Source organism: Scyliorhinus torazame, chromosome 13, assembly GCF_047496885.1.
Source record: "Scyliorhinus torazame isolate Kashiwa2021f chromosome 13, sScyTor2.1, whole genome shotgun sequence".
NCBI lineage: Eukaryota > Metazoa > Chordata > Chondrichthyes > Carcharhiniformes > Scyliorhinidae > Scyliorhinus > Scyliorhinus torazame.
Genome location: NC_092719.1, coordinates 202024365 through 202168543, shown reverse-complemented (window position 1 = coordinate 202168543; position 144179 = coordinate 202024365). Strand labels below are relative to the sequence as shown.

General features: G+C 47.6%; 2 protein-coding genes across 2 annotated transcripts in view; both read left to right on the top strand.

Moving 5' to 3' along the window:
* LOC140388540 (semaphorin-3F-like) overlaps positions 1 to 45054 on the top strand; it is a 135234-nt gene extending 90180 nt beyond the window's left edge. The window contains exons 8-16 of the mRNA XM_072472912.1: positions 14476 to 14545; positions 16754 to 16898; positions 19192 to 19414; positions 20360 to 20448; positions 21677 to 21718; positions 22382 to 22539; positions 31399 to 31466; positions 33957 to 34090; positions 42751 to 45054. Of these exons, the coding sequence (XP_072329013.1) occupies positions 14476 to 14545; positions 16754 to 16898; positions 19192 to 19414; positions 20360 to 20448; positions 21677 to 21718; positions 22382 to 22539; positions 31399 to 31466; positions 33957 to 34090; positions 42751 to 43194 (1373 nt within the window). The 3' untranslated portion in view covers positions 43195 to 45054. The remainder of the gene's footprint in view (positions 1 to 14475; positions 14546 to 16753; positions 16899 to 19191; positions 19415 to 20359; positions 20449 to 21676; positions 21719 to 22381; positions 22540 to 31398; positions 31467 to 33956; positions 34091 to 42750) is intronic.
* Positions 45055 to 57937: 12883 nt separating this feature from the next.
* LOC140388539 (guanine nucleotide-binding protein G(t) subunit alpha) lies at positions 57938 to 143555 on the top strand. The gene is made up of 9 exons (XM_072472911.1): positions 57938 to 58187; positions 112220 to 112262; positions 117597 to 117738; positions 118982 to 119139; positions 120720 to 120848; positions 123109 to 123238; positions 124025 to 124178; positions 138710 to 138921; positions 142604 to 143555. The coding sequence occupies exons 1-8, from the start codon at positions 58082 to 58084 to the stop codon at positions 138898 to 138900; spliced, it is 1053 nt and encodes a 350-aa protein (XP_072329012.1). The 5' UTR covers positions 57938 to 58081; the 3' UTR covers positions 138901 to 138921; positions 142604 to 143555.
* Positions 143556 to 144179: the final 624 nt, after the last annotated feature.

The following is a 144179-nucleotide window of genomic DNA, read 5'->3' as shown; positions in this document are numbered from 1 at the left end:
CAGTACAGAGTGAGCTCCTGTCAGTGTCCAGTACAGAGAGTGAGCTCCTGTCAGTGTCCAGTACAGAGAGTGAGCTCCTGTCAGTGTCCAGTACAGAGTGAGCTCCTGTCAGTGTCCAGTACAGAGTGAGCTCCTGTCTGTGTCCAGTACAGAGTGAGCTCCTGTCTGTGTCCAGTACAGAGAGTGAGCTCCTGTCAGTGTCCAGTACAGAGTGAGCTCCTGTCAGTGTCCAGTACAGAGTGCGCTCCTGTCAGTGTCCAGTACAGAGTGAGCTCCTGATAGTGTCCAGTACAGAGTGAGCTCCTGTCAGTGTACAGTACAGAGAGAGCTCCTGTCAGTGTCCAGTACAGAGTAAGCTCCTGTCATTGTCCAGTACAGAGAGTGAGCTCCTGTCACTGTCCAGTACAGAGTGAGCTCCTGTCAGTGTCCAGTACAGAGAGTGAGCTCCTGTCAGTGTCCAGTACAGAGAGTGAGCTCCTGTCACTGTCCAGTACAGAGTGAGCTCCTGTCAGTGTACAGTACAGAGAGTGAGCTCATGTTAGTGTACAGTACAGATAGTGAGCTCCTGTCAGTGTCCAGTACAGAGAGTGAGCTCCTGTCAGTGTCCAGTACAGAGAGTGAGCTCCTGTCAGTGTCCAGCACAGAGGGTGAGCTCCTGTCAGTGTCCAGTACAGGGTGAGCTCCTGTCAGTGTCCAGTACAGAGAGTGAGCTCCTGTCAGTGTCCAGTACAGGGTGAGCTCCTGTCTGTGTCCAGTACAGAGAGTGAGCTCCTGTCAGTGTCCAGTACAGAGAATGAGCTCCTGTCAGTGTCCAGTACAGACAGTGAGCTCCTGTCAGTGTCCAGTACAGAGAGTGAGCTCCTGTCAGTGTCCAGTACAGACAGTGAGCTCCTGTCAGTGTCCAGTACAGAGTGAGCTCCTGTCAGTGTCCAGTACAGAGAGTGAGCTCCTGTCAGTGTCCAGTACAGAGTGAGCTCCTGTCACTGTCCAGTACAGAGTGAACTCCTGTCACTGTCCAGTACAGAGTGAGCTCCTGTCTGTGTCCAGTACAGAGAGTGAGCTCCTGTCAGTGTCCAGTACAGAGAATGAGCTCCTGTCAGTGTCCAGTACAGACAGTGAGCTCCTGTCAGTGTCCAGTACAGACAGTGAGCTCCCGTCAGTGTCCAGTACAGAGAGTGAGCTCCTGTCAGTGTACAGTACAGAGAGTGAGCTCCTGTCAGTGTCCAGTACAGAGTACATAGTGTCAAAGTACTCCCGGATCGCAGTCCGAATTGATCCCATTTCATCCCATCTTTTTCGTTGATTTTACTGTTTGTTGTTCCCACAAGAATGAAAATATTGTAAATTTGTTGAATATTGAAACTTTGACCTTGAGTTACCATCCAAGATTCCAAGTTTTGATGACAGACATTAATTTGAACAACGCGTGACTGCTGTTGAGCCAGTGGGTTTAACTCATTGACAGAACTGCGAAGCTAGAATTTAGCAAGTCAAAAAATCCACAGCCCTGGGCTGCCTGAGAGCTACTCCGCTTTTTACAGTGTCAACATACTGCTTGATATTTTGTGTTGTAACATCCATTCAAAAGGCTTTAAGGACTACCTGACAAAGTCATTTAAAGGCTGTCCTTTTGCTCCTCTTCGAGCAGAACTTTGAGTCCCAGCCCACGCTGGGGAGACGTGAGTCTCATTTTTCAGATGGGAGACTGTGCGTCTCATTTTTCAGATGGGAGATTGTGCGTACTGTAGTGGCACTTTTAGAATATTGTCCCAGGAAAAATTGTATTTCAATTCCGATATGTTTTCAGTTTTGTGTGACTGCCCAGGTCAAGCTGTCTTTAGTTTTGTATAATGGCATGAGAACGTTTTCAGTTCCTACGTAAGGGGGATGACAAATCTTCCCGAAATATATTGACAAACTCATTAAGGAGTAATGATAGCAGTAAGGTTATAGATGCTCACTGTTATTAAGAAACAAATGGAACAGCAGCCTCTGGGTATCAGTGTCAACCGGAGTAAATCTTCATGAACACATTCATGGAGTTGCCACACGTGGCAAACCAGGCAGTCATCCCTACTGCCAACTTAGTAAAACACACACACACACACCCTGATGACAGTGGACGTACAGTGGACATACTTCAGATTGTGGTTAACAGGAATAATCATTATTGTCACAAGTAGGCTTACATTAACACTGCAAGAAGTTACTGTGAAAATCCCCTAGTTGCCACATTCCGACACCTGTTCGGGTACACTGAAGGAGAATTCAGAATGTCCAATTCACCTGACAGCACGTCTTTCGGAACTTGTGGGAAGAAACCGGAGCACCCGGAGGAAACCCACGCAGACACGGGAAGAACGTGCAGACTCCGCACAGACAGTGACCCAAGCTGGGAATTGAACCTGGGACCCTGCCACTGTGAAGCAATAGTGCTAACCATTTCATCGGTCGGGGCATTGAATATAAAAATTGGCTCGTCATGTTGCAGCTGTACCGGACCCTAGTTAGACCTCATTTGGAATACTGTGTACAATTCTGGTCGCCACACTACCAGAAGGATGTGGATGCTTTGAGAGGGCAGAGAAGTGGTTTACTAGGATGTTTCCTGGTATGGAGGGCATTAGCTATGTGGAGAGGTTAGATAAATCCGATCTGTTCTCACAGGAGCGACGGAGGTTAAGAGGCGACCTGATAGAAGTCTACAAGATTATGAGTGGCATGGACAGGGTGGATAGTCAGAGGCTCTTTCCTAGGGTAGGAGAGTCAGGTTTTCAGGGACATAGATTTAAAGTGCGTGGGTAAAAGTTTAGAACAGATGTGCGAGGCAAGTTTCTTTACACGGAGGGTGGTAAATATATGGAACGCACTGCCTGGGGAATGTGGGAGCAGGTACGATAGTGGCATTTAAGGGGCATCTAGACAAATTTATGAATAGGGTGTGTGGTGAGCCTCGTATGGCAACGTAAGGCTGTTGTGTATATGTTCTACTGTTCTATTAGTATTGGTATCTCCACTGTTGTATATACTTATTGTTATTGCTGTTCTGTTATTGGTTGTTGCTGTTGTACTGTTGGAATGTTATTATTGGTGCTGCTGTTGGCTCCGCCTGTGGCTCTGCCCAGCTGTGGAGGAATAAAGCCTGTTGACCTGGGCCAGCCCTGCAGTGCGGGAGGAGCGAAAGGTCGGCACATATTTAGCTTATTAAAGCATCGGTTCACTGCTTCTCAGCGTCTCGTCTGAATTGATGTCTATCAGGGTGGGAATGGAAGGATAGGGACTCCGTAAGTACATACGGTTTTAGTTTAGGCAGGTACCATGGTCGGAGCAGGCTTGGAGGGCCGAAGGGCCGGTTCCTGTGCTGTGTTGTTCTTTGTTCTTGTTTACTGTGCAGGTTGAAGCGATGAAGCAACTCCTCCACCCAGTATTCTGATTGCCATTCTTCCTGAGCAGACTCATAAAGCGGAACTGACTTAAAAACAAAAATACTTTGCGGCCTATAACGTTGTGCTCATAAAGATAGTCATAGAATTTGCAGTGCAGAAGGAGGCCATTGAGTCTGCACCGGCCCGTAGAAAGAGCACCCCACTTAAGCCCCACGTCACCACCCCATCCCCCTTATCCCCGTAACCCAGTCTAACGTTTTTGGACACTAAGGGGCAATTTATCATGGCCAATCCACCTAACCTGCACATCTTTGGACTGTGGGAGGAAACCGGAGCCCCCAAAGGAAACCCACGCACACACGGGGAGAGAACGTGCAGACTCCACACAGACAGTGACCCAAGCGGGGAATCGATCCTGGGACGTTGGAGCTGTGAAGCAGCTGTGCTAACCACTATGCTACCATGCTGCTCCAGCTTTCATTCGTGGTTTTGTTTTGAGGGATCTCTTGGTATAACAAAGCTATACTTTGGACGGAGTGATTGGATGAGAAGCAGAGGGAGGGAACAGGGGGAGGATGCCATTGCCAACATTTATCCTTCAACCAACATTAGGATCATATTGCTGTTTGTGTGACCTTGCTGTGTGAAATAGGCATTTGTGTTTCCTACACTACAACAAGACTACACTTTGAAAGTACTTCATGGGTTGTGAAGGATTCGGAGACATCCTGAGGCAGCTATATGAATGCAAGTTCTTCCTCTTATCGACTTTTACTGTCTGTTTGTGCGACTGAATCGACAAAATGCAAAGCATTCCCTCTGGGGGTCAGTGACATACTGGTTGATAACCTCCATCCTTCCTTGCTGTAATCTGGGATAGCTGCCAAATCATTCTTGTTCCTGAGGTAACTTGCCAGCACTGACACTCCCCAAAAGCCTATTTGCACACATTTCAACAGGCCCTCATTGCGGAAAATAAAAATCTCTCCAACCATAAACCCTGACATTTTCTCTTGTTTCTGTCTTAATAGTTGGACAATTAGAATAAGTACTGTTCAAACTCACGCTGGAACGCGGCAAGAAGAAATATTCAGATAAAGAGCAGACCACTGTGCCATTTTTCTTTAAACATCATTGAATTAAATGAGTCTATAATGTGTGCAGTTGGGGAATTTGTCTTCTCACTTTACATGTTGCGTCTCTACATGTTATTCGGTCGTGCCAAATGTGAGTTGCTGATTTATTACTGGAAAATAAGCACGCACTGATTATATTGTTGAGGCCTCGCAACTGCATGGTTGCTTTGCCAAGAAACGTTCTGTTTGAACTCGGGATTTGTGCACACTGCAGATAAAAATGAATCAATTTGCAGACTTTGGTCCCATGGTTTATTTACTCACTCATTCACTCCAGAGACAAATCAAAACAGAGCACAAACACTACACACAACCTGTACTCCACACCAAGGTTTATTAGACTTCTAAACGGTGTGGAAAGTAACGGTTAGCAGTGGGTTGATTGCAATTATTATGCCCCATCTCCAAAGTTTGATCATCGGGGAATATTTTATTGTTGATGCAGAGCTTTATATTTAAATGTTGGGCTTGAAGTGAGGTATATCATGTGATGAATGTGATTGAGGGAAAGTTTCATTCGCAATTTACAAAACGTCGAATTAGAAAAGATTTAAGTCAAAGAACAAACAAAGAACAAAGAAGACGACAGCACAGGAACAGGCCCTCCGGCCCTCCAAGCCTGCGCCGACCATGCTGCCCGTCTAAACTAAAATCTTCTGCCCTTCCGGGGTCCGTATCCCTCTATTCCCATCCTATTCATGTATTTGTCAAGATGCCCCTTAAGCGTCACTATCGTCCCTGCTTCCACCACCTCTTCCGGCAGCGAGTTCCAGGCAACCACTACCCTCTGTGTAAAAACACTTGCTTCGTACATCTCCTCTAAACCTTGCCCCTCGCACCTTAAACCTACGCCCCCTAGTAATTGACCCCTCTACCCTGGGAAAAAGTCTCTGACTATCCACTCCTCTGTCTATGCCCCTCATAATTTTGTAGACCTCTTTCAGGTCGCTTCTCAATCTCCTTCGTTCCAGTGAGAACAAACCAAGTTTATTCAACCTCTCAACACCAAGTCCATTGGAATTATAGAATGATGAAAGTACCACATTGATTTGTATAGATTCATTTACAACCTCAGGATATCCCAAAACATTTTATGGCAAATTTTTAGTCACTGTTGTAATGTGGGGAACAAGGCAGGCGATGAGTGCACAGCAAGCTCCCACCAACAGATATGTGGGTCAGAATTCTCCAGTCTTTGGGGTTCACTTTTCCCGCTAGCAGCGCCCCCCCCCCCCCCCCCTCAGCAGGTTTCACGGCGGCGTGGGGTGGCTTCAGTGGGAATTCCCATTGAGAAGCGGCGGTAGGATTGAATTCCACCGCCAGTTCGCGCCACCGAGAAACCCGCGGCTGGGGGACCCGAGAAACCCGCCCGTGGTAATCCGTTTTAGCGATGTTAGTTGTGGGGTAGGTTTTAGCCAGGACATGTTCGATCCCCATCACAGCAGTTGGCGGAATTCAAATTCAATGAATGCAAAAGAGATCTCGGTACTGGTCACCATGACAACAGCATTGTTGTAAAAACCCGTCTTCGTCCCTGAAGGAAGGAAATCTGCCGTCCTTACCCCGGTCTGGCTTACATGTGACTCTAGACCCACAGCAAAGTGGTTGACTCTTAACTACCCTCCGAGGGGGCTGAGCAAGCCCCTCAGTTCAAGGGCGATTCGGGAGGGGCAACAAATGCTGGCCTGGCCAACGACGCCCACTTCCCGTGAATGCATAAAAACAAACACCGGGAAATGGCCCATTGCTGGGAAACCTGTAAGGGTGAGAAAATATTTAGAAACCACTTTTATTAGAGAATTGGAGGGAAAAGATTTATATTGTTTACGTCCCTGCATGGGGAAATGTGTTCTTCATCTGAATGTTTATTCATTGCTGCATCCAAAGGTATTGAATTTTTTATCATAATCTTCCTGTCATGACGGCAGTGGCTATCTGGGAGGCAGGGTAAAGATCATGGGAAATGGGCTGATGTATGTTCACAACAGCACCTGTAAAAATATCACTGCACTAACAAGAGTTAAAAACACAGCCTCACTTTTGAGTATTAATCAACCCCGCAGTGATTATACTGGGCCACAAGGCAAGTGACAAAATTCATTGCTGGGAAAGGATTTTGTTTCTATTAGTTCGAATGGTTCCAAGCCCAAATGAGAAATAGATGTTTAGAGAACGAGGTCAGCGCAGAATGTGTTTTGCTGCATAGAGTGCTCCATTCTGCACCCACTCCTCAATCTCAATGGGGTTGTTGAAGGGGAGGCTCACTTTCGCAGTGCTGGCCCTGGGGGATCACTGGAAGAGGTGCTCCCCGGGCAAAAGGCACAGGCGGGAAAACAGTAACCCACACACAACTCGGGGACAGAGAGAAACCATGAACATTTGAAGCACATGGCAGGTGAGAACAACACCCTCTTTACCCTCAGGGTGTCCCAAGGTGCTTTACCATACATGAAGTGTAGCCACTGTTCTGGGAAACATGGCAGCCAATTTGCACACAGCAAGATCCCAAATACAGCAATGCTGTAATGACTGTGTAATCTGTGTTAACCTCCTATGAAAGGTGACACCTCCGACAGTGCAGCATTCCTTCAGTACTGCACTGGGTGAAATCGCTGCTAAGTCTCTGTGCATCTTCAACATTTTCTGTTTTAACCTGACAAGAGGTACCATTTCATCAAGGCGAGGGGACCGGGTGTTGTGGGCTACAGTGTGTTTTGCCCCATTTGATCCCCGGCCTCAGCGTTCAACGTACCTGGATCTGACATAACACAGGTCAGGGTGATACGCATGCTGCTCAGCCTCTGTCCAGTTTACCTCAGGCGGTGGAAGGCATCACTCTTCCAACTTCTTCCATTGGGCAGGAGACACAAAAGTCTGAGAACACGCACGAAAAGATTCAAAAACAGCTTCCCCGCTGTTACCAGACTCCTAAACGACCCTCTTATTGACTGACCTGATTAATACTACACCCCTGTATACTTCACCCGATGCCGGTATCTATGTATTTATATTGTGTACGTTGTGTTGCCCTATTATGTATTTTCTTTTTGGGCAGCACGGTAACGCAGTGGGTTAGCCCTGCTGCCTCACGGCGCCGAGATCCCAGGTTCGATCCCAGCTCTGGGTCACTGTCCGTGTGGAGTTTGCACATTCTCCCCGTGTTTGCATGGGTTTCGCCCCCACAACCCAAAGATGCGCAGGCTAGGTGGATTGGCCATGCTAAATTGCCCCTTAATTGGAAAAAATGAATTGGGCACTGTAAATTTTTTTAAAAAGGGAAAAAAATGTATTTTCTTGTTATTCTATTTTACTTTCATGTTCTTAATGACCTGTTGAGCTGCTCGCAGAAAAATACTTTTCACTGTACCTCGATACACGTGACAATAAACAAATCCAATCCAATCCAATCCACTTCCCGCAGCAGCCATCCTCTGAGGGAGTCTCTCAAACTCTGCCTGTGCCAATTGATGCAGAACTGCAGGCAGTTTTGTGTTGTGGAATGGTGCCATTAGGAGCTGGGCTGAAACTGCCCAAATCAATTTCTTCAAAGTTGTAACAGCCAGAAGAGAGAAAAGACTTTCAGGATGTTAACAATACAACTAGATCTGGGCCCAGAGGACAAGGTTTCAACAGAAACCAAAACACAAGTGCCCCCAAAGAGGGACCATTGTGAATATTTATATGATTGTACTTTGGGGCAGCACGGTCGCATTGTGGATAGCGCAATTGCTTCACAGCTCCAGGGTCCCAGGTTCGATTCCGGCTTGGGTCACTGTCTGTGCGGAGTCTGCACATCCTCCCCGTGTGTGCGTGGGTTTCCTCCGGGTGCTCCGGTTTCCTCCCACAGTCCAAAGATGTGCAGGTTAGGTGGATTGGCCATGATAAATTGCCCTTAGTGTACAAAATTACCCTTAGTGTTGGGTGGGGTTACTGGGTTATGGGGATAGGGTGGAGGTGTTGACCTTGGGTGGGGTGCTCTTTCCAAGAGCCGGTGCAGACTCGATGGGCCGAATGGCCTCCTTCTGCACTGTAAATTCTATGATCTATGATCTTTGTCACACTTTGTGCCTTTATAAAGCATTCATCAAATCCATTTTTCATTTGCCAAATAAATACACACATATGTGCTGGACTGTATTTGTAAATGTAAGCAGCCTTTTGTTATCCCTGTATTAATACACACAGATATTTATTAAGAGGGTTGGTAGGGCAGCTCGGTGACACAGTGGTTCGCATTGCTGCTTCACGGCGCTGAGGACCCGGGTTCGAACCCCGGCCCTGGGTCACTGTCCGTGTGGAGTTTGCACATTCCCCCCCGTGTCTGCATGGGTTTCGCCCCCACAAACCCAAAGATGTGCAGGGTAGATGGATTGGCCCACGCTAAATTGCCCCTTAATTGGAAACAACAATTGCATACTCTAAATTAAATTTTTGAAATTTAAATTAAAAAAAATAATGGGGATTGGTCAGCTCGAATGGCTGGTGTGCAATTCAGAATTGTGCCAACAGCCTGGGTTCAATTGCTGTTCCAGCTGAGATAGACCTGGGACCTACCTCCTTGCCCTGTGTGTGCCCCCCGCGCCCACACGCCACTGACAAACACTTCCAAGAAAACAGCTCAGGGTTGGCAGACAGTGAACCAAGGGTCGGCCTTTTGACAGAGCGCATGTGACATAACATCTTTGTAATGAGTCAAAGCACTGTATTCCAGTTACAATATACACAAGGGCTGTATATTAGTTGTATCCCTTGTACCCCCGTGCATAAACAAAAGCCCAGGGCAAGCCATCACTTGTTTTGCCTCCAGCAGGTGGAGATCAGAAATTCAACCCTGTTGTAAATCACAGGCATGACCTAGGTGGCCCACGCAATCTCCCACAGCACCATGAGTAAAGCAGCTTTTAAACAAACACTGTGAAGTTAATTCGTCAGAGTTGATGACGACAGCAAAACTTTACCAAAATTCTACTTTTAAAAATAACAGCATTTGGCTCAAGCATTGCCTTAATTGTGAAGCTTTCGAACTGCACAACACTGGCAACCACCGACATTTGCAATCTTCCTTTTCCTTTGTGAATACATGAAAATCACTTCTAGTTTCTCACTGCTCCACAAGGCGCCGGATTGCTCCTGTTCACGGTGTACATCAATGATCTGGATATAGGGCTAGAGGGGGAGCAGTCACAACTTGCAGGTGATACTGAAGTAACTAACTCTGAGGACCCAGAGAGGTTGCAGGGGGTTATTGCTGTAAGATGGTTGAAAAGGGCAAAAGCATTGGAATTGGGTTTCAAGGTGTGGGGCAGTAAAAAAAATATATAATTTTCTTTGAATGGTGGGGTTTGGGGAAACGCAGAGAGACTTGTGGATTCAGTTTCAGGTTAACCCCAGCACCTCAAGTGGGTATGGTGATAAAACGGCTGACTTTGTTTAACGACAATATGTACAGGATATGAAAGTTAAGATAGTCTCTGTATAAAACCTTAGTAAAACCAGCGGTGGAGCACTTTGTGCAGCTCTGAGCTCCAGGTTATGAGAAGGATATCGAGGCAGCAGACTACAGCACAGATACACGACGGTGTCACGTGTCATAAGGAAATACAAATATGATTAGGACTTGAGAAATTGGGGCGGCACGGTGGCGCAATGGTTAGCACTGCTGCTTCACGGCGCCGAGCACCCGGTTTCGATCCAGGCCCCGGGTGGCTGTCCGTGTGGAGTTTGCACATTCTCCCCGTGTCTGCATAGGTCTCATCCCCACAACCCAAAGGTGTGCAGGGTAGGTGGATTGGCCACGCTAAACTGCCCCTTAATTGGGAAGAAAAAGGGATTGAGCACTTTAAATTAAAACAAAGACTTGCAAATTTGGAACTGAGGTGATCATGGGGTGATTTGGTCAAACTATTGAAGATTAGAGAGAGTGCGAGAGTAGATAGAAAGAGGCTGTTTCCCATGATTGGAACTGTCCAGAACAAAGGGAATAGATAAGAGGAATAAATGTAAGTGATTTAACAGAGGGTGGAAGGTACATTTTCCACAGAGTGAGGCTGGGAAGTGTACTGCTGAGTGAAGCTGAAGACCATTTCAGAATAGGCAGAAACAGGCAGCACGGTAGCATTGTGGATAGCACAATTGCTTCACAGCTCCAGGGTCCCAGGTTCGATTCCCGCTTGGGTCACTGTCTGTGCGGAGTCTGCACATCCTCCCCGTGTGTGCGTGGGTTTTCTCCAGGTGCTCCGGTTTCCTTCCACAGTCCAAAGATGTGCAGGTTAGGTGGATTGGCCATGATAAATTGCCCTTCGTGTCCAAAATTGCCCTTAGTGTTGGGTCGGGTTACTGGGTTATGGGGATAGGGTGGAGGTGTTGACCTTGGGTGGGGTGCTCTTTCCAAGAGCCAGTGCAGACTCGATGGGCCGAATGGCCTCCTTCTGCACTGTAAATTCTATGAATAGGTCAGATAGGTGGTTGAAAGGGATAAAGGGATGGGCAAAGAGTTAGAGGGGGACTGCGGGATGATGACGAGTGACCATGTGGAGGAAAAACGCCAACATAGACTGCTGTGGCCACCGGGGTTGTTTCTGCATTGTAATTTCAATGTCGTTATTCACTCTGTGGGATTCCGGCTGGCTTCTGTAACAAGTGCATCCCTGATTCATGGTAAACCATGGTTCCATACTCCTGACTCATTAGCTCCGTGTTTCAGAGTGAGAGGTAGTTCAAACAGAGGATTGTTATGTAATAATCTATAAACCTATCATCAACCTTTTCCTGACTTTTGTGATTAGTTTATAGGACTCAGGAGACCTGATAACCATTAAGGAAACATTTATTTCAACGTAATGGCCTGTCTTTGACCAGCAAAAACACTGAGAGAATTCTCTCTTCTCCTCATTATACTCTAGTCTGTCTTGCTGCTGATCCATAATCATGCAGCTTTTGCAAACTCGCTAGACCCAACGGTAAGCAGTCTAGATGATGAGATACAGGCAGACTTGGTGGGGGGGTGCATGATAGCAGAAGAAGGGTAAGTTTCTAATTCAATATGTTTTGTGTGGTCGTCTTCTTTGAACTCCCCTTGTTAGAGCTTCTGTCATTGAACAATGTTTCCTAACAGTCCCTAACTGTGCTGACTCTACCACCACTACACAAATCAATACGAGGCGTGAGGGGGTGCTCCCCCGTGGATACCCCACCCATGGACACGAGGAAACCCCTCCCACATGCACGGGGAACCCCGCCCCTGCCCCGGACACAAGAACCCCCCCCCCCAATGATGGAAACCGCCACCCCCCAAACACTGCCCCCTGGCACCACCACCTGGCATTCCCGCCTACTGAAAATGTTTACATAGAAAGTAGTGTGTTTGGGGTTTGCATCATTCTACGCAAGATATCAATTCAATCTGTATAAAATATATGGATTTGGTTTTGTCTCTTATGGCGGGGGGGGGGGGGGGGGGGGCGGTTAGTTGGTCAATGTTCCAGTGGGAGTCACTGAAAAATATTGGGCGGGATTCTCCCTCCCGCCGGCCCCATTTTCCGACCCGGCGCGCCCCCGCCGGCAGTGGGATTCTCCGTTGCCACAGCCGGCCAATGGGGTTTCCCATTATGGCCATTCCACGCCCGACAGTTCAGGAACACCAGCTAGGTGAAACTACTATTGCTAAAATAACTCTCAGAAGGCCATGGCCGGCAACATCCTGGTATCAACAACAAAGTTGCAACTGTATTGTCCCAATATATTGTATATTGAACTAAATTCAATTAGTAATAAATCTGGGATAAAATGTGACTCCCGCAATGAGAATGAACCTACCAGATTGCTGTAAAAACGCATTTGATTCACTAATGTCCTTCATCATGTCCTGGCACGGTCTATATGTGACTCCAGACCCACAGTGATGTGGTTCACTCTTAACTTCCCTCCTAAAAGGCCTGGCAAGCTTTCAATTATAGGTGGCTCACCACCAGCTGCTCAAGGGCAATTAAGGATGGGCAGTATCTCGGGCCTTTCAGCCCAAGGTCAGGTGTAATGCCTGTTGTTGCCAGCTTGGATCCACAAGCTTGTGAGGACCATGAATTGGGTTCAGTTAAAATTTGAATTGTTTTTTGGAGCAAACAAGGGGATGGATTAGAGTTTGCCCCGTCCACTCTACTTTGGCTTTGTAACTCTGAGAATTAAGAGTGGCCAATAAATGCTGGCCTAAATCATAAGATCAAATTTAAAAATAAAAGATATTCCAACACACTTACCGCATTGACACTGCACTGGCTACTCCACAGAGCAGGAGGCATTGGGGTCAGGATTTTGTGACTCCGAACCTGGAAGGGAATGAGACATGAGGGAGGGTAGGACAGAGAGGTGTGTCTCCTCTGACAATTCCTGAACAATCACTAGCATTAACAATAGTCATAAAGGGAAACAATTCTTCACTGTCTCACCTGGAGAATTGTGCAGAGTATTGGAAGGGATGAGAAAATGACTTTTATAGATTCTGGATAAATATATATTTTCCATTCCTGTTGAGTTTCGATGAAGCACAGCTGCATTTATAAGAAAATATACTTTATGTAAGGAAACAGCACGATGGGCAGCACGGTGGGCAATGGTTAGCATTGTTGCCTCACAGCGCCGAGGTCCCGGGTTCGATCCCAGCCCCGGGTCACTGCCCGTGTGGAGTTTGCACATTCTCCCCGTGTCTGCGTGGGTCTCAGCTCCACAACTCAAAAGATTTGCAGGTTAGGTGGATTGGCCGCGCTTAATTAGAAACATTTTTTAAAAAGAAAACAGCTTTGTGGCACAGCGGTTAAAACTGCTGCCTCACAGCAACAGGGACCCGGGTTCAATTCCGGCCTTAGTGACTGTCTGTGTGGAGCTTGCATGTTCTCCCTGTGCCTGTGTAGGTTTCCTCCGGGTGCGCCGGTTTCCTCCCACAGTCCAAGCATATACGGTTTAGGTGGATAGACCATGCTAAGTTTGCCCCTTAGTGTCCAGGGATGTGCAGGTTAGGCGATGGGGATAGGGTGAGGTGGGCAGGGCAGTAGAACTCAGTAGGGTGCTCTTTTAGAGGGTCGTGGCAGACTCAATGGGCCAAATAGCCTCCTTCTATACGGCATGCGGCATGCTTGCCTTCATTGGCCGGGGCATTGAGTATAAGAATTGGCAAGTCATGTTGCAGATGTATAGAACCTTAGTTAGGCCACACTTGGAGTATAGTGTTCAATTCTGGTCGCCACACTACCAGAAGGATGTGGAGGCTTTAGAGAGGGTGCAGAAGAGATTTACCAGGATGTTGCCTGGTATAGAGGGCATTAGCTATGAGGAGCGGTTGAATAAACTCGGTTTGTTCTCACTGGAACGACGGAGGTTGAGGGGCGACCTGATAGAGGTCTATAAAATTATGAGGGGCATAGACAGAGTGGATACTCAGATGCTTTTCCCCAGGGTAGAGGGGTCATTAATAGGGGGCATAGGTTTAAGGTACGAGGCGCAAGGTTTAGAGGAGATGTACGAGGCAAGTTTTTTTACACAGAGGGTAGTGGGTGCCTGGAACTCGCTGCCGGAGGAGGTGGTGGAAGCAGGGACGATAGTGATGTTTAAGAGGCATCTTGACAAATACATGGATAGGATGGGAATAGAGGGATACGGACCCAGGAAGTGTAGAAGATTTTAGTTTAGACAGGCAGCATGGTCGGCAAGGGCTTGGAGGGCCGAAGGGCCTGTTCCTGTGCTGTACCTTTCCTTGTTCTTTGTTCCCTGCAGGGATTCTATGTTTATTCTTGTAAATACGTTTTTTTTGGTTTGGGGAAGGGGGGGGTGGGGGGGGGTGGTAATACTTAATGTTGACCAACAGTTTTCATTATGGAGTTGAATATTTCAGAAATTTTCTACAATAGCTGGTGCCCATTGTTCTAAGTTGATGCCAAGTAACACTCCTTTTTCTGTCTCCCCAGAGGACATATTTATTCAGCAGACCCAAGACGCAAGGAATCCAATTATCTATGCCGTGTTCTCTGCCTCAGGGTAAGTAAAATGACGCTCAGTCCGGGAATGGAGAAAAAGCCATGCTGGTATAGCAAGGCAGGAAATTAAGAAATTCTTTCTTCAAGCACAACCTTACTCTGTAACCATGCGCAAAATTATTCACTAACACTTCCCAATCCCAAGTGTTCAGCGTTCAGGTCGAAAAACGATTGCTTGGGCTGAGAAATCTTAATGGGCGTCATTCAGGATTGAGCTGGTTAGAACAACATTCCCTCACGGCTGGGCCTCAAGCCTGAATGAATCCATCCCCTTCCTTCTGTGAAGAAATCCTCACCGCTCTCCCAGTGTTCAAAGCGGTGAGCTTGGGCCCATCGATAACCAAGTTCATACTAAACTACAATTCTGCAGGGAGGCCTTGTGGCGCAGTGGGAGAGCTGAGCCTGAAGTTCCGGTTTCGAGTCCCGCCCCAAGACTTGGTGGCCAGGGAAGGTGCGTTCATAACGCGGCCAGGCAGGTTGAGCGTCAAACTGCACAGTCCTTCCAAACATGCCGATGGTTGGCGGTAAGTGCAGGAGAGACTGCTGGTCAGCCACGTTTGATGTGGAGTGGCACCCTTCAAACTGTAAGCCTCTGGCCACAGCAAGCGCCTCTTCAAGGTAAATGGGAGATGCCACTGCTTCTGGTGGTGCACACGGAGCCACGTCAGGAGATGTACCTTTAACCCTCCCACTGCTCCATGTGAGCAGCCTCAAAGTTCTCTGAATGCAATGGCAGTCAATTGACAATGAAATTGGGAATCTCTGATGTGAGCACACTGAACGGTTCATTTCCAGAAACAAAATTGACAAAGTCTCTATAACTTTAGTCAGTGGGGGACTCTCGATGTTCGTAGAAAGGAGGGAGAGGTTGAGGAGAATACGTTAGTGCAGAGAGTTCCTGGAGTGTGAATTTGTCAGGGAGCGGCTGAAACAGACATTAGTGCAACCGTTATAAGAAAGAGAAATCATTATCTGATGCAGAGGGTTTGGGGAAAGAACAGGACGTGGGATTACTATTGGATGGCTGGAGCAGGAAGCTAGTATTGATGCAGTGGCCAAATGGGCTCTTTCTGTGCGATAAATGCATATGACTCTGTGCTATCACGACTATCATCGTGGGGATAGAAAGTGAAAGAGGGTCAACTGTTAGCTCTTAGCTCCTCGCTGAGGATGTGTTGGGCAACAATGCTCCAACTAAAAGCTGCTCCTAAATGTGACCACGGCCACATCATACCAGCGAGAGTCATGCCAATATGCCGCCCTGGCACAGCGAGAACGCCCAAAGTGTGCAATCTCGATTTCTAATTGAAATTAAAATGTAAAACGAAACACAGAAAACAAAAGAATCGAGTGCATGAAGAGAGGAAGGTGGCAAGAGTAACAAAGAGATCTAAGTTATATCTAACGCAAGTAGCAATCCAAGGGCTGGAGAAATCCATGGAATCCCTACAGTGCAGGAGGAGGCCATTCAGCCCATCGAGTCTGCACCGACCCTCTGAAAGGGCATCCCACCCAGGCCCACTCTCCCGTATCCCAGCTAACATACACATCTTTGGACACTTAAGGGATAATTTTATCATGGCCAATCCACCCAACCTGCACATCTTTGGACTGTGGGGGAAACCGGAACATCCAGAGGAAAGCCACGGAGGAGAGATTGGACAGGCGAGGGTTGTTTTCCTTAAAACAGAGGAATCTGAGGGGGTGACCTAATTGATGTATACAAATTTACGAAAGGCCTGGAAGGGGTAGACAGGAAAGAATTGTTTCCCCTAGCGGAGAGGTCAATTACAAGGGCCTGTAGATTTAAGGATTAAGAAAACATGTTTTCCCGCAGAGGGCAGTGGGCACCTGGAACCCGCTGCCTGGATTGGTGGTGGGGACAGAAACCCTCAGCTTATTTAAAAGGTACCTGGGCCCACACCTGAAGTGCTGCGACCTGCAAGGCTACAGACCTTGGAAAGGGGGGTTAAAATGAGCGGCTAGGTTCTTTTCAGCCGTCACAGCCACGATGGGCTGAATGGCCTCTTTCTGTGCGGTTATGCTTTCCTGGTTCTGCGAATCACAGGAAAGTTGTACCTCCCTTGGGTGGTGCCCACGTGAACTGGAGTCCCATCATTTGGACTGTGCAGGATTTGGCTGTTACTGTTGCTTTAAAAAGCCTGGAATCATTCTGTTCTCTGATGGGAGATTTCTTTCCTGATAACAGATCGGTCTTCAAAGGATCCGCTGTGTGCGTCTATTCGATGACGGACATCCGCACTGTCTTTAACGGGCCCTTTGCACACAAAGAGGGACCGAATTACCAGTGGATGCCTTACACAGGGAAGATACCATACCCGAGGCCTGGCACTGTGAGTAACCTTTTCCACTAAGGCAGGTTTTTCTGTGCAGCACAGGCCGGGGGGTAAAGATGTCGATGGGCTGGATCTCCAACTCTGACAGACAACACTCTAAGAGTTTTTCATCCATTAATGCTCGCGATGCAGGCCTCGCCTCCCAGAGGGAGAATCAAAGCCGCCCCCCCCCAAAAGCACAGCCTCAGTGCCGTGACACATTCATTCAGAAGGCCTCCCGTCTCCACTTCTCTTTTGCAAGTCAAGAACTTCCCCCGCTTTAGTTTCCTGAATCATTTTTCACCCTTTTTGGGCTGTCCTGTGTCTTTCATGGGACGAATAAGTAGACAAGACAAATATCACACAAGGCAGCCACGGTTAATCGCAGTCATTATCCTCCCTCTTTGCAAAGGGCTCGACCGACACTTCCCTCTGATCGACTCCTGTTGTACTCTCGTGCACAATAATTATGGGCAGCAATCAGGTAATTTGACCTTCTAACGCATTGCTGGGCGCAGCACCGCTAAAGAATACTTTCCAAAGATGAAGGGGTTGGATGGTCATTTGCGTCAGGCTCTGGGTATCCGTGTTTTCCCAGGCTAGGGAGGCTCCAGATCGATGCTGTCGGCCAAACTGTTGCTGTTAATGGAACCATTCCAGAACATTCAGGCCACCTCCCTGGCGATGATGTCACGGGAACAGGCAGGCTGCTGCTGCTGACAGAAAAACTGGGGCTGAATGTTTGGAGGATCCCACACATCTGTTAACGGGCAAAGGGGGCGGAGGGATATTCTGCCAATCCTCACAGGAATTAGTTTAAAAGACCCCAGTGGTTGTGAGTTGACAGCATCAAATGAGTTGTGCTGCGAGGCAGCTGAGACTGGAGATTAGGCTTGTGGAAGGGAACCTCACTCTGTGTTTGTTTATCTACTGCTGTACTTGAACTGGAGATGTTTGGTGATGGTGACTTATGCAAAGAAATTTGCAGAGGTGCCATCTCCAACAATGTGCATGCACCACCTACCGCCCCCTCATCACCTCCCAATGCCCAATCTCTCCACGCCCTCCTCCATCAAGTAACTAATGTTAAAGAACCTGGATTTATATAGAGCTTTCCATGACCTCAGAATGTCCCAAAGTGCTTTACAAAGTGGCGGCACAGTAGCACAGTGGTTAGCACTGTTGCTTCACAGCTCCAGGGTCCCAAGTTCGATTCCTGGCTTGGGCCACTGTCTGTGCGGAGTCTGCACGTTCTTCCCGTGTCTGCGTGGATTTCCTCCGGGCGCTCCGGTTTCCTCCGTAAGTCCCGAAAGACATGCATGTTAGGTGAATTGGACATTCTGAATTCTCCCTCAGTGTACCCAAACAGGCGCCGGAATGTGGCGACTGGGGGCTTTTCACAGTAACTTCATTGCAGTGTTAATGTAAGCCTACTTGTGATACCAATAAAGATTATTATTACAGCCAGTGATGTACTTCTGAAGTATAGTAACTGTTGTAATGTAGAAAATGCAGAAGCCAGTTTGCACAGCAAGATCCCACAAACAGCAACGCGAGAGTCGCCAGGACACTAGGGAGAACAGCCACGTTCGCCGTCAAAATAACACAAGATCGACAGGGACGAGGCTGACACATGGACTGAAATAAAATAAGTCTTTCCAACAAAGAACAAAGAAAAGTACAGCACAGGAACAGGCCCTTCGGCCCTCCAAGCCCGTGCCGACCATGCTGCCCGTCTAAATTAAAAACTTCTACATTTCCTGGGTCCGTATCCCTCTATTCCCATCCTATTCATGTATTTGTCAAGATGCCCCTTAAACATCACTATCGCCCCTGCTTCCACCACCTCCGCCGGCAGCGAGTTCCAGGCACCCACTACCCTCTGTGTAAAAAACTTAACTCGTACATCTACTCTAAACCTTGCCCCTCGCACCTTAAACCTATGCCCCCTAGTAATTGAGCGGTCTACCCTGGGGAAAAGTCTCTTGACTATCCACTCTGTCTATGCCCCTCATAATTTTGTAGACCTCTATCAGGTCGCCCCTCAACCTCCGTCGTTCCAGTGAGAACAAACCGAGTTTATTCAACCTATCCTCATAGCTAATGCCCTCCATACCAGGCAACATTCTGGTAAATTCCTTCTGCACCCTCTCTAAAGCCTCCACATCCTTCTGGTAGTGTGGCGACCAGATTGAACACTATACTCCAAGTGTGGCCTAACTAAGGTTCTATACAGCTGCAACATGACTTGCCAAACCGAAGCATTGTTGTGAAGGGACCTGATGAGACACTTTTCAAATATCTCTTGCAGTGTCCTGGTGGCACCTTCACCCCCTCGATGAAATCCACAAAAGATTATCCGGATGAAGTGATCAACTTCATGAGGAACCATCCCACCATGTACAATGCCATCTACCCAGTGCACAAGCGCCCTCTGGTGGTCAGGACCAATGTGGATTATGAATTCACCACCATCACAGTGGATCAGGTGGATGCAGCGGACGGACGGTACGAGGTCCTATTCCTCGGAACAGGTAAAGGATCCAGTTTAGAAAATTAACCCTTTTCTCTGTTAGAGGGACAGAGTTTGGGGAGGGGGGGGGGGGGGGGGGGAGTGGTAGAGGGAACAGAGAAAGGAATTGCAATGGAACAATCGTGATGAAAGTTGAAACAAATACAGAAAATTTGTTTGGGTGCATCAGGAGGAACTACTTCCTCTGGAATGGGATTCCCAAACATGGGTGAAGAATGAAGATTAGACCTACCCAATCAGGGGTGATCCCGGGAAACATGTCTTCACAAATTGGGAAATCTGGAAATATCTCCCGCAAAAATGTGCCAGGGACCCGGCTTCAATCCCGGCGATGTCTGTGCGGAGGCTGCACGCTCTCCCCGTGTGTGCGTGGGTTTCCTCCGGCTGCTCCGGTTTCCTCCCATAGTCCAAAGATGTGCGGGTTAGGTGGGTCGGCCACGATCAATTGCCCCTTGGTGTCCAGGGATGTGCGGGTTAGGTGGGGTTATGAGGTTGCAGGGATAAAGCGGGTTAGGGTACTCTTTCAGAGGATCGGTGCAGACTCAATGGGCCGAATGGCCTCCTTCGGCACTGTAGGGATATCATAATTCTAAAAACAAAAATGTTAAAGATTGAGGGCAAAAACAAAAACTGCTGGAAAATCTTAACGGATCTGACGGCGTCTGTGCAGAACCGAGCTAACGTTTCGAGTCTGGGTAACTCATTGTCAGATCTCCAACAAAGACCCGTTGAGATCTTCCAGCAGTTTCAGCTTTTCTTTCAGAGTCCAGCATCCGCGGTAATTTGCTTGTATTAAAGTTTGGTTTGGGGGTGTGGGGTGCAAATTCCGTCTCGCCAAATCTCCACAGTAAACGCTCAGGTTTGCAGTCTGTCTTCAGTGTGAGTAATGCCCCAAGAAAAGGATGAAGCGCCGCATTTCAGCTCTTCCTTTTGCCTTTCCACTCAGATCGCGGAACGGTGCAGAAAGTGATCGTGTTACCCAAGGACGACATGGAGACTGAGGAACTTATTCTTGAAGAAGTCGAGGTTTTCAAGGTCACTGTTAACTTCCTTAATCTGGTTCACTAACTGGGCAATTAAGGCTGGGCAATGGATGCTGGCCTAGCCAGCGAAGCCCACAGCCCATGGCTGAATTAAATAAAATCGGGCTAATTTAACAGTAAATCTGTCATTTAAAAAAAAGCAAGAAAATGTTTGGGGATATTGGTCTTTTTAAAGTTTGGACGGGCACAACCCCTCCCCCTTACCCTCGCAGCAACAGAGACACCCACCATTGGCCGGTAGCGGGATCTTCTGGTCCCACTGCTGGCAACGGGGTTTCCCGTTATTCCCACCCTCCGCCGTGGGGGACCCAGCAGCGTTGGGGGGGGGGGGGGGGGGGTCACTGTCGGCAAGATGAGAAGATCCCGCCAGCAGGAATGGCCAGAATGTCACGTCTGATACATTTTGGAATTGGGTTAAATTAGTAAAACAGAAGAAGATGGCAGTACAGAATGAGGCCATTCCGCCCATCACCTCACTGCTGGTTCTTTCCTGAAGCAATCCAAAATTAATGCCATCCTGCCCCCACATTGGATTGCGTCTTCCTTCGCTTTAGATCATCATCATCTCACCCCTTAACTGATGCAACGATTTCTGCCTCAACTCTTCTCAGTTAGCAATGCTACATTCCATACTCTACAGACTCAATTTCAAGACGATCCCCCAGAACCTGATACTTATTGACATTAAACCAGATAAGGTCAACACGGCCTCTCTGTAAAACATTAGTCCTGAATGTTTATTCTTCTTTTAAAAATGTTTCCTGTCACTAATTTAATAAAGGGAGCATTTGACAACCATTTCCTACCCTTCATGAACACAAAGATTCCCTCAGCTACTTCCCCCGCCCTTCCACCTGCGACCCCCCCTCCCCATCACAAACCCCACGCACCCCCAGCCCTCCACTTCCTTTGAAGCCTCTTGCCACATATTACAGTTCTGGTTTTCAGAGAGCTGGATTGTGTTGGACCCAAAGGCATCTTTCCCCCTCTTACTTTTCCAGCCTGCTCCATTCTCCGTCGGGGGCCAGGCGGGATCAGAGTGGACAAATCCAGCGTCAGCTCGTCAGGAAGTTAGGCTGCTCGCCTTTCCAACGAGCAACGGCCGGGAGAGAATCACACTCGTTTTTAAATGTAAACGTGTTTCTAACATACTAATGCACTTGTGAAATCCTTTGTAAATCCTGCTGCGTGTTAATGGATTCAAACATTTAATCTTTCAGATGCCAACAGAAGTAAAGACAATGAAGATCTCATCTAAAAGGGTAACAATTACTTAACTACTTGACTGATAAATGTAAGAGCATTTAAGTTTAAAATAAAAATGAATCCAATTGAGATTAGTTTCATTATTCAAACAAAGAAAGGCAGACTGACAGCATTCTCTGATAAACCTTGCCTGCTGAAGATTAAATACATATCTTCAAATCTATGTTGCTCCCCACAGCTCTATCTTGAATTGTTCCACAGGATTTCAAGGGTTGAGTTTGTTCCTGTTGAATATTTTAGTTTCCCCCCCCCCCCCCCCAACCCCCGCATTCCATTTTCTCAGGCTATTGACTATTTATTTGCTTGAGTGAATGAGAAAATGAACTCCTCACAGTACCTGTCGACCTGCCACTTTGCAATTGTGAATCCAATCCACTTTCTAATCATTCTTGATCTGCAGATACATGAACCCCAATTTAAACACATGATATACAGACAAGTGGGTGGCAAATGTTAAACAGCAGCACATTTTACCAGCTTGGTTACTTTTCCATGTGTTAAATATATGTTTGCGTTCAGTGCCTTCTGTTGTGGTTTGCGATGAATGATTTAACGGCAGATTAACTGTCTCCTCTTCCATGTTCCGATCCTAAATGTTATTCAGAGGTGGTGACTGACCTAAATCCAGTTTGAATGTTTGTCTTTTTCGTTTCCTGTAGCAACAGCTATATGTTGGCTCTACCTTGGGCATTACTCAGGTTACCCTTCACCGCTGTGACGTGTATGGAGAGGCCTGTGCTGATTGCTGTCTTGCCAGAGATCCATACTGTGCTTGGGATGGCAAAGCCTGCTCCAGATATTTGGCATCATCAAAAAGGTAAATGATCGATCTACCCGATGGGCGAGAAGGGAACCATTCACTCACCTGCTCTGTCGCTCAGCATCAGCTTCTGCATACAACATATGAATAGGTTGAATCTGTTTCTACGTGGGTTCTCCACATTTCCTGTCACAGATCTGCTCAATTGGTTTAAGTTTGTTCACCCATCACCTCTCACAGATACTGCCAAAAATGTTCATGTCCTGAAGCAGTCACCAAACAGATTGCTCCTTACTCCATCAACTCCTCCTGCTGTAGTTATTCTCTTGAGCTTTACTCTCTATAAACATTTAAAACCAAACGATGAGGCATTATATCTTAGCCACCATGAGGCTATCATTGGTGGAAGTCCTACTGGCCTGGTACATGAGTTGGCAGTGGAATCCTCCACTTCCCGTCGGATTTCAGCCCAACCCCTTTATTTATTAAATCCTCACACATTTTCTTTCCAGTCTTGTTGATGTCCGTAGCTCGAGGTGGCCTATCTGGCTTTCTCAAATTAAATCAAGGCATTAGGGGCGTCATTCTCCGCCGGCGGGAGTCTCCGTTCTGCCGGCGCTCGGGGGTTTCCCGACGGCGTGGGGGTGCCCCACAATGGGAAACCCCATTGACCGGCCGGTGTTACGGAGACTCCCGCCGGCCGGTCGGCGCAGAAATGTGGCGGGGCGGGTAGGAGAATTTCGCCCTAGGTCTCATAGCAATAGCAGAAGAAGCTGTGTTGACGATGGGAGGATAGTTTTAAATTGTTTCACAGCGCTGGTAGCGACAGGAACTGTAATGATCCCAGTAATGATCTTTCATTTTGCTTGGATGTGCTTTATGCATCCATGTTAAATTTCCATGTCGTGAAACTGCGTATAATTGCGGGATTAGTTGAGAAGGGGTACTCCTGTTGCAGTGTAGTGATAATGAGCAGATGTTATGTTGTTGTGATGCTGACAATGTCCGGAACCTTGGATATCGAGAGATATTGTAGGCCTCGTCAAAAAGAAAAAGGAGGCATTTGTCAGGGCTAGAAGGCTGGGAACAGACAAAGCCTGTGTGGAATATAAGGAAAGCAGGAAGGAACTTAAGCAAGGAGTCAGGAGGGCTAAAAGGGGTCACAAAAGGTCATTGGCAAATAGGGTTAAGGAAAATCCCAAGGCTTTTTACACGTACATAAAAAGCAAGAGGGTAGCAAGGGAAAGGGTGGGCCCACTGAAGGGCCCACTGTGGAGCCAGAGGAAATGGGTGAGGTACTAAATGAATACTTTGCATCAGTATTCACCAAAGAGAAGGAATTGGTGGATGTTGAGGGGCGACCTGATTAGAGGTCTACAAAATTATGAGGGGCATAGACAGAGTGGATAGTCAGAGGCTTTTTCCCAGGGTAGAGGGGTCAATTACTAGGGGGCATTGGTTTAAGGTGCGAAGGGCAAGATTTAGAGGAGATATACGAGGCAAGTATTTTTACACAGAGGGTAGTGGGTGCCTGGAACTCGCTGCCAGAGGGGGTGGTGGAAGCAGGGACGATAGTGACATTTAAGGGGCATCTTGACAAATACATGAATAGGATGGGAATAGAGGGATATGGACCCAGGAAGTGTAGAAGATTGTAGTTTAGTCGGGCAGCATGGTCGGCACAGGCTTGGAGGGCCGGAGGGCCTGTTCCTGTGCTGTACTTTTCTTTGTTCTTTGACTGATGGATAAATATTGGACAGGAGCAGGGAGAACCACTCTGTTCTTCAAAGTAGTGCCGTGGGGTCTTATACCCCCAGCTGAGAGGAAGGACAGCTCCTCAGGTTAATGTCTCATGGTACCTCCGACAGTCTATACTCAGTACTGGTCAGGAATTTGCGCTCCCCCCACCAGCAGGTTCTGAAGCCGGGGGGAGTGTGAAATTACATGGACGGGATTTCCGCTGGGTTCCCACCCACCCTGTCCTGGTTGCCATTATGCACTTGGGTGGGAAGGGCTCCTTGCCCTAATTAAGGCCCTGAAGTGGTCACTTAAAGCCACTAATGCGATTTTCCCCACCCATACTCTAATTTTAGGCTGGCGGGCAGAAAATAGTTCAGGGGGTGAAGACCAAAAGAAAACAAAGTTCGATCTAGGGTGGGACGGGAGGGGGAAGGGGACCTCACTTGAAAGAGCCTTCTGGCTGGGGGCGGCATCCCTGAAGATCCTGTTACATCCCGGCTCCGGTCTCCTCCCGGCCTATCACCTGAAACCCCAATTGCAACACTCCAACCCCACGACCTCCCTAACGCTCTGTGCCCTGGGACCCCTGCCGCTGACCTGTTCCCCGGGTCCCAGAGATTAGCTCCAAACAGCTTCTTGCAATGCCTCTTCTGGCCACTGCAGCGCTGTGCCTGAAGGGGCAGGAGAGCTGCCAGCCAATCAAGGCAGGAATTCCAAGGCAGGTGTTCCTCCCAAATGAGGATGGAAGTTTTGCCTTATGCCAATCGACTCTCATAAGAAGTGCCTTGTATGTTTGATATTGATATTAATCCATTGATATTAATTGGTGGAAAATCACAGACATTATAGCTGCAAGTTTTTGATATGTTCAGGATGGGCAGGGCAATGTCCTAGTTCCAACCATCCTCAGCTGCTTCATCAATGATCTTCCCTCCATCATAAGGTCAGACGTGGGGATGCTCGTTAATGCTTGCACAATGTTCAATACCATTCGCGACTCCTCAGATACTGAAGCGGTCCTTGCCTGCAAACAGCAAGACCTGGAGAACATTCAGGCTTGGGCTGATGAGTGGTTAGTGAAAATTGTGCCCCCTGGCCAGCTCCAACGAGAGAGAATCTAACCATCTCCCCTTGATGTTCAATGGCATTACCACACCAAATCTCCCATATGAGCTATAAGGAGACGCTGAATAGGCTGGGACTTATTCCCCTGGAGCGTAGGAGGCTTAGGGGTGATCTTATAGTGGTCTATAAAATAATGAGAGGTATCGATAAGGTAGATAGCCAACATCTTTTCCCAAAGGTAGAGGAGTCTAGAACTAGAGGGCATAGATTTAAGGTAAGAGGGGAGGGATACAAGAGAGACCAGAGGGGAAATTTCTTCACACAGAGGGTGGTGAGCATCTGGAACGAGCTGCCAGAGGCAGTGGTAGAGGCGGGTGCAATTATTTCCTTTAAAAAACAGTTCGACAGTTACATGGGCAGGGTGGGTATAGAGGGATATGCGCCAAATGCAGCCAAGTGGGACTAGCTGGGCCAGAGGGCCTGTTTCCGTGCTGTAGAAATCTATGACTCTATCAACATTGCGCGGTTATCAATTACCAGAAACTTGACTGGGATAGTCGCATAAGTATTATGACAACAAGAGCCGGTCAGAGGCTGAACTCTGCAGCTTGTAACTCACCTCCTGACTCCCTAAATCCTGTCCGCCATCCACAAGGCACAAGTCAGAATGGTGATGGAATACTCTCCCCTTGTCCGGTTGAATGTAACTCCAACAACACTCAAGAAGCTCGACACCATCAAGGACAAAGCAGGTCACTGGATTAGCACCCCATTCACCACCTTCAATATTCAGTCCCTCCACCACTGACGCACAGTGTGTACCATCTACAAGATGCACTGCGGCAACTCACCAAGGCTCCTTCGGCAGCACCTTCCAAAGAGAATCACTGAATAATGCAGTGTAGCAGAGGCCCTTAGGCACATCGAGTCTGCACCGACAAACCCGCGACCTCTACAACCTAGAAGGACGAAGGACGCAGATACTTGGAAACACCATTAGCTGGAGGTTCCCCTCCAAGTCGCGATGGGTCGAGTGGCCTCCCGTTTTTGGCGGTTCCCGCCGGCGTAAATCAAACCAGGTCCTTAACGGCGGGGTCTGGCTCCACGGGCGGCCTGCAGAGTCCTCGCTGGGGCGCGGGGGGATCTGGCCCCGGGGGGTGCCCCCACGGTGGCCTGGCCCGCGATCTGGGCCCACCGATCCGCGAGCGGGCCTGTGCCGTGGGGGCACTCTTACCCTCCGCACCGGCCGCTGTCAACCTCCGCCATGGCCGGTGCAGCGAAGAACCCCCCAGCGAAGAACCCCGGAGGATTCCGCACCTTCGGGGCGGCCCGATGCCGGAGTGGTTCACGGCACTCCTCGGCGCTGGAGTGGCCCGCCACGCCAGTTCGCGGAGAATCCCGCCCATAGTTACATAAGAAAAGTATAGAAGGGATATAAGAATTAGACTGAAGTTAATAAGGCATGAAACATGGAAGACCCCAGTTCCAGTTCCACTGGGGCCATGCAAAGATGATCTACAATAAACAACTTGTTAGAGTTTACTTACAATGAAATACGATACCTCTGTTCTTTAAGTAGCGCTTTTCACATTGAAGTGTCTCACAGAGGCATTTCTTCATGAAATGCCACAGCTGTTAATTGGACATTCTGCAACAGCACCACCCCCACAAACACTCGGGCGAGTGCAGCCGACTTGTTTCAATTTCACTGACTTGCAATTTCCGACCGACAGCTCTTGCCTTGGGAATCACAAAGACATTCTGCAGAGTTTTGCCTCAGGAAGGTAGTAAATTGGGAGGAGAACATGATGGGGGTGGGAAGCGGGGGGGGGGGGGGGTGGTGATGATGAGAGAACATTCTGGACTCTGGAAGGAAACAGCGGGTTTTGTTCCTCTTTTTCCCATGTTTGCTGCTTACCTGGTGATTGAGCATTAATGAGACACCAATAGCTTACAACCATGTTACAGCGACAAAGAAGCCTATTTACATTTAGAATACCCAGTGGAAATAGAAATCAGATTCCCATTAGTTTGACATCACAGGGGACGCAGTGTCCTCACCGGGCAGCTCCAACTGATCGTCTCGGCCTAGAAAATAACTATGAAAGTATTTATTAAAATTAATTCACAAGTATGATCAATAAGAGGGGTCATAGCCAGCAGTGAGATACAATGCACATCTCACTTGTCAGTTTGACGCATCACGAGTGATTTTGATAGGGATAAGAGAGAGAAATGGTTTCCACTGGCAGCAGAATCAGGTCACAGGTTTAAAGTAAATTGGTTTAAAGAAAAGCCAAAAAGGGGAGATTGAGGTGATTTCTTTTCGATTTTGGGCAGCACGTTGATACGATCCGGACTGCCCTGCCCGAAAGGGTGATGACAGCAGATTCTTTAGCCATTTTCAAAAGGGAATTGTACAGGTACTTTGATGGGTAATATTTTCAGGTCTATTGGACAGAGCTGATGTTAAATGCCGAAACCCAGAAAGGGTAACTTGGAACACCTGGAACACCTGTTCTTAGTGGTGTATATTTTCAATTTGGTATACTGTGAGAAAAGATATGCAAACCAGGGAGGAATAGTCCAGTCATTTTGTGATCAATTAATAAAGAATATTTATTAACTTAAACGAAAAACACACAAGAAGGACTATAATATACTACACTTAACTACTGTAGCGCAACAATTACTCAAGTCGAGAAGAGATGAAATCAATCGAGGCTTTATTAAGCAAGACTTGTTCCCCAGCAGCTCAGTTACAGAATGCGGCTGCTGGGAGAACTCGAGCTCTTATACTCCGTCTTCAGGGCGGAGCCTGCAGGCGGCAGATCTAACCAGGACCCGGGGCCTGTCAGCCAATAGTCTCTCGGCTTCACAGGTACCGTACTACCCCTAATACATACCACCACAACTACACAACATTACATGAAGTTGCCTCATGGTTCCCAACTACCTACGTTTCCTGAACCCTGAGATGCCTCTTTGTTCCCAAACAACATTTAATACTATATAACCCTATGAGCTAAATCCAGCAGATAATTGCCACGCACAGGTTATTTGTCCACGTTTTGGAAAACCACCTTCAGTTCCAGTGAAGTCATAATCGTCCCAGTTTGAGTTTTTGGTTTTAACCAGCTGCTCTTTCAGCAATAACTTGTTTCCAGGGGAGACTGTTTTCTGCAGCTGGCTGTGACGGTAGCTGTCTCGACTATGTTACTTTCTCCAGTTACTGTGCTATGGATATATCATTCTTTCCCTTTGATATTACCCACCCTGTGGACTCAGCATTTTAGCATCTACGTGCCAATTCCCTTATCTCTCCTCTTTGACGTTGCCTCTTCTACACTCCATTGCTTTCCCCTTGTCACATAGGTTGTTTTTTTCCGCTGCTACGCTATTTTGCATCTGAAAACCTCCTTCATACAGCTGCCCTTATCAATTCCTCCTTTTATTTTTTTTCCAATTTAATATTTTAATCTTGACTTTCTCCAGCTCTTAACACTTGAGAGTGGGACTAATTGGACACCTTTTCCAAAGAGACAGTACCGGCACTTTCAGGGAAACCAGCACAGCACAACATGGTGGCAGCAGCATGTTGTGTGTATAATGATATTAAGGCACGAATCACTGATAAGGGGTTGTGCAAACACGTTGCTGGTTTATTTATGAAGAACAAGCACCTGTGAACATATATACATGGATAGAAAGCTTGAGGACATCAGGAGCAGGACTGTGTCCAGCTCCAGTCCAAAGTGAACCGGAGGCCGGAACATATGACACACTTCCCTTAAAGTAATCATAGAATTTTACAATGCAGAAGGAGGCCATTCGGCCCATCGAGTCTGTGCACCGGCCCTTGGAAAGAGCACCCTACCTAAGCCCACACCTCCACCCTATCCCCGTAACCCCACCTAACCTTTTTATGACACCAAGGGCAATTTAGCGTGGCCAAATCCACCTAACCTGCACATCTTTGGACTGTGGGAGGAAACCGGAGCACCCGGAGGAAACCCGCGCTGTCACGGGGAGAACGTGCAGACTCCGCACAGGCAGTGACCCAAGCCGGGAATCGAACCAGGGACCCCGGAGCTGTGAAGCAACTATGCTAACCACTGTGCTACCATGCTGCCCTACACGCTGCTTTGGCATGCTGCCTTCCCTTTAAAGGCATATTACTACAGACACAATGGGACAAATGGCTTCCTTCTCTGCTGCAAGATTCTAGGCGATTAGCCATGAGGCCACCAGTGGGGATATGGCCAGTAACTCTTGGTTAACTGAAATCTGTTCTACATTTATGTGGAAAAGCTCCTTGAGATTTGCTCAAGGTGGATCCTGCGCTCATTATATTTTTCACTGTGCAGCTGTGTCACTTCATTTATCATGGCTGCTGTCACTGCAGCGTAAAATCATTTTTTTTAACAATAAATTAATGCAGAGAAGCATCTCTCGACGATAGTGAGCCTGTCACTCATTTTTCTCCCAGGACATTTAACTTCAGTTAGCCGAGATACAATTATGTGTGAATTCAGTATTTTAATGGAGCACCAAATCAGGTAGAAATTTAAAGAGAAAATCATTAATATTATTCTCTGCGAATGAGGCAGATTGTCAGGTAAATTTGAGTCTTTTGTTTCATTGTTATAGTTTACCTTTCTCTCTCTCTCTCTCTCGCTTTCTCTCTCTCCCTCTCTCTCTGCCTCTAACTTACCCCAGTCGGAAAGTTGTGGATGCAAATTCCACTTCTCGGACTTTGAGCACATCATCTAAGCTGACACTTCCAGTTCAGCACCGACAGAGTGCTATACTGTCAGGGTGCCTTTGACGATTGAGATTTGAACTTGGTCCTGTTCATGTAGAAATAAAAGATCACATGGTCTTCTTTGAAGAATGGTAGGGGAATGCCATAGAATCTTACAGCACAGAAGTGCGCCATTCAGGCCATCATATCAATGCTGAACTTGCCTTTCCCCTTATTTGCTATTTGGAGGACTGTAGGTAACGCAATATGTTTCTCTTCTTCTTCTTTACTGGACAATAATTTAAAGTTAAAATCTAAGGGTAAAAATAGTTTTGCTTTCTGAATGTGACGAGGATGTCAACACGTCCGTGAAGATTTCTATTCGGTGCAGGGCTATCGATCGGCCAGCTTTTGTTTTAATTTGGATTTCTAAGTCAAGGACTAAGGTTCAGAAATGGCCTGATAGGTTGCCTACCAGGGAGAGAAGAATCTTTCCACCGCCTTTTTCGGCCTGTCAGGACGTGGTGTTTGTTTCGAACCTAACGGCAGCCAGAATCGTGGAACTGAGACTCGGGCCGGGGGGGGGGGGGGGGGGCTTTTAAGCAGCTACAAAAGACAGAAAGAAAGACTTGTATTGAATTGATACAGAATTTTTCATAACCTCAGGGAATTCCAAAGCAATTTACAGCCAATTAAGTGCTTTTTGAAGTGTAGACATTGATGCAATATAGGAAATGCAGCAGCCAATTTCTGCACAGCAAGCTCCCAACAGCAGCAATGTGCTCATCAGCAGATAATCTGCTTCAGTGATTTTAATCGAGGGTTGAATATTGGCCTGGACATCAAGACGTCCTTCTTCGAAATAGTGCCATGGGATCTTTTACATCCAGCTGAAAAAGCAGACAGGGGTCCTCACTTTAGCATCTCATCCAAAAGAAGGTACTTGCGGCACTGCAGCGCTCCCTCGGTACTGCACCGGGGTCTCAGCCTAGATCTTTATGCTCGGGTTCCTCGAGTGGGACTAAACCCACAGCCTCCTGAGTCAATGGTGCTACCAAGTGAGACACAGCTGAGATAACTGAAGCTTGTGGGTTGCAGGTGGCAGGGTCTAGTTTGCGGACACTTGGTACATAGGAAGAAGAACACTAAATCAGAGGAAGAGACCCTGGAAATTGGGGTACATCCCATTGATGCTTCTTATATCTGTGAATATTTGATGTTGACTCTGGGCACACAATGGGCAGCATTCATTTCTCACGTTCCACATGAACATAAGGTTCACTGGGAATAAAATTCAGTTCGAATTCCAAACGATGTTTAATGGTTTCCTACTTTCACTGGAACTGGTTTCCTTGTGTGTTTCACAGGCGAAGTCGAAGGCAAGACGTACGGCACGGCAACCCAATCAGGCAGTGTCGGGGTTACAACTCCAACGGTGAGCAGGGAGACATTTCCTTCTTCTGTGAGAGGCAGCAATCATTTCACTTCATATGCATAATGAATGGTGGGCAGTTAGTGAGTGGTTCCTGGAGAGACCAGGGTGAGTTAGAGATATATATACACAGCCCGGAAAGTTATACAGATGGACACAACCAGGAGAGTTAGAGTACAGCTAGGGGAGTTAGAGAGATGTACACAGTTAGGAGAGTTAGAGAGATGTATACAGCCAGGAGAAAGAGAGATGTACACAGCCAGGAGAATTGGAGAGATGTACACAGCCAGGAGAGTTAGAGAGATATACACAGCCAGGAGAGTTGGAGAGATGTACACAGCCAGGAGAGTTGGAGAGATGTACACAGCCAGGAGAGTTAGAGAGATATACACAGCCTGGAAAGTTATACAGATGTACACAGCCTGGAGAGTTAGTGAGATGTACACAACCAGGAGAGTTAGAGAGATATACACAGCCAGGAGAGTTAGAGAGATGTACACAGCTAGAAGAGTTAGAGAGATGTACACAGCCAGGAGAGTTAGAGAGATATACACAGCCAGGAGAGTTAGAGAGATATACACAGCCAGGAGAGTTAGTGAGATGTATACAGCCAGGAGAGTTAGAGAGATGTACACAGCTAGGAGACTTAGAGAGATGTATACACCCAGGAAAGTTAGATAGATGTACACAGCCAGGAGAGTTAGTGAGATGTACACAGCCAGCAGAGTTAGAGAGATATACACAACCGGAAGAGTTAGAGAGATGTACACAACCAGGAGATTTAGAGAGATATACACAGCCAGGAGAGCTAAAGAGATGTACACAGCCAGGAGAGTTAGAGAGATGTACACAACCAGGAGAGTTAGAGAGATATACACGGTCAGGAGAGTTAGAGAGATGTACCCTGTCAGGCGAGTTAGAGAGATGTGCACAGCCAGGAGAGTTAGAGAGATATACACGGCCAGGAGAGTATAAGAGATATACACAGCCAGGAGAGTTAGTGAGATATACACAGCCAGGAGAGTTAGAGAGATGTGCACAGCCAGGAGAGTTAGGGAGATGTACACAGCCAGGAGAGTATAAGAGATATACACAACCGAGTGAGCTAGAGAGATGTACACAGCCAGGAGAGTTAGAGAGATGTACACAACCAGGAGAGTTAGAGAGATGTACCCTGTCAGGAGAGTTAGAGAGATGTACACAGCCAGGAGAGTTAGAGAGATATACACAACCGGGAGAGATGTACACAGCCAGGAGAGTTGGAGAGATATACACGGCCAGGAGAGTTAGAGAGATGTACCCTGTCAGGCGAGTTAGAGAGATGTGCACAGCCAGGAGAGTTAGAGAGATATACACGGCCAGGAGAGTTAGAGAGATATACACAGCCAGGAGAGTTAGTGAGATATACACAGCCAGGAGAGTTAGTGAGATATACACAGCCAGGAGAGTTAGAGAGATGTGCACAGCCAGGAGAGTTAGAGAGATATACACAGCCAGGAGAGTTGGAGAGATGTACACAGCCAGGAGAGTATAAGAGATATACACAACCGGGTGAGCTAGAGAGATGTACACAGCCAGGAGAGTTAGAGAGATGGACACAATCAGGAGAGTTAGGGAGATATACACAACCGGGAGAGTTAGAGAGATGTACACAGCCAGGAGAGTTAGAGAGATGGACACAGCCAGGAGAGTTAGGGAGATATACACAACCGGGAGAGTTAGAGAGATGTACCCTGTCAGGAGAGCCAGAGAGATGTACACAGCCAGGAGAGTTAGAGAGATGTACCCTGTCAGGAGAGTTAGAGAGATGTATACAGCCAGGAGAGTTAGAGAGATGTACCCTGTCAGGAGAGTTAGAGAGATGTATACAGCCAGGAGAGTTAGAGAGATATACACGGCCAGGAAAGTTAGAGTGCACGATGAAAAGCTTCGGCCACATGCCTCTCTTTTCAACAATATTCAATCTCCATTTCCCCTTTGCAGTTTCTGACTGACTTGCTACCCTTTCTGCACTATAGAGGTGTTCAGTGGGGACAGATTGGCCTGAGCCGTGCTGCCTTCTGTTAGTCAAATAGCCCACTGACTCTACGAGAGTCCAAGGAAAGTTGGCCACTTGGGCAAGTAGGGCCGGATTTTGGTGTGGGGGGGTGGGGGGTAGAGGGCCTGGCGCCAGCATCTCTGGGTCCCACAACAACTAGACGTAGCGGATTTAGAGCAAGAGGACAGAAAGTGAAGTATTTTGAGGAGAAAGCCAGAAATGAACCTATCTTTCTTTTGTGACGGAATGATTTGATTGCATATTCACCATTCGGCCGGCTTGTAAACATTAAGGATATGAAAACTGGGGCTCTTCCAAAATAAGTTGGCACTGAAGCATGAAATTCCTTTCAGACCGTGGTAGACTATGTGCGTTTACCCCAGAGTTTCCTTGTACTTTCTAATGGAATGGATGTCATGGCATTGAGTCCTAACCGTCTATTGGTACATTGACAGCTAATAGGAAAGCGGCAGAGACGGAACAGTACGGTGTGGAAGGCAGCAGCACATTCCTCGAGTGCCAGCCCAAGTCCCCCCAGGCCAGCATCAAGTGGGTGCTACAGCGACACGGCAGCGAGCGGAAAAAAGAGGTAAACCTATAACCAGGATTCCTAATCTTCAACTTGCCGTTATAGAATTTAATCACCAGGTCCCACACTCTGACCTTAAAGCAACTCCACCGACCTGGCCTCTAACGAACAATGTCTTCTTCGAGCAATGCCTCGGCAGCTTGAGCCTGTGTATTATATGCTGTGGGTTTGAGAAGAGCCGAATGTGGATTGCTGTTTAAATCGGCACAAAAACGTTCAACATCGACGGCCATTTGGCTCAACTCTTCAATTCTGGTATTTATGCTCCACAAAAGTTAGGCCACAGCTTGTTCTGGTCACCTGATTACAGGAAGGCACAGAGGAATTTAACCAGGATGTTGCCAACACCGGAAAATTAATAATAATAATAATAATCTTTTATTGTCACAAGTGTGAAGTTACTGTGAAAAGCCGCTAGTCGCCACATTCCAGCGCCTGTTCGGGTAATGAGCCGGTACGGGAATTGAACCCACGCGGCTGGCCTTGTTCTGCATTACAAACCAGCTGTCTAAAATTGCAGCGAGGGGTAAAGATAGGGCAGACTGGGGTTGTTCTTCCAACAAAGGAGGCTGAGGGGAGATTTGATTGAGATGCACAAAATCGTGAGGGGCCTGGACGGGAAGGGCCTCTTTACCTCATCAAAGAGGTCAGTGACTAAGGGGAGGCACAGGTTAAAAGTGGTTGGAAGAAAGATTAGAGGGGAGATGAGGACAGTGTTTTTCACTCAGAGGGTGGTCGTAGAGGATTGGAACTTGCAGCCTGAAAGGATAGGACCGGCAGAAAACCATAAGGTGTCCTAACCTGGAGGGGTACGGACCGAATGCTGGGAAGTGGGCTTAGCCTTGGTAACTCCTTTCTCGGCCGGGCATAGGCACGATTTCTGTGATGTAAACTCTCTATGATTCTAACAACCTAAGACAACCTTCTTGCTCTTGAACTTGAGGCCCTCTTAGTAAAGCCCAGGACACCGTAACCACAACAGGCTTCCTGCATGACGACGGCCCCACTTGCGGCTGTTTGAAAGCCAGCAGTGGCAGAAGGAGGCCCTCTTCAGTACCCTCTTGAGATGGCCCTCCTAGCCCTGCCACCACTGGGGCAATTAGTGCCCGCTACAGGGTCTCCTCCTGCCATTACTGGCATTCAGACAGCAGCAAGCAGGGCTGCCGTCATGCAGGAAGCTTGTCGGGGTTACGTTCAGGCTGCCTGGGGTCAGGGCAGGTTGAGAGAGTGGTTAATAAAGCACACAGTATCCTGGGCTTCACTAAGAGGCCCTAGAGGCGCAAGGAGGTTGTGTTATGTTGTTAGTTTGCCTTCAGCTGGAATAGTGCGTCCTCTTCATGGAGCTTAGGGAAAATGTGAAGGCTTTGGAGAGAGAGAGGAGTAGATTCATGAGGGTTGCGGAATTTTAGTTAGGAAGACAGACTGGAGAAGTTGGGACTATTTTCCTTGGAGAAGAGGAGGTTGATGGGAGATTTGACAGAGATATTCAAAATCATTTAACATAGAATTTACAGTGCAGAAGGAGGCCATTCAGCCCATCGAGTCTGCACTGGCTCTTGGAAAGAGCACCCTACCCAAGGTCAACACCTCCACCCTATCCCCATAACCCAGTAACCCCACCCAACACTAAGGAAACTTTTCCCGCTCGTGGGAGGATCGAGAACGAGCAGGCACAGATTTAAAGTAATCGGCAAATGAAGCAAAAGCGAGACGAGGAGGAAGTTCTTCACACGGCGAGTGGGGTGAGGTCGGAAAGTGCGGTGGAGGCAGGTTGTATCGAAGCAATCGAGAAGGGAATTAGACTGTTATCTGAAAAGGAAGAATGTGGCAGGGTTGCGGGGAGAAGTTGAGGGAATGACACTAAGGGAATTGCTCATCTGGAGAGCTGGTACAGGCACGATGGGTTGAATGGCGTCCTTCTGTGCTGTAACAACTTTGCGATGCTGTGATGGGTCTTTAATCCTGGGGAAGGCCCATCTGACATCTAATTTGACAGGCCTTCCGAAAAGGAGGCAATGTGGGGCTCCCACCAGCTGCAGAACCAGTTACCTCGATTAAATACTGCCCAACGTGTCTTGAATTTTGAGGTTGAGTTTCATTTCATAAAGATGTGTTTGATGGCTGTAGGAGCAATTGAAGCTCTTAGGTTGACTGGATCTGGAATCTAGACTGTGACAAGGTGCACTCGAAGATTATTTGAACAGAGAACAAAGAAAAGTACAGCACAGGAACAGGCCCTTCGGCCCTCCAAGCCTGTGCCGACCATGCTGCCCGTCTAAACTAAAATCTACTGCACTTCCGGGGTTCGTATCCCTCTATTCCCATCCTATTCATGCATTTATCAAGATGCCCCTTAAATGTCCACTACCCTCTGTGTAAAAAAACATGCCTCGTACATCTCCTCTAAACCTTGCCCCTCGCACCTTAAACCTATTCCCCTAGTAAGTGACCCCTCTACCCTGGGGAAAAGCCACTGACTATCCACTCTGTCTATGCCCCTCATAATTTTGTAGACCTCTATCAGGTCGCCCCTCAACCTCCTTCGTTCCAGTGAGAACAAACCGAGTTTATTCAACCGCTCCTCATAGCTAATGCCCTCCATACCAGGCAACATTCTGGTAAATCTCTTCTGCACCCTCTCTAAAGCCTCCACATCCTTCTGGTAGTGTGGCGACCAGAATTGAACACTATACTACAAGTGTGGCCTAACTAAGGTTCTATACAGCTGCAACATGACTTGCCAATTTTTATACTCAATGCCCCGGCCAATGAAGGCAAGCATGCCGTATGCCTTCTTGACTACCTTCTCCACCTGTGTTGCCCCTTTCAATGACCTGTGGACCTGTACACCTAGATCTCTCTGACTTTTAATACTCTTGAGGGTTCTACCATTCACTGTATATTCCCTACCAGCATTAGACCTTCCAAAATGCATTACCTCACATTTGTCCGGATTAAACTCCATCTGCCATCTCACTGCCCAAGTCGCCAAACGATCTAAATCCTGCTGTATCCTCTGACAGTCCTCATCGCTATCCGCAATTCCACTAACCTTTGTGTTGTCTTACAAACTTACTTATCAGACCAGCTGCATTTTCCTCCAAATCATTTATATATACTACGAACAGCAAAGGTCCCAGCACTGATCCCTGTGGAACACCACTAGTCACAGCCCTCCAATCAGAAAAGCACCCTTCCATTGCTACTCTCTGCCTTCTATGACCTAGCCAGTTCTGTATCCACCTTGCCAGCTCACCCCTGATCCCGTGTGACTTCACCTTTTGTACCAGTCTGCCATGAGGGACCTTGTCAAAGGCCTTACTGAAGTCCATATAGACAACATCCACTGCCCTACCTGCATCAATCATCTTTGTGACCTCCTCGAAAAACTCTATCAAGTTAGTGAGACACAACCTCCCTTTCACAAAACCGTGCTGCTCTCGCTAATACGTCCATTTGCTTCCAAATGGGAGTAGATCCTGTCTCGAATAATTCTCTCCAGTAATTTTCCTACCACTAAGGCTCACCGGCCTGTAGTTCCCTGGATTATCTTTGCTACCCTTCTTAAATAGAGGAACAACATTGGCTATTCTCCTCGGGGACATCACCTGAAGACAGTGAGGATCCAAAGATTTCTGTCAAGGCCTCAGCAATTTCCTCTCCAGCCTCCTTCAGTATTCTGGGGTAGATCCCATCAGGCCCTGGGGACATATCTACCTTAATATTTTTCAAGACGCCCAACACCTCGGGCGGGATTCTCCGACCCCCCGCCGGGTTGGAGAATCGCCAGGGGGCGGCGTGAATCCCCCCCCTCCCGCCGGCTGCTGAATTCTCCGGCGCCGGGGATTTGGCGGGGGCGGGAATCACGCCGCGCTGGTCGGCGGCCGCTCGCAGCGGCCCTCCCCGGCGATTCTCCGGCCCGCTATGGGCCGAGTGGCCGCCCGTTTGCGGCCGGTCCCGCCGGCATAAATTAGAGTAGGTACTTACCGGCGGGGCCTGGCAGCACGGGCGGCCTTTGGGGTCCTCGGGGGGGCGCGGGGGGATCTGGCCCCGGGCTGTGCCCCCACGGTGGCCTGGCCTGCGATTGGGGCCCACCGCTCCGCGGGCGGGCCTGTGCCGTGGGGGCACTCGATTCCCCCGCGTCGGCTGCTGTGGTCCTCCGCGATGGCTGACGCGGAGAAGATCCACCCCTGCGCATGCGCGCTGGCACTCCCGCGCATGCGCCAACTCGGGCCGGCCAGCGGAGGCCCTTCGCCGCCGGTTGGCATGGCGCCAAGCCCCTTCCCCGCCAGCCAGTTTGCCGCAAACCACTCCGGGGCCAGCCTAGCCCCTGAAGGTGCGGAGGATTCCCCACCCCGCCGGGTAGGGGAGAACCCCGCCCCTCGTCTTTTTGGATCTCAATGTGACCCAGGATATCTCCACACCCTTCTCCAGACTCAACATCCACCAATTCCTTCTCTTTGGTGAATACTGATGCAAAGTATTCATTTAGTACCTCACCCATTTCCTCTGGCTCCACACATAGATTCCCTCGCCTGTCCTTCAGTGGGCCCACCCTTTCCCTGGCTACCCTCTTGCTTTTTATGTGCGCGTAAAAAGTCTTGGGATTTTCCTTAACCCTATTTGCCAATGACTTTTCGTGACCCCTTTTAGCCCTCCTGACTCCTTGCTTAAGTTTCTTCCTACTTTCCTTATATTCCACACATGCTTCGTCTGTTCCCAGCCTTCCAGCCCTGACAACTGCCTCCTTTTTCTTTTTGACGAGGCCTACACTATCTCTCGTTATCCAAAGTTCCCGAAATTTGCTGTATTTATCCTTCTTCCGCACAGGAACATACCGGTCCTGAATTCCTTTCAACTGACATTTGAAAGCCTCCCACATGTCAGATGTTGATTTACCCTCAAACATCCGCCCCCAACCTAGGTTCTTCAGTTCCTGCCTAATATTGTTATAATTAGCCTTCCCCCAATTTAACACATTCACCCTAGGACTACTCTTATCCTTGTCCACCAGCACTTTAAAACTTACTGAATTGTGGTCACTGTTACCAAAATGCTCCCCGACTGAAACTTCTACCACCTGGTCGGGCTCATTCCCCAATACGAGGTCCAGTATAGCCCCTTCCCTAGTTGGACTATCTACATATTGTTTTAAGAAGCCCTCCTGGATGCTCCTTACACACTCTGCCCCGTCCAAGCCCCTAGCACTAAGTGAGTCCCAGTTAATATTGGGGAAGTTGAAGTCTCCCATCACAACAACCCTGTTGCTTTTACTCCATTCCAAAATCTGTCTACCTATCTGCTCCTCTATCTCCCGCTAGTTGTTGGGTGGCCTGTAGTAAACCCCCAACATTGTGACTGCACCCTTCTTATTCCTGATCTCTACCCATATAGCCTCTCTGCCCTCTGAGGTGTCCTCCCGTAGTACAGCTGTGATATTCTCCCTAACCAGTAGCGCAACTCCGCCACCTCTTTTACATCCCCCTCTATCCCGCCTGAAACATCTAAATCCTGGAACGTTTAGCTGCCAATCCTTTCCTTCCCTCAACCAGGGTCTCCGTAATGGCAACAACATCATAGTTCCAAGTACTACTCCAAGCTCTAAGTTCATCTGCCTTCATTTGAGTACAATGTGTCAAAATACTTAATTGCGGGCTGCACGGTGGCGCAGTGGGTTAGCCCTGTTGCCTCATGGCGCCAAGGTCCCAGGTTCGATCCCAGCTCTGGGTCACTGTCCGTGTGGAGTTTGCATATTCTCCCCGTGCTTGCTTGGGTTTGACCCCCACAACCCAAAGATGTGCAGGGTAGGTGGATTGAACACGCTAAATTGCCCCTTAATTGGAAAAAAAATGAATTGGGTACACTAAATAAAAAAATACTTAATTGCCTGTCAAGTGTTTTGGGACTTTGAGGTTGCGAAAGATGCTGTGTAGATCTGAGTTCTTTATTACAACAGCCCCCACCCCCAACGCACACACACTGCAGAACAGAAACTCTCATCACCAACCATCAGCAATGCCAGGAATCAGACCCAGCCCAGCTGACGCAAGCCTCCTGTGCTGACGTATAAACTTCTCATCCAAGCACTCTTGGCCCAAGAAGCTATCAACCCTCAGCTGCTGGGAAGTGAATCATCTCAGTAGTGAAGCTACGAACACTTCCTTTCTCACGAGAAGGGTGTTGCTTATTTTTCTTTGTCAACCAAAGCCAATGGCAAGCACTGGGTTGTACGCAGGAAGGGACTTGGTTTAAAGAAAAGCTTTCGCATTTTATTTTTGCTTTCGGTTCCTAGGTTCTGTGATACTCATCACACAAAGCTTAACCCGTTCACGGCAGGACAAAGTTGTGTGCAACGTCACACAACATTCTGTTAACATCATCAGGGGAACTTCACCGGAGTTAGCCTGTGGTGGAAATGACGTACAATATGGGTTCTCAGGCGTGTTCAAATTAAAGGATCAATGCTTGTCTGTAGATGGCAGAATCTAGCGCCCTGCTCAAAATGAAATGAAAATTGCTTATTGTCACAAGTAGGCTTCAATGAAGTTACCGTGAAAAGCCCCTAGTCGCCACATTCCGGCGCCTGTTCAGGCAGGCTGGTACGGGAACAATATTAAGGGCGGCACGGTAGCACAGTTGCTTCACAGCGCCAGGGTCCCAGGTTCGATTCTCAGCTTGGGTAACTGTCTGTGCGGAGTCTGCACGTTCTCCCTGTGTCTGCGTGGGTTTCCTCCGGGTGCGCCGGTTTCCTCCCACAGTCCAGAGACGTGCAGGTTAGGTGGATGGGTCGTGCTAAATTGCCCCTTGTGTCCAAAAAAAAAAAGGTTAGGTGGGGTTTTACTGGGTTACGAGGATGGGTGGAGATATGGGCTTGGGTAGGATGCTCTTTCCAGAGGCCGGTGCAGACTCGACGGGCCGAGTGGCCTCCTTCTGCACTGTAAATGTTATGATTCTTTGATCAAGGGTATATCTGCATGGTGCCCTGAGCAATAAACCAGTGACTGTGATGCTCTCCGAGGGTGTACTAAAGATGGGAGCGGGTAATTAGGGGTATTTATTACATTACTAAACTAGCAATATACAAATATACTGGAGGTGGGAGTTCAAATCACACTATGTCAGCTGGGGAATTTAAGTGGAGTTAGTTGCAAATCTGGAATAAAAATTTTGTCTCAGTAATTACGACCACAAAACTACCAAATTGTCATTTTAAAAAATCTGATTCATTAATGTCCATTAAGGAAGGGAATCTTTCCCAGTCTAGCCTACATGTGGCTCCAGGTCCACAGATGTGTGTTCAACTCTCAATTGGCTTCTGACATAGACTAGCAAGCCATTCCATTGACAAGAAAGCTGCTTACCACGCTTCTCAGGGACTATGAGGGATGCGCAATAAATGCTGGCCTTGGGAGTGACACCCACAACAGTGAAAAGATTGAAAAAAAGATAATGTAGCATTATAGCTGGCCCTAGTGCTAGCTGGTAATGGTGCCTAAAGAGGAACGAGAAGTGGGAGCGCTGCAGTCTGAAGGGGCATTGGAGCTCAATGTAATGCTATCTGGAGGGGCACAATCATTGGGAGTGGTCTCTCTGAAGAGGCACTATAATTGGGAGTGGTGATATCTCTTATTAGATTGAGACATCTCAAGAGGCACTTGAGTTTGAAGTGGTGCTATCTGCAGGGGAACTATAATTGGGAGCAGCCAACTTGCAGATTAACAGCTCTTTACCCTGCTGGATCCATCCTGTTTCACAGCTTGGCAGGGCTAAGCATTATTACGTGATCAGCGTCTCAGTGAATGTCACACATCCTGGGCGGGATTCTCTAGTCCCGCGGCAGAGTGTCAAAGCTGTCGTAAATGCTGTCGCGTTTTACGACGGCGTGAACGGGCTGACCTCACGACTAATTCGTGGCTGACGCCCCCCCGACCTTTTCACGCCGAGGTCCCGCCGGCTGAGAGCAGGTGTGGACGGCGCCGGAGGCACTCGCCATTTTCACGACGGCCGCTCGGCCCATCCCGGCCCATTTTGGTAAACAAAAACATTAAAGGATATGGGCCAAAGGAGGTATATGGAGCTCGGCCAGAAATCAGCCATGATCTCTTTAAATGGTGGGACAGACTCGAGGGGCTGAATGGCCTACTCCTGTTGCTATGTCTACAGTATAGGAAAAGACCCTTCGGCCCATCGCACCTGCGCCAGTCAAAAACAGCCACCTAAGTATTCTAACCTCATTTTCCAGCATTTGGCCCATAGCCTTGTATGCCCTGGGATCGCAAGCGCACAACTAAATATTTCTTAAGCGTTGGGTCATGTCGGACTGTGTGCTATTATTGTCTTCGTACTGATGGGACAATGACCCAAGCCAATGGGTGAATCCCTGTCCGGGAAGCTGATGATGTGGCCAGTGAATCTGACAGCTGGTCAGGACCTGAGCCATTGCACCTTACAATCTCCTTCAGCAACCATTTAATAAAGATACTTTCAAGATAAACTTAAAGTGGAATCATTTTAATAGTCAGCGCTCTTGGCTTGGATGATGCCATGTTAAACTTGAATTCCATGGAGCACTGATGGTGCAATGGCGACACATTTAGGGACACACTTAAAGAAGCTGCCACTTACACTGTGGTTCTGTTTCTCCCCTGCCTGTTCTCTAGATTAAAGTAGATGAACGGATCCTCAAGACAGACCAAGGTCTCCTCCTTCGATCCCTCCAGATGACGGACGCTGGGATGTACCAGTGCACCTCCACGGAGAACAACTTCAAGCACGCACTGGCGCGAGTGCACCTCCGGGTCCTGAACAATGAAACCGTCAACGTGGTGCTCTCACAAGGGGGGCTCTCGCCGGGCGTGGCCAACTTGCAGGTGGGCAGCCCAGGCACCTCCAGGACCCCGAAACCAGAGTACAAGGACCTGCTCCAGCTGTTAAGCCAACCAGAAATGGGGCTCATCAACCAGTACTGCGAGGATTACTGGCAGCGCCCCGCCAACATTCTCAAAGAAAACTTGAACAAGCAGCTCAAAGTCAAGCCCATCAGAGAACAGAAAAAGCCACGAAACCGCAGAAATCACCATTCGTCCCCTCTCCAGCAGACATGAAGCTCTGAGATAATAGAATTTCTTTAATATAAAGTATAACTTCCCTTACAACAGACAGTATTTATTGTAGGCTGTATATAGTATGATAATTCAACTTCCTTGTACTTACAACCAAGTCCCCATGACATTATGTATGATATATAGGTACTTAAAGAGGAACAGTATTCCCTTGAATTACTGCATTACTTTCAGGGTTGTAAAGGATGGTGTTTGTATACTTAGCAATGTGTCTCTCAGTTAATGCTCCTTCCTGTGTTTCAAGATGGAGGCAACCAGTGAACAGCTATTTTGGGGATGAAAATCCATGGCCCGATTAAGAAGTGGGGTGGTTATGTGATGTCAGAGGATATTCCCTATTATAGCAATGATAGGTGGGTGCCAATGTCACCAAGCACACATCTTGGGCACCTTGTCCCTGACATTATCCGTTCCAAAATCCTTCAAATGGTCCGTCAGCTCCTTTTGCAAGAAAGTCAATAAAATAATCCACCATATTTAAGAAAAAACTTAATTTATCCAGACCATGAATCAATCCTGGATCCCAAAGGTGGACCCCTTTCAGACGGAGCAGTTACACTTGGTCCCATCAGTATACCAACCTGTGATACAAGCCAGAGTCATAGGAAGTTCAAGCCTGGCCATCTACAGCACCAGCCCCCGTCCCCCCATCCTGCCGCTCCCCGCTCCCACCCCCACCCCCTCACCCGCTATCATCACCTATAATGCTCCCATTTTCCATCCCTATGTTACTGCCTTATTTAGGGTAGACAGAGAACTCCATCCTTGCAAATGGAGAGCCCTCAATTGCTTCCAGGGACTTTACAGCCCTTTACTCCACACCCAGTGGAGTTGCAGCAAGAGTGCCTTGGAATGCCATGGGCCCCTTTGCGTGGAGCTAAACCCACGGTCTCCATGAGGGCATAAGGTTTAGTATAATTAATGGGAGATGAGATGCCATAGCCAGAGCTTCCATAAGAGGGGAAAAGTGTTCAGTTGCAAAATGTTTCGCTCTTGCGCTGAATAAGAGGCACAGTTAACTTTAGCACATTTCAAAAGAGTGTTTCTCGGCCATGCCCCTGAATTACACCTTTCTCTGATCACCTTCCCGACTCTACCGTCTAATTGACAACATCCTTCACAAAGAATGGAATGCAACGCACTAAACATGCTGGAGTGGGAATGTCCAACCAACATCGTAGGGGATACCTGAGAGACAGCACAAGTATTACAACTCAATTCAGGTGAATAGGGATCTCCTTTAACAATTATTCAGTCTCATCTGTAGATTTTTTTTTTTTAAACTCGCATTGTATTTTATATTAGAATGCATTAATAGTTAACGATGGTCTACACCTCAGACTGCTCTTTGTTTTTACTTTTATCCTCCTAAATTAAATAGCTTTGGAAGAAAAGGTTGTATAATTTGTTAAAGTCGTGTTTTTTTAAAAAACTTTTTTGTTGTTGTTGCTGTTACTTTTATTAAAAGAATATTAAAAATAAATCTAAATTGTGTGCTGGAAAGTGTGCAAAAACAATTCCTTCTGACGGTGCGTTTCTCCAGTAATGGTATATAATATATTCTGTGATGTCACTTAACTTGGCTTCTCATTTTTGTTGTTTTTTTTAAAGGAAGCAAGTTTATTTTTAATAACTTTATTAAACTTGGCTCAAACGTCAGTGAACATATACTCTGTTATTTGTAAATAATTGTAAATCTAAATAAGAAAAAGTTCTCGAGTGTATTTGTCATTCATGTTTTGTGCAGCTGACACAACACGACACAGTTACTGGAGTGAAAGATCACAGAGATCCTGTGGATGAAATCAAACCAAATAAACACTGGCTCATCTCTTTAATGTAGACTGTGTCTGAGGACTCCAATTATTATATTTTAAAACAGGTGAGTTGTCCTGATCTCAATGATATGGACTACGAGAGTTTCTTACCAAGATGTCCAGTAGAGTTAGTGGACTCCTCCCTCCTGCCCCGAAAATGTCTCCGCTCCAAACTTTAGCACAAGAGAAGGGCGGCACGATGGCACAGCGATTAGCACTGCTGCCTTGCAGCGCCAGGGACCCGGGTTCAATTCGGACCTTGGATGACATCTGTGTGGAGTTTGCACGTTCTTCCCGTGTCTGCGTGGGTTTCCTCCGGGTGCTCCGGTTTCCTCCCACAGTCCAAAGATGTACAGGTTAGGTGGATTGGCCATGCTAAATTGTCCAGGGATATGGAAGCTGAGCAGTGATAGAGTGGTAGTCTGGATAAGGCGCTCTTTCAGAGGGTCAGTGCGAACCCAATGGGCCGAATGGCCTTCTTCTACACTGTAAGAATTATATGATTCTACTGTAGTGCGGTTTCACCCAAGTAGTCATTTGCACATGTGCAGACAGAGTGGGAGCTCAAGCTTTATGACTGTGGGTAGAATCAGAGTCAAAGGCCTTTACAGCTTGATATTGGTACATTCGTACTCGGGGGAAAGTCAGTTGACTTTCTTTTATTCCCCGCCTCCTAGTCGAGAGGCTTGGAATTAACTTCCAACTATCACTTTGGCTACAACTTCCAATGTTGCAGAAGAGTTGACCTTTTCTCACTGTACCCTCTCCTATCTACACTCTTATACAATCACCTTTCGAAGGGAATAGAGATGATGCACAAGCTGTAAGGATGTTAAGGCTAACTTTAGCGCCATCCCAGAATCCTCTAAGATCAGAAGATACAACACAATTTTATCAACCGTGACCCTGCAAACGTACTGATCTGCTCTCGTCCACAACCCCAGCATTTAGTTGCCACTAGTTAACTATCGATGGGGAAATTCTGTAAGAACACTTTAAAATCATGTGCTCTCCAGATCTGAACTAGAGATCATAAGAAATAGGATCAAGGGTAGGCCACTCAGCCATTTAAGCCTGGCCCCCATTTAATAAAATTATGGCTGATCTGTTTGTGGCCTTAACTCCACTTTCCTGCCTAGGCCCAGAGCCTTGACTCTCTTGTAGATAACTCTAACTCAGCCTTGAATGTATTCAATTACCCAACCTCCGCTGCTCTCTGTGGAACAGAATCCCAAAGGCTAATGACTCGAAGAGAAGAAATTCTTCCTCGTCATTGTCTTAAATGGGCGACCCCGGGGCTGGATTCTCCAGTTCTGGGGCTATGTCCCCATGCCGGCGTGGAAACAGGGGCCCGGACCCCCCCCCCCCCCCCCCCCCCAGTGCCCCAGCCCCGAATAATGTCCCTCCCCCTGCCCGTGGAACGGCGCTCCCCCGACTGTGGCGGCACTGGACTGAGTCTGCAGCCGCCACGCCGAGTTCCCGACGAGTGAGACCATGAGAGACCCACGCCGTCAGGACGTCGGCTGGTCAGGGGCATAGCATCGGGGGGGACGGGCCTCAGGCAATGGCCTGAGGCCGTCGGTGCATGGCGCCGCGTACTCGGAGTTCGTACTCAGAGGTTCCGGAGTTTCGTGAAAGTGGCGCCGCCCCCGATTTCATCGGAAACCTGAAATGAAATGAAATGAAAATCGCTTATTGTCACAAGTAGGCTTCAATGAAGTTACTGTGAAAAGCCCCTAGTCGCCACATTCCGGTGCCTGTTCGGGGAGGCTGTTACGGGAATTGAACCGTGCTGCTGGCCTGCCTTGGTCTGCTTTCAAAGACAGCGATTTAGCCCTGTGCTAAACAGCCCCTTGGATTCTCCGGCAGGTTGCTGAACACGACTTCGGCCTCGGTGAACGGAGAATCCAGCCCTTTATTTTCAAACTGAGTCTCCAGTTCTAGATTCTCCCATGAGGGGAAATATTCTCAGCATTGACTGTGTCAAGCCCCCTTGTTTCATTCTTCTAACCTTCAATGAGTAGACCTAAACAGCTCAACCTTTCCTCATAAGGTGACCGCTTCACCACAGGAATCACCACAGTGAACCTTCTCTGAACAGCTTCCAATGCAAATATATCCCTCCTTAAGAAACCAAAACTATGCATATTATTCTCGTTACTTTCTCATCAATGTCCTAGACAGGCAGCACGGTGGTGCAATGGGTTAGCCCTGCAGCCTCACGGCGCAAAGGTCCCAGGGTCGATCCTGGCTCTGGGTCACTGTCCGTGTGGAGTTTGCACATTCTCCCCGTGTTTGCGTGGGTTTCGCCCCCACTACCCAAAGATGTGCAGGCTAGGTGGATTGGCAACGCTAAATTGCCCGTTAATTGGGAAAAATGAATTGGGTACTCTAAAATTTTTTTTCTTTAGGAAAAAATGAATTGGGTACTCTAAATTTTGTTTTCTTTCAATCAATGTCCTTGACAGTTGGAACAAGACTCCCCTACCTTTACACTCCACCACCTTGCAATAATGGCCAACGTTCCGTTTGCCTCGCTAATTACTTGCTGTACCTGCATGCTAGCATTTTGTGATTCATAGACAAGGACACCCACATCCCCTTGCCCCGCAGCATTCTGCAATCTCTCTATTTAAATAACATTCCACTTTTTTATTCTTCCCACCAAAGTGGGCAACCTCACATTTTCTCACATTAGATTCCATCTGCCGAATCTTTACCAGGTATCAAATGGAAGGTAGAGCACAGAGTGACATCAACAAAGCTCAAAAGTGACAATAACTGGGTTAGTGAATTTTAGAAGATCTACATATGAATTAGGAGCGGAAGTAGGCCACTTGGCTCCTCGAGCCTGCTCTAACATTAAATAAGATCAAGACTGATCCGCTTGTAACCCGAAATGTCCATTGTTTGTAGAAACACACCACTGTCCAACCCAGCAGCACAATCGACCCAGGAATTGCGACTTCCAGGAAAGACAATATCTGAAGGGCATTGCCCAGCAAACAAGGCCAGCGTCCCAGGACAGTCGTTAACAAGAAAATTAAATCTACCCAGCATCACCAACAAGAGATCAAAATGAAACAAGACTAGTCACTGGATCCTCAACGTCTGGATCAGTGAAAGGTGGATTCATGCGCATGATTGCCCGTGGTGCAGAGGTCTCAATTTCAGCCCCTGAATGGAGGTCAAGTTCTCTCCCTAAGGAGGAGGGGGGGGGGGGGGGGGGGGGGGCAGAGACATGCCATCTGCTCCAAAATACTTGGACGCTGACGTTTGAGCTGCCCGATCAAAGGAATAAGAGTTAGCTGACTTCCAACTCTTTGCGTAGAGCGACCCTGTTCAAGGAAATTAACTGAGATCACACAAGACAACTTGATGAGGGCTTCAGATTCATGAAGAAACCATCACTGAAAAAATAAATCCCTGTGGTATACCCGCCCATCCATAATTCCAGTATGTGACAGATGACAGTGTAAATGGGACTGCTTCAGAATAACACAGCACAAGAGTGTGTAGTGTCAATGGAACGATTTCAATAGAACAACCAACTAATTCAATACCTGTGGAGCACATTCCACCTCAATTACTCATTCTATATATTATACCTGGTGTGGCGCATTTCAAGCCAAATGGTCTTGAATATGAGCCTTTATTATGTTCTGAAATATAACAAGGTATTGAAAGATATTTGAGACAGTAGTTTCACATGTAGAATATCAATGGGTGTGGGATTTTTGCAACAACAAAAAAAGCCATGCCACGTTACATTCTTAAGGGGGAGGGGGAGCAACCAGAAGTTGTGGTGCACATAGACACCAACGACATAGCTAAGAAAAGGGATGAGGATCTAAAAAGTGATTTTAGAGAGTTAGGTTGGAAGCTAAACAGCAGGACAAGCAGAGTAGTGATCTCAGGATTGCTATCAGTGCCACGTGCAAGTGAGACAAGGAACAGAGAGCGAGTGCAGCTGAACACGTGGCTACAGGGTTGGTGCAGGAGGGAAGGCTTCAGATATGTGGATCATTGGGATATTTTCTGGGGAAGGTGGGACCTGTACATGAAGGACAGATTGCACCTAAACTGGAGAGGAACCAATATCCTGGGTGGGAGGTTTGTTAGAGCTCTTCGGGAGGGTTTAAACTAGTTTGGCAGGGGGATGGGAACCAGAGCTATGGATCAGAGGATAGAGTAACTGTTGAACAGGCAGAAATAGTATGCAGCAAGTCTGTGAGGAAGGATAGACTGTTGATAGGGCAAAGTTGCACTCAGTGGAATGGATTAAAGTGTGTCTGTTTCAATGCACGGAGTGTCAGGAATAAGGGAGATGAACTTAGAGCATGGATCAGTACTTGGAACTATGATGTTGTGGCCATTACGGAGACATGGATTTTACTGGGGCAGGAATGGTTGTTAGATGTTCCGGGGTTTAGATGTTTTCAGAAGAATAGGGAGGGAGGTAAAAGAGGAGGGGGAGTGGCACTGTTAATTAGGGAGTGCACCACAGCTGCAGAAAAGGAGGAAGTTGAGGAGGGTTTGTCTACTGAGTCAGTATGGGTGGAAGTCAGAAACAAGAAAGGAGCAGTCACTTTATTGGGGCGCGGCGGGGCGGAGAATCCAACCCCTCGTCTTTTGATAAGGGCTGGAGTCTCCGTTCAGGAGACTATGTTCTCCCGCCAGAGGAGAATCGCCCCTGATCTCCATCGGAATCCCTGTATCGGGCCCACTATTTTGAGTGGGGATCTTATGGGGTGGGAAGGATTTATGTTGTGGGGGGGGGGGGGGGGCTCTGTTGGACTTTGGGGGTGTGGTAGTATGCATTAGGGGTCATGTGGGACTGTGAAGCCGTGATGCTATTGGCTGACAGATCCCGGGTCCTGGTTGGCTGTTGATCCCTAGCTCCGCCCTGAAGGCGGAGTATAAGAACCCGGGCTTCTCCCCGCAGCTCCAGTCTGTTGCTGAACTGCGGGGAACAAGTCACGCTTAATAAAGCCTCACCGACTTCATCTCTATTCGTCTCTCTCGTAAGTCATTGTGCGCTACAGGGGGCACCTACGTTACACTCTTACCCCACCGCGGTGTTCACCGCATCAGGATCACACTGGAAAATACTTCTGCAAATCTGTGCCTGCATGAATCCCGGCTGAGAGATCTGGAACACTATAGGGAGTGAAGAATCAAGCTTCCAGCCCATTAATCAGATGCAAATGAATGCAAATGATCCATTTGCATCCTCCCGTTGGCGCGAGGCTTTTGGCTCACTACCACCACTGGTAGGGGAGCGGAGCATCGGAGCGGGATCGGCGTTAGCCCAATGCCAGATCGAGAATCGGTGGTGGGTGGCGAGGAATCCACCCCCTTATCTTTAACTCCTGTCGTAGCATCGCCATGACTATCACCGTAACCTCTTGCCAAGCTACAACCCCTTCCCAACTCTCCAGTCACTTGAGATTGGCATTTTTTTGCATTCCCCATCTCTCTTTGTCCACCATTGGTAGCACGCCATCATCAATCCAAGTCTACTTTCGAGATTTCTCTGCCTGAAGACCTCATCTAACCCTCCCTTGCCTCCTTTAGGACCCTGCTGAAAAACAACACTTCTTCCACCAGTCTTTGCTCAAGCCCATCAAGTCCTTTTGACTGGTTTATCATTTTTCATTATGCCTCGATCGATAAACAGCCTTGGAATGTTTTTCCACATTAACCCACCGGTCAAATAGAAGTTGTTGTTTTGATTCCGAGCTTGTGTTTCAGATTGCAGAAGGGAATAAAGAGAAGAGTGAAAGTTGGTAGGAGTTGTCATGATATTCAAACACACACATCATGATAGACACACCAACAGACAAATCAGAACACACAACACCACAACCAATCACAGAAAGATATAAAAGCACAAACACGACACCTGGTGGTCAGTATTAGCTGGAGAGGAGGACCAGGACAGACCTGCTACACAACACACTCAGGGAGACAGCACGTGCAGAGTATCCAGAACGAACTGTATTATAAGAGTTAAAATAAAATAGAGTTGTACCACATACAACTGTGTTGGCTCATCTGTGCACCAGAGCACCCAACACCACAGGAGTGTTAGGAATAAGAATGGCTATTCAGCTCCTCTGGCCTACCTGTAGAAATATCAGACCATGGCTGATCAGCATCTATACTTTATTTTCCCACCTCTACTCCACAACCACAAAGGCCCTCGTCTAACAAAAGTTTATTTTAGTCTTGAAAGCTCCAATTGTCGCAGCATATACATCCTTTTGGGAGAACAAAAGTCCCAATTTCTGCTAACTTTTATGTGCAACAATGCTTTCTGACATGGCATGTGGGCAGTACAGTGGCACAGTTAGCCCTGCTGCCTCACAGTGCCAGGCACCCGGGTTCAATTCCGGCCTTTGGTGACTGTGTGGAGTTTGCACATTCTCCCTGTGTCTGCATGGGTTTCTTCCAGGTGCTCCGATTTCCTCCAAGGGTCCAAAGACTTGTGGTCTCGCTAAATTGCAGTGGAGTGATCCTAGGTGAGGTGCTCTTTCGTAGGGTTGTGGAGACTCGTTGGGCCAAATGGCCTCCTTCCACACTGTCAGGATTCTATGTAATCAAGTCCCTCCTCAATGGCCTAACTTTAACTTTAAGAGCACCACACCTTGTTCTTGAAAATAGACTTTAAATAATGCTTTAAAAATTGCTCAATGATTACGATACACAAAAGTAGATTTAGGATGCACTCACACTATAATTTTAACAGCAGCGAGTCTACCCCCTGGCGTTCTGCAGCAAAGCACAAATGATGACAAACTGAGCCACATCAATCTACCTCAGAAAAAAACATCGAGAGCTGTGCCAAGCTCAACATTGGGAAAGGAACTAAATTGAAAACATTTTTTTTTAACCAAAATCACAACACTCCACGGATAACATATGCAAAATGACTAACTGTTGAAACAGAAAACATATGATTCAAAATTAAATAGCAAGACGCAGAATGCATTCATCAGTACATGAAAACATCCTCAGTATCAACACCTTTCGCAGCTTCCAGCTACATCAAAGGCAACACATGCCAAACATAGTCAGCGGCATATCCAACCCAACCCATCCACAGCCAACATTAAGCCCCACCAAAATGGGGAAAAAAGAGATCTGAAATACATGCAATTTACCACACCACTCAGTGTGACAATTGACACATTACTGGGGAGGATAACTATATGAATATAATGTTCCATTGAGTTTGGAAAATTAATGGGGTGAACTCATTGAGATGTGTAAGACGATTAAAGGATTTGATAGGATACATAGAGATACTACTTCCTCTGATGGAAATTCCAGAACAAGTAGACATAACCTTAAAATTAGAGCTGGGCCAATAATGGGTGATGTCAGCAGGCACTTCTTCACACAAAGCAAAGTAGAAATCTGGAACTCTATCCCTAAAAAGCTGTCGCTGTTTGGCCAATTGTGAATTTCAAAGCTGAGATTGACATATTTTCATTCGGCAAGGGCATTAAGGCTCACAAAACCAAGCTGGGTGGCTGGAGTTAAGGTACAGGTCAGCCATTATCTCACTGAATAACAAAACGGACTTGCGGGGCTGAAAGGTCTACTGCTGTTCCTAGTTAATGCTCCTCACTATAACAAGGCAACAGATAACCCTCATCCTGGGTTAGCTCACTGGGTTACATCGTTGGCTTTTAAAGCAGACCAAGGCAGGCCAGTAGCATGGTTTGATTCCCGTACCAGCCTCCCCGAACAGGCACCGGAATGTGGTGACTAGGGGCTTTTCACAGTAACTTCATTTGAAGCCTACTTGTGACAACAAGCGATTTTCATTCATTTCATCCACTCTAACAGCAACTTACAACTTATTGTTGAAAAAAATATACTTTTTTTCAAAACATTTCATCTTGTACTCATCAGGTTGTTTGCAAGAATGCAATGCAAGGGAAATTGACAAATTTATACTGTATAAGAAGAGAGTGCTGACTGGTTGACAGATGGACTCTGATTGGTAGAGGCGTTGCCATGGACCAACTGATGGTGACTACCAAGCAAGAACATGTACACACATTGTGCCTGTTTCTGCTAAACAAAATAAGTAACAGCAATTCACCGCTTCATTGCTCAAGACAATGCCCTGCCCAGAATCAAGCTCCTGGTTTAAATTTCAAACACTGCTTGGCAGTTAACTGTCAGTCACCATCAACTGATGCATTCACCATGACTCTGCTTGGTAGAGGCGTTGCCATGGAGCACGCACCAGCTGATGGTGACTGACAGTTAACTGCCAAGCAAGAACATGTACATACATTGTGCCTGTTTTAGCTAAACAAAATAAGTGACAGCAATTCAGTGCTTCATTCCTCAGGACAATGCCCTGCCCAATCACAGTCAAGCTGCCTGGTTTAAATTTCATACACTGCTCGGCATTTAACTGTCAGTCACCATCAACTGGTGCATTCACCATGATGATGTCTCTACCAATCAGAGTCTACTTGCCAACCAATCAACACTCTCTTCTCATAGAGCATAAATTTGTTGATTTCCCTTATATTGCATTCTTGCAAATGTCCTGATGAATGCAAGCCAAAAGGTTTTGACAAATAAAATCCTGTTTTCAGCAATACTCAAGTTTTGCACTACGAAATTACTAGTTCGTATGCCTGCACAGACCAGTAACTTTCAAAAACAAATTTTAACTTCCAGTTAACAGCTGTCACCACATTAAGGTTTCATATTTTAAAACATTTACTGTATCAAATGACGAAAGACTATTGACTAAATACTATTTTTTTTCTATAAGCAGCTTATATTTTAAACTATAAATTTATTGATCACACATTGCAGCCTCCACAGAATTACAGTTCTCGTAAACAGTTCACAAGTGCTCTCAACTTCCAATGTGTTGCTTCCTTTTTACTTTGCCTGCCATGTAACTTATAATCCCAGAATGATCTCACACTGTGAGGGTTACACTGTCCATTTCCTCCTCCAGCTCCAAGCGAAACAAATTTTTAAGTCTCCTTTAATTCCTCACAAACTAAGTTTACAATCAGAGTGTGAACTCCCACCCACATTCTCCCCAGTGAATGATGGAGTGACCATTTTCTCTGCTTAAGGTTCAGGCCTGGCTGGTTCTTCTTGCTCTCTACCGTTCAGCTGGCGAGAGATCACGGGCGCGATTCTCCGACCCCCCACCGGGTTGGAGAATCGGCGGGGGCTGGCGTGAATCCCGCCCCCGCCGTGTCCCGACTTCTCCGCCACCAGAGATTCAGTGGGGGCAGGAATCACGCCGCGCCAGTCGGTGGGAATCGCGCCGGTCGGCGGGCCCACCCCGGCGACTCTCCGACCCGCGATGGGCCGAAGTCCCGCCGCTTTCAACCCTCGTCCGCCGGCGTGGATTAAACCTCCTTTTGAACGGCGGGACAAGGTGGCGCGGGCAGGCTCCCGGGTCCTGGTGGGGGGGCGCGGGGCAATTTGGCCCCGGGGGGTGCCCCCACGGTGGCCTGGCCCGCGATCGGGGCCCACCGATCCGCGGGCGGGCCTGTGCCGTGGGGGCACTCTTTTTCTTCCGCCTTCGCCATGGTCATCACTAGGGCGGAGGCGGAAGAGACCCCCTCCCCTGCGCATGCGGGGGGATGGCGTGAGCGGCCGCTGATGCTCCTGTGCATGCGTCGCCCGGCGAAGACCTTTCGGCGCCGGCTGGCATGGCGCCAAAGGCCTTTCCCGCCAGACGGTGGAGCGGAAACCGCTCCGGCGCGGGCCTATTCCCTCAAGGTGAGGGCTTGGCCCCTAAAGGTGCGGAGAATTCCGCACCTTTGGGGGGGCCCGACGCCGGAGTGGTTCCCGCCACTCCATTACGCCGGAACCCCCGCCCCGCCGGGTAGGGGAGAATCCCGCCCCACATATGACAAATCTGCAACCACTGACCATGATATTGCAGGGTTTATAGGGAAGCTTGTTCCCGAAGAAATGTCCCCAAACACAAATTAAACACAGCGCCAAAGCATCTCCACCAAAGTTCAAAGTCCACCTTCTCCTGCCAGTCATTGTCTCTGACAAATTCTATCGCCTCCTCCGCCATCCCAAAGTACAGCTCCCAGCCTTCGTAAGTCCCCCACAGACGTGCTGTGCACCGCAACCCAAACATCACCCCCTTCTTGTTGAGGGCTGCCTTGAACTTATTAAAACTCGCTCTCCTCTTGGCCAGCTCTGCAGGTCCTGGTACACTGGGACTTCACTGCCCTCCCAGGTGCAGCGCCTCGTCTGCCTGGCCCATCTCATGATCCGCTCCTTGTCCAGTAAATGGTGCAAACGCACCACCATCGCCCTCGTCGGCTCGTTTTCCTAGGGTTTTCTCAGTAGCGCCCTATGCGCTCAATCCACTTCCAGATGCCGTCCGAATGCACTCTCTCCGAGCAGCTTCTCCAGCATCCTCCCACATATGCGGCGGTGTCTGCTCCCTTGCTTCCCTCCGGCAGACTCACAATCCTAATATTCTGCCTGCGCGCCCGGTTCTCCAGTTCTTTGACTTTCTCCTAGAGCAGCCTTTGCTGATCTCGCATCAGCCCCATCCCCTCTGCCATCGAGGCGAACTGCTCCTCGTGTTCCCCCGCCACCTCCTCCACCATCAGGATCGCCTGAGCCTGGGCCTCCAGCTTCGTTTCCATGCGGTCGATCACCGCCTTAATCGAATCCACCGCCCGGGCCAGGTCCTCCAGACTCTCCTGGCGTTGCTGGGTGAACTTCCCGTTCAGGAAGCCCGCCAGCTGGTGCGTCGACCACTGAGCTGGCAGTGCCGCTCCCTGCCTCCCTGCCATCGCCACGTGCGTCGCAGGCGCCGCACCAACTCTTTTGCGACCGCTTCTGGCCCTCAGCTCCACACACACCAGTGGGTCAATCTCGTCCACTCACTCTTCTGCACCTTTTTGCTTCCCCACATCCACCCGTTAACCGCAGAAAAGGTCCGAAAAAACGCCACAAGCGGGCATCACCAAATGTGCAACCATTCACACCATGGCCGCCATCGGAAGTTCTTCATTGCAGTGTTAATGTGAGCCTACTTGTGACAATAAAGATTATTTTTTAAAAATTTAAATCATCTACAGACAGCAAAATATAGAGCTGGATATTCGTAGAATTGGCGAGACTGCGTAAGAATGGGGGTCAGGATTTTGAGATTCCTGACCCCATTCCCGCAACTCCCAATTTTCACCAGTGTGGGTTAAGGAAGCAGGCTTTTGTGGGTCTCCGGCTAGTTTGTCTTTAGTTTAACATTGCACGAGGTGACAGTTAAATTTGAGGACATGTCAACATTGGCCAATCCTATTATTCAGCATCTTCTTTCCAGCACATTGTCATTGGACATCAGTGAAGAGCAGGAGTTCTCCTTTATTCTCCTTTCTCAGGCCTAAAGTTGCCACGTTTAATTGTTTGTGGTCCATCTCCAGCCACTCTGGTTACAATCAATAGATTGCATTTCTTCAACAGCAAAAATGCAAAAGCATTATAAGACTTAGACAACTTACCAGATCTAGACAAAGCACAGTCCAAAGATGTGCAGGTTAGGTGGATTGGCCATGCTAAATTGCCCTTAGGTTAGATGGAGTTGCTGGGTTACGGGGATAGGGTGGAGGTTGGGTTTAGATAGGGTGCTCGTTCCAAGAGCTGGTGCAGACTTGATGGGCCGAATGGCCTCCTTCTGCACTGTAAATTCTATTAAATTCTATGCTTACATCTGTTTTCCATTGTTTAATTTTCCTGGGAGGGTTCACTAGCCTTAAGCCCGAGGCTATAGCTTGAGGGTCGCCATTGCACATCAAAATGGCTGCCCAGGAGTCTCTCCCACTCTAACCATCTGCCGTAAACATGATTTGTAGTCTGGCTACATTATTAGCACATCTCCCGTGTCCATCAACACCTGGACTGGGATACATACCTGGGTCTTCTGGTTCAGAGCTGGGATGCTACTCCTTGCATCACATGACCGCCGCTACAGCTTTATTGCTGGTCTTAAAATATTTCTTTAGCTCAATTCTTAGTTTTTTTTTACCAAGAATTACTCCTCTCTGCAATGCCATAGAGACCATTAACTAGTCAAGGCCTCAACTCAGCTTGCTTTCCTTTGATTGGATTGAGGTCAATCAGACCTGACAAGTTGTCTTGCAAAAACCTGTAATCATATCAGAGAGTCTTAAATGCTGCTAAGCTGTGAACATGGTCATCAAATCTCTGAGGATCAGAGAGTGAGTCTGGCAGTGACCTGTTCTATCTGCCAACAAGAGGGAAAACAGGATAAGAAAGTAAAATGCATTTCAATATAGGACAAGGGTAGATGAGTTTACATCGGCTACAGAATCTAGATAAAATATAAAATTGGAATGTTAATGAAGAAGAAACCTGTTCTTGTCTCAAAAGCAGCATTGTGTCTTACATATGCTGAATTGTACTATTCAGTCTTCATATCATATAGCAACGGAGTCTGATTTTAACACGAGTATAGATTTTCATACTGGTTTTAATTTTTCATACAGATTCCTGCTCACGATTAAAAGGAACCATCTCTCCACTATTAAATGATCCCACTCCCCTGCCATTCACACACACACACATGCACGCACGTACACACACACACCAAGCTATATTGGATAGGTTCAGTCCAGACTCAGACCTATATTTGTCTGTAGCAACAGCAAGAAGATTTAAGGATTTATCTCCGAATTGGCCCATAGCTTCAGCTGACCACAGCAAGTCAGTAATTCTGTTTTACACGCCTTCCCACGTTCTTTCCATGTCCTTGCCCCTGATTGGAATACAGATCTCACATGGCGTGTCCCAACTCCAAAATCCTTCTGAGAAGTGCTGAACACCAGATTTAGAGTTTAGTGAGAGCCGCGCAGTTGATGCCCGTGCAGTTCCAGTGACAGGGTCCCTCTTTACCCTGTTGCGACCAATAGAGACGTGTCCTGGCCATTCTCTCATAGGGTAAGAGAATCACGTCTGCGATTAGTGTCTCTTGAAAGCAGCAGCATTTCCAAAATCTCGCCGCCATGGGAGCAGGAGCCAGCGCAGAAGCGAAACACTCGAGGGACCTGGAAAGGAAGCTGAAAGAAGATGGAGACAAAGATGCAAGAACAGTCAAACTCTTACTGCTGGGTAAATACCTGTTGAATCACTTCAAAACTGAGGGCATTGCAATGATTAAACGTTCTGTCAACAAAAGGGCACATTTGAATTTGTGGCCAGACTTCATGCTCACCTTAATGTTATAGATAGAGGTTGATGCACCTGCTAACTGAATGAGCTTTTTTACCCTCTAACCAGCTCCCGCCATAAGCTGCTGCCTTTTCACATGCGTAGGAAGATTTTTTGTTTTATAAATTTAGAGTAGGGCTGCGCGTTAGCACAATGGTTAGCACAGTTGCTTCACAGCTCCAGGGTCCCAGGTTCAATTCCCGGCTTGGGTCACTGCCTGTGCAAAGTCTGCAATTTCTCCCCGTGTCTGCGTGTGTTTCCTCCGGGTGCTCCGGTTTCCTCCCACAGTCCAAAGATGTGCAGGTTGGGTGGTATGGCCATGCTAAATTGCCCTTTAATGTCCAAAAAGGCTAAGTGGGGTTACTGGGTTACGGGGATAGGTTGAGGTGTGGGCTTGGGTAGGGTGCTCTTTCCAAGGGCCAGTGCAGACTCAATGGGCCAAATGGCCTCCTTTTACACAGTAAATTCTATGATTCTACCCAATTCATTTTTTCCAAGTAAGGAGAAATTTAGCGTGGTCAATCCACCTACCCTGCACATTTTTGGGTTGTGGGGCCGAAACCCAAGCAAACATGGGGAGAATGTGCAAACTCCACACAGACAGCGACCCAGGGACGGGATCGAACCTGGAACCTCGGCGCCGTGAGTCAGCGGTACTAACCACTGCACCATGGTGCTGCCTATGTGCAGGAAGTCTTGATGGCCAGGGGAGGTGTGTTCGTAATGCGGCCAGACAGGTTGAGTGTGTCTACTTGCAGAATCCTTCCAAAAATGTCAATGACTGATGGTAAGTGCGGGAGAGACTCCTGGTCAGCCACACTTGATGTCGAGTGGCGCCCCTCAAGCTATAAGCCTCGGCGGCAGACCAGCGACCTGTTCCAGGAATAATTAGTTATGGAAACGGATGGAAGTCTGCCTCAGTGCACCACTAGGTTCAGGAAGAGAATTGAAATGTTCATATGTGCAGGGGCTTTGCTTTGGATGTTGATTAGAAAACGATGGAAACTGCACCACGGCAGAAATCTTTCACATTGCATCGAAGGATTCCCTTTAACCATTGTGAAGATTTAAACGAAACCAACAGCAACGTAAATGGAAAAGCAGAGTTAGTTAGAACTGTTCTCTATAAAACGTGTTCCTTTCAGTCACTAAGTGTCACTTAATTACACCCTTTGTGAGGTTTGACTATTGAATCGGCCGCTTTTCATACAGCACCCCATAATAAGCATTCAATAGTTGAAATGGGTTCTTTCCATTTAATAATGGGAGAGCGAGCAGTGCCCTTTACAATTAATTTCATTAGAAAACTAGATTCGACTAAAATATTCAAGAAAGGTCCAACTAAAAATTCAACTGTGATCGGAACCTAACAGAAGAATAATTATATATTAAAATCCAACATTGTATGAGAGTCAGGCTGTGCATCAAAAGGATATTTTTGGTCTCATAATTTTTCATGGTTCTCTGGGTATTGTTTAGGCAATGTCACTACAGGACACTTTGAATTCTTGTCTCAGGACTCTATGAGTACCATGTTTGTCCCCCCCCCCAAAAAACATTCAGAAGGAACATTGTTTAAAAAAACACCTTCAGATTAGATTTTTTTTTAAAGAGCAAGGAAAGGCCATTCAACCTAATGAAGTTCACCCTTGTGGCAGGCTAGCTCTCACATCATTAGGTGTACCCTGCATGTCCTTAATGGTTTAGTCCCCACTAGTCTGCCTGGCAGATTATTTTAAACATCTACCAACGCCAAGAATAATTCTGTGACGAGGCTGCTCCATATGTCTCTGCACAACACAGATTAGGACTCAAAGTGATCGGCAACAATAAGCTTATTCATGAACAAGGCACTCAGTTCATACCTTGTGGCATTATGATATATGTATCTAGAATTACCTTTTTGCTCACGCTAACACCTGTTTCAAATTTATTCTGTAACCACTTTATTCAGAATCCTGCTTTCAATTCACCACACCACGCAAAAAACGCATCAGTGTCCGATCATGCGCTCTCCTTCTATACCTTAATGTAGTCTCCTGGGTTGATCTTGCCTAGCCTCCCTGGTGACCAATATTTATTTGCAATGTTTATCCCTCAACCCACATCACTCAACCAGATTAGCTGGCCTTTTATTACACGGTTGTTCAAAGGATCATTCTGTGCACAAATTGGTCACTCCCTTTCCTTCATCACAACTGTGAATTCCCTTCAAAAATAACAACAGAACATTCTAGAAGTGCTCAGCAGGTCAGGCAGCATCTGTGATGAGAGAAACAGAGAGAACATCTCAGATCTGTGACCTTTCATCAGTTCAGAAAGACCACAGACATGAACTGTCAGCTCCGTTTCCTCTCATGCCAGATCTGTTGAGCACGTTCAGCATTTTCTATTTTTTTATTTCAGATTTAAGGCATAATAATAATCTTTATTAGTGTCACAAGTAGACTTACATTAACACTGCAATGAAGTGACTGTGAAAAGCTACTAGTCGCACAACTCCAGCGCCTGTTCGGGTACACTGAGGGAGAATTCAGAATGTCCAATTCACCGAACAAGCACGTCTATCGGGACTTGTGGGAGGAACCCGGAGTACCCGGAGAAAACCCACGCAGACACGGGGAGAACATGCGACTCCCCACAGACAGTGAGGCAAGCCGGGAATCGAACCTGGGTACCTGGCGCTGTGAAGCAACAGTGTTAACCACTGTGCTATCCTGCCGCCCTAATTTACAGTATTCAGCTTTTCGCCCCCTTCACAAATATTCTATTAGTTTCAAAGTGTTCTGGGAAATCCTGAGGTTGCAAAATACAGCATATTATTATTTTTTAAATTAAGAGTACCCAATTATTTTTTGATACAGCAAAATATATGCAAACCTTTGGTTTAATTTTAAATTCTGTGTTATATTTTATTTATCTCATTAAATAGAACTTCAAAATCATGTATTCATAGAATCATAGAATTTACAGGGCAGAAGGAGGCCATTCGGCCCATCGTGTCTGCACCGGCCCTTGGAAAGATCACCCTACCTAAGCATCTTTTGCTGAAAATGAAACAGTTTCATCTTTGATTAAAGTTCACTGGACATTTTGACTCCTGTGGATGGAGGTGGAAGAAAGCTGGAAATGACAGATTACAGTTTTCTCAAACTGTTGCCTTTACTGTGAAAGTGGCCAATCCAATAAAAACAAAAGCCATAAATTACTTGTACCTGACCAAATGAAGCAAGTTAATATTGGCAAAAACAAAAACAACAACTTGCTCTGTTTACTATTGTACAAGAGAAATTAGATCGGAGTTTATAACAAATGCATTACGCGTTTATGCAGCAAATATCAATTTCTTCTTTTCTATCTTAATATCTTCTCCTATCCATGGACAATAATTGATTTTATACTGTGCCCATCACATCTTCAGGACTCCCAAGGTGTATTGCAACCATGGAAGTAGTTTTGAAGAGTATTCACTGCTGTAATCTTGGAAATGTAGCAACAAACTCCAAAAATGAACAAATAATGAACAAATAATGCGCGGCAAGGTAGCACAGTGGTTAGCACTGTCACTTCACAGTGCCAAGGACCTGGGTTCAATTTCCGGCTTCAAGCACTGTCAGTGCAGAGGATGCACGTTCTCCCCGTGTCTGCGTGGGTTTCCTCTCGGTTCTCCAGTTTCCTCCCACAAGTCCTGAAAGACGTGCTTGTGAGGTGAATTGAACATTCTGATTTCCCCCTCAGTGTACCCGAACAGGCGCCGGAGTGTGGCTACTAGGGGATTTTCACAGTAACTTCATTGTAGTGTTAATGTAATCCTACTTGTGACACTAATAATTATTCCGGTAGCACAGTGGTTAGCACTGTTACTTCACAGCATCAGGGTCCCAGGATCAATTCTCGGCTTGGGCCACTGTCTCTGCATAATCTGCACGATCTCCCTGTGTCTGCGTGGGTTTCCTCCGGGCGCTCCGGTTTCCTCCCGCAAGTCCCAAAAGACGTGCTGTTAGGTAATGTTTGGAATTCTGAATTCTCCCTCCCAGTACCCAAACAGGCGCTGGAGTGTGGCGACTAGTGGCTTTTCACAGTAACTTCATTGCAGTATTAATGTAAGCCTACTTGTGACACTAATAAAGATTATCATGATAAGTAACTATTTGTGTCACACAGCAGGAGACATCCAAAGTTTGCAATCTGGGAAATTGACATGTAAATGCTTAGCTGGGAAGTCGCGCGAGAGATTCCCTAGCGCAAGTTTGGGGTACCTAGCAAACTCACCACTGGGGAACTGGGAAGTTACGGCCCAATCTGTTTCAGTGATGTTGGTTGAGTTGTATTGGCCAGGACATGGGGGGGAGAAATCCCTGTTCATTCACTCACATCTGTGGCAACATTTCCTAAAAAAACTGGATAGTTTATCGAAACTGGTTGGTAACAGAGAAGGCACTTGTTCATTGCTTTCACACAATATAACACTGATAAAGTCCAGTCTATAATGTCTATGTCTTAATAAAGATTGTACTGTGTAAAAGTGCCAACCTTTACATGATACATACTGTAAGGTACATGTGGATATCTGATGCAGCAAGAGCTACAGTAATTCTAGATATCTTAATGCCACAGGATATAAACTGATAGCTCTGTTTGAGAATAAGCTCATTGTTGGCAATCACTTTACGCACTAACTTGCATTGTGCACCAATTCATAAATCCTCTTCTTCACAGGATTATTCTCAATTTGGCAGAATATTCGTGGATAAACATATGGAGAACCAGTTCATTTTATGAGAATATGGAGGGAACATGATGTCATGTCTCCACAAAAGCGGCCGGAATAAAACTCTCTGGCGTAGATCTTAACTGTGAAATAGTATACAATGGGTGACAGCAAGTTCTCAGACCTGTTTCTATCTCTTTCCAATGTTTATCAATCAAAGTCAACGGGGGCTGCTAATGAAGGCTGCAAACTCACTCTCGCTCCTTTTAGAATATCGCACAAAGCTAAGATCCACCCTATTTGTTTCCTTCTCAATTTTTGCCCAATTCCCTCCATGCTTGTTGGCATACAATCCCATAGCACATTCACCCTCAGTAACTCACCCATAGGGCCATCACAATCCAGGGGTGTTGGTGGGCTGTTGAACTGCAGTTGACATCACGATGACCACACCTTCTGTCGCCTCAGCAACAGTTGCTTGGTATCAATGAGGAGTCAGGACTCCAGGCAATTATCCTACAGTAACCACGGTTAATTTTGTCACCTGCTATCGCAGCTTCAGCTCAGAACGGTTGTTTCAACTTTGTGAGTTTCTTGACTTGAATGGTTTAACTGCTCACGGGATAAACATTTTGAGCCCCATGCAGTCGCTTCATTAAGTAACAAATATTGTGTATTATACTTGGCAGAAAGATTAAGAGGGAAATTGCGGAGAATTATTTTCACCCAAAGGATGGCTGTAGACTGGAATTCACTGCCTCAAACATTGGTAAGGGGGAACCCCTCACCATATTTGTTTTTTAAATTCATTTTTACGGGACGTAGACTTCGCTGGCTAGATCAGCATTTGTTGCCCATCTCTAATTGCCCCTTGAAAAAGTGGCGGTGAGCATTCTTCCTGAACCGCTGTGGTCCATGTGGTGTAGGTACACCACAGTGCTATTTATTAGGGAGGGAGTTCCAGGATTTTGACCCAGCAACAGTGAAGGAACGGGGATATTGTCATGTTGGGTGTTCCGCTATACAAACTAACCAACACGGTTGTAGATGGTACAACTCTGTTTTATTACTCTTGATAACAACATCTGTAAACTTATGACTGTGGTTCGTACTTTACCCTTTAACCTGTGGACCCAGCCCTAACACTATCTTAGAGAGGCACTCAGCACATGGTGTATGTCTGAGTGGCACGCTGTGAGCTCTGTGCCCTGAGCTGTCTCCTGCTGGACTGAGCGGGAACTGTGGTGTTCCCCGTTTTATAGTGCGTGTGCTCTCACTGGTGATTGGCTGTGATGTTGCGTGTGTGTTGATTGGTCCGTTGATCTGTCCATCAGTGTGTATGTGTGTTTGCACCATGATATGTTTATCTGAATATCATGACATCCCCCTTTTTACAAGAATATGTGCCTATGTGGTAATAAATATTGGTGTGTACTGAGTGCAGCTGAATATGTGTGTGTAATATCTACAACATGTACATGAGGCTAAACTATATACATGGGAAGGTGTCAGGTGCAACATAGCAACGAGGTTGTACCACAAACAAAACAAGTGCAATCATCAAACATCGAAAGCGAACTCCTGTAACGACAAAAAGAGAAACACATTAACATTGTGGCATAACACTTTAGTGAGTCCAATGTGCAAACAGGCTCATAAGTCCAGCCTAGTAGGTGGGCGATGAATTCGGGTTGACCGCCTCAAGGGTGGGTCAGGATCCACCGGCTGAGGAATGGGCCTGGCCACAGGCGATAGAGGAATGGGCATGGTGGCAGGAAGCTCCACAAAGTTGACATCAGGGACAACAGCAGGGCGTGGCACCGGTGCATGATCACGTAGCGAGCGCGGAAGCAGCCGAAGGGCCCGCCGATTACGCCGGCGAATGGAGCTATCAGGCATGTGAACCAGGAACGAGCGGGGAGCCACGCGGCGGAGAACTTCGGCAGTTGCCGACCAGCCGCCCTCTGGTAAGTGGATGCGGACGTTGTCTCCAGGCGCCAAGGCAGGAAGATCAGTTGCCCGAGTGTCATGTGCCACCTTCTGCTGAGCACGCTGCTGTCGCATCCTTTGCAGTACTGGAGCATGGCCGGGTTTAGGAACATGAATGGACGGTGCAGTGTTTCTGAGGGCGCGACCCATCAACAGCTGGGCTGTTGAGAGGCCCATGGACAGTGGGGCCGAGCGATAGGCCAGCAGGGCTAAACAGAAATCCGATCCGGCATCAGCAGCCTTGCAGAGGAGCCGCTTGACGATATGGACGCCCTTTTCCGCCTTGCCATTTGACTGGGGATGCAGAAGGCTGGACGTCACGTGTGTGAAGCCATACGAAGCGGTAAAAGAAGACAATTCTTGGCTCGCAAAACAGGGCCAATTGTCCGACATGACGGTAAGCGGAATGCCATGGCGAGCGAAGGTTTCCTTGCATGCCCTGATGACAGCTGACAATGTCAAATCGTGCAGGCATATGACCTCTGGATAATTTGAAAAATAATCAATTATGATGACGTAGTCCCTGCCGAGCGCATGAAAAAGGTCCACACCCACTTTCGCCCAGGGGGACGTGACCAACTCATGGGGCTGAAGTGTCTCAGGGGGTTGCGCCGGCTGAAACCTTTGGCATGTGGGGCAGTTGAGCACCATGTTGGCGATGATGCCCGGCCAGTATACAACTTCTCGGGCCCTCCACCTGCACTTCTCGACCCCGAGATGGCCTTCGTGTAATTGTTCGAGGACCAGCCTGTGCACGCTGTGTGGAATCACAATCCGGTCCAACTTTAGGAGGACATCGTCAATGACGGCCAAGTCGTCCCGGCCATTGTAGGATTGTGGGCACTGCCCCTTGAGCCACCCTTCCGTCATGTGATGCATCACACGTTGTAGAAGGGGGTCAGCCGCAGTCTCCCGGCGAATACGGGCCAGGTTTGCATCATTAGCTGGCAGATTAGCCGAAGGGAAGGCCACATGCGCTTCGACCTGACATACGAACCCCCCCGATTCGGGCGGTGTGCTCACTGCTCTGGACAGGGCATCCGCGATGATGTGGTCCTTTCCCGGGGTGTAGACCAGTTGGAAGTCGTACCTCCGGAGCTTGAGCAGAATGCGCTGGAGGCAAGGGGTCATCTCATTCAGGTCCTTTTGTATGATGCCGACCAGGGGGCGATGGTCGGTTTCCACGCTGAACTGAGGGAGACCATACACGTAGTTGTGGAACTTAACTATGCCGGTTAACAAACCCAGGCACTCCTTCTCAATCTGCGCATAGCGCTGTTCTGTGGGGGTCATGGCCCGCGAGGCATAGGCGACCGGGGCCCATGATGCAGTGTCGTCCCGTTGCAGGAGTACCGCCCCAATGCCGGACTGGCTGGCATCAGTCGAGATCTTTGTATCTCGAGTAGTGTCGAAGAACGCCAATACCGGGGCTGTGGTGAGCTTGATCTTGAGCTCCTCCCATTCCTTCTGGTGTGCGGGCAGCCACTGGAACTCCGTAGTCTTCTTCACTAGGTGGCGAAGAGCCGTTGTGTGGGAGGCAAGGTTGGGAATGAACTTCCCCAGGACGTTGACCATCCCGAGAAAGCGTAGCACTGCATTCTTGTCTGCAGGCTGCGGCATGGCTGTAATAGCTGTCACTTTGTCTGCATCCGGACGCACCCCTGACCGGGATATGTGGTCCCCCAGAAACATTAGCTCAGTTTGGCCAAAAGAGCACTTGGCTCGGTTGAGGCGCAGGCCGTGTTCTCGTATCCGAGCAAAGACCCGCTGGAGACGACTGGTGTGCTCCTGTGGTGTGGTGGACCAGATGATGACGTCGTCAACATAGACGCGTACCCCTTCGATGCCCTCCATCATCTGTTCCATGATGCGATGGAACACCTCGGATGCCGAGATGATGCCAAACGGCATTCTATTGTAGCAGTACCTGCCAAAGGGAGTGTTGAAGGTGCACAGCTTCCTGCTGGACTGATCCAGTTGAATCTGCCAAAAACCCTTTGAGGCATCAAGCTTTGTAAAAATTTTAGCCCGGGCCATCTCGCTCGTGATCTCTTCCCGTTTGGGTATGGGGTAGTGTTCCCTCATGATGTTGTTGTTCAGGTCTTTCGGGTCGATGCAGATCCGGAGTTCGCCAGAGGGCTTTTTTACGCACACCATGGAGCTGACCCATGACGTGGGCTCCGTGACCCGGGAAAGCACCCCTTGGTCCTGGAGACCCTGCAGCTGCTGCTTGAGGCGGTCTTTGAGTGGTGCTGGGACTCTACGAGGTGCGTGAATGACCGGGGTGGCGTCCGGTTTGAGCCGTATTCTGTAAGTGTAGGGCAGTGTGCCCATGCCCTCGAAAGCCTCCTGGTTGTGGGCGAGGAGCGAGTGGAGCTGTGCCCTAAAGTCTGCATCCGGGAAGTCGGCCGTGCCTTCTGGAGACAGAGTGTGTACCCGCTGAACGAGGTGGAGAACCTTGCATGCCTGTGCGCCCAGCAGGGAGTCCTTCGATGATCCAACTATCTCAAAGGACAGTGTGGCTGTGTATGCATTGTGTTTAACCTCGAGATGGTACAACTCTGTTTTATTACTCTTGATAACAACATCTGTAAACTTATGACTGTGGTTCGTACTTTACCCTCTAACCTGTGGACCCAGCCCTAGCACTATCTTAGAGAGGCACTCAGCACATGGTGTATGTCTGAGTGGCACGCTGTGAGCTCTGTGCCCTGAGCTGTCTCCTGCTGGAATGAGCAGGAGCTGTGGTGTTCCCCGTTTTATAGTGTGTGTGCTCTCACTGGTGATTGGCTGTGGTGTTGCGTGTGTGCTGATTGGTCCGTTGATCTGTCCATCAGTGTGTATGTGTGTTTGCACCATGACATGTTTGTCTGACTATCATGACAGATATATTTCCAAGTTAGGATGGTGAGTGACTTGGGGGGGGACCTCCAAGTGGTGTGGTTCCCATGTATCTGCTCCTCTTGTCCTTCTAGATGGTAGTGTTTGTGGGTTTGGAAGGTGCTGCCTAAGGAGCCTTGGTGAGTTACTGCAGTGCATCTTGTAGGTGGTACATACCTGCCACTGTTCATCAGTGGTGGGAGGAGTGAATGTTTGTGGAAGAGGTGCCAATCAAGCTGGTTGCTTTGTCCTCGTTGGTGTCAAGCTTCTTGAGTATTGTTGGAGCTGTACTCATCCAGGCAAGTGGAGCATATTCCATCACACACCTGACGTGTGCCCTGTAGGTGGTGGACAGGCTTTGGGAGGGGGGGGGTCAGGAGCTAAATTACTCGCCGCAGGATTCTTGGCCTGCTCTCGTAGACACAATATTAATATGGCTAGTCCAGTTAAGTTTCTGATCAATGGCAACCCCCAAGATGTTGATTGTGGGGGATTCAATGATGGTAATGCCATTAAATGTCATGGGGCGATGGTTTGATTTTCTCTTATTGGAGATTGTCATTGGCTGGCAGTTGTGTAGCGCAAATGTTACTGGTCACTTGATATTGTCCAGGACTTGCTGCATTTGCATGTGGACTGCTTCAGTGTCTGAGGAGTCGCGAATAGTGCTGAACATTGTGCAGTCATCAGCGAACATCCCCACTTCTGACCTTATGTTGGAAGGAAGGTCATTAATAAAGCAGCTGAAGATGGTAGGACACTACCCTGAGGAATCCTTGCAGTGGTGTCCCAGGACTGGGATGACTGATCTCCAACCACCACAACCATCTTCCATTGTGCTAAGTATATCTCCAACCAGTGGAGGCTTTTCCCCTGATTCCCATTGACTCCAGTTTTTCTAGAGCTCCTTGACGCCATACTCGGTCAAATGCTGCCTTGATGTCCAGGGCAGTCACTCTCACCTCCGCTCTAGCATTCAGCTCTTTTGATCATTTTGGGCCAAGGTTGCAATGAGGTCAGGAATTGAGTGACCTTGGCAGAACCCAAATTGAGCACCGTGAGCAGATTATTGCTGAGTAAATGCCGATTGAAAGCATTGTTGTTGACCCCCTTCCATCACATCACTGATGATTTGAGAGTAGACTGATAGGGCGGTAATTGGCCAGGTTGGATTTGTCCTGCTTTTCGTGTATAGGACTTATCTGGGAATTTCCCACATTGTCGGGTAGATGCCAACATTGTAGCTGTACTGGAACAGTTCTGGTGCACAAGTCTTCAGTACTATTACCGGAATATTATCAGGGCCCGTAGTCTTTGCAGTATCCAGTGCCTTCAACAGTTTCTTGATATCATGTGGGGTGAATCGAATTGGCTGAAGACTGGCACCTGTGATGCTGGGGACCTCTGGAGGAGGCAGAGATGGATCACCCACATGGCACTTCTGACTGAAGATTATTACAACTACTTCAGCCTTGTCTTTTGCACAGATGTGCTGGGCTCCTCCATCATTGAGAATGGGGATATTTGTGGAGCCTCCTCCTCCAGTGAGTTGTTGAATTGTCCACCACCATTCATGACTGGATGGGGCATGTTACTACCCCTGGGCTAGTGCACGGTCAATTCCAGCCCACATGACCCGGAGTCGCAACACAATTGAAATTAATAAATAACTCTTAGAAAACACCCGCAATCTTAGGCCCTTGGCTGTCCAATAAGTACAGTCACCAGGTTTGTAAATGTAAACACAATAACTTTTATTATTAAAAATAACTATAATTAAGTATGCAACAAATGCAACATGTTAACTATTATCTAATTCCTAACTCCCCCCCCCCCGTTCAACTTACCCCCATCCTCTACACACACACACATAAGACAGACAACGAAACACAGAGAGGAAAAGAGGGTGAAAAAAAAGATACATACAAAGGATAAGAGTCTTTGTTTAAGATGGTTGTTCTCTAACACACCTCCCTTAAACCTAGGCTTTCAGTCTGACGTTTCTGCCTTCAGTCTGTAATGATTTTCACTGAAGATTCATTCACATCTCTGCAGTTTCAGAAATTAGCTTTTGTGGAGAAAACAAGAGCGAGAGAACAGCTCCTGTCCTCTGAGTATCCAGGTCTCAACTGTCCTTTCCTTGGTTCCCTGCAAATCATCCCACTGAGATAGGATCCAATCACCGCCCGTTACCAGGCAGAATTCTTTATTTTGGCCAATTGATTGGTCACCAGCCCACCAATCGAATCGAGTCCCTGGTGCCAAAAAAGTCTGAGAGTTCTTCTGTTCAAAGCGAGCACAGTGTACTATGTTGCAACTTTTGAGATCCTCACTTCCTCTGCTCGACTTAAAGATATATGCCCATTAAACATCCATGGATCAATAATAATGATAATCCAAGTAGGCTTACATTAACACTGCAATGAAGTGACTGTGAAAATCGCCTAGTCGCCACATTCTGGCGCCTGTTCAGGTACACTGAGGGAGAATTCAGAATGTCCAATTCACCCAACAAGCACGTCTTTCGGGACTTGTGAGAGGAAACCGGAGCACCCGGAGGAAACCCACGCAGACACGGGGAGAACGTGCTGACTCCGCACAGACAGTGACCCAAACCGGGAATTGAACCTGGGACCCTGGCGGTGTGAAGCCATAGTTCTTTTTTTTTAAATTTAGTGTACCCAATTCATTTTTCCCAATTAAGGGGCAATTTAGCGTGGCCAATCCACCTAGCCTGCACATCTTTGGGTTGTGGGGGCGAAACCCACGCAAACACGGGGAGAATGTGCAAACTCCACACGGACAGTGACCCAGAGCCAGGATCGTACCTGGGACCTCGCGCCGTGAGGCTGCAGGGCTAACCCACTGCGCCACCGTGCTACCCGGAAGCCATAGTTCTAACCACAATGTCTCCGTACTGCCCCATCAAAAATCATAAATGATAACTGCAAAATAAAATAAATGGGAAATCAGGGAATCAGCAGGAAGGTCCCTTACAGACAGAATTGCAGAGCTTAGATCTGATCTCTTGGTTGTGGGATTGGTTAGCTCTGTCTTATTACTGCTGCTTATGTTGTTTGGCACGCAAGTAGTCCTACGTTGTAGCTTCATCAGGTTTGACATCTCATTTTTAGGTATGCCTTACGTTGCTCCTGGCATGCTCTCCTGCACTCTTCATTGAACTAGGGTTGATCCTCTGGCTGGGTGGTAATGTTAGAGTGGGGGATATGCCGGGTCAAGGGGTTACAGATTGTGGCTGATGACCAAATGCTTAGTCATAGGTGAGGCTTCAAAAAGCATCTTTAATGAATAAAGCTGGAGTTGTGAGTTGGAGAGGTTTAAGGAGGGAATTGCAGAGGTTAGCACCTAGGCAGCTAAAGCACATCCGTCAGTGGTGGGGCGATTAAAATCAAGGATGCTCAAGAGGCCAGTATTATAGTTGCACAGATATCTCAGAGGGTTGTAGGTCTCGAGCAGAATACAGAGATACGGAGATGTGAGGCCATAGAGAGGTTTGAAAACAAAGATGGGAGTTTTAAAGTCGAGAGGTGTTTCTTGACTGGGAGTCCACAGAATCCCTACAGCACAGAAAGTGGCCATTGGGCCATGGAGTATGCACCGACCCTTTGAAAGAACACCCTACCGAGGCCCACTCCCCCATCCTATCCCCAAAACCTCACCTAACCTGCATTTCACTTGATACAAAGGGGCAATTTTAGCATGGCCAATCAACTTAACCTGCACATCTTTTAACTGTGGGAGGAAACCTGAGCACCGGGAGGAAACCCACACAGACACGGGGAGATAATACAACGTCCGCACAGACAGTCACCCAATTGAACCCGGGTCCCTGGCACTGTGAGGCAGCAGTGCTCAAACCACTTTGCCACCGTGCCGCCCGAGTCATCGTAGGTCACCAAGGACTGATCTGAGAAGTTTGATTAACCTACAAGGGTACAGACCAGGAGCTGGAACGTGGAATTCGGTTGGACAGCTCTTTTTCAGCTGTCACGGAAATGAAATGAAAATCGCTTATTGTCACAAGTAGGCTTCAAATGAAGTTACTGTGAAAAGCCCCTAGTCGCCACATTCCGGCGCCTGTTCGGGGAGGCTGGTACGGGAATTGAACCGTGCTGCTGGCCTGCCTTGGTCTGCTTTAAAAGCCAGCGATTTAGCCCTGTGCTAAACCAGCTCCTAAATGATTAACAGCTTAACAGCCTCCCTTTCTCAATCAGTATGGTTCCGATTCACAGGAAATTGGGGGGTTGAAGAAAATGGGTTTCAAAATGACAACAGCAGCTTCACTGAGGGCGGGGGGGGGGCTTCATCTTAGGTTTGCGCCAGTAATCCTCCGGGGTTGCGCATCAGGGCTTGTTCTGCTGTAGGGAGGCACCAGGAAAGTCTAGTTATTCTCAACGAAAGGGAAAGGATCTGTCCTGGGCTGCTCTCACCTTCCCCCTAGTGGTTGAGTTTAAAACTGCCATGATGAAAATTTGCCTCTCAGGTATGAAGGCCAAGAGCATGTGACCTGTAAATCAAGAAACTTGCACATGCACAAAACTAATTATGTACAGCAATCTCAATAAATATGCTGAAAACTGTGAAGCAGGTGAGATGATAACTATAATGCCACATCTCTGCAAACTTTCATTTCTGACTCCAAGATTTTTAAAAATCTGTACGTTAACCCTCAGATGATGCAGGCTTGCTATAGAGTAGAGATTCTGTGGTGAAATCGGAATCTCTGTATTTGGGTAAGTTTTCCACCTGGCGCCAGTCCGTCGTTGGTAGGAAAGTTAAAGGAATCCTCACTCCAAGGAATAACAGGAAAACATCCAGAAACTGAAAGTATAATAATGAATGTCGACACGGATCTGAAAAGGGAAGGTCATCCTTGGCCAACCTTATTGAATTCTTTGAAGAAGTATTAAAAGTGGGAAAGAAATAGTCATAATATATTCAGATTTTCAAAACACCTTCAAATAACATGCTGCAGAGATTGGAAGAAGGTAGGAAGTGATGTTCCACAGGGACCGACACTGCAACCATTGTAGTTCACCATTTGCGTAAATATAGACATATATTTTAAATGAATTTTTATGGGATGTGGGCGTTGCTGACTAGGCCAGCATTTATTGCCCATCCCTAGTTACCCTTGAGAAGGTGGTGGAAAGCTGCCTTCTTGAGCCGCTGCAGTCAGCCACAGGAATTCAAAGTGCCATTTCAAAATTTGCAAATGACATCAAATTGACGGGGAATAGTCAACACAGATGCGCCTTATGACAAAATATAGGAAAACATGAATAAATTTTCAGAATTGCCGGGTACTTGGCAAATTAACTTGAATATATATAAGTAGGAGATGGTACATTTTGGTGGAAAGAATAAGGCCATCTACTTCTTTGAAAATAAATGCCTAAAATGGGTGTTGAACAGGGCGATATGAGGGCCCAAATACATTAATCACTAAAAACAGCCAGGCAGGTTAATAAGGCTATTGAACTACACCAAGCTCTGCTGTTCTGTTCTACAGGGATATAATTGAAAAACATAGAGCTTATGTTAAACTGTCAGAGAAACATGGAAACGTAGAAAATAGGAGCAGGAGGAGGCCATTAGACCCTTCGAACCTTCCATTCATTATAATCATGGCTTATCATCCAACTCAGTAACCCTTTCCCACTCCCCACAAGCCCCCCCGCCCTCTTATATCCTTCAGCACCAAGAGCTATATTTATGTCCTTCTCAATTTTGGTTAGATTTTACTTGGAGACTTGTCAACATTTCTGGTTTCTGTATTAGAAAAAACAAACTTCTGGAGTACGGGACAAGGAGCCAAAAAAAGGTTTACAGGATTGATACCAGAACTAAGAGGTTATACCAGCCAGAAACGATCCAACAGGTTGGAACTCTCTCCTCCAGAAAGGAGAAGACTGACAGAGGTTGTTAAGAGAAGGTGCTTCCATTTGCAGGGAAGATCAGAACTAGGGGTCATGAATAGGGGAAAATCACTAATAAATCCGATGCGAATTCAGCAGAAATGCCGGGCGCGATATTCCGAGCCCTGCGCCGGGCCGGAGGATTGCCGCAACCGCGCCACGACGCCCCGACACCGGCGCACGATTCTCCGAGGTGCGGAGAATCGGTGCCATTTGCGCCGCCGCGTTTGATGCGGCGCCGGCCGCTGGACGCCGATTCTCCGGCCCGAATGGGCCGAGCGGCCGCGCGGATACGGCAGAGTCCCGCCGGCCCCGTTCACCCCTTGTCGCTGCCGGCGGGAACTCTGCGTGAAGGGTCGGGGGCGGCCTGTGTGGCGGGGAAAAGCGCTCCTTCACCGGGGGGGGCCTCCGATGGGGTCTGGCCCGCGATCGGGGCCCACTGATTGGCGGGCCGTCTTCTCCCCCCCCCCCCGTTCCTACTTTGTTGCGCAGCCGGCCCCTGAACCTCGACGCCATGTTGAGTCGGGGCCGGCGCGCTGAAGAAGTCCCCCGCGCATGCGCAGGTTGCCGCGGCCCAACTGCGCATGCGTGGGTTGGCGCAGCGCCCATTTGGCGCCGGGAAGGGAGGCTGGAGCGGCGTGAATCGCTCCAGCGCCGTGCTGGCCCCTTGTGGGGGACAGAATCGGTTGTTCCCATGCCCATTTCATGCCGTCATGAAACGCGATGGCGTTCACGATGGTGAATTGCCCCCGCCATTAGCCATAGTGTGTGCAAATGTGGAACTAGATACAATTAGGAGTAGCTGAGGCGAATAGCTTAGGTGGACTTAAGGGGAATCTAGATAAACATTCGTGCAAGAAAGGAATAGAAGGCTATGTTGATCGGGTTCTACAAAGAAAAGGGAAGGAGCCTTGTGTGGCACATGGATCTGTTGGGCCAAATTACCTGTCCTTGTACTGTAAATGCTTTGTGTAGATTCTCATTTGGATGGGTAACATAACTTTACTAAACTCCTTTCTAATACAGGCATTGAACATATGTAAACTTCCATTGTCCCAGTAAAAAAGGGAAAATGGTGTTTAACTAACTTGCTCGAATTCTTTAAAGAGATGACTGAGAGGGTTGATGAGGATAATGCTGTTGATGTGGTGTACCTGGACTTTCTGAAAAGCATTTGATACAGAGCCGCTCAACAGACTTGTGAGATAAGTTATAGCTCATGGAATAACATGGATACAAAATTGACTGAGGAAAATAAAACAACGAGCAATGGTTAATGGATATTTTTTGGGTTGGAGGAAGGTTTGTAGTGGAGTTCCCCAGGAATTGGGGATCCTTGCTTTTCCTGGTCTATATTAATGATCTAGATCTTGGTTTGCAGGGGGCAGTTTCAAAGTTTGCGGCTGATACAAAATTTGGAAGCATTGTTATCTGTGACGAAGACAATGTAGAACTTCAGAGGACAGGTTGGTGGAGTGGGCAGCGAGATGGCAGATGAAATTCAAGGTGGAGAAGTGCGAGGTGATTCACTTTGGCAGGAAGAACATGGAGAAACAGTATAAAACAAAGGGTGGCATGTGGCGCAGTGGATAGCACTGGGACCGCGGCGTTGAGGACCCGGGTTCGATCCCGGCTCTGGGTCACTGTCCGTGTGGGGTTTGCACATTCTCCCCATGTCTGCGTGGGTTTCACCCCCACAACCCAAAGATGTGCAGGTTAGGTGGATTGGCCACGCTAAATTGCCCCTTAATTGGAAAAAAAATAATTGGATACTCTAAAATTTAAAAAAAATTAAAGGGTACTATTTTAAAGGGTGGGCAGAAGCAGAGGGACCTGGGTGTACTTGTGCATATGTCATTGAATGTGGCAGGGTAGATGGAGAGAGCAGTTAATGAAGCATACACTATCCTAGGCTTTATTAATAGAGGCATAGGGTATAAGAGCAAGGAATTCATGCTGAACCTGTATAGGACACTAGCTAGACCACAGCTGGAATATTGTGGACAGTTCTGGACACCACACTATAGGAAGGATGTGAACGCATGGGAGAGAGAGCAGAAGAGGTTTACAAGAATGGTTCCAAGGATGAGGAACTTCAGTTATGAAAGTAAATTGGAGGAGTTGGGACTTTTCCTCATGGAGAGAAGAAGGCTGAGAGGAGATTTAATAGAGATGTTCAAAATCATGAGGGGGCCGGACAGGGAGAACCATTTGCCACTTGTAAAAGGATCGACAATGTGAGGGCAGGGATTTAAAGTGATTTACGAGAGAAGGAAATACAATGTGCGAAGAACATTCACCTAGCGAATGGGCCAGATCTGGGAGTGTGGTGGAGGAAGGTTCAGTCGAGACATTCAAGATGATAAACAATGTGCAGGGGTACGGGGATAAGGCAGGAGAATGGCACCAAGTCATGATGCTCACGTGGAGAGCCGGTACAGACACAATGGGCCGAATGGCCTCCGTCTGCACTGCAACAATTCTGTGATTCTGTGAAGGAAGGATTTGCATTAATATGGCACCTTTCACAGCATCCTAATGTGCTTCACAACCAATTAAATACTTGTTTTTGAACTGCAATCACCATAGTAACGTAGAAAAACATGACTGCCAACTTCCACACAGCGAGTCGTCACAGAAAGGACAATGAGGTAAATGACCAGATAAAGTTCTTTCAGTTGTGTTAGTTGAGGGATAAAAGTTGCCCAGGCACCAAGGAAATTCCCCTGTTCTTCTTCAAATAGATACTTTCTTCCCGTCCAGCCCCCTCATGGTTTTGAACACCACTATCAAATCTCCACCTGAAAGGGCAGCTGGAGCCACAGTTCAACATTTAATTTCAGAGATCGCACCTCAAGCAATGTAGTGTTCCTTCAGCACAGTACTGAAGTGTCAGCCTGGATTGTCTGCTCAAATGTCTAGACGGAGTCTGAATGCACTATATTCCAGCTAGCTCATTTGGTAGAGCATGGGACTCTTAATCCCAGGGTCGTGGGTGCATGCCCCACGTTGGGTGCTTGTTTTTGGGCAGCACAGTAGCACAAGTGATTAGCATTGTGGCTTCACAGCGCCAGGGTCCCAGGTTCGATTCCCTGCTGGGTCACTGTCTGTGCGGAGTCTGCACGTTCTCCCCGTGTCTGCGTGGGTTTCCTCCGGGTGCTCTGGTTTCCTCCCCCAGTCCAAAGATGTGCAGGTTAGGTGGATTGGCCATGATAAATTGCCCTCAGTGCCCCCCAAAAAAGGTTAGGAGGGGTTATTGGGTTACGGGGATAGGGTGGAATTGAGGGCTTGGGTGGGTGGGTCAGTGCAGACTCGATGGGCCGAATGGCCTCCTTCTGCACTGTATGTTCTATGTTCTATTCCACCTCAAAAGTGAATGTGAACAAAAGTGGCCACACCCCTTTAGAATATCACCAATCAATGGCCATTTTATCAGACCCTCCAGGCCAGTGGAATTATAATCACGATTTGTGTGTAGCTTATGGAGCTAATTTTTATCAAATGGCCATTTGGTTGGCCATGTTTGAGTGCAAGACACAATTTTAATACAGTGACGTCTTTCTATATTGAGATTCACCACATCTCAGTAAAAGGAAGAAAGACCTGCATTTATATAAAACCTCACTCGACTTTCGGACGTCCCAAAGTATTTTCCAGTCAATGAAGTCCTTTTCTTTGAAGTCACTGATGGAATGAACGACACACTGCAGAGAATTTGCACAGCATGTTTCCACAAACAGCAATGTTATAATGACCAGATAGTCCTTTATTCGTTACCTGTATTGATTTCAGGATAAACTTTGGCCAGGGACATTAGAGGGTGGTGGAATTCTCCTGCCCCTTTTCAAAATAATACAATGGGATCTTTTCCCTCCATCTGGACAGGGCCTCAGGTTAAAGTCTCAAACCAAAAGATCGCACCTCCAGCAGTGTCGAATTCCCTAAGTACCGCAATGGGAGAGTCAACTTAGATTTTGTGGGCAGCACGGTGGCGCAGTGGGTTAGCACTGCGGCCTCACGGCGCCGAGGTCCCAGGTTCGATCCTGGCTCTGGGTCTGTGTCCGTATGGAGTTGCACATTCTCCCCGTGTTTGTGTGGGTTTCGCCCCCACAACCCAAAAATGTGCAAGCTCGGTGGATTGGCCACGCTAAATTGCCCCTTAATTGGAAAAAATGAATTGGGTACTCTAAATTTCAAAAAAAAAACTTAGCGTTTGTGCTCAAGTCCCTGGAGTGAGTCTTGAACCCACAACCTTCTGACTCATAGAATTTACAGTGCAGAAGGAGGCCATTCGGCCCATTGAGTCTGCACCGGCTCTTGGAAAGAGCACCCTACCCAAAGTCCACACCTCCACCCTATCCCCATAACCCAGTAACCCCACCCAACATTAAGTGCAATTTTGGACACTATCGGTAATTTAGCATGGCCAATCCACCTAACCTGCACATCTTTAGACTGTGGGAGGAAACCGGAGCACCCGGAGGAAACCCACGCAGACACGGGGAGAGCGTGCAGACTCCGCACAGACAGTGACCCAAGCCGGGAATCGAACCTGGGACCCTGGAGCTGTGAAGCAATTGTGCTGTCCACAATGCTACCGTGCTGCCCGTTATCAAAGTATATCAAGTTCTGGCTTAGTACATTCCCCTGTTTGCAATGGTGTTCAATGAGGCTTTGGTATATCAAAACGCTCTTGTAGACTCTGCTCAGATGTTGACCAGGATACCAAAGTTAATTGATCTGCCCCTCTTCAAATATTGCCATGGGATCTTTCCCGCCCACCAGAGAGGAGATGCACAAGTTTACAGGTCACAGTGTACAGGTATAGAATTAGTCAAATCAATTTAGTCAAATTAGTCAACATTTAGTCAATTAGTCAAATCAAGTCTGAAGGAATACAGCGGTATTAAGTTTCAAGAGAATAAGACAAGGCTGGATGGTCTCTAGTTTAATGCCAGGAGAATTGCAGGTAAAACGGATGATTTAAGGGCGAGGATTAACATGTGGAATTGTGATATTGTAGCCATCACGGAGACGTGATTGAGGGAGGGGCAGGATTGGCAGCTCAACATCCCGAGATATTGAATCCTCAGGCGAGATAGAGGAGGGGGTAAAAGAAGAGGAGGCAGTGCATTATTAGTTAAGGAGTCAGTTATTGCAGTAAGGAGAGACGATATCTTGGAAGGAGCATCAAATGAAGCTTTGTGGGTAGAGTTTAGGAATAAAAAAGGGACAGCCGCATTGCTAGATGTTTATTATAAATCCCCAGATTGTCAGCGGGAAATTGAGGAGCAAATCTGTGCGCAATTTGCAAAGGTGTGTAAAAATAATAACATTAGGGCAATTATATTAGGTGATTTCAACTTTCCCAACATTAATTAGGATGGCCATAGTGTTAAGTGCTTAAATGGAGTGGAGTTCTTAAAATGTAATCAGGAAAATCTTTTATAACAATATGTAGAGGGTCCAACTGTGCAGTGTTGGACCTCATTCTGGGGAATGAAGCCAGACAGATGTTGGTGGGGGAGCATTTTAGTGATAGTGACCTCAACATGGTACAATTTAAGCTGGTTATGGACAAAGAAATAGACAAATTGCAAAAAAAAGGTTTTGGATTGGGGAGAGCAGAGTTTAGTAAAATAAGGCAAGATCTGGTCAAGATAGACTGGGAAGAGTTGCTTGTGGGGAAACCTACAGAAGAGCAGTGGGGAGGGCATTCATAAAGGAAATGGGGAGGGTACAGGCCCAACATACTCCCTCTGGAGAAGGAATAATACAGCCAGAAACCATGGATGACCAGAGATAATCAGGATACAATGAGAAGGAAAAGAGACGCTTTTAGCTGGTACAGGAGGAACAAATCAGCAGAGGCATTAGTGGAGTACAGGAAGTGCAGGATGGAGCTTAAGAAAGCAATTTGGAGACCAAAGAGAGGATATGAGAAAGCTCTGGCTTGTAAAATTAGGAAAAATACCAAGATATTCTGTAAGTATATCAGATGAGGATAACCAGGAAAAGAGTAGGGCCCATTAGGGCCCAACGGGGAAATCTATGGATGGAGCCAATGGACATTAGTAGGGTGTTGAACAAATACAGCACATCCAAGAGAATGAGGAGGTAGGTATGGAACACGGAGAGAGAGAGAGAGAGACGGTGATGTTCTTGAGCAAATTATCATAGATTATCATAGAATTTACAGTGCAGAAGGAGGCCATTCAGCCCATCGAGTCTGCACCGGCTCTTGGAAAGAGCACCCTACCCAAGGTCAACACCTCTATCCTATTCCCATAACCCAGCAACCCCACCCAACACTAAGGGCAATTTTGGACACTAAGGGCAATTTATCATGGCCAATCCACCTACCTGCACATCTTTGGACTGTGGGAGGAAACCGGAGCACCCGGAGGAAACCCACGCACACACGGAGAGGATGTGCAGACTCCGCACAGACAGTGACCCAAGCCGGAATTGAACCTGGGACCTTGGAGCTGTGAAGCAATTGTGCTATCCACAATGCTACCGTGCTGCCCATGTCAGGATCAAATTAACATAAGACCATAAGACATAGGAGATGAAGTAAGGCCATTCGGCCCATCGAATCCACTCCACCATTCAATCATGGCTGATTTCAACTCCATTTACCCGCTCTCTCTCCATAGCCCTGAATTCCTCGAGAAATCAAGAATTTATCAACTTCTGTCTTAAAGACACTCAACGTCCCGGCTTCCACCGCCCTCTGTGGCAATGAATTCCACAGACCCACCACTCTCTGGCTGAAGAAATTTCTCCTCATCTCTGTTCTAAAGTGACTCCCTTTTACTCTAAGGCTGTGCCCCCGGGTCCTAGCCTCCCCTGCTAATGGAAACAAGTTCCCTACATCCACCCTATCTAAGCCATTCATTATCTTGACAAGGCTTAAAAGTGGAAATAGGTAGTGACAAGGCTTAAAAGTGGAAATATCTCCAAATCCAGATGAATTGTGTCCCAGACTGCTGTGGGAGGCAAGGGATTGCAGGGGCTCTGATCCAAATTTTTAATTCCTCTCTGGTCACAGGGGAGGTGCCAGAGGACTGCAGAACAGCTAATGTGGTTCTACAATTTAAGAAGGGTTGTAGAGATAAGCCAGTGAGCTACAGACTAGTGAGTCTTACATCAGCGGTAGAGAAACTATTGGAGAATTTATCTCCACTTGGAGAGGCAAGGTTTGATCAGGGATAGTCAGCATGGTTTTGTCAGAGGGAGGTCACTTGATTGAATTTTTTGAGGAGGTGACCAGGAGTGTAGATGAGGGTAATGCAGTTGATGTCGTTTATATAGATTTCAGCAAAGCATTTCACAAGGTTCCACATGGGAGATATCTAAATATGGCAAATGCACATGGGATACAGGTTAATTTGATAAGGTAGATTCAAAATTGGCTTTGTTGTAGGAGACTGGGGGTGATGACAGAAGGCTGCTTTAGTGACTGGAAGCCTGTGTCCATTGGCTTACCACCGGGATCTGAGGGGCGACCTGATCGAGGTATATAAGATTATGAGGGGCATGGACAGGTGGATAGGAAGCAGCTGTTCCCCTTAGTTGAAGGGTCAGATATGAGGGGGCACAAGTTCCAGGTGAGGGGCAGAGGGTTTAGGGCAGATTTGAGGGGAAACGTTTTTACCCAGAGGGTGCTGACGGTCTGGAACGCACTGCCTGGGAGGGTGGTGGAGGCAGGTCGCCTCACATCCTTTAAAAAATATCTGGATGAGCACTTGGCACATCATAACATTCAAGACTATGGGCCAAGAGCTGGCAAACGAGCTCAGGTAGGTAGGTCAGGTGTTTTTCACGTGTCGGTGCAGAGTCGATCGATGGGCCGAAGGGCCTCTTCTGCACTGCAGTTATTCTGCGATTCTGTGACGTTCATTGTTTCCTGTTCAGAACCAGTTTGATTTCAGCCCTATCGCTTGTAGGTGAATTACCTGCTGCTGCGATTCTGCGAATACACCGGACGGGTCAACAATTTTTCATACTGTCCATGTGAGGGGCTTGGTGCTGTTTCTCTCACCCTGCACAGAACTCTGAGCATCAGTCAAACGAGAACGCGTCAGACGTTGTTAATTGTTCACCTACTGTTACAAGGAAAATCCATCCGAGAGTAAGTCCTTGTCCCTCATAAACAGGTTAATGAATGGGTTGAAATGGCAGAACTAGAGGCAGAGAGAAATTAACCTAAATTAATAAGCCAGTGCTCTGAAATATTGCAGATGAAATTAAGTAATTGAAGGGATTTATACATCCTCTAAATAAGTACTTCCTGGGCATCCCAGCATTTTATGTTTTTGCTTCAAATTTCCTGAATCTGCATCATTTTGCTTTGTTACACATGACCTAGCTGAAGTTATAAGCACCAAGTGCATCTACAGGGCACTGGAGGAGGTCATTCACTCCATTATCAATATGTCCGCTCTTTGACCGAGTTATCAGTTAGTCTTACTCCCCTGCTCTCGCCCCATCGCCCTGGAACATTTTGCAGTTCCCTTTCTTGGTAGAGGTTTAAAAAAAAATATGAGGAAGACAAGAAATTTAACTTGGTTCGAAAAGATAAAATTCCTCTCCCTCTCTGATGAATTTACGGGTCCAGGAATAAGTGAATCTGGAGAAGGCTCATCCCAGATCCCAATAGGATTAAGTCAGCAGTATAAGATCCCCTGTAATGTAGTGGGAGGGGAGGGGAGGAGAGATAAGGGGAGGAGTGATGAGGGGATAGGATGGGGGTGATGAAGTAGTGTAGTCGTATTGTCACTGGATTCCCAATCCCAATATCAAGGCTAATACTCTGGGGACCCCGGGTTCGAATCTCGCCACAGCAGATGGTGAAATTTGAATTCAATACAAATCTGGAATTTAAAAAAGTATAACGATGACCACAAAACCATTGCCGATTGCCGTAAAGACCCATTTGATTCACTGATGTCTTTTAGGGAAGGATACCTGCCATCCTCACCTAGACTGTCTTATATGTGACTCCAGATCCGCAGCAATGTGGTCAACGCTTAAATGCTCACTGAAATGCACTCCATTCAAGGACAATTAGGGATGTGCAATAAATGCTATCTCAACCAGTAATACTCACATCCTAAGAATAAATAGAAAAAAACTTTCCACTCAAACAAATAGCTGACATGGAGACTTGAAATCTTAAAGTACTTTTTAAAAAATAAATTTAGAGTACCCAACTATTGTTTGCCCAATAAAGGGGCAATTTACCGTGGCCAATCCATCTAACCTGCACATCTTTGGGTTGTGGGGGTGAAACCCACGCAGACACGGGGAGAATGTGAAAACTCCACACGGACAGTGAGCCAGGGACCGGGTTTGAACCCGGGTCCTCAGCGACGTAAGCAGCGGTGCTAACCACTGCGCCACCGAGCCACCCGAAATCTTAAAGTATTTAAATAATTTTGGTACTTCCTTGGTACTGCACTGGGAGTGTCAACCTAGATTTTGTGGAACTTAATCCACTCAGTACCGTTAATTTCCTTTGTGCTCTTTCAGACCCGCAATCGTATGCACATAATTTAACCCCATGCTTGGGGTCAATTCAAAGAGGCAGTACAACATGGCTGAAAGCATGATAAAGTCCACATAGGTGTAGATCCCCCCAGGTACATGACCACACCAACAACTAGGCCTTATGTGGTACCTTTTAACGTCGTAAAAGGTCACAAGGCAGTTCAAGGATACATTATCAAATAAAATTTTACAAGCGAGCCACATGAGGAGACGTCAGCACAGTTGAGCAAAACCACAGCCAAAGAGGTAAGTTTTAAGGAACACCTTAAAGGAAGAAAGAAAAGTGGGGTGACTGAGAGAGGGAGTGCTAAAACTTAGGGCTTGCGAAGCTTAACGCACAGCCTGCATTGCTGAAACGATGAAAATCGGGGATGTGCCAGCGGCCAGAATTGGAAGAGCCGCCCTTTCACCTCTTCCAGTTGTGAATCACTGGCACATTATATTGCAATGTCCTATCTCAGTAATAGATGGCCCATTAAGTGCAGCAATGCTACCTCTGGCTTGTTCTGCTAACCTGTACAGCTGAAAACAACCTATACAAATACTAAAAACCACAGGAAAGAATACTTCCAGGTACTGGATGGTAGAATGTGTTTGCACATTGCCTTTTCACCTCCAGAACAGGGATAAATTCACCCCAGGGTTTTAAATGAAGGTTTCCACGTCCTGCCTGCTGTTTCTCTGCTCAGAGAAACAAGCTTTGGACATTTTTAATCTAGCTCATGAGAATGAATTACAGCAAAATAAAACTGACCACAATTCGACACCAATTAGCGTTAAATTAGCCGTGCCACTCAGAGAGGCTGATGTGGGAAATTAAAATGTCACGCCGGTATTGTAGATACTGACCTTGCAAGATTGGAGCAAAGATATATTCTTGGGTTCAGAATGGAAGGGCTCAACTCTGTGTACCGCCTGAGATGGAAGTGCTTAATTGATATTAGGTGAAATATGTCGAGGGCGAAAAAGGCAATATTATTCAGCTAGTGAGGGATGGACAGTATATCAATATATAATGGAGATTTCCTCTAATCTTTACAAATAGGTTTATGATTTCACACTGAAATTGAGGAATGCTAGATTTGCCAGATATAGTTAAATGGAAAGTTGCCAAAGGAGACTGGAAAATATATCCCCTGTGTGGCTGCCCCAAGCACAGGCCTTCAAAATCAGAGTTGGTTGTCCAAAGTGTCAACACCTGCCAGTGATAGGAAACGGGATCTTTTCCATAATTCCTTGCATGGGAATAGGAGCTGAATGAGGGAGGGAGCAGCTGCTTTCCCGGTGATTCTTTTCGAAGGAACCATTGAATCTCATTCTGCAACGGGTACAGAGAAATGCTGGAAACGGGCGGCAGGTTAACTAGCATCTCCATGGTATGTTGGACCAGTAGTTCCTGAAGGCCAAGAGATCCTCAGGCCCGAAGTGTAAACTCATCAGCTAATAGTTGCAATTGTCAGAGTCAAGGCCAGAAATGTGCTACTTGTTCAAAGAACAAAGAACAAAAAACAAAGAAAAGTACAGCACAGGAACAGGCCCTTCGGCCCTCCAAGCCCGTGCCGACCATGCTGCCCGACTAAACTACAATCTTCTACACTTCCTGGGTCCGTAACGCTCTATTCCCATCCTATTCATTGTCAAGATGTCCTTAAATGTCACTATCGTCCCTGCTTCCACCACCTCCTCCGGCAGCGAGTTCCAGGCACCCACTACCCTCTGTGTAAAAAACTTGCCTCGTACATCTACTCTAAACCTTGCCCCTCGCACCTTAAACCTATGCCCCCTAGTAATTGACCCCTCTACCCTGGGGAAAAGCCTCTGACTATCCACTCTGTCTATGCCCCTCATAATTTTGTAGACCTCTATCAGGTCGCCCCTCAACCTCCGTCGTTCAAGTGAGAACAAACCGAGTTTATTCAATCGCTCCTCATAGCTAATGCCCTCCATACCAGGCAACATTCTGGTAAATCTCTTCTGCACCCTCTCTAAAGCCTCCTCATACTTCTGGTAGTGTGGCGACCAGAATTGAACACAGTACTGCAAGTGTGGCCCAACTAAGGTTCTATACAGCTGCAACATGACTTGCCAATTCTTATACTCAATGCCCCGGCCAATGAAGGCAAGCATGCCGTATGCCTTCTTGCCTACCTAACATAACATTTGAACAATTGTTGTGAACCATGAGCGCCTCAGTCCTTTCGATGATCTTTGCTGCTTGAAGAATTGATATTATCAGCGATCTGCAGCTTTATTACAGTGAGAAACAGAATTACTGAACCATCATGCCTGAGGGACAGTAACATTTTTATGTCCCAAAATAAGGGTTCAGCAAACATCCACAGATCAGATAAATCTCAAAACAAGGCGAATATTCATCAAAAATTAACCTTGTGCATTAGTATTGATACAAATTCTGCATTTATAATTACAACTTCATAGGGGCAGCATGGTGGCGCAGTGGTTAGCACTGCCGCCTCACGGCGCCGAGGTCCCTGGTTCAACCCCGTGAGGTACCCTCAATAATGATGCTTAGAGATTAAACTGTAAAGAAGGCTTTATTAAGCTAATAACTGTGCTACAGATATGGACGAGAGCTGACTGCTATACAGACCATGAGGCAGGCCTTTATGTATGGCTCCCAGATGGGCGGAGCCAGAGGCGGAGTCCCCAGGGTTCCAAGCCTGGTCTTAAAGGGGACATCACCTTACATGATGATAAGGCAGTAACCGTTCATCACACCCCGGTTCTGGGTCACTGTCCGTGTGGAGTTTGCACATTCTCCCCGTCTTCGCGAGGGTTTTGCCCCCACAACCCAAAAGAGGTGCAAGCTAGGTGTAATGGCCATGCTATATTGCCTCTTAATTGGAAAAAAATGAATTGAATACTCTAAATTTAAAACTACAATTTCATTGTACATGAAAAATGAGAATATTTTGATTCAGACTGGGCATTCTCATTGTTCTACACTTTTCACAGGATATGCACATTGTAATGTGTAATACAGATCACATGATGCACTTGGGTAGGGTGCTCTTTCCAAGAGCCGGTGCAGACTCGATGGGCCGAATGGCCTCCTTCTGCACTGTAAATTCTATAATATAGTCTATGATATACTGTGTGTTACGCAAACGATAATCATTATGATAGAGTGGGCTAGATTAAATGATGTCCTTTGATATTTTTGGCTGGATCAGAGTTTTGGACATGTCATGTGGATGTACGGATTTGAAAAACTGTCACATGAACAGAATGAGGAATACAAGGTGACATTTTGCAATGTAAATACAGAGAAATTGGTAAAATAAAAAGCAAAATACTGCGGATGGTGGAGGCCTGAAATACAGACAGGAAATGTTGGAACGATTCAGCGGGTCTGGCACCATCTGCGGAGACAGAAACTGAGTTAATGTTTCGAGTCTGTCTGAGTCCTCTTCAGAATTCATACTTACGTCAGCATATGTGGATCTAGATCTGGATCTTTCATTCCCACTGCTGAAGCCTGTTGGGCCTGTTACACTGGCTCATGAATAGTTCATTTTCTATTCTGCCGCACCCGAATTCTGAGGCTCTCGGCGATTGCCCTTCGAGCCTGCTCCGCCATTCATCACGATCATCCAACTCAATAGCCTAATCCTGCTTTCTCCCCATAGCCTTTGACCCCATTCTCCCCAAGTACTGTATCTAGCTGCCTGTTGAATATATGACCATAGGCTGCCCTCCCCTTTGAGGGGAAGAGCTGACTGGTGGTGATTTAACCGGAGGATCACCACACCTCAGGCAAGGGGCGAGTTGAGAAGGTGGGTCTTCATGAATAACCTCAGCTGGTTCGGGAATTGAACCCATGCCGTTGGCATTCTCCACATCATGAACCAGCCGTCCAGCCAACTGAGCTACTTTAAATACCTGGACTGAAAATCATCAGGTCTTGGTGTCTTGTCTCATTTTTCCTCATGACCACGTTTTCAATCTCATATTAAATTCAAAGAAATGTCCTTATACCTCAGGTATTTTGCTCTCTTTGCCTTCCTGCCCCTTCCCCCGGCTAGTCAGCACCGATATATGAAGGGAGGACGCCTCTCAGAAAGCCACGTTTAATGAATGCACTGGACCAAATCACGCCCGGCTAAATTCAGTGGAGATGGAGGTTAACCACTTGTGTTAGCGCTAAGCAAAGTGCAACACCCTTCCAATTAAAGTTTCTTTTGTGTTGTGGCTCAGGCATTAAAAAAAAGTGCTCAGTATGTTTTCTCTGTTCAGCATGACCCCATGCCAAAGGCATGTTCAGGGCTGGCATCCCCACCACCAATGCTTCTGGATGGAAGAACACACCTCATTCAAGCCCCCCTAGAAGCACTAGAACAATAAGAAGGTGGGAAAGTATCTGATAAGTGTTACCAAATTAGCTTGTAATAAAAGACCATTTGAAAGCATTTTCGCAGTTGGTCCTCATCTGACCTAATTTCAAAACGTACCGAGGACAATTTGTGCTTTGACCCTGCCGTTATGTGTACAGGTGTCAGCAAATTAATGCAGGTGTTACCTAGCAACCATTATTCCCTTTGCAGAGCATTAATCCTGAGGATTATTTGGAGCAGGGAATGACTGTACTTTTAAAGATTGTTTCTACCCGTGTTCAACTTGATGCATAGGTCACCGAGCGTAGGTCCTGACCATTTTAAATAGATAGCTGTCTTACCTTTTTAAAATAGATACATTAACATTAAATTTAATACCAGATAAAACAGTGCCGGTCTCAGTAATGGTGAAACACTAATAGAATTACTAGTCTGTCTCTATTCTGACCGTCTCATCTATTATTCATCTGTGTCTCTCTCAATCCACAATGTGTTTTATGTAAAACGCTAAATCTTTATATGGTCAGAGAAAGTATTTTCAAGATCGAGATATTGGCTCTGGTACACTTAATTTTCCCACATCCAGAACTGCAGAATTCTCAATGGCCTGTGAATGACTGTGATTCTACCTAAAGTCCTGGCATTCCAGATAGGTTCAACCTAATTGCTCATTGAAGCCAAAAGTGGCATAAAGGGCGAGAAAGGTTTGCATTTATACAGCAACTTGAGAGCTCAAAATGCTCCAAAGTGCTTTTCAAATTACCATTAATGAAGGATTTTTTTAAAAATGCAGACACTGTTATGATGTTGGAAACGAGGCAGGAAAGTTAGGCACATGAACTCTCACAAAGAGCAATGTGACAATGACAAGATTGTCTGTTTTTGGTGATGCTAATTGAGGTCACCGTGGAGAACCTGCCCGCTCGTCGTCAAATGAGCATCCATGGGATCTTTCAGCCACCCGAGAGTGCAGATGGGACCTCGGGTTAATGCCGCATTCAAAAGATGGATCCTCTGGCCGTGCAGCACTCCATTAGTACAGCGTTGGAGTTTCAGCCTGGGTTTTGTGCTCTACATTCTGGGGTGGCACTTGAATCCACAACCTTCTGACTGACAATACCACCCTCTTAGCCATGGCTAACATCAGCACAAAACCATTTTGAATCTGGATCAACTTTGATAATAAGGTCCATGAATATGGGCGATTGAGTCTTGAACAAAAATATTTGCCGACAAGGTTTAGTACAATCGCAGCGATTTTGAAGACTTGGCTGCTGGTAACAGATGAAGGTTCAGCATCAGGATGCCATTGAATCGTGAAGGATATCTGACCACTTCTTCAAAGAGGCCTATACATGTCAGAGGAGGGAGTTTACTTGAAGCTCCCTTTTTGATTTTGTTTTAAATCAGCAAATTAATTAATTAATAATACTCAAACTAAGAGTAGTAACTTTAAACACATTCAAGCTCTGGTGATGCGAGGCGCCCTCAGGCGTTCAGTAACTTTCATTTGCAGACACCATAAAATTCACCAAAGTCACTTTATTTTCAATCTTATTTAAACTTCTTTCAGGTAAGTGTTCTGGATGCATTTTATTTGTTGCCCGGATCAATATGCCAGGCAGTGCACTTCTTATTCCTAATGTGTCATTTGTGCCCTACTTGCCCATGTTGGAAGCTGCTATCTTTACCTACATTGTGAACTTTCATCAGTAAAACACTGCGGATGATGGAAGCTGAAACAAGAAAAGAAGTCACTGGGGAACCTTAGCTGGACTGATTGGTTGATTTATTGTCCCATGTACCAAAGTACAGTGGAAAGTATTTTTCTGCGGCCAAGGGAACGTACACAGTAGACAAAAGTAGACTGGCAGCATCTATTAGGACAGGAAGCAGAGTTAACATTTCAAATCCTTTGGCTCTTCGTCAGAGCCCATATGTCCGAACTTGGCGGATGCATTGCTCCAGTCAAGCCCAGCGCAAGCTGAAGGAGGAGCAGCATCTCATTGCTTGAGATGTCTCGCAAGGTTCATCTGAACCTCACAAGACGTCACAATCTGGATCTTACCCTCACTGAGCGAGAACCAGATTCATATATTTAAATGAGAACAGGAACTAACGGCCTCGCCAGCGAGGCCAGGACCAGGCTCTGTTTAGTACTGGACCACATAAATGTAGACCAGGCCTAACGGACCTGGGGGGGGGGTCCACCTTTGGAGACCCCTGGGTTGGGCTCTGAGAAGGGTGGCCGCCTGGCTTTCCTTCTGCAGCCGGGCACCTTGGTACTGCCCGACTGGCATCTTGGCACTGCCATCCTGGCACTGCCAACGTGCCCAGGTGCCAGTCAGGATGGCAGGGGACACTGCCAGGTTGCCCAGATGGTACTGCCAAGGGGCTGGGCCTGAGGGAGCCATGTCCATGAAAGGGGAGGTGAAGGGGGGCAATGAGGGTGAAGGGCAAGACTGAAGGGGCTTTATAAAGGTTGTGGGGTGAAGGGTGGGAGTCGTGAAAGAGGGGCCCTACAGGGGGGGGGGGGTTGGGAGGACTGGAAAGGGAGGGGGCCCCTCAATGACCCCTGATGCGACCATCAATTCCATCACGAAACCAGGAGTAGAAGTAAACTGTGGCTTTAATCAACTAGAACAGTGTCTGCCTGTGACTGGTCTGCTAGTGAGGGCCGCCTACAGGGCCACTGCCCTTTATACCTCCCCTCAAGGGGTGGAGCCAGGGGCAGAGCCCACAAGGCACCAACATGATATATTACAGGTAATACCTTACAATGGTCCATAGGTGGAGCCCACATGGGCAACAGCATGATACAGTTATATAAATGCTGAATGGTTACTGCAAAATGTTCACCACAACCCCATAGCGGGGTGTCCTCACTTAGGGAAAATGGTGGGTAATGCTCATGTGTGCGAAGGGTGAAATTGCCCGGTGGTAGGGGGCGTGGGGCATCCTGAAAACCGCTAAGAGATCGGGACACCCATTCAAAATGGCACCCCGATTTCTGAGGAGGCGGCCTAGCCAGCGAGTCCAGCTCCCTGGTGCTAAAACAAATTCCAGGTGTGGGCTTGAGCGAGGAGAAATTCCCCAAGGCACAAAAAAATGGCTAAGGGCACAATTTAACAGAAAGGTTTCTCAGGGCGGGATTTACCGGCTGGCCATGCCAGCGGGAAATTCCGGTCGCCACGCTGTTGCAAGGGTTTCCCAAAGACAAGGGGTGCAGTCAACAGGAAATCTTGTTGATTTCAAGGGAGCTGAACTCGCTGGCCAGACCGACTCCTCAGAGATCAGGCCGCCATTTTGAAAAGGTGCCCTGATCTGTAAGTGAGCTTGAGGTGCCCCACACCCCCATCCATGGGCAACGTCACCCCCCACACACATCGGCATTACCCCCCCCCTCCTAAGTGAGGACACCGTGCTATGGGGTCACTGAAGGTCCCTCCCTCCCTTCCCAGGCCTTCCCATGCCCTCTCCTCCCAGGACACCCACCCTTCACCCCCAAACCTTCTGTGGCCCCTTCATACCCGCCCTTCACACTCCCCACCCTTCAACCCTCCTTTCATGGGCATGGCCACCCCCTCAGACCCAGACCTCTGGCAGTGCCACCCTGGCCCCCAAGCATGCTGGCAGTACTCCTGCCAGCCTAGCAGTGCCAGGATAGCAGTGTCAAGATGCCAAGAGAACTTCCATGGTGCCAGGGTATCCAGGTGCCAGGGGGCGAGCCAGAGTGCCACCCTGCCAGATCCCTGACCACCCAGGGGCCTCCAATGGGTTGGGCGACCCCCCAGGTGCCGTTTCACCTGGTCCCACCCACAATCATTAGATATCGCGAGGCGTTGCTGTTGGGGATCCTGGGGAGGTCTCTCCTGGCATTTACCGGCTGCATCCCGCTCCGATTCTGGCGGGTAGATGGCACCCCAGTGTGGGTGAATACCAGTCTGGATCTCACCCAAAAAGCCCGACCAACTTGCCCAAAATGACACTGAGAAAAGTTCTGGTTGAATCACACCCATTTTTCTTTAACATTTGTTTATCTTTCCACACACACTATTTTCCCTATATCCCTGCACCTCTGCACACCTCATGACCTAGAAATTGAACTGTGCAGTAATGTTTATCGGGGGTTATGCAGACTCCAATATGGGGAACTGACTACTCATGGTACATTCATTAGGAAGCCCAAGTGCGCTGCCTGTCATATTAATCTGCGCAAACAAATAACAGGGTCCAGAGTCCATGTTTTAAAGAAATTCAAATGATATTGAAAAAAAATAGGCTTTGGTGAATTTTATGGTGTCCGTGTAGCGCACAAAGCCGGTGCGACTCGGCGTTTGGACTGCGCAAGCCTGTGGGGGGGGTAGGGGGTTTGCCGCAACGGGTACGTACGGGGCCCAATGGGTTGCTGCGCGGTCGGGGCCGTAAGCGCGGGTATTACGCGCGGCCACGTCGAGGGAGGCTGCTAGGGCCCGTGCCTCTGAGAGTCCTAGCGACTCTTTTTCTAGAAGTCTTTGGCGGATTTGGGAGGATTGCATACCTGCCACAAAAGCGTCGCGCATTAACATGTCCGTGTGTTCGTTTGCGTTTACCGACGGGCAGCTGCAGGCTCGTCCCAAAATCAGCAGCGCGGCGTAGAACTCGTCCATCGATTCTCCGGGAGCTTGCCGTCTCGTCGCGAGCTGGTAGCGAGCGTAGATTTGGTTAACTGGCCGAATGTAGAGACTTTTCAGTGATGCGAAGGCCGTCTGGAAATCGTCCGAGTCTTCGATAAGGGAGAAAATCTCCGTGCTCACCCTCGAGTGCAGGACCTGCAGTTTTTGGTCTTCTGAGACTCGGCCGGTGGTCGTTCTGAGGTAGGCCTCGAAGCAAGTCTGCCAGTGCTTGAAGGCTGCTGCCGCGTTCACTGCGTGGGGGCTGATCCTCAGGCATTCCGGAATGATCCTGAGCTCCATAGTCCTTTTTAGGCACGCTTAATAAATTGTAGCGCACAAAGACTCCGTGAGACGAATAGAGTGAAGTCGGTGAGGCTTTATTAAGCGTGTCTGTTCCCCCGCAGCTCGATAGTAAACTGGCCTGCGTGGGAAGACTCCGGCTTCTTATACTCTGCCTTCAGGGCGGAGCTTGAGGTCAACGGCCAACCAGGACCCGGGATCTGTCAGCCAATGACATTAGGGCTTCCAGTCCCACATGACCCCCAATACATACTACCACAGTCCGCAAATGAAAGTGACTAAAGCTTGAAGGCCCCTGGCATCACTTTGAAAGATGACATATGATTAAAGCTTTTACGTTTAGTGTGAGTGTTATTGATTGCTTTGCTTGCAGATTTTACAAAAGAACAAAAAGGGAGCCTTCAAAATCACCCCCCCCCCCCCCCCCCCCCCCCCCCCCCGCCCCCCAACCTCGCCAACCAGGAGTCAGGAATGAAGTCCAGAGGAAATCAACCTTTATTCTTCTCAGTGCTGGAATGCACTTGTCAATTCGTAATCTCTTACAGTCTGCAAAAAAGATTAACCTGAACTGAAACATCCGAACCCAGTTATCACAATATCCGAATCAACCTTTACATTTCTCCACTGCCCACTTTTCTGCTTAAAATCCAATAATTGTTTCTTTCAAGCAGAGAGCATCTGTAATATGATTTCCCTGCTCTACAGGTAGGAATCTTTATTAAAGACCAATCATGCCATTAAAATAATAATTACCGGGCAATTATGGAGCTTGGCAGGCTTCACGAGAGTCTCGATGTGCACTCAATGCAAATATTTGAAGGGGGCTCATTTTCTTCTGTGAGTTTACCTCATCAATATGCTTCACATTTATTCCTCGCACAGTCTACCACCCACGGCTTTCTAAGAAAAGCACCAATTACATCAAATGCTGCAAGCCATCTCTTCCACGCGAAGTGAAGAATTTCAATATTCAGTCTGGCCTGCCTGTAACTCTTTCAGGTGTTTCCGAAGGTGGAAACAATTCTATTAGCCAAGATTCTCCACAGATGATAAATGTCGACGAAATAAAGTTGGATTATTTTGGGCGCCTCAAAGCTTTCAATAGTTACAGCAGGTGGCATTGTGCCAGGAATGACCATGTTCCCATGTGCACCAGCTGCATGACTGCCACAAAGTGTGTGAAATAGGCCATGGGGCAAACTCGATGGATTATAGCCCGGCCGGCTTATCAATGGGCATAAAACAAACTTGACAACCCCTTCTTTGTTGACTTTTCAAAACGTATTAACAAGGGGCAGTGAATCCTTTGGCCAGTTGTCAGAAAGAAAGTCAAAAGCACCTCCATCGTCTGAACAGTTTGCACACCGGGGTGGGGGGGACGGAACTTTAACCAGGTGGTGGGTGTGGTTTATCATAACTGTAAGAACTGCAAGGGTTAATGGAGTGTCTAGAGTAGCCACTAGAGGGAGCGACAGTTACACGTATATAAGGCAGTGAGGAAGCCTTATGAGAGTGTGTGCAGGAGTTAGCTAGAGAGAGTCAGAAGTGCAGATAGTGTGAGTAAGAGCAGATCATGGTTTGTATCAGTATAAAGATTAGTTGTAGATGAGTGTAGTTTAAGTGTTAATAATCAACTGCGTATTCTTTAGAAGTACGTGTCAAATCCAAATTAGTAGTGTTAATAAATTTATAGCTTTGTTCAAGTTCAAGCTAATTTGTGGTCTTTGTGAACACTACGCCAACCATCCTGAATTTAGCGACACAAAGAACACCACACTGGGGTTCTCACCTGTTTGGGGAAGACCCGTCATTTTGACTACCTCACAGGTACTCGAGTGGTCAGCAGTGGGGATTCCGCCCCCGAGAGCTGCCAACCAATCGGTAGCCAGCGCGGATCTTCATTGCAGGCAGTGCCACGGGGGGAGCATTTGGTAGCCAGCGATACATCTACCAGAGGCCGGGGAACAGCAAAGGACCCAGGCCAGAAGTGAGTGAGAGCAGGTTGGGGTTTGGTGCTCAGAGGTGGTCAGAAGAAAGGACAGTGGGGTGGCTCTCAATGCACCCCACCATCTTTCCCACCATCCTGATTCAGGGTGTCTCAATTAGCCAGTGAGTGCTTTGAATGAGGGACCCTCCCCCTATCCCCCTCGGAGAGCATGCAAACAAACATGACAGGAGTTGCTTTCTGGGCTCCCAGTCCAGCGACTGCCGACCTGTGCCAACAGTGTGAGGCCCTTAATGGGCATTAATGACGGTCCTCAGTTGGCATCAAGGTGGGGAGCCACAAGCCTTCTTGCCCCAGAATTAAAAGTTTAGAGGCAGGAAAGTAGCGGGGTCCCAACCCGGCACGCTTCACCCCAGTTAAATACCCTCCTGCTCAAAACCCGCCTCAATGGGGGGAGGGCAGTAAATTCCACCCAAGACCCATTTTATTGTGCTCCCTTCAGCACCTCCTCTTGGCCAGTCTCCCACTGAGCTATTGCCAGCCTTTCTGACCAGGGTGCCCAGGTGGCACTGACCGGCAGGCAAGGGCACTGACAGGGTGCCAGGCTGGTAGTACTCAGGGATTGGGCCCAGGGATGCCCTGCTCTTATTAGGCATTGTGCCGGGGTCTCAAGGACCCCAATTTATAAATGGCGTCCTGATCTCTTCTTGCACTGCCGCGCTGAGCCCGTTAGTGCAGGGAATGAGCCTAAGTGCGGCCTCAGTGGGGCATTCCTCACCGAGGCCCAAAAATGAAGCAGAGTCCCGTTTAATAGTGGGGTCATTCTCTGTGCTGCAAGTGATCCCAAAACGGGATTCGGTTTAATTTTGTTAAATCGCGCCCAAAGTTTCCTCATATATACGTTCAGCTCTTCATATATTCCCAGTAACTGGTGTGTGAAGAAGTGCTTTGTGACGTCTTCACTTAAATGGCGTTGTTTGAATTTGGATTTTATTTTTAATTTTTAAATAAATTTAGAGTATGCAATTCATTTTTTCCAATTAAGGGGCAATTTAGCGTGGCCAATCCACCTACCCTGCACATCTTTGGGTTGTGGGGGTGAAACCCACGCAAACAGGGGGAGAATGTGCAAACTCCACACGGACAGTGACCCAGAGCCGGGATCGAACCTGGGACCTCGGCGTCATGAGGCAGCAGTGCTAACCACCGCGCCGCCCCGGTTTCTCATTATCAATGATCCCCATCAATTCCTTTACTCTTTAAACCTCACCCCATAATTTTCTCTACTCCAGAGAATGCAAAATGATCTATGTGGCTTTTCTCATAATTTAACTCTTTTAAAAATAAATTTAGAGTACCCAATTATTTTTTCCAATTAAGGTGCAGTTTAGCGTGGCCAATCTACCTAAACTGCATATCTTTGGGTTGTGGGGGTGAGACCCACACAGACACGAGGAGAATGTGCAAACTCCACATGGACAGTGACCCAGGGCCGGGATTCAAACCCGGGTCCTCAGCGCCGTAGGCAGCAATGCTAACCACTGTGCCACCGTGCTGCCCCTATTTAGCTCTTTGAACCCCAGTAACATTCAGGCAAATCTGCATAGCCCCATCGCCAAGGAATAATACAGATGAAAAATTGCGTTCCATTTTATTTGTGCGGAACGTGAAAGGCAGTCTCTAAATTGTTGCCAAATTATCTGACATCCAGTGCTGAATAAGCTGAAGTTTCCTCCAATTTAATATTGGGAAGACTGACGCCGTTGTTTTCAGTCCCACACCAGACTCCGTTCCTCTAATTCTGGCCTCTTGTGCATTCCCAGTTTTAAATCGCTCCTAATTGGTGACTGTGCCTTCTGTTGCCCAGGCCCCTAGACACGGAATTTCCTCCTCTCGACTTTGCTTTTCTCCTTTAAGACAGCCCTTAAATCCCACCTCTTTGACCAAATTGTCTGCCCTAATCTCGTGTTCTGTGGTTCGGTTGTCAGACTTGGTTTCGTAATGCCCCTGTGAAATGCTTGGCATGTTTCATCAGGTTAAAGGCACTTTCTAAATGCTCGATGTTGTGATGGAACAAAGAAGACACTCGAGTGTTATTCTGAGTGAACTTCTCACTTGTCAGCCAACTGGTTGGTAAGGTGGCAAGGAGACGGAGAGGGGACATCAGTGCAAACAATACTGAAGTTATTGTACATGGAACAAAGCTTCAGTGTGTTGGGTCGAACCCTTGCCAAGCCACACACCAATAACACAGGCATCTTGTTGCTAAACTCCCATTGTATCTGGTTATCAAGGTATATAATGGGACAAAAATAGCTGCAATATTTGATTACAGATCTAATCATTAGTTGTCGTCAAACTGTGCTTACAGTTTGTTCTCAACTTATTAGACCAATGGCTTCATTAAAAGAAAATGCTTGTAAACGAAAGAGTAAATTAGCTAGAAGCATATTCCCAAGTATTAACATATGGTAAAAAGTGTTTGGGACACGCAAAAGTGCTTTACTACCTATGAAGCACCTCTAGTCACTGTTGGAACTTAAGGACATGTGGTAGCCCAATTTGCGCATTGCAAGCTCCCAGAAACTGCAGAGAAATAAACAACCAGATTGTCTGCTCTACTGACGTTGGTTGAGGTATAAATGCTGCCTTGGTCACCAGGAGAACTCTTCTTGCGCTTCTCCACAGTGTGCCCTGGGACTGATTCTGTCCACTGGGGAGGGCAGAAGAGGCCTCAGTTCAACATCTCATCCAACGGTTGATGCCTCGATGATGTCCTCAGGTCCCTGTGCCTTCTGAATCAGAGGCAAGAGTGCTGACAACTGTGATGGGGTTAGCATTTCATTATGGTAATGCTTTCATGATGAGAAATCAACTCCACTAAACTGTTTTTATGACTGTAATTCCATACATACTGTTTATCAAGTCTGCTATATGGGCCAGAGGCTATAGAGTGGGATCCGCTGCAATATATTTTTGCTTTGGCCCAATTTTGGGCCGGTTTCTCCGGTCCCCCCCGCCGTGTGTTTCCCGGCGGCGCACCGTTCACTGGCAGCGGGATTCTCTAACTCCCGTCGCTTGTCAATGGGATTTCCCTTTGAAGCCACCCCAACTGGGAAACCCATGTGCAGGGTTGCACTGCTAGCAGGAACAGGGAACCTCAACGGCATTGTCAATGAATTTTCCACTGTAACCCCTCAAGTCAACTTCTCCGGAACGGACCATGTCCAGTTTATCGTAAGCATTATAAAATTTTGCTGGAAATCCTGTTGAAGCTTGTCGTCTTATACTCATCAAGACATTCACAAGAATACCAAATTTCAAAGCGAGTGACTATATAGGTTGCATAAAAGAAAGGATTATCAAGGATTAAGATTATCAGTTGAACTCACAGCGTAGCTCCCTTGCGCTTGCGGGAAGCTACATATATTCAGGCACCTGTCCTCTGCAGGACAAATTAACATGTCCATTGTGCTTTTAAAAAAATGTGCGTTCTCAGTGCCCATTCTGAGTCGGTTTGTCAACCAATCGGCGGGCTTTCTCAGCCGTATAAATTGTTGCTCCCTTTGAACTTTGACATTCTTGCTTCTGCGCTTTCAAGTGTAAGATGAAAAGCGTCGATAGTATGCCTCTCTTTCCGGCAATACTCCAGTCCTGCATTATGAAGTGACTACTGATAAAATCCCACATCACAGAAGGAGGCCATGTGATCCAACGTGCCTGCACCAGCTCTTTGAAGGAGTTATACAATTCCCTGTTCTTTTCTCATAACCCTGCAAATGCTTCCTTTTCAACTATAGATACCCAATTCCCTTTTGAAAGTTCTTATTGAATCTTCTTCCACCAGCTTTTTGGCAAATGCATTTATAAATAACAGGATTAAGATTGAACTCAAAAACTTTGATTGGTAACTATCCTTTTTAGGGGCCAAAGGGCTAATAAAATATTTGTTGCATTTATTATTCAAGGGCAGCATGGTAGCACAGTGGTTCGCACAGTTGCTTCACAGCTCCAGGGCCCAGGTTCGATGCCCGGCTTGGGTCACTGTCTGTGCGGAGTCTGCATGTTCTCCTCGTGTCTGCGTGGGTTTCCTCCAGGTGCTCCGGTTTCCTCCCACAGTCCAAAGACGTGCAGGTTAGGTGGATTGGCCATTTGCCCTTAGTGTTCAAAAAGGTTAGGTAGGGTTACTGGGTTACGGGGAAAGGGTGGAGGTGTGGGCTTAAGTGGCGTCCTCAGAGGGCCGAATGGCCTCCTTCTGCACTCCTTCTGTAAATTCAATAATTCTATGACAGCACATGGGACCTTCAAATCCAGAGAATCCCTATAGTTCAAAAGGATGCCATTCGGCCCATTGAGTATGCACCAACCCTCTGAAAGAGCACCCTAACTAGGTCCACTCCCCCACCCCATAACCCCACACATTGATCACGGCCAATCCACCTAATCTGCACACCTTTGGACTGTGGGAGAAAACCGGAGCACCCGGAGGAAACCCAGGCAGGCACGGGGAGAATGTGCAAGGTCGCATAGACAGTCACTCAAGGTCAGACTCGAACCCGGGTCCCTGGCACTGTGAGGCAGCAGTTCTAATCTCCAGAGTATGCACAGTGCCCCTTTAATAAAGCAAATATCTTTCTCCAATTGCTTGTAATTGTATCTATTTCTTTTGTACGCATCTGGAAATGGTCCGAGAGGAGAATGATATTCACAAGGACTATTATTTAACTGCAAGCCCCAACAAAGGAGCTGAGTTTTTGCTCACAGAGGAGCTATTTGAGTGAAATTCAAACCATCTGGTAGTGTTACACTATCTAAAACATTCTGCTGGATATATTCCAATCCCAATGCATACCTTCCCCTTTAACAGGATCATTGTCAATTTCAGGTCAATTGTGCAACTTCCCAATTAATGCAATTAATCGGTGTCCATAACCTTACAGCAAGACCATCAATAATTAATTTAATTTTTATACAATCAAAAGTGGTTCTTGGTCCTTGCTTGGCTTGACAAACACTACACATGGAAATGCTCCGTCCAATTTTAATTCCTCTTCGAATCAAGTAATAGGCTGTCAACGAGCTAGCTTTTGAATACTAGCATCCCTTTTCTCTATTTCTTCCCCTTCCTCTACTGACTACTGTTGAACTGGACGGCACAGTAGCACAGTGGTTAGCACTGTTGCTTCACAGCACCAGGGTCCCAGGTTCGATTCCCGAATTGGGTCACTGTCTGTGCAGAGTCTGCACGTCCTCCCCGTGTCTGCGTGGATTTCCTCCGGGTGCTCCGATTTCCTCCCACAAGTCCCGAAAGACGTGCTGTTAGGTGAATTGGACATTCTGAATTCTCCCTCGGTGTACCCGAACAGGCGCCGGAATGTGGCGACTAGGGGCTTTTCACAGTAACTTCATTGCAGAGTTAATGTAAGCCTACTTGTGACAATAAGATTATTATTATAAGTGAACAACCAGGGACCCATATGCTGCCACCCTTTAGGTGTGAACTGTACAGTAACAAAAAGAGAACTTGCATTTACGTAGCACCTTTCAAGATATATATTTTTTTAAATTTAGAGTACCCAATTAATTTTTTTTCCAGTTAAGGGGCAATTTAGCGTGGCCAATCCACCTACCCTGAACATCTTTGGGTTGTGGGGGTGAAACCCACACAGACACGGGGAGAATGTGCAAACTCCACATGGACAGTGACCCAGAGCCGGGATCGAACCCGAGTCCTCGGCGCCATGAGACGGCAGTGCTAACCACAGCCCCACCGTGCTACTCCCAAAGTAGTTTATAGCCTATGAAGTGTGGCCACTGATGTTAAAAAACATGGTAGCCAATTTGTGCACAGTAAGCTCTCGGAAACAGCACTGAGTAGCTTGTCGGTTGAGGAATATATATTAGCAGAACTCTACTGCTCTTCGGAATTGTTCAGTGGGACCCCTTAGATTAACTCCAAAGGACAGATGGGGCCTTGACTAAACATCCTATCTGGAAGATGGCATATCCAACAGTGCAGTGCTCCACCAGATCAAATTCTGGCACTGTTTGGCGAGTTAAGTCTCCACTTGTATGCAACAAGCATTGTGACATTAACCTGTGGGGACAATAAACTGCAAATGGTCCCATGATCCTTCCCTACAATCATGACATTGACAAGCCTCGGTGCGAATTGTAACAGCGGCGCGGTGGTCATGTCTCACTTTCGTTAATCGTTAATCAGATGTTCTCTTAAGTGGAATCGTCTGCCGTCAATGATTCAGGGGCCAAGCACCTTCAACTGCGATTTAATCCGACTTTCCTTTCCTAAAATAGCTGTCGCGGCTTGATCAGAATAATAATGGAAAATCAGATTAACTGATTGTTCCCCAGTTTAAGATTGCCCCTGTCCTAATTTGGGCACCGATTAAGGCCAATCGCAGATCGGCAGAACAGAGGCCAAAGGAAGGTCCTGGCACAGTTAGTGGAGTTGATTAGCTTGCAAAACAAAATGTGGGATTGGCCTGCATGTTAGTAAATGAGATTAAGGTGCTTTGCTCAGGGATCTTTGGAATCGCTTTTACATCTTTGGGAATGTCAACATTCTGTCGCGTTGGTTCGCTAAGCAGAGAGAAGAAGGAATTTTATTCATTTTGGCTTCAGGCAAAAACTAACGTCTGCAAAGATCAGAGTTTAATCATACTATGTTGGGACATTACTTCCAAAATTCAACCTCTGACATCCCCTAACAAGAGGGTGCTGTCTGTTTAATTTGTATGTGTGCTCAGGCAGGGAGAGGAGATTGGTACAAATAAAGTCCAACAATCAAAAATACAAACTTTTGTGCCACTCCAGCTTTGCGGCCTAGCACACGGGACAATGCTGCTTCAGCCAGAGGTTCCAGCACTTCCCAAGCGCGAGAGACAGCAGAGAGGAAGGGCAGGGGAAAGAGTCTCTGCAATGGAATAGAAACCGTACGGAGCAGCGCACCCGTAATCATAACACAGTTCTGATCTGTGAGGCTAGGGTGAGAGGGATCTCACAACCAATGTTTAGTAAAGGTGTTCCTCTTGAGGAAGTAACCAGCAACAAATTAAGAAGAATCAGAGAAAACATTGTGAAATAAAATGAAATCATCTCTTTATTGTCTTGGAATAAGAACAAAGCCAATTCTGACTTCCAACAAAAATGTAGTTAACTCCTTCAAGAGCATGTCGGCAGGAATCAAAATATAATTGACATGGTACGGGTATAATTCAAGGGCAATGATTCATGTGACCTATAGTGGCACTCCCTCTTCAAAAGTTAGCAGTGGAGAACACCCAGGTTATTAATAGAGACCTTCTTTGATACAGTAGGAACTGTCATATATCAGACATGATGAGAATGAGATGTTAAGCGAAGGTGTTACTCTTCTGAAGAAAAGTAGTAGAACACAACAATTGCCTCTTTTACATTACGTCCACCTTTCCTCTCAGTCATGGACCTACGAGCCCCAAACAAACAGAGTTCAATCGCTAAGCTAAGTTGTGAGTCGCATGTGCTGATGAGGACCATCTCTCGCGGTGCCACATCTGAAAGAATCTGGACAATATAGAGCTCTGAACCTTTTGGTTAAATGGTATATTTCTTTCTCAATCCAGGCAGTACAAAATATTCACTGCCCCACTGAATTCGGACAGGAAGGATGGGGACGTACCAAGTTATCACACATGCAGTGTTTTAGTCACGTTTGGTTCAGAATGGACTGTTTTCCCCAGCACTGGATCCTACCACGTTCTCAATGTTGCTTGAACTGAATGACTACATTCGTCGTCCAATTTCTCTGGTCAAATTTACATTTCATAGATTATCATAGAATTTACAGTGTAGAAGGAGGCCATTCGGCCCATCGAGTCTGCACCGGCTCTTGGAAAGAGCACCCTACCCAAGGTCAACACCTCCACCCTATCCCCATAACCCAGTAACCCCACCCAACACTAAGGGCAATTTTGGACACTAAGGGCAATTTATCATGGCCAATCCACTTAACCTGCACATCTTTGGACTGTGGGAGGAAACCGGAGGAAACCCACGCACACACGGGGAGGATGTGCAGACTCCGCACAGACTGTGACCAAAGCCGGAATCGAACCTGGGACCCTGGAGCTGTGAAGCAATTGTGCTATCCACAATGCTACCGTGCTGCCCTTTGTTTAGATGAGCATCGAAGCTCAGAGATCTCGGTGGAATTATGTCTTCATTGACACTCAGCACCGCGCTCATACACTCCCAGTTCTAAAGTGGATGCAGAGTGATGCTCCATAACTTCAGGAGAGCAACCGGCTGATTTTGTTAAATGATTAATTCTCGGGAAGCAGCTACACGATTGGATGAGAAATTAGACCAGGTCCACTTCCTTAAATGAATGGGAAAGATCCCCATGCCAGTATTTTGAAGATGACCAGGAGACCTCTCCTTGACATTAATCCTTCAATCAACATCACAAAGACAGATTCTAGTTATTACCATATCACTGTCCGAGGGAGTTTGCTGTGTGCAAATTGGTTGCTTGGTTCCCTACATTGCAACAGTGACCACATTTCAAAGGGATTTCATTGGCTGTAAAGAAAGCACTTGGGGCCATCGTGAGGTTGTGAAAGGTGTTGATAAATGCAGTTTTTTTATTAGTAATAATTTCCCCGTTCTGGAGCTGTTCAATGCAGTTTCAATCTGGATGAAATTTGAACTCAAAGCCTTTGTCATAACCACTAGACTGCCATAGCGTATCATGGCATCAGACCACCCTGTGCTCTCCCTAATTTAGAGTATCGCAGTTTGCACCTAATTGTGGACAGCATTGTGTTGTAATTCCACATCCACCCACCTCTTAATCGGACTTCATCTCATTGTCAAATTCCTACAGCCAACACGCAGAAACCTTTGCTGGAATCAAGTCTGGAGCCCAGGGTTTAATCAGCTGACCCACCTTGTCCAAACATTTGACCCCGTTCCTTCCCTGAGAGTGGACAGACAACCTGTATCCATGCGTCTGTCAGTGCCACCTGGAGCAGGCTACGAGGGTGTCTTCAACCAGCAATACAGGGTTCACCACCCCTTCAGTTTCACTACCCCCCATAGGGGGGGAAACACATTGTATCGTTCATTTACCATCACAAAGGATGCAACCTAGATTAGTAACTCAATGGGCAGAATGTAATGTAGGTGACAAACCCCTCTTACTGGAGAGCTGATGCGAGCCTTATGTTGCCTCCTTGCGGGAGGATCTGTCGCAAAACTGCTCAGTGGTTGGTTTGACCCCGGATCAAAGGACCCCAGGGAGCAGAAGCCTTGCCCCACCTTTGGCTGGCAGCCAATCTAAAGCCAGCCGTTCTTCATGAATTGGCAGCGCTCCAAGGAAATGGTGGCTGCTGCTGGTAATGCACTTGCCCCAGGTCCAGTAACCCAGGCCTCAGGGGAGTAATGGCAGGAGGGGGATTGAAAGGTATGGGGCATAGGAGGAGGGGTGTTGACAGAAAGGGGCCATTCCCCTTCCCCAATGCCGGGCCTCTCAATCAGACAATGAGTGCCTTTGGGTGGATACCAGCATGTGGCCTTAAGCGGGCAGTATTGCCAACCTAAGAGCTTGAACTTGCAGTGGGAAGAGAGTCCACGAGGCTTGCTGTGACAGATCTAATCGGGGCAGAGGAGAGAAAGAGACGGGCCCCCACTCGCGACCCCCTCCTCACCCAATTAAATGCCCTCCCTCCACCAAAAGCACTAGGGAGGAGGGCATTAAATTCTGCCCAATCTGTGGGAAACTGTCACAGCAGTCACTGGATTACCCACAGTTACCCAGGAAATGTCAGCATGTAAATAAACTGCACCAACCCCGCAGAGAGCTGCAGCTCTCAACTAATGACAGGAAGATTGCATTTGAGTCTCACTAGAATCAGCACAGTGGCAGGAATCCAGCAGGCACATTAAGTCACTGAATGGGGCGAGCAGCAGTCCATCAAATTCACTGAGGTGTCACTTGGATTCCTTGTTCAGGAATATCCAATCTTTTCATCCATTCTGGGAAGGCTGCCTGCAGCCAGAATGTCCGGTTTCCCACGGGGCAGATTCCCTGGAGTGAAATCTTCAGCGGTGTCCCAAAAGCCAGCAGACATCATCCCCCGATACGGTACAAACGAGAAAGCAAACCCATAGGCCTAAGTTTTATACTGCGACATTCGCAAGAGACCACTTTTAATGAGGCTCCCTGGAGCATGCCTTGAAATCCCAGCCCACGTGGCAAACCTCTCATGCAAACAGTGGGATAGAAAGAATTGTATTTCGCCATACTGTGCTGGATCCACACACACAGGTTGTGAGTAAACATCCTGACGCAGCGCACCCAAATGTGCTCTAACTGCCTCAGTGCTGTCTTGCGAGCAAGCAGATTCTGGCTGCAAGACACCCTGATTCCACCCCTCATCGTCTGCAAGAAACCCTGATCCCTATTTCTCTCACATTTGGTACACACAGTTATGTACACAGAGCTTATAAGGAACCACAAATAGCCAACAATAGCAAAACAGTTACAGCAGAAACTTGCCCTTTTATTTTTTGTTCTCTGCTAGTAATTCAGCCCCAGATCCTTGTTTTAATGTGGCTGCAGGCGAGAGGGTTCCAATTTAGAATAATCTGCATCGGGCAAATCCCATTCCAACCATGCCCTGCCAACTCTCTGATCTCTGTACATCAGTATCTCTTGAGCTGGCTGAAAAGTGTCATTGGCGACCAGATGGGTGACATGGCTGTGTTTGGACTCGGTGACAGTGAAATTAATGCTAACCCGCTTAACTCGCTGAGGGAGAATGATCCAGGCTGCCCTGGAGCAATGCCAGCTGTCTCTCCTCCCAGACGTCTTGTTTGCCAAACATACTCTTGAGGTGGACAAGAGAACACACACGCGCTGCTCCCGCCTCATCATTTACCCCTGGCGTGGCATCTGGGGTGCCCGAAGAACGGGAGCTCAGCGTGTCCTGAGTTGTGAGCTGGAGTTTGGCACAGAAGATGGCACTCTGCCACCCTGCGCTGCCTCTAAAAGCACACCAGCAATTTTCAATATCCCTTCAATTAAGGGGGCGGGAGCCTGCATTCTGGTGAGGCAACGACCAATCTGCCGCACATTCCAGGTGGTAATTTTCCCGCAGCAAGTTCCAGATCACCGCCGCGATGCCAAGGGCTGGAGGAGGCAAAGTGGGAAGCAGAGAAAGAGGTGGCAATTCACCACTGTCCGCCCCATGTACCATCGAGGGAGGAGGGACAGGGCAACACAGGATGGCACTCGAGCAGACTTTGGTGCTCATTACCTGGAACTTGAACTCTGGAAAAGACACATTTCAAATGTTGAGCAGCAAACACCATTGGTAATTACTGTGCTTTGCAGCATCGGTTACCAGAGCAACAGGAATACTTCAAAATGTGTCAGAATAAAATTAATGGAGTCAGACGTGTGTCAGTTTTTAATGTACTGCGCCCTCAACAAAGAAAAATACATTTGTGAGCCGAACATCTTTTTTTCAACAATTTTTTTATCTTCACCCAGGTCTCCCCACATTAGGGGTGTTCGCTCTCAACAGAATCTTCCTGAGTGGCCAAACCAGGCCTTTTAGACTTAAAAAAAAATACTTTTACCTTCATCTCCCTCTCTCGAATTTTAGTCTGATTTTAATTATAATATTCATACTAGTCATTGAAAAATGAAAAAAAAAAAAATTGGGTTTAATTTTAAACGGAAAGGGAAAATGCTGGACGTAAACGGCAGAACAATCTACATCCTCAAAGAGTGGGACGTTTAGCGGGTACACCCTTCATCAGATAAGGTTTCAACTTTCTTTGCTTTTTTTTTTAGTTTTAATTTTAAATCTCTTGACATAAAATGCAATTGGGCCTTTTGAGTCAGCTAACCCATTTCTGCAAAGGCGATTTCAGGTCCGGAAGGTGGTAGGAACATTTCAATTGCACTCAGTTCACCCCGGGATCTCCTCACCCTTAGTCAACGGATGTGGCCTAGGTCGCCACATGTCATTCAATGTATTCCTGGAGGTTTCATCACAGGATCGTCTTCACAATTCTCAATCCATGCCAATACATTACCTCCAACCCCATGTGCTTTCAGTTGGCACACTAACCTCTTATGTGCCACTTTATCAAAAGCTTTCTGAAAATCCAAATCTACCACATCCACTGGTTCACCCTTATCTATTCTACTAGCTGCACCCTCAACAGGTGACTTTGTCTAATCCTGTTGATATTTTTGAAGTGTCCTGTTGTCACACTCTTTATAATAGACTCCAGCATTTTGCCTGCTACTGATGTTAGGCTAACCGGTCTGTAATTCCCCATTTCCTCCCTCCCTCCTTTTTTTAACTAGAGGGGATTACATTCCTCTCCCTCCAATCTGCCGGGATTGTTCCAGAATCTCCAGAATTTTGGAAAAGGACAACCACCATGTCCATTATTTCCATGGCCACCATCTTTAATACCCTGGGGTGTCAATTATCAGGCCCTGGGGATTCATCATCATTCAGTTCCATTGATTTCTCCAGCACTATTTTTTTATAGGGTTACTAATTTCCTTCAATTCCTCCATCTCACCAGACCCTTGGCTCCCAGCATTTCTGGGAGGTTATTCGTGTCTTCTTCCATGAAGACAGAACTAAAGTTGTTCTTTAATTGCTCTGCCAACCACTGGTTCTTTATTCTAAATTCTCCTGTTTTGGACTGTCAGGGACTGTAATTTGTCTTTCCTAATCCTTTCATTTTTTTTACATGCTCTTACAGTCCGCTTTCATGTCACTTGCAAGATAACTCTCATACTCTTTATTTCCCTCTTAATGACTTTCTTGGTCCTGAATTCTGTGATGTTCCCAATCTTCAGCTTGCTGTTTTTTCCAGCAACGTAATAGGATTCCTAACACAAGGACTGGTTAGAACAAAGAACAAAAAAAAGTACAGCGAAGGAACAGGCCCTTCGGCCCTCCAAGCCTGTGCCGACCACGCTGCCCGTCTAAACTAAAATCTTCTGCACTTCCGGGGTCCTTATCCCTCTATTCCCATCCTATTCATGTATTTGTCAAGATGCCCCTTAAACGTCACTATTGGCCCTGCTTCCACCACCTCCTCCAGCAGCACGTTCCAGGCATCCACTACCTTCTGTGTAAAAAACTTGCCTCGTACATCTCCTCTATACCTTGCCCCTCGCACCTTAAACCTATGCCCAATAGTAATTGACCCCTCTACCCTGGGAAAACGTCTCTGACTATCCAAGTTATCTCAGCTGGTTAATCAGGATGTAGGCCATTAGGATTGGTTAATCAGGATGTAGGTCATCAGGATTGGTTAATCAGGATGTAGGCCATCAGGATTGGTTAATCAGGATGTAGGCTATTAGGATCAGTTCTGGTTAATCGGGATGTAGGCTATCAGGATTGTGTGATCAGGATACAGGCAATCAGGATTGGTTCATCAGGATGTAGGCTATTAGGATCAGGACTGGTTAATCGGGATGTAGGCTATCAGGACTGTGTAATCAGGATGCAGGCAATCAGGATTGGTTAATCAGGATGTAGGCCATCAGGATTGGTTAATCAGGATGTAGGCTATTAGGATCAGGACTGGTTAATTGGGATGTAGGCTATCAGGATTGTGTGATCAGGATACAGGCAATCAGGATTGGTTAATCAGGATGTAGGCTATTAGGATCAGGACTGGTTAATCAGGATGTAGGCCATCATGATTGGTTAATCAGGATTGGTTAATCAAGATGTAGGCCATCAGGATTGGTTAATCAGGATGTAGGCTATTAGGATCAGGACTGGTTAATCAGGATGTAGGCCATCATGATTGGTTAATCAGGATTGGTTAATCAAGATGTAGGCCATCAGGATTGGTTAATCAGGATGTAGACTATTAGGATCAGGACTGGTTAATCGGGATGTAGGCTATCAGCAGTGATGTAGGCTATTGCGGATGATACGACTTTGGTGGGTCATATCTCAAACAACAACGAATCAGACTACAGAAGGGAGATAGATCACTTGGTTGCATGGTGTACCGAAAACAACCTCTCTCGAAATGTCGGAAAGACCAAGAAACTGATCATCGACTTCAGGACGTGTAGCACGACACACACTCTATTCTGTATCAATGGCTACGAAGTGGAGATTATCGATAGCTTTAAGTTCCTGGGGGTCACCATCACCAACAGTCTTTCCTGGCCCACTCACGTTGATGCAACAGTCAAGAAAGCCCAACAACGTCTCTACTTCCTACGGAAGCGAAAGAAATTTGGCATGTCTGCATCGACTCTCACAAACATCTACAGATGTGCGATAGAGAGCATCCTATCCGGCTGCATCACAGCCTGGTATGGCAACTGGTCGGTCCAAGATCGCAAGAAACTGCAGAGTGTGGTGAACTCAGCCCAACATATCACACAAGCTTGCCACCTTCACATTGATTCTGTCTACATCTCCCGCTGCCTCAGGAAGGCAGACAGCATTGTCAGAGACCCCTCCCACCCAGACTTTGCCATCTTCTATATCCTTCTATCAGGCAGAAGATACAGAAGTCTGAAGACCCTCACATCCACACATAGGAACAGCTTCTTCCCCGCAGCTATTAGACTCCTCAACGACTCCCCCTCAGACTGATCTGTTACCTGTAAGAACACTATTCACGACGCCCTATGCTGCTCTTGCTCATGTGTTTACTTTGTTTGGCCCCTTGTTCCGCACTGTAACCAATCACTGTTTGTCAATGTACCATTTGTCAATGTTCTCTGTCGATTATTCTTTTTTTGTCTACTGTATACATGCTGTGTACGTTCCCTTGGCCGCAGAAAAATACTTTTCACTGTACTTCGGTACATGTGACAATAAATCAAATCCAATCAAAGGAGCAGGACTCGTTATTCAGGATGTAGGCTATCCCAGACAGCCTACAAAATCCACAACAAAAAGAAAAATACTGCAAATGCGGCAAATCTGAAATAAAAAGGTACTGGAAACACTCAGCAGGTCAGGCTGCATCTGTGGAGAGAGAAACAGAGGTAATGGTTTGAGTTCAACATGAATCTTCTTTGGAACATATTGGACGACACAAATCCATACTGCGGTTCGGCTGCACTAAAACATTGCCTCAAGAAGAACTAATCACTGAACTTCGCTCACTGCAGCACGTTTACCTGTGTTTTGAGTTCCAGAGCAGGAATTTGAGCTCATAAAAGGATCGCTGCGATTTAGTCTTTGTGTGATTCAGGCACGTGACCTAATTGAGGAGCAATATCTTTCCCGTCAACCAATAGCGCTGAAAACAGATGAACTGACTTTTCATCTCATTACCACTTATGGGGCGGGACCCCCCGCCCCGCCGGGTAGGGGAGAATCCCGCCCACGGTGTCTGAAATGGTTGCTGCAACACAATAGATACAGCATTTCAAATTGATGCACTGTAAATGAAGTGCTTTGAGGTGCTTCTGAGAATGTGAAAGCCTTTTCAACCCAATATTTAATCCAACCTGATTCTCCTATGAAACCTCGGGGATGAATTCAGTGACAGTGTTGACCCTGTGTTTGCCAGCTTTATCATGAATGTAAACCTGACACTCGCTCATCCCGATATACTCGGTGAATCTATTTTTGGAACTATCGGGCCTGGTCTTCCTGCCTCGGGATGTCATGAGCCAGAACAATGCTATTGGAAGTTGGGGCCCTGATCAATGTGTCTCTGCACAGCTGGCTTCAGCTGCCCCAAGAATCTCAACCACAACTTAGAAAAATACCCAATCTACTCAAGCGGACTGGGTCTCTTGCCGTGTCATAGCCAAACTCAAATGAACAAGGCATTTTGTGCCAGTGAGATGGCATGGTGGTCTAGTGGGCATCAGGTGCCAGTGGAACAGGTGGGCAGCCCACTGGAACAGCCTACATAAGAATAGTCATTGTCCTCCAACAAGTCATTCTTTGTGTAAAGCATTTAAGACTTATCAACAAAATAAGGCACCACAAAGATGCAAATTATTCATTGTTATGGCATGTAACAGAGGCTGGACCAGAGAAATTCAAATACTGTCTAAAATAAAAGCTGACTCCTCTCTAATGGTTTGTGTTTTGATATATAAATTGTTATAGTACACGAACATGGGAGAGTTTGGGAGAAATGTGTGACAGAAATATATCTTTGAAGGGATAATTTGCCACAATATTGTTGGTGCGTCGGATGGTGTCTGCGAGGAAAGTGAAAGGTGGGTGTCGCAATGCAGCAGCCAACACTCAGAAAGTAGTACTTACAAGCGACATTTCTGTCACTTTCCCCACTGTTGCCACAGTGTTTTCTTTCACTGGGCATGCATTCCAGGAGAGAGGGCAGGCGGGCAACAGGGCAACTGGACCCAGCCTCTTTGACAACAAAGTCCTAGGACTGGGTAAGGCTGGTATCAACACAATACTGATGGTGTCACTACTTTTGTTTCTGTACAGGCGGTAAGATGGCACAGTAGTTAGCACTGCTGCCTATGGCGCTGAGGACGCGGGTTCGAATCCTGGTCCTGGGTCACTGACCACGTGGTGTTTTCACATTCTCCCCGTGTGTGCGTGGGTTTCGCCCCCACAACCCAAAGATGTGCAGGGTAGGTGGATTGGCCAGGCTAAATTGCCCCTTAATTGGAAAAAAATAATTGGGTACTTGATGTACCATCAATTCACTACAAGACGATTAGAACGAGTGAACAGAGGCTTTATTATCCAAGAACGTGCCTGCCTGTGACTGCTGTAACAATGAGTGCCGCCCACAGACGGCAGGTCTATATACCTCCCTGCCAGAGGCAGATCCCACCAGGGTTCCAGTACAATACATGGAAGGAGATCATATTACCATTCCCTGGCCATAGGCCACAGTACTATACAGACAACAGATATTATGGTGAATACATTCACCACAGTACTCTAAATTTATTTTTCAAAATCTTTTGTTTCTGTAAAGCAGACTGAAACCACCTAGGGGCAGAATGCAGTTACTGCACCAATTTGGTTTCTTTTTATTCTGTTATGTGTGTCGCTAGCAAGGCCAGCATTTGTTGCCAGTCCCTAATTGCCCTTGGACTGAGTGGCAGTTAGGAGCCAACCGCAATGCTGTGGATCTGGAGTCACATATAGGCCAGACCAGGTAAAGATGATAGATTTCCTTCCCTAAAGGACATTATTGAACCAGGTGGGTTTTTACAACAATCGGCAATAGTAATCCTTGGATGACTAGTCCAGGGACAACACCACTGCCTGGCCCTCTCCTATTAGTTTGATAGAAATTGGTTGAACGATATCAAGATTGGCCCCTGAACGGGAGAAAAATGAAGTGAGATACGGGGAAAGGGCCAGAGAGTGAAGCGAGCTAAATTGTTCTGAGAGAGGTGGTAGAAACTCAACAGCTCGTTCTATGATTTTAACTTCCTTACATTTAATCTGCTGCTTTTGGTTCCTCAACCACTGAAAGGTTATCCAATGCTTGCATATTTTTAAATATTTGCCCCATAACCTGTGCGATTAAATTGGAAAAAATAACTTTAATAACTTCCTAACCACATCTCTTCTCTTCCAGGCGCTGGAGAATCTGGCAAGAGCACCATTGTTAAGCAGATGAAGTAAGTTATTGTCTTTTTCTTTTGAAAATAATTTTATTGTTAAAATGGCTTGGGCCGCATGGTAGCACAAGTGGATAGCACTGTGGCTTCACAGCGCCAGGGTCCCAGGTTCAATTCCCCGCTGGGTCACTGTCTGTGCGGAGTCTGCACGTTCTCCCCGTGTGTGCGTGGGTTCCCTCCCGGTTTCCTCCCACAGCCCAAAGATGTGCAGGTTAGGTGGATTGGCCATGCTAAATTGCCCTTAGTGGTTAGGAGGGGTTATTGGGTTATGGGGATAGGGTGGAAGTGAGAGCTTAAGTGGGTCGGTGCAGACTCAATGGGCCGAATGGCCTCCTTCTACACTGTATGTTCTATGTTTATGTCTATGTCTGGTAATGGATAAAAGTCACATTGGCCTGGCAGTGTCCAGTTTTCAATTGCCAGTTAGAATGTGACTGTTGGTGTTACTGGGAGGCAGGCAGTAAGAAATTAGGCTCTTTGACTTTCCAATTCAGGCCAGTTACAATGCATATTTTGGAGTGAATGCTACGGTTCTCGACTCTGGTCGTCCTTTCAATGTGGAATTTGGTTCTCTCTTTGTGGACAGATTGTTTGATTTAGGATGGGGGCAATATCTGGGTCCTCACCCCGCACCCTCATTGCATCAACGTCTGAGGCCTGCCGTGATTTTTGAACTGCTCCCCAAGCAGTGGCCTGAGTGACGGCTTACTGTCCAGCTATGGATGATGGGTGAGCTCCCTCAGGAGATACTCCAGCCCTGAGAGTCCGACAGCCCCAACAACCAAAGTGAGGCTCCCAAAGTTGACAAGGGCCGGTGGGGGGGGGGGGGGGGGGGGGGGGGGTGGTGGGGGGGGTGGGGGGGGCATCTTGCCCACTAACTTGTTAATTCTAAATGACGTCTGCCCGGTGCCCCAAAAAATATGGCTACTGGACGCTTGCGTGGGGCGAGCTGACATCCTTCAACAATTAAAAGTAAAACACTTCTAAAAATGATCCACTTTTAAAGTTGCCCATTGGTGGAACCGTTACAGCAAATCAGCACGCAGCTCTCCAAGGCCAATGTCGACAAGGCCCCACCTCCAATATCTTTCCAAAATTCTGCCCTCCCCCTCAGTGAGGCAGGAGCCTCAGTGGAGCTTGATTGGAGATCATTTGTATTTGCCAGTCTGATCAGCTCATTCGATTAGGGCACGTTTTAATGGAAATAAACAGAGTCTCGCTTCGGGAGCGTTTAGTCGGGTGTTTCCCGTCGCTGGCAGTGCAGAGAACAACCCTGCTAACAAGTTCCACTCCACTCTCTGACTCCCTCCCCACCCACCACAGCCCTACCCCCCACCAACTCAACAACTAGAGGGTTATCATCGAGCCCTCCACACCTCACCTCATAAGGGCAGGGATCTCCCAGGCCCGATCCCGGTCATGACAAGATGACAGCCTGGCAGTGCCACCTGGGAACCCTGGCATTGTCAGGTTGGCAGTGCTACACCACCCACATGGCATCAGGGCGACCAGGGAACCACCCAGCCCAGAGCCTGAACACCCAAGGAACCCCCCCCCCCCAAGTGCCAGGAGGTTGAGTCCACGATTGTGGAAACAGGAGCTAAAACGATGCCCGCTCGGGGTCTCCAAGGCAAGGCTGATCGATCCCGGTCACTGGGTAGATCCGGAGTAGACATAGTGGGCAGCACGGTAGCACAAGTGGTTAGCACTGTGGCTTCACAGCGCCAGGGTCCTAGGTTCGATTCCCGCTTTGGGTCACTGTCTGTGCGGAGTCTGCACGTTCTCCCCGTGTCTGCGTGGGTTTCCTCCGGGTGCTCCGGCTTCCTCCCACAGTCCAAAGACGTGCAGGTTAGGTGGATTGGCCATGCTAAATTGCCCTTAGTGACCAAAAAGGTTAGGAGGGGTTATTGGGTTACAGGAATAGGGTGGAAGTGAGGGCTTAAGTGGGTCGGTGCAGACTCGATGGGCCGAATGGCCTCCTTCTGCACTGTATGTTCTATGTTCTAAGTGAGACTAATTGCTCACTTGACTATGCAAATCTGGACCCTGCCATCAATGTGTGGGATCCAGATCGCGAGGCCTCAGATCTCGCGAGAAGTGACGAGGCTGACAGATCACGCCCTTAATCTTTCTAAAAACCAATAAACCAAATGGCCTGTGTCAGAAATAGTCAGTTTTCTCAGCAAACCAACAGTGACAAATCTAAAATAATCTACCTTCCGCATTTCAGAATTACAGAGTATAATGTCCTGAACAAAATTAGGATATATAAAATAAATTCATATAGGAAGAACAAGATTGGACTCATTGAAAAATATATTAAAATTATTACTAACTTAAATCAAAGGAACAGAGCTTGCCAATATTTATGGTATTAAGCGGTTCCTGTTTATTTATTTTGTTATCCTATTAAGGGGCAATTTAACGTGGCTAATTCCCCTAACCTGCACATCTCTGGGTTGTGGGGTGAGACCCACGCAGACATGGGCAGAATGTGCAAACTCCACACAGACAGTGACCCGGGGCCAGGATCAAACCGAGGTCCTCGGTGCTGTGAGGCAGCAGTGCTAACCACTGCACCACCGTGCTGCCCCAGCGGTTCTGGTTTATAAACCATGTGTAATTCAAGACATTTTCAATGCCTAGGTCTCTGCTCTTTAGTTGAAGTTTTGCACATTTCTCTGAAGGAGGTCTCATGGTGCAGGTGGCAGCATCTTTGTCTCTGAAACCAGGAGTTCTGGGTTCGAAACCCACCCCACCCCAGGATTTGATGGCCAGGGCAGCACAGTAGCACAGTGGTTAGCACTGTCACTTCACAGTTCCAGGGTCCCAGGTTTGATTCTCAGCTTGGGTCACTGTCTGTGCGGAGTCTGCACGTTCTCCCGTGTCTGCGTGGGTTTCCTCCGGGTGCGCCGGTTTCCTCCCACAGTCCAAAGATGTGCAGATGTGAGTGGATTGGCCTTTCTAAATTGCCGTTAAGAGTCCCCAAAAAAGGTTAGGTGGGGTTACTGGGTTATGGGGATAGGGTGGAGGCATGGGCTTAAGTGGGGTGCTTCAGAGCAGCACGGTGGCGCAGTGGGTTAACCCTGTTGCCTCACGGCGCCGAGGTCCCAGGTTCGATCCCGGCTCTGGGTCACTGTCCGTGTGGAGTTTGCACAATCTCCTCGTGTTTGTGTGGGTTTCGCCCCCACAACCCAAAGATGTGCAGGCTAGGTGGATTGACCACATTAAATTGCCCCTTAATTGGAAAAACTAATTGGGTACCCTAAATTTATCAGAAAAAATAATGTTAAACCTTTACCTCCTGCTCTTTTTTGTGATCCCTTGGATGCACTTTGCTGAATCAATGTATCAACCCCAATAATGTAGAAACATCTCAAGAAGAGGCCATTCGGACCAATATTCTTGTAATATATCACAAAATGGGAAAAAGCATATTATTTCATTTATCAGACCAATGTCACTTAACATGTGGCCAATAGCATTAAAAGTTTGCGATAATCCAACACAAAAACATGGATTCCATCCTAGCAGACATTCCCCATCAGAAAACTTGCCAGTAAGCAAGGTTCCTCCAGTAACAGAGATGGTAGCATAAGTGATAGAATTACCGGAGGGCTATAGGTCCAAAGCCCTGGGGAGACCAGGGGCGGGATTCTCTGACCCCCCGCCGGGTCGGAGAATCGCCGGGGGTCGGCGTGAATCCCGCTCCCGCTGTCCTCCGAATTCTCCGCCCCCCCCAAAATCGCCCCGGCGTGAATCGCGTCGCCCACCTCGGAGAATGGCGGGGACCGGCGCGACTCAATGGGCCCCGGGGCCGCCCGAATTATCCGGCCCGCGATGGGCCGAAGTCCCGCCAGTATTTTGCCAGTCCCGCCAGCATAAATTGGACTAGGTCCTTACCGGCGGGACCTGGCGGCACGGGCGGCCTCCGGGGTTCTTGGGGGGGCGCGGGGAGATCTGGCCCCAGGAGGTGCCCCATGGTGGCCTGGCCCGCGATCGGGGGCCCACCGATCTGCAGGCGGGCCTGTGCTGTGGGGGCACTCAATTCTTCCGCACCGGCGGCTGTAGCGGGCCACCACTGCCAGCCGGCGGAGGCCCTTCGGCGCCGGTTGGCGTGGCGCCAAGCCCCTTTCCCGCCGGCCGGCACGGCTCAAACCACTCCGGGGCGCGCATAGCCCCTGAAGGTGTGGAGGGTTCCACCCCTTTGGGGCGGCCGGACTCCGGAGTGGATAACGCCACTCTGTCCCGCCGGGACCCCCTGCCCCACCAGGTAGGAGAGAATCCCGCCCCAGTTCACAATTCCCCCAAGGCAGCAGGAGAAATGTAATCAGTGGATCTGGAATAAAAAGATAATTAACGGTGACCAACACTGGAGTGTTGCAAAAAACCCACCTGGTTCACTAATTCTCTTCAGGGGGAGGAAATCTGTCACCCTTATCTGGTCTGGCCTGTGTGTAACTCCAGTCCAGCAGCAACATAGGTGACTTAGAACCACCCTCTGAAATAGCCTAGTAAGTTGTTCAGTTGTAGGCAGTTGACCACCACCAAGTTGCTATTGGGGATGGGTGATAAATGGGGGCCTAATTCACATCCCATAAATGAATTTTTAAAATGCAGTCATATCAGCATTACTATTCGGGGTGTCAGACCAGCCGGGGTTGGAAACGGGCGCGGAGGCAGATGTTGTAGCCTTCGCCTCGTTGATCGCTCGAAGGCTGTTAGGGTGGAGATCAACCTCTCCACCCTGTGCCCTGGCGTGGCTGGGGGGGGGGGGGCACTTTCGAGAATTGGATCACATCGAACATTAGGGGGGGCGGGTTGGGGCTGGGAGAGTTGGGCGGGGGGGTGCTGTACGTGTTAATGGTGACTATGGGTGATTCCTGATTCCTTTTTATCATTTGTTTATGTTAACATGCGGACTAATGTTTGGGGGTTTGGCGGGAGGATGGGATCGTTGTTATTGATATGGGGATTGACATTACATTCATTACTGATTATTGTTTATTGTTGGGTGTAAATTTGGGAGAGAATGTGAAAAAGGAGGAGAATAAAAAATACTTTATAAAAAAAAAAATCTGCGTTACTAAATACCCTATCCTAGAAACTCCCAGTAAGATGTCATGCATCTCGGCACAGGGGCAAGATTTGTTTCATAAACAGAACGATTTGGTACCAATAAACATTGGTGCGGATAATTTGAATGAGTGCTGCTTTCATTTAAACTAGCAGAGACCCGACTGTGCCACAGTTAGATAGACTGAACATTAGACAGTACCTCATAATGCGGTTCCGTGCAAAGTTAAAATCCTTGTGTACTCTGTTGCTTGACAGAATTATTCACCAAGATGGCTACTCCCGTGAAGAATGTCTCGAGTTCATCTCCATCATCTACAGTAACACCTTGCAGTCCATGATGGCTATTGTCAAGGCAATGACCACACTGAGCATGGGATATGGAGACAGTGGCAGACAGGTCTGTAAAACCATAGAATAGAATGGCTGCAGCCCAGAAGGAGCCCACTCAATTCACTGTGACCTGCTGTCTCTCTGTAAGAGTGGTTCAGTTAGCCGCACTTCCCACCCTTTTCTCTATAGCTCCACAAATATTTTCTCTTCAGATAATGAACCAAATCCCATTTGAAAGTCCCAATGATTCTGCCTCCACCACACGAGGCTGCGCATTGCAGATCCAAAACACTCACTTCCCTCATGTGGCCTTTGGGTCTTTTGCTGCTCACCTTAAATTGGTGCCCTCTGATTCTCAACCCTTCTGACAAGAGACGCAATCAGCACAGTGCCACGTGTGATAAAGGTGAACTCTGCAATCACATGTGTAGCAGTAATGCCACAGTCCCCTATGCAGTACAATTTACTCTGTGATCGCACGGCCAACAGTTTGCACTTTAATCCCTCAATGCCTAATTATCACATTTAGAGGTCCTCTGGTGCAGTGGGCAACATCCCCACCTCTGAGTCAACTAGCTCCAGGTTCAAGACCCACTCCAGCAGTTGTGTGTGTGTGGCAAAACAGGTTAATTGTTAATCTGTAACGCCTTCCAGTATGCCCATGGCAGGCAGTAACATCCTAGTTCGATGAGCCAGAACAATGTGGTATCTCTGCATTGCAAAATACTATTCCACACGGAATTTAAAATGAAGCACACAGGTATCGTTGTGGGCCAGATTCCAGGGAGTGTGGGGAGGGGGGGTGGTCCTTCAAGGACTGCCATGGATTATTTACCATCAAATTGACGGAGGACCACTGACTCGTCCCTCAATTTGCATTTATACTCGGAGGTTGAACTACCATGCGCTGAAGAATAATCTCACAAAGGGCTATCACCAATACAATGGCCCGAATGTCCTCTTTCAGTTCTGTACCATTTTGTGGTTGATAGCTTCCAGGCGTGGGTTTTCTGGGTGGGTGGTGGGGGGGTGAGGGGGGGGGGGGGACGACTCTGACCCCCACGTCAGGCTGTACCTTAACGTAGCTCCTCCCCACAACACCACGCCTGACATAGGGAACCCGCTGCAGAGGGGCGTGCGCTGGCACAGAGCCACTTTTTCTGAAGCGGTAAATCCGGGTGCAGCGGCCTTTCTGCTACATTCCGTCCCGTGGTCGCAAACAGAGCGTGTGGGGTGGGGGTGGGGGGGGGGGGTGGTGGGGGGGGAGAGAGATCATACAACAAATCCTTGTGAGTCTCACTTTCCCACAGGATGATGCTCGCAAACTGATGCATCTCGCTGACACAATTGACGAGGGGACCATGCCAACTGAGCTGTACGAAATTATCAGCCGTCTCTGGAAGGACTCCGGCATCCAGGCCTGCTTCGAGCGAGCCTCCGAGTACCAACTGAATGATTCTGCTGGCTAGTAGGTGGACCCTCCTTTGTTTTATTGGCTCTGTAGCCAAACTCCACGGTGAACCGGGGCAGGGAAAGAAGCAGCCAATAGTCAGGTCCTTGACTCAGAAACAGTTGAACCAGTTATTAATTGCTGGAGGCAAAATGGCTGCCCCGATTGCGAACAGAACAAGGCCCGAAAGTCAGTTGGTTGCGTGAATGCGTCGAGATTTCTTTGCCTCGTTAGATAGTCCTCTGCCAACAGATGGCGCAGCTGTACTTTATAAAACTCTTGACAGCACAACTGCACCATCTACCAGTAATAAACTGCTACTACAGGAGCAAAGACTGGCAACGTTGTACATGCCCAATGGACCTCAAGGTGGCGGTAGAAAGATGCTTTTGAAAATGAAATGAAATGAAAATCGCTTATTGTCACAGGTAGGCTTCAAATGAACTTACTGTGAAAAGTCCCTCGTCGCCACATTCCGGCACCTGTTTGGGGAGGCTGTTACGGGAATTGAACCGTGCTGCTGGCCTGCCTTGGTCTGCTTTCAAAGCCAGAGATTTAGCCCAGTGCTAAACAGCCCTTCTTTTGTGAAGCTCTTGTGAAGCACTGCATTTGTACCCTCAGAGTAGCAGTTTGTTACAACTGAGCGGTTTACCTGGCCACCCTAAAAGGCTAAGGGGTGAAGAGTCAACTGCACCGCTATGGGCCTGACCCTGACCGGACTGGGTAAGGATGGCAGATTCCCTGAAGGACATTAGTGAGCCAGATGCTTTTTTTTACAACAACCTGGTAGTTTAATGACCACTATTAACAAGACTAGCTTTTTATTCCAGATTTTATTCAGCGTATTTAAACCTACCCAGTTGCCATGGTAGGATTTGAACTCATGTTCCCAGCGCATTAGTCATGGGCTCCAGATTGCTCATCCAATAACATTACCACTATGCTACAGTAACCCCTGGATTAGATTAAATTAATTGCAAATTTAAAACATTGAACAGACAACATTCCAAATACACCTTGCGGTAGCAGAGGGATGAGAAAGAGTTGGGCATTGAGCAGGAGCCGGATTAGTGAAGGTTGATCAGTAAAGGAAAGGTCGGGGTGTGAGCTTGGAAATGGCTTCAGGTGTAAAGAAAGGTGGTATTTATGCAGCACCTTTCAAATCCCCGAGATGTCCCGAGCTATTTTTAAATAACACTGACTGTGTTTTGCAGCAGTTGGATTGCACACAGCAAGGCGCCACGAACAGCAAGTGGGTTAAATGGCCAATTAATTTGTTAGGGTGTCACTGTGGAATCTTAGCCAGAAAACTGACACGATTCCCTGATCTTTGAAATTGCCAAAAGGATATTTAATCTTCAAACTGAGCAAACAGACAAGCAAACTTGTGGCTAGCGACACCGAGAGATTCAGAAATAAAACCAAAAATTGCAGGCTCCAGACCAACTGCATCAAAGAAAGGGAAGAATCAAAATCATGTCCCGTTCTGCCTTCCCTTTGGCTCCCCCTTGTCCCATCTTCCCAGGATAATTGTTGACATTTCATCCGATTTCTGGTCGCTGACTCTTGCTGGTTTATCTTTCATTTGACTGCTCCAGCTACCTTAATGACTTGGATCGGATTGTCCAGCCCAACTACCTCCCCACCGAGCAAGACGTGCTGCGATCAAGAGTGAAAACCACCGGTATTATTGAGACTCAATTCGGATTGAAAGATCTCAACTTCAGGTACTGAAAATGGGGTTCAAAAGTGGGTTAACGTTTCCCAGTCTGCACACCTATCCTGCTCAGCGGGTAAACCTTTCAGGAGAAGCGACTGTCTCAGAACTAAAGGACACAGGTTAAAAATAAGGGGTCTCCCATGTAAGATGGAGGCGAGAAGAATGTTTTGCAGTTCATCTTATTGATCGGTGAAGCTGGCTCGAGGGGCCAAATGGCCGACTCCTGCTCCCAATTGTGTTTGTTTGTATGCAACAACAGCTCAGCTGATTGGACAAAGCAACTAAGCCAGGATCACAATGTTTCTCCCACGTTGGAAAGGCGAATGCTCGGTTAAGACTCAAACTGATAAACTTCACTCCCCTCCCCCCTCAAGAGTTTTTTTTAACTGCGAAACCGTGGTAACTAACTCATTGCACTCAGTAAATGTAGAAATTACTGGGCTCTCACAGGGCACCGAAACGCTTACGTTGCAGCTCAGATCCTTTGGATGTGAAGAGAGTTTTCCGGAGCACACAAGTCCTCCCAGATAGACAGGTCACAGACCATCACTACCAGACTGAAGGGTATATTGCTGTACTCTCAATAACGACGCTTAGAGAGTAAACGGTAAAGAAGGCGTTAATAAGCTAAGAACTAGCCTGGTGCCAAGACGGGTGCTTACTAGGTGCCGCCCACAAGGCAGCCCCTTATATACGGCTCCCAGGCGGGCGGAGCCAGAGGCGGAGTCCCCCAGGGTTCCAAGCCCGGTCTTAAAGGGGACATCACCTTACATGATAATAAGAGTTCAGTAACAAGGTACAGCAAGGGTACAGTAACAAGTCGGGGCTTGTTTAGCACATTGGGCTAAACAGCTGTCTTGTAATGCAGAACAAGGCAGCAGCATGGGTTCAATTCCCGTAACCGGCCTCCCCGAACAGGCGCCAGAATGTGGTGACTAGGGGCTTTTCACAGTAACTTCACTTAAGCCTACTTGCGACAATAAGCTATTATTATTATTAATACAGTAACTGTTCACCACATATAATTAACAGCGACAAAATATATGCTGATGTTCACAAACGTGCCGGCTGGACGTGTAAATGACAAATCAATATAACTAAATGCGAGATGTCGGATTTGGGGGGAATAAGACCATCTCCTTGGAAAATGAGAGTCCAAACTTCTTCTTGTCTCTCTGTCTCTCTCTGTCTCTCCCTCTCCCATGTGCCCATCCCAGGGAAATCCCCCACATCCCCTGCCCCTGCCCCCCCCACCCTTGCCCCCCCCCCCTCCCAAGGGACTACACCCCTGACAGGAACTACCCAACTCTCAGGATTTCCTCCCCCACCCCCATGGGGATCCTTCCCCACCCACCTCCAAAAGGGCATTCCCCCCCCCCCCCCCGCCACCACCCTTCACCCCCCCCCCCCAATCCCTCCACCAGGGCCAAATGTTGACCTTCACTACTCCTACTGCCCCACTCCACCACTCGACCCAAGTCTCACACAACAAACCCCCCACCAACCCCGACCTGACCAGCCTGCAACGTTCCAATATCACCCATTTACCTTGTTCACTTACCAGAGCCGTAACAAAGGGGACGGGATTTACTTACCTGCGAATCTAGAAGCCTCAGCGCTGGTCCCAGGGTGACGCTGGCTACACTACCCAGGCCTCACAGGGCCAAGTTGGAAGGTTGGGCATGTTAGGATCACCTGGATTTTAAAGTAAGGATTCCAAGCGATGGATATGCTCCGGTTTCCTCCCACAGTCCAAAGATGTGCAGGTTAGATGGATTGGCCATTATAAATTGCCCTTAGTGTCCAAAATTGCCCTTAGTGTTGGGTGGGGTTACTGGGTTATGGGGATAGGGTGGAGGTGTTGACCTTGGGTAGGGTGTTCTTTCCAAGAGCCGGTGCAGACTCGATGGGCCGAATGGACTCCTTCTGCACTGTAAATTCTATGATAATCTATGATATCCGACTCAACTGCTGCTCCATTGGAAGTTACAGACCATTGTATAACATTTAACTTAAAGTTTAGTCAATGTTTGTTACCTGTATGTTCGCCATATTAAAAGTTTATTATCTTCTTTGTCCCTTCATAACTGGAAAAGCAATTAGATAGAATTACTTCACAAATCATATTTTGCTCAGAAGGGTCATGTGCCAAGCATAATCTTCATTACTTTGTGCACTTCAAGACCTGGGGTGTTCGTGCGAGGGAGTGGAATTCTTCCTCACTTCAGGTTCAGCCAGTCTTCATTTCCCTTCTGTCCCCTCCGCAGAATGTTTGATGTGGGCGGTCAACGCTCTGAACGCAAGAAATGGATCCACTGCTTCGAAGGTGTCACCTGCATCATCTTCATCGCTGCGCTCAGCGCCTACGACATGGTGCTGGTGGAGGACGATGAAGTGGTAAGTGGACACCTACTTTGAACATGACCCTCTCGCCTATCTTGGGAAACTGGGCGAGTGGGTGGAGGGAGACAGATTTTCTCCCATCTCCAACCACAGGTACCACTGCAATCGGCCTGGAAGCACGTCTGTCTGCTAAAAATGAAAATGTTTACACATTTAAAATAAACCTCAGGAAATGATCATAGGAACGTAGGAGCTCTAAAACTAAGCAAAGCCTAACAGAGGGAACACATTCGCACAGTGGTTAGCACTGCTGCCTCACAGCGGCAGGGTCCTGCGTTTGATTCCGAACTTGGGTGACCATCTGTGCGGGGTTTGCACATTCTCCCCGTGTCTGCGTGGGTTTCCTCCGTGTGCTCCAGTTTCCTCCCACAGTCCAAAGACGTGCAGGTTAGGTTGCGGCAACAGGGTGGGGGAGTGGACCTAGGTAGAGTGCTCTTTCGGAGGGTCGGTGCAGATTCGATGGGTCGAATGGCCTCCTTCTGTACCGTAGGGATTCTATGGAAAAGGAGGAAGTCACCATTCAGTCCCTCAAACATGTTCTGCTATTCAATTAGATAATAGCCAATCTACAAATCAATTGCTTAACTGTGTATGATCCATAACCCGTCATATCTTGCCTAACAAAAATCAGTCAAGCTCAGCCTCAAAATTCCGGTTTTCTTTTCGGAGAGTAAGTTTTAGATTTTCACTGTCCTTAAATAGTCATGGCTCTAATTTGAATATTATTCAAATCAGCTTGGTTTCTTTTCTAACCTTTCGATCACTCTTGGTGAATTACAGAATCGTATGCACGAGAGTCTGCACCTCTTCAACAGTATCTGTAATCACCGTTACTTCATCGCAACCTCCATCGTCCTCTTCCTCAACAAGAAGGATGTGTTCCTGGAGAAGATCAAGAAGACCCACTTGAGCATCTGTTTCCCAGACTATGATGGTCAGTCCAAATTCATCTCATCTGCTCGCGCTGCCTCACATTTTTCACAGAGCTCCAACTAAGTGAATCAATTTGGCAAAATTAAGCAGACTCGTCAGCAATGACACACACGCAGCATTAATGCCAGCTTCCAAACGCCATCCTGCAAACGTGCAAATTCCAGTCTTCATTTAACTGGCTGTTTAATTGTTTTGGCACAGCACTTAAATGTACAGTGAGTTTCTCTAACCTGCGGTGCTTGACTGGCATTGTTGCAGCATCTTTCCACAAAACAGCCAAGCATTTGTACGCAGCCAAAAAGAAATAAATCTTAACCTTTGCATGTTTGTGTCTACTGAAAACTATTCCCTTAGGTGTTAAGTATCAGTTGTGGCTCAGTCGGTAGCACCTTTGGTTGAGTCAAGTTTCTGGTGCGTTCAAGTCCCCCTCCAGAGGTCTGGGCACAAAACTGAGGTGGACTCAACTTGTGCAATCTTTTGGGAGCACTGCACTGCTGGAAGGGCTGTTTGAGGACTTCACTGTTTCCAGAGCCACAAAAAGGCACGATATAAATGCAAGTTTGTCCTTTTCCCCAGTGTAATGTTTCAGCACACCTTTGTGTCAATGTTTCCTGTTAGGAAGTCACATACGTTTATATACTAGAAGGTAATTATGTAACCACGCTGTGACTACACTTTGCCACTCGTGGTGTTGCTGTAACATCTCAGTTCCTGTCTCCCAGCATCCAGGCTCTGTCCTGCGGAGGAAGGGCTTCAATGCTCCGACCAGGTTACTGTAAGCTTTGCTGTTTGACCATACACAAATCACATTATATGGAGATAAGAACAACATGTTTGACTTTAAAAGGGGGACAGAATTACACCTGCAGACACCAAACCCATTATACAAACCTCTATTTCCTACAATAATAATAATGACCTACCCATTGAAAAATGGCATGACTCCAGATGTTTTGGGGGGCAGTTACTACATTTCTCTCCCTCCCTCCCCCTCCGCCACCACACCCAAACACATTTCCACTCCAAACTCTCACTGGAAGATATAAATAACACTGCAATCCTGGAGATTCAACCTCTTTAGAGTAGAGAAACGAGACATTTGTCCAACAGTTTCAGGTCAGTGTTTATGCTCTACACAAAGCCTTCTCTCAACCCTTCCTCATCTAACCCCATCAACAGATCCTTCTATTCCTGTCTCTCTCATGTGTCCACCTAACCTCCCCTTCAATGCACCTTATGCTATTTGCCTGTTGCAGCATGCTCCACAAGCTCATCGTCCCACTGGTGGAGGAGATTCTTCTGAATTCCCCATTGGGTTTATCGAGACCACCTTACATCTCCGCCCCTCAATTTTGGTCTCACCAGCAAGTGGAACACGCTTCCCCTGTCAAATCCTTTTTCAATTTTGAAGCCTTCCAACCGTTCCGTCCCTCAGACCTTCCTTTCCTGTCTGTGGGGAGTCTGCACGTTCTCCCCGTGTCTGCGTGGGTTTCCTTCGGGTGCTCTGGTTTCCTCCCATAGTCAAGAGATGTGCAGGTTAGGTGGATTGGCCATGGTAAATTGCCCTTAGTGTCCAAAAAGGTTGGGTGGGGTTACTGGAATAGGTCTGGGCTTAAGTAGGGTGCTCTTTCCAAGGGCTGGTGCAGACTCGATGGGCCAAATGGCCTCCTTCTGCACTGTAAATTCTATGGTTCTGTAAATCCTATGAAAAAAGAACAATCTTCTATTGCACCTTCTCCAGCGTCCCTTGTAGCGTTAATACAATTAGCGAGGAAAGAAGTGTTCACACTACTCCAAGTTTGGTCTAACCAAATTTAGTTCGGGAGTCATTGCAACGGTCGCAACATGTGACTGACTCCCAATCAGCTGCTACTTTCATCCCGACAGCCGGAACAAAGTACTGGCCCCACCCATCCTAGTTCCAATCTTGCCAAGATCAGAGCAAACAAGATAGCAGCAGGTCAATGAAGATCTGTTTGCGAATGCACAGCAGCAGTGAGTTCTCACTGGAAGTTGCAAGCTTTTCAGAACTAAAATAGTTACAAGGAAACCTGGTTGTATCTTTTGGCTGTTTTACTGATTCTCTCTCCCTCCTGCTCAGCTTAAGTACATTTTGTGTTTACATTAAACACCATTGGGTACATTGCCCAGGTCAGTTGCAGTGCTGCAATTGATCTCACGTGAACTCGCACACAGCAGGCACACGCATGTATACCTGCATCCACAAAAAACGATGAACATTAAATGGCCCATATTTGCCGACAAGATTGTTCACTGCATTAACCTACATGCCTCTTCCTGTCACGCTCCTTGAACTATCTTGTTGAAAGGGCTAAGCTGTTTGATGTAACTGAAACCTGCACAGGGGTGTAGGAAGGGGAGTAAGCCTTTCAGCCCCTCTAACCTGTTCCTGTATTCACTAAGAGGCTGATCTGTATCTTAACTCCATCCACCTTCCATTTCCTTCAGTATTGAGGCTGACAAACTCAGCAGGTCCCCCAGCACCTGAGGGAGAGAAATGAAATTAGATTTTCAGGTCGATGGCCTTTCATCAGAACAGAGGGATTATTATTATTAATGATCACAATTTTTAAATTTCCAATTGTCATGGTTTGAAGGTATGGACATATGAATTAGCAGCAGTAGCCCCTCGAGCCTGATCCACACTTCAATAAGCCAATGGTGGCTCTAATGAGGCCTCAACTCCGCATTCTGCCTATCCCCGATAACCGGGACTCCCTTGTTGTCAAGAACTCAACTAACTCTGCCTTAAAAGTGTTCAATGACCCTGTCACCTCCGCCCTCTGAACAGCTTTTGAGAGAAGACAGTTCCCCATTTCCAACACCCTTTTTGTGTGAAGTAGCACATTCTCTCCCATCACCCACATTCCCACTGAGATGTGCGAGGTTACCGCGCAGGCCTTGTCCCATGGAAAATAATGGGCTGGATTTTTCGGCCGCGCCCACTGCACGATCGCCACCGATGGGATGGGGGGGCCACGTAAAGATCCGTTGACCTTGAGCAGGAATTTCTGGTCATGGCTAAACACCCCGCCCAGTAACTGCGCACAGCCACGCAAAAACGTTTGAAGGGATGGCCTAGTAAAAGAAACTGGCTGAGCAGAACTATTACATTTTCAAAATAAATTTAGAGTACCCAATTATTTTTTTCCAATGAAGGGGCAATTTAGCATGGCCAATCCACCTACCCGGCACATCTTTGGGTTGTGGGGGCGAAACCCACACAAACAGGGGGAGAATGTGCAAACTCCACACGGCTGTAAGGCAGCAGTGCTAACCACTGCACCACCGTACCGCTCTCAGAACTATAACATTTTAAAAGAAATATTGGACATCACTCTGAAATGTTACGCCCCCTAGTTCTGGATGTCCAGCACCGCCCCCCCCCCCCAACCTCTATCTACCCCCCCCGCCCCCCCCCCCCCCCCGCCCCCATCTCAATCTAACCCGATTAACACGTTTAATCTTCTGAACCACTTAATGCTGAAGAATCCTGCTTTGCACACAATGAAGTAGGTTCATAACATATGTCAACAGCAAGACATTAGCCACAGCTCAAAACTATGCATATTCACAGTGGAAGGTGTGAAGCTGACTCCAACCCAACTGTGTCCATCCCCAGCCTGACCCTGGCTCTTGGTCAGGTGTCTTCTCACATCACTGTACTCAGGCTCTCATTAACCCTTTATCTTCCAGACCCTACGACTACCAATGCACTGCTATAAGAGAATGAGAATGCAAGCATTTTCTATGGAACCTGTCCTCATTATTGGATCCTTTAGTCCTGGTTTCATTCTGGTTAATCTGCTCCGCAGTCTCTTCAAAGCTAGTTCATCCTCCCTTTTGTACATCAACCCCTTCGAGATAAAGGCCAGCATTCCAACAACGTTTTAATTATCCTTCGTCCCCTATGACATTAACACACTGTGAAAATTAGAATTATTGGTTGTGGGGGATTCTCCCCTACCCTGTGGGACGGGGAGTCACGGCGTGACGGAGTGGCGTGAACCACTCCGGTGTCGGGCAGCCCCAAAGGTGAGGAATCCACCACACCTTCAGGTGTTAGGTCCGCCCCGGAGTGGTTTGGGCCCCGCCAGCCGGCGGTTAAGGGGCTTGGCACCACGCCAACCGGCACCGAAGGGCCTCCGCCGGCCGGCGCGAGTTGGCGCATGCGCGGGAGTGTCAGCACGTGCTGGCGTCATCCCTGCGCATGCGCAGAGGGCTTCGCTTCCGCACCGGTAATGACGGGCCGGTACAGCCTCCGGTGCGGAAGGATAGAGTGCCCCCACGGCACAGGCCCGCCCGCGGATAGGTGGGCTCCGATCGCGGGCCAGGCCACCGTGGTGGCACCTCTCGGGGCCAGATCCCACCCGCGCCCCCCCCAAGAATCCCGGAGGCCGCCCGCACCGCCAGGTCCCGCCGATAAGGGACCTGCTCCAATTTATGCCGGCGGGACCGGCAAAAGACGGGTGGGAGAATTCGGGCAGCCCCGGGGCCCATTGAGGCGCGCCAGGCCCCGCCATTCTCCGAGGCGGGCGGCGCGACTCATGTCGGGCCGATTTTTTGGGGCCCGGAGAATTTGGAGGACGGCAGGGGCAGGATTCACGCCAACCCCCGGCAATTCTCCGACCCGGCGGGGGTCGGAGAATCTTGATATTTGTGTGTGACAGATACATTAATTAAATGTCACTTATTAAATTAAAACTGAGCACAGGAGTACGACAAGCTAACACACATTTCCTTTTGTAAATGTTCTCCCTGTCTGAACATGTATCTTTCTGCCTCTCTCCACTTCTCACTCTCTTCCTCTGTCGTTTTCTCTCTCTCTCCCTTCTTCATGATTCATCAGCCATTTCTCGACATGCCTCCTTGCCATATATCACTCCGTCTTTGGATATTATTTTTTGCCACTTCAATCACCAGCATTGTTGAGTTCTGGGATCAAGGGAGAGGGGAAGAGGAACATTTTGTACATTGAAGGTGATGATTAGAACTTCCCCTCAAGAACAGTCCCAAAACAGACACAATTCTGCCTCTTCCCCAGTCATCCAGCTGACGTGTCCAAATATTGGTTTGAATGATACGAGATACAGTGAGGCACATCCTGCTCCTGAAAATAATCCCAGATAATTTGCTGTACGCAAACTACTGGTTACCCAAGTCACCCTGAACTATGAACCAAAACGTTTCTTAAGCAAGAATCCTTTACCAGTTATGACAAATTTTAATTTATTTGGTTTTCTTCTCTTCCTCAAGCATTCCCCCCCCCCCCCCCCCCCATCTCCTGAAGATGTTTATTTGCTGGGGCATAGTGATTGCATTTATATAGCGCCTTTCACAACCTCAGGATGCCTCAAAGCACTTCACATCCCAAGTGGTGCAGCATATCAGTGTAGCAATACATTGTTGTAATGCAGGAAATGCCAGAACCAATTTGTGCGCAGCAAACTCCCACAAACAGCAACACGATAATGATAAAGTTAGCACTGCTGCCTCACTGCACCAGGGACCCGGGTTGAATTCTGGCCTCAGGCGACTGTCTGTGTGGAGTTTGTACGTCCTGCCCGTGTCTTCACAGGTTTCCTCCGGGTGCTCCGGTTTCTTCCCACTGTCCAAATGTTCAGGTTAGATGAATTTGCCATGTTAAGTTGCCCCTTAGTGTCCAGGGATGTGCAGGTTAGATTGCATGGATAGGGCGGGGAGGGCAGGGGAGTGGATCTGGGTAGAGTGCTCTTTCAGAGAGTCGGTGCAGACTCAAAGGGCTGAATGGCCTCCTTTTGCACTGTAGGGATTCTTTGATAAGATCATTATTTTTTTTGTTTTGGTTAGGGGGTAAATATTGAGCAGGAAACCAAGAAGAACTCCCCTGTCCATCTTCAAGATATGCGATGGGATATTTTAGAGTAAGCATCGAGAAGAATCAGGAAAGATGAATGTCTTCCTGGCAAAATAGACGAGTAAGCATTGGCATTGAATGTCCCTGGGTATTTAACCATGGAGAGCATTACAACCAAGTCCAGTATGACAGGTTATATCCATTCTCCAGCATCGGGTATGGGCAGAAGGTCACAAGCTGAAACCTTGGTTGATTTCCCTCTGCTTAATTCAATTACCTGGACCAATTAGAACATCCAATTCTACCACCAGAATTAAGGCCAGCTGACTCAGCACAAATTGAGGACCAAAATTGGCACTTTTTGGCATATTCTTCCTGAATAATTTTGAAGTGTCAGAACAGCATCCTTTCTAACCAGCACAAGTTACTTTATTTTTTAATTCATTCACGGGCTGTGGGCATCGTTGGGAAAGCCAACAATAATCATCCATCCCAAATGACCCGAGAGAAGGCAGAATGGAGAACCTTCATGAATACAAAAGAGTGGCTTGCTTGGCCATTTCAGAGTCCAGCATGTTTGCTGTGGGTCTGGAGTCACATGTACGCCAGACACCAGGGGCGAGATTATCCGACCCCCCGCCGGGTCGGAGAATTGCCGGGGGCTGGCGTGAATCCCGCCCCCGCCGGTTGCCAAATTCTCCACCACCCGATATTCGGCGGGGGTGGGAATCGCGCCGCGCCGGTTGGCGGCCCCCCCCCCTCGATTCTCCGGCCCGGATGGGCCGAAGTCCCGCCGCTAAAATGCCTGTCCCGCAGGCGTAGATTAAACCACCTACCTTACCGGCGGGACATGGCGGCGCGGGCGGGCTCTGGGGTCCTGGGGGGGGGGGGGCGCGGGGCGAACTGGCCTCGGGGGGTGCCCCCACGGTGGCCTGGCCCGCGATCGGGGCCCACCGATCCGCGGGCGGGCCTGTGCCGTGGGGGCACCCTTTCCCTTCCGCCTTCGCCACGGTCTCCACCATGGCGGAGGCGGAAGAGACTCCCTCCACTGCGCATGCGCGGCAATGCAGTCAGTGGCCGCTGACGTTCCCGCTCATGCGCCGCCCGGAGATGTCATTTCCGTGCCAGCTGGCGGGGCGCCAAAGGCCTTTTCCGCCAGCTGGCGGGGCGGAAATTCGTCCGGCGCGGGCCTAGCCCCTAAAGGTTGGGGCTCGGCCCCCAAAGATGCGGAGCATTCCGCACCTATGGGGCGGCGCGATGCCCGTCTGATTTGCGCCATTTTGGGCGCCAGTCGGCGGACATCGTGCCGATACCGGAGTATTTCGCCCCAGATTTCCTTCCCTAAAGGGCATCAGTCAACCAAATGTATTGCTTTTAAAAATAAATTTAGAGTACCCAATTATTTTTTCCCAATTAAGGGGCAATTTAGTGCGGCCAATCCACCTGCCCTGCACATCTTTGGGTTGTGGGGTTGTGACCTACACAACACTGGGAGAATGTGCAAACTCCACATGGACAGTGACCCAGGGCCGGGGTCAAACCTGGGACCTTGGCACCGTGAGGCAGCAGTGCTAACCACTGCACCACTGTGCCACCCCACCCAGATGTATTGTTAATGATAATCCAATCATTACTGATACAAGCTTTTAATTCCATATTTATTTAATTGAATTAAAATTTCCCAGTTGCCATGTTGGAATTTGAACTCATGCCTGCGGATCATTTATCCAGTCCTCAATATTACTGGTCTAGCGACTTTCCGGGTGCGGCTATGCAGAGCTAGGTCGCATATTCGGCAGCTCCTGCTTGGAACAGACTTTTGGGCTCTTTTACAGGGCCCCCACGGCATTTGTTTGACATTTCCCGGTGTGGGAAGAAGGCTGCAATATTCCCCCGACAGTGTCCCCCAGGAAGGGTATGTCTCTGGGTTGCCAGACACGGCAGAAACAGTAACATATTTGGCTGCAACTGCAGGATAAACAGGGCCTCTTCCAGCATGCAGGCGGGGGAAGGGCAAGCTTAAAGCTGCAAGCTGACCTGAGGGCCTGTATCAAAGGTGAATTCTAGCAGCAGAGGGAACAACTGTGAAAAGACCTCATCAAGGCCACTGAAGGGACTTCCGGTTGCGGTGATGCCTAGCTAGCCGCACGCTTCGGCGGCTCCAGCTCCGACGGACCTTCGGGCTCTTTTAAGAGCCCCAACGGGGAATTTTTCGACGACGCAACCCGGTGTGGGGTGTGTGAGAAGGGAGTCCCCCCCCAAACGAAGGAGGAAAAAACCGGCGGCGGCGGCTGCAGCGCGAGGAATCGTCGACCAAAGGGTCAGAAAGCGAGAAGTACAAGATGGCGGCGGAGAAAGCGCAGGCGACATGGGGGCCTGAGCAGGATGAAATTGTGAGATGGTGCGTGGAGCTGCTGAAGAGGGAGGTGCTGACCCCGTTGCTACAGGCAATTGAGGGGCTCAAGGAGACATTAAAGACCCAGGAGACAGAGCTCCGCGTGGTGGAGCAGAAGGTGACAGATATTGAGGACGAGATCCTGGGCCTGGCGGTTAAGATACAGACGCACGAGGCACTTCATAAAAAGTGTACTGAAAGGATCGAAGCCCTAGAAAATGGAGCGCGAAGGAAGAACCTTCGGATACTGGGTCTCCCTGAGGGTGTGGAAGGAGTGGACTGTGGAGCGTACGCAAGTACGATGCTGAGCTCACTGATGGGTGCTGAGGCCCCTACGGGCCCCTTGGAGGTGGAGTGTGCAAATCGGATTCCGGCGAGAAGACCAAAAGCGGGAGAACCACCCAGGGCGATAATCGTGCGATTTTACCGCCTTAAGGATAGAGAAGAGGTCCTGAGATGGGCTAAAAAGGTGCGGAGTAGCAGATGGGAGAATGCAGTGGTACGGGTATACCAGGATTGGAGTGCGGAGGTGGCGAGAAGGAGGGCGAGCTTCAACCGAGCCAAATAGGTGTTGCATAAAAGGAAGGTGAAGTCCGGGATGCTGCAGCCGGCAAGACTATGGGTCACGTATCAGGAGAGACACCATTATTTCGAGACGGCGGAGGAAGCATGGACCTTCATCAAAAAAGAGAAATTGGATCGGAACTGAGGGACTGATGCTGCAGGAAATGTTATTGTTAATGTTATGGTTGAAGTTAATTGAGAAGTAAATTGGGAAGGGGGAGACATTGGGGAAATGTGGGCGCCGGTGAGGGGGGAAAGACGGGACATAGTTGGAGAATGGGGAAGGGGAGGGGGAGGGGAAAGGGAGCTGCGCCATAAGAGGCGGGTCAGGTAAAGGGATGTTCCCGCGCCAGAAAGAATAAGGCGGGAAGACAGGCGCAAGGCGGATGGGAGTTCCCCACACGGGGGGGTCGAGGAGTGAGCAGGAGTAGCCGGGGTCAGTTGAAGTCAGCTGACTTACGGAAGTAATATGGGGGGAGCAATCATGCTAGAAAGAGATCTAGCGGGGAGGGGGGGAGGGGGGGGGGACAACTGGGTTGCTGCTGCGGAAATCCAAAAGGAAATGGCTAAAGAGTGGGTGGGCGGGGATGGTGTGCGACGCTGGGGGAGTGAGCGGGAGCGCGGAGGCGGGATATGGGACTGGCCGAGAGAAGGTAATGGCTAGTCGACACGGGAGTGGAGCAGGTAGCCCCCTAGTGAGGCTGATCACGTGGAACGTGAGAGGCCTGAACGGACCGATAAAAAGGGCCCGAGTGCTCGCGCATTTGAAAGGACTAAGGGCAGACGTGGTTATGCTCCAAGAGACGCACCTAAAGGTGGCGGACCAAGTTAGGCTAAGGAAAGGATGGGTGGGACAGGTGTTCCACTCAGGACTGGATGCAAAGAACAGAGGGGTGGCCATTTTGGTGGGGAAACGGGTAGCATTTGAAGCAAAGAACATCGTAGCAGATAGCGGAGGTAGATATGTAATGGTGAGTGGCAGGATGGAGGGAATGGAGGTCGTGTTGGTTAATGTATATGCCCCAAACTGGGACGATGCGGGATTTATGAGACGGATGCTGGGGCGTATACCGGACCTGGAGGTAGGAAACTTGATTTTAGGAGGGGACTTTAATATGGTGCTGGACCCGGGGCTAGATAGATCCAGCTCAAGGACCGGAAGAAGGCCGGCAGCGGCCAAGGTACTTAAGGGGTTTATGGACCAAATGGGGGGAGTGGATCCATGGCGATTTCTTAGACCTAGGGCTAGGGAGTTTTCCTTCTTCTCCCATGTCCATAAAGTGTACTCCCAGATAGATTTTTTTGTTTTGGGAAGGTCGTTGATCTCTAGGGTGGAAGAAGCTGAGTACTCAGCCATAGCGGTTTCGGATCATGCCCCACATTGGGTGGACCTGGAATTAGGAGAGGAAAGGGAGCAGAGAACACTCTGGCGATTAGATGTGGGACTGATGGCAGATGAGGGAGTGTGTGCAAGAGTGCGGGGGTGTATTGAGAGATACCTGGAGGTCAATGACGACGGCGAGGTCCCTGTGGGAGTGGTATGGGAAGCACTAAAAGCGGTGGTCAGAGGAGAGCTGATCTCCATTGGGGCCCACAAAAGGAAAACAGAGGCCAAGGAAAGGGAAAGATTACTGGGGGAGATTTTAAGGGTGGATAGGGAATTTGCAGAGACCACGGAGGAGGAATTGTACAGGGAGAGGAGACGACTCCAGACGGAATTTGACCTTCTGACCACCAGAAAGGCGGAGGTACTGTGGAGGAAGGCACAGGGGAGGAGGTATGAATATGGGGAAAAGGCTAGTCGCCTGTTGGCTCATCAATTGCGAAAGAGGGCAGCAGCGAGGGAGATAGGAGGAATTAGAGACGAAAGGGGAGACACGGTGCGAAGGGCAGGAAAGATAAATGAGGTGTTCAAGACCTTCTATGAGGAACTGTATAGGTCTCAACCCCCAGAGGGAGAGGAGGGGATGCGGCAGTTCCTGGACCAATTGAGGTTCCCGAAAGTGGAGGAGCGGGGGGGTGGTAGGCCTGGGGGCACCGATTGGGGTGGACGAGGTTATTAAGGGACTGGGAAGCATGCAAGCAGGGAAGGCCCCAGGACCAGACGGGTTCCCGGTGGAGTATTACAGAAAATATGTGGACTTGTTGGCCCCGTTGATGGCGAGGACGTTCAATGAGGCCAGGGAAGTGGGGACTCTACCCCCGACGATGTCGGAGGCGACGATATCGCTAATTTTGAAGATGGACAAAGATCCGTTGCAGTGCGGGTCCTATAGACCTATTTCACTATTGAACGTGGACACCAAATTGCTGGCAAAGGTACTGGCATTGAGGATAGAGGACTGTGTCCCGGGGGTGGTGCACGAAGACCAGACAGGGTTCGTAAAAGGGAGATAACTGAATGTTAACGTGCGACGACTATTAGGGGTGATAATGATGCCCCCAGTGGAGGGGGAGGCAGAGATAGTGGCGGCAATGGACGCAGAGAAGGCATTTGATAGGGTGGAGTGGGAGTATTTATGGGAAGTGTTAAGGAGGTTTGGGTTTGGGAACGGGTTTATTAGCTGGGTTAGACTTCTTTATGGGGCTCCAACGGCAAGCGTAGTTACAGGTCGACATAGATCAGAGTATTTCCGACTATATAGGGGAACAAGATAGGGATGCCCGCTGTCTCCATTGTTGTTCGCGTTGGCAATTGAACCTCTGGCCATGGCGTTGAGAGACTCCAGGAAATGGAGAGGGGTGATTAGAGGGGGAGAAGAACACCGAGTCTCGTTATACGCGGATGACCTATTGTTATACGTGTCGGACTCAACGGGGGGGATGATAGAGGTTATGCGAATTTTGAGGGGGTTCGGGGATTTCTCGGGGTATAGGCTAAACATGGGGAAGAGTGAATTATTTGTGATACATCCAGGGGACCAGAGTAGAGAGATAGAAGTCTTGCCTCTAAGGAAAGTGGAAAGAAACTTCCGATACCTGGGGATTCAGATCGCTAGGAGCTGGGGAACCTTGCACAGACTTAATCTGACACGGTTGGTAGAACAAATGGAGGAGGACTTCAAGAGGTGGGACATGCAGCCTCTATCGCTGGCGGGCAGGGTGCAAGCAATTAAGATGATGGTCCTCCCGAGGTTCTTATTTGTATTTCAATGTCTCCCTATACTAATCACCAAGACCTTTTTTAATAAAATAGACAGGAGCATCACGAGCTTCATGTGGGCAGGGAAAGTTCCGAGAGTAAGGAGGGGGTTCCTTCAGCGTAGTAGGGACAGAGGAGGATTGGCACTACCGAACTTGGGCGATTATTATTGGGCTGCTAATGTGGCAATGATACGTAAATGGATGATGGAGGGTGAGGGAGCAACGTGGAAAAGACTGGAGAGAAAGTCCTGTAAAGGGACGAGTTTAGAGGCGCTGGTGACGGCGCCGCTACCGATCTCACCTAAAAAGTTTACCACGAACCCGGTGGTGGCGGCAACATTGAATATCTGGGGACAGTGGAGGCGACAGAGAGGGGTGCGGGGAGCCCTGGTGGGGTCCCCAATCAGGAACAACCATAGGTTCGCCCCAGGAAGAATGGATGGAGGATTTCAGAGCTGGTACCAGTTGGGAATTAGGAGGGTGGGAGATTTATTTATAGATGGGACTTTTGCGAGCTTGGGAGCATTGGAGGAAAAGTATAAGTTGCCCCGGGGAAATTTCTTGAGATATATGCAGGTGAGGGCGTTTACTAGACAACAGGTGAGGGAATTTCCGTTGCTCCCGACACAGGGGAAACAGGACAGGGTGCTTTCAGGGGTGTGGGTCGGAGAGGGCAAGGTGTCAGAGATTTACCGAGAGATGAGGGAAGAGGGGGAGGAGTGGTGGGCGAACTAAAAGGAAAGTGGGAAGAAGAACTAGGGGAGGAGATAGAGGAGGGTATGTGGGCTGATGCCCTAAGCAGGGTAAATTCCTCTTCCTCATGCGCCAGGCTTAGCCTGATTCAATTTAAGGTGCTACATAGAGCACACATAACGGGAGCAAGATTGAGCAGGTTCTTTGGAGTGGAGGACAAATGTGGGAGGTGTGGCGGGAGCCCGGCAAACCACGCACATATGTTTTGGGCGTGCCCGGCACTGGAAGGGTATTGGAAGGGAGTGACGGGAGTGATTTCGCAGGTGGTGAAGGCCCGGGTCAAACCAGGCTGGGGGTTAGCTCTATTTGGGGTTGCGGAAGAGCCGGGAGTGCAGGAGGCGAAAGAGGCCGACGTTGTGGCCTTTGCGTCCCTAGTAGCCCGGCGCAGGATCCTACTCATGTGGAAGGAGGCGAAACCCCCCGGACTGGAGGCCTGGGTAAATGATATGGCGGGGTTCATTAAACTGGAGCAGATAAAGTTTGCCCTGAGAGGATCGGCTCAAGGGTTCACCAGGCGGTGGCAGCCATTTCTCGACTACCTAGGGGAACGTTAGAGGGAAGACAGATGACCAGCAGCAGCAACCCAGGGAAAAGCGGGGGGGGGGGGGGGGGGGGAGGGGGGGAGGGGGGGGGGGTTAGTTTAGGTCAAAGATAAAGGGGTTTTGTTACTTGTGTATTGTTAAAAATTTCTGTATTGTTATTGTTGCGTTTGCTTTGTAAGAGGGGAAAAATTGTTGTTTGGGAAAAAAATTTCAATAAAACATATTTTAAAAAAATATATATTACTGGTCTAGCTACCTAACTACAATACCACAAGTACCACATGTTAAATGAAGATTGCCAGATTTCCCTACCTGGACAAAGCTTAGGATCAAAATAAAGATGGATCAGGGAAAGATCACGGGAACAGGGTTAGAGCATTCAGAACCTTGAGCTCATTCCTCCAGTCAATGAGATGATGGCTGATTGGTGACCCAATTCTGTTTATCACCCTTTGCACCATATATCTTAATACCTTTGGTTAAGAAAAGGTGATGATTGTAATTTTAAAATCAACAACTGATCCAGCATCAATTGTTGTTCCTGGAAGACAATTCCAAACTTCTGAACATTCTGTATTTGAAGTGTTTCCTAAATTCACCCCTAAGGTGGCAATGGGAGTGGCTGCCCCTCCCTCCTGTCAATCAATCGGAGGGGGGGGGTTAATAAACGCTACGTTTGTTTGCAACAGACCAGCTCCTGTCTCAAGTTATCACCGTCTGGCTCTGCTCCTCGCCCTGGAGCCCAGAAATATTTTACCTCCATCAATCCTGTCTAATCGTTCAACGTCTTGGCTACTCCAAACAAATGACCCCTTAACCTGCTGAATTCCTGGGAATTCAATCCTAATCTGTGTCAGCTCTTGTCATGATTGAACCTTTGGATTCCAGGTAATGTTCCGGAGTAGAGATATATTGCACTTCCTCAGGGACCAATATAGACATTGGATTAAGATACGGAGAAATCAGATTGCAGCCAGGCAGAAGGTGATCGGAAGAAGTGAAACAGGATCAGGGTGGGTCAAAGTCATAAATTTGGATTTGATATTTACTTTACCGCTCATAGAAGTCAATTGAAACCTTTGCTAACAAACATGCCCATCTCATAAAACACACAAGTAAGTGGAAGAGATGTTTTAAATATTGCGTGGGGTACATTTCAAAACATTTCTGGACATTCAGCTCACAAGCCAGACTGGTGAATGTCAGCCAGGGAAGGTGATGAACCCACCACAATGTTGAAAGCTCAATTACATTGTATCCGTACCCATCCTTTCCAGGAAACAACTCAATGGAAGATGCCGGAGGGTACATTAAAATCCAATTCTTGGAATTAAATATGAGAAGAGACGTGAAGGAGATTTACTCGCACATGACCTGTGCTACAGACACAGAGAACGTCAAGTTTGTGTTTGATGCAGTGACAGACATCATCATCAAGGAGAACTTGAAAGACTGCGGTCTCTTCTAATCCTATTCCAGCCCTCCCAAGGTATGGTCCATATTGCAATTGAAGAAAACACTGGTCAAAGCAATGAGGGAGACTGGAGTAGCGCAGTTCCAAAACCTCCAGAGCAAAAGCACAGCTTGAGATAGTTTCATCAAATTAGATCCCATCATTCCGTTACCTCCAATGTTTCACTTTCAATATTTTACTCAAGAGGTTCCTCGGTCTTTTTGGGCCAAGCCACAGAAAATGCATAGTCATAGCTCCCCTGGCCAAAGAGCACTGAGAAATCTGTAAAACAGGACTACCTACAAAGCCCAAATCGTCCTCCTCACCCTCGTCTCTTCTCTTTTTCTCACCCTGACTTTGTTGGTACAGCACCTCTCCCTCCATTAGTTGCTCCTATTGATGCCTTAGGGAGTCAACAGATTGAGTAGTTACAGCAGGAATTAGCTGATCAGGATTTAGGCACAAGATAGGGGCAAATTGGGAAGCAGTGACAAGTCAGGAATAGCCTCACTTCCAGCCCTCACCGGAGTAGGCCCATTGCCTCATACCGCGATGCCCACAGTTCACTATTGTGGCAAATCCCCAGCTCACTACATCTCCACAGCCTCTGATGTAGCTAATCCAACCTCGTGCCTTTCCCCCACCCCCCACTCTCATACCTTGCGCACCCTTTTCACATTACATCACAGGTTTATTTTTAATGTGCGCATCGCTGGCACTGCTTGTATTTATTGCCCATCTTTAAATGCCCTCGGGCATCTTCAAGGCCCCCTGTAATCTGTGTGGTGCCAATTATATTTTCTTGTCCTGGTTTGATCGAACCGTGGGGCTTGCTAGGCCATTTCAGAAGGTAATTAAAAGTCAACCACATTGCTGTACGTCTGGAGGCCAGACCAAGGACATTAGTGGACCAGTTGTTGTTTTAAAATGACAATCCTGTAATTTCATGGTCACATGGTAACCATTCCCAATACCAGAATTTTAATGTCAAATTTATTTAATCAACTGTATTTAAATTACCCACCTGCCCCGGTGGAACTTGAACGGTTCTCATTAGATCTTTAATCGAAGCCGCTGGGTTATTACCCAGCATTCCCTCTCTCACTAATATCCCACCAGTTAGTTATTTTCATTCATGGGATGTGGGTGTTGCCCGCTGGTCCAGAATTTATTGCCCATCCCTAATTGTCCTCGAGAAGGTGGGGGTGAGCCACCTTCTTGAACAGCTGCAGCCCATGTGATGTCGGTACACCCCAGAGCTGTTCGGAAGTTCCATGATTTTGAACCAGTGGCAGTGAAGGAATGCTGATATAGTTCCAGATGTGCCATGACTCTCCTTAGCCCCACGCCAGTGTCAGGCGCTATCTCCATCTAACAGCTCAGGCTAATTTCCTTGCTCAGCCATAGGACCAATTTAGATGGTCAATGTCTTATCGGAACATCGGAATATAACTTGGCGCTCTTTTCTCCTCCTCGCTGCATTTCCTGAACCAAAGCCCAAGCAATTTGCCTTCGTCCTCACAAGAACAGTTGAGCTCTATAACACTCGTAGCCATCATGTCTCCCAATTTACACTCTGACATCTCTTCAATTTTCCTCCAGGTTTAGCAGCCTACCTAGAACAATACTCTCTACCAGCCTCAAGTCTTCTCCAGAAGGATTCTGTCCTCTAACTTTAGGATATACACACCTTCAATCCTAGGGCTTGCTTCTCTTCAGCCTATTTCTCCAAGGTATTCATAGGGTCCACTTGCCTCCATCCAGCAAGTTGCTCTTCTCCCACAGTAATGCACTCCAGCCCCAAGCTCCCTCCTGAGATATCCACCAAGAACAGGCAAATGAGTTTACTGTTTAAATCTGCTCAGTCTGATGGAATTTTCTCTTTGCTTTTAGCCCAGGTTGCGTCTTGGTTTCATGCTCTCATTATTTGTATTACATTTTGTGTCTGCCTTTAAAAACTCAATTAGCAATAAAAAGGGATATTTGGTAATAGATTGATGACAGATGGGACACACTAAGAGCCAGGTCCCAGGAAAAGTAAATCAGTGACTCCAGCCCATATTCTCAGGCCACAAGATGGAAGAGTACAAGTTATCCTCAACATTGGAATTTTCAATGGGACCATTGTACCACCAACATCTCAGCAATGCACCCTCACTGCCCTGGCAGGCAGCTCTGAGGGGATGTTGACCCAATACAATATAAGCTGTCCTATTATAGATGCTGAACCTCGAGAGGTTCAGGGTCTTTTGATTCGCTTCACAGAGCCAGCGATACATGAGACAACGACTTCGTCTGAATGGCACTTTTTACTATCAGGAAACCTCAGGTGCACTTCCTCAGTCAGCTCCTCGGTGGAAGTCATTGTTCTCCTGCCCACCAGGAGGGGTCTACTGCAGTGGCACACCAAAATGTCCAAGGTCATAAACACTGAGGAGCAGGAAACTGAAATGAATGGTGACTCACCATTCTGCATTGCTGCTCATCAGAATCTGCAACAGTCTTTTTCAATGCATCTCCTCCATTCTAGAAATTTGTTATCCCCAGACTCAACATTGACATCTCTAATGTTCTCCTGGTGGGCTTTACACTGTTAATAGGATCTAAGTCGGTCAGTAAAACAGAAACCAAGGCAGAGATTCTCTTTACCAAGAGAGTTTAATGACTTGTTCAGTCTCACAGCTCTCCTCTCACACAACCCAGTGCCCCAGCTATCCCCAGTGTAAATGTACTGAAAGACCCATTACCAATTTCTCTTAGATTGAACAATGTACTTGATGTTAAGAAACATTAATATAATTCACAAGACATTAACACCCACACCATCTGCATCATCCATTTCCAGTTTAAAATTATTATCCTTTAGTTCAAATCCCTCCATGATCTCACCCGTTCCTACCTCTATATTCCCCTCCAGCTCTATAACTCTCCAAAATCTCTGCACTCTACCAGTTCTTGTCTCTGATGGACCCATTTTCATCACTCATGGCTCTTAGTTGTGTCTTCAGGTGCTGAGACCCTAAGCTTTAGAATTCGCTCCCTAACCCGTCCAGCTCTTTTTCCTCCTTTGAAATGCTCCGCAAAACCTAGCTCTTTACCAAGCTTTAGATCACTGTCCGACTAGCTCATGTACCGTGATGTTAAATCTTGTTTGATTACACCACTTTGAAATGCCTTGGGATGTAAATTCCATGTCAAAGGCACTATACAAATGCAAGTTGTTGCAATCTGTAATAGTTCAGTATGGCAAGTGATTTATTCACCCCTTGAGTCATGGGCAGCACGGTAGCACAGTGGTTAGCACATAGCTCCAGGGTCCCAGGATCAATTCCCGGCTTGGGTCACTGTCTGTGCGGAGTCTGCACGTTCTCCCCGTGTCTGCGTGGGTTTCCTCCGGGTGCTCCGGTTTCCTCCCACAGTCCAAAGATGTGCAGGTTAGGTGGATTGGCCATGCTAAATTGCATTTGTGTCCACAAAAGATTAGTTGGGGTTAGGGGGATAGGATGGAGGTATGGGGATAGGGTGGAGGTGTGGGGATAGGGTGGAGGTGTGGGCTTGGGTAGGGTGCTCTTTCCAAGGGCTGATGCAGACTCGATGGGGTCGAATAGCCTCCTTCTGCACTGTAAATTCTATGATTCTATGATTCATCGAGCCAGTTTCTCATCGAGGCAGTGAATATATTATAATCTTATATTTTCTTTTCTGTCTTTTACCTCAGGAGCTCTATATTACTGCAATAAATCTACCCAAGAATTTCATCCCACAATGACCGAATCCAGAGAGGTCCTGATTCTCTGTCTGCTGAAGACATGTCCAATTGGTTTGCTGCCATTAGCTATGATTAAGATGCAGACAGAAGCCGTTCCATGAAAACGACTATTTGACGTTCCTGCAATGATTAGATCAAACCAGTTGATTATTCTCCCGAAGGCAAAGTTGTACTTTTAACCAAAATTGCATTCCTACAATAACACTGATTCAATACAAGCCCATCAACTAAACATCCACGGTAATTGTCCGTGTCTCCAATGAACTCCTCAATTGTTTGCATTGGGTATAAATTTACACAGTAGCACTCTTTTCCTGTGTATTAACACTAGCAAACTAGGGATTTGTAGTGGGAGCTTTTCTATGAAATAAACAACTCAATTTAGTTGATGTTTATAGAGAGCCATTAAATCCATATGAATGCATTACAATGGGTATAACTCAATTAATTCTGTAGCAAGCAGTAAAAACCTGCAAGAGCGCTCGTATAGAAGGCACCATTCAACGAATACAGTGAATTGTGAATAGAGGGCGGGTACCATCTCTAAATGATGTATTGCAGTGAGTCAAGCCACTTATAGAGGGAGAACGTACTGGGCAGCCTGGTTATCAATGGTGTGCAGGGGAAGCTGCACAGTCTACAGAACATAAGCAGCTCATTCAGTGATGCGGTGAGCTCAGGAGACTAGTGTATATATATCGAGGTCCTTTCAGAAAATTCCCATCGAAGTCCATGCTGTAGTGAACTACAAGACCTGTAGAGGGTGCTCTTGCAAGAACTTAAACAGCTCAGTCTCGGCCGTGGAGTAGTTTGGAGTAAAATGGCTGCCAGATGAGTGTTGAAAAAGATTCTCCCACTTCTCTGTAAACTCAATAAAAGACCAGCACAAAAAAAACCTCAATACCTGTGGAATACTCATTCAACCTGTCAGTTAACAGCTGCTTTTAGGCAGTTTCCACGGCGGTACAAATAAGAATAATTTTGAGTACTTGCTTGAAATGACCAAAAACACTTACATCGCAGTGGAAACATAGCTCTTTAGTTTTAACATATCCAATCACACACAATGAATTTTAGCTCCTACTTAATCATTCTATTAAAATGTAAGTCATCCAATCCAGAGACCAGCGTTACTGCCATGTAACAGACTGGGCAAGGTGACTGTTATTGTGGGTTATTTTGGAGAGGTGAGCAGGGGTGTGGGGGGGAAATGATAACTCCATACAGAATCCTCTTTTTGTATTGACTTGCTGTTCAGAGGAATTCATCTGGAGTCGAGCACACTGTTCTGATTGCTACTTCGAAAGGAAGTGAGCTTCCTCCGGGCATGACTAACACAGGATGCCCTAACCAAGGGTGAAATAATTCTGTTTAAATACACACATGCTACATTTGTCGAGGGGGAAGACTGGATATTACCATGACCATTTCAAACATACTGGTTATGACACAATGATGTGTGCATTTTCATCAGCTCCTGGATGTGTACAGTACACACTTGGGTAAAATGACTATTCATCCACGT

Coding starts and splice junctions, on each gene's coding strand:
- LOC140388539 (XM_072472911.1), top strand. CDS start 58,082: ATGGGAGCAGGAGCCAGCGCAGAAGCGAAACACTCGAGGGACCTGGAA. Junction 112,263..117,596: donor ACCATTGTTAAGCAGATGAA/GTAAGTTATTGT, acceptor GTTGCTTGACAG/AATTATTCACCAAGATGGCT. Junction 123,239..124,024: donor TGGTGGAGGACGATGAAGTG/GTAAGTGGACAC, acceptor GGTGAATTACAG/AATCGTATGCACGAGAGTCT.